We start from the raw sequence: 117,200 nt of genomic DNA on the forward strand, positions 1-117,200 counted from the left end.
ACAGAGAGACAGAGAAGAGGGGGAAGAGGTACCCTTGTACTTACACTGACAAACAGGCATATATATTTGCACACCCATGCATGCGCGTGCACACACACACACAGGATTGGGGGTACATGTGCTAAACCTAAGGAAGCATGTCTACCTCCCTAATGAACATATTAGACTTGTAGGAGGCTTAAGCCTGCCCTTTTCCCCCATCCTCTCTTCGCATCTCAATTCTGCATGACCTCATCTGGATGCCTTAAGACGAGATGCTTGGTGCGAAGGGAACGGGAGCAGCAGCCGTCAGAAGTGGCACTTGGCACGGCCCCACCTAAGCAAAACAGGATATTCAGAAATCTCCAGAAGAATTAGACAGCCTGTCTTACAAGTGCTTCTTAATAAAAGGGCGTGGAGAGCCTTGAGATATAAAATAAGCTCTCATAGAGTCTATAATTTTCTGCCTTTGAAACCTCTCTGAAGTGTTAGGAGACCCATTAGTGAAACTGGTACATTTCATAGAGACGGAAAGATGAAGCAGGCAGCCCAGACCATCCTTTCCTCTCACTGTTATCAGAACCAAGCCTTCAATCTGACCCCTTTGCTCAAGATTTAGTTTTCCCTCTACAGCCGGTGACCTGGGTTCTGTGAAAGACAAGGCGTAATTCTACTTTAAAGAGTTAAAAAAAATAGATGCTGACAGTTTTGAAAAGCTGTGCGAATTTTATAGAATTGCGAAAGAGAGGGAGGGGCTCCCAGTCTTCCTCCCTTCAGTTTGGCCTCCCGACCTCTTGCTGCGGTTTGAATGCACTTCCTAAAACTCTGTGTCAGACACTTGATTTCCCTTTGCAGCTCCGTGGAGAAATGGGATCCCTGGGAAGTACACGGAGCAGTCTGACCGTGTGTGTTTCTGTGGGTCTGTGCATCAAGGGCCATGACTGGAGTAGCTCTAGCATCAAAGGGTCTCTCTGGTCAGCTTGCTTGGGTCATGTGACTTTCTACATTCTCAGTCTCCAGAACCCGCGCACTAAATAAATACCTGAACTTCGGAAATTGCCCAGCAATTTGTTATGGCAACAGGCAACACATGAACACACACACCTACCTCATTCTTAGTCTCCCCAAGATAAAATCCGAGGGCAGCTCTCAAATGAGACCATAGAACAGGCTACATGTTGCTACAAGCAGCACTGACTCAGAAGATATCACACCAAAAGCTTCCATTCCCACATAAAGGGGCAGGTAACAGGACCCACCTCTTCAGGGCCACCCGGCTTTGCCTGAACACACATACACAGACACTGTATATCTGTCTGGTCCTAAAACCCAAGGTGGGGGTTTGTAATCGGAGGAGAGAAGCTGAAGAGAATCCCAGCCAGCCATCTGCTGCAATCAGATTTCAGAGAGGTCTACTTAGGGTTCTGGATATGGGGTAAGACGTCTTACCTGACATCATAAAAATATAAAATTGAGGGAAACTGTATTTTCATTTGCAAGTGCTTATCAATTGGCGACTGCCTCTGGGCTAGGGATGAGAGTATGTGTCCACTCCTCCTTTCAGCTCTAGAACCCCATTGGCTGCAACCCTGTGCAGTCCCTAGGCATGCTGCCTTGGTCTCTGTGAGTTCATGCATGCTGGTCCTCCTCATTTAAAGGGCCATGTTTTCTTCATGTCCTCCACCACCTCTGGCTCTTACACTCTTTTCTGCCTCCTCCACAACAGGGTTGCCTGCGTCTTGAAGGGAAGGATTTGATGGAGACACCCCTTTTAGGGCTGAGTATTCCATAGTCTCTCATTCTCTGCATAATGTCTGGTTTGGAGTCTCTGTATTTCTTCCCACCTGCTGCAGGAGAAAGCTTCTCTGATGACAACTGAGCAAGGCACTGATCTATGAGTATAGCAGAATGTCATTAGGAGTCATTTTATCACTACATTTCTGTTTTTGTTTTTGTTTTAAGACCAGTAGTATTTGGTTCCTGGGTTTTCTAGTCTTTGGTTCTTGATTACTCAATGGGTATGGGTTCTATCTCTTAGAGTGAGTCTTAAGTCAAATCATATAGTGGTTGATTACTCCCACAAGCTTTGTGCTACCATTGCATGAGTATATCCTGCAGCAGAATGGGTTATAGATCCAAGGGTTTATGACTGGGTTGGTGTTTATGGTAGCGTGCAGAGTACCTTCCTGTATCAAAGTCTCTAACACATACAGGTGAAGGCTCTATCTGTATAGGCACCTACTCAGCATCTCCATGTTTATTGAATTGTGTAGGTGTTGTCTACAGCAACGGGGCCTTGCTATCAGTTTGTGGAAAGCAATCTATAGCCTTGGCAACAGCCTGGGTTGTTTGGCAAGCTATGGGCTCCTTCAGCCAACATCTCAATTAGATGTAATCCAATCCCAGTACTAGAAGCTTCATTTTGTAACAAGAGATGGTCAATTGAGGCTCTTTCTTCTCCAGTATTTGATGATTGCATTTAGATCACCTTCATATGTGCATATATTTTAGGAAGCTTCTGCTGTATTAGGTTTCTATACTACCCCTCAAATGGCACTTAATATTATCTATCTCTTCCCATATTCCACTCCTCATCACTTTCTTCCCTCCCCCTCTCCACTTTGTCCCCCCAATCTGGTTCCCCACATCCAAAATTATTCTATTTCCCTTTCCAAGGGAGATCTATATACTCCCCAAGTCCCTTACTGTATACCTAACTCTGTGGTTCTATGGATTGTAGCTTGGATATTATTGACTTAACAGCTAATATTCACAGATAAGTGAATGCATATCATATTTCTCTTTCTAGGTCTAAGTTACCTCACACAGGATGATTTTTTTTCTAGTTTCATCCATTTATCTTTGAATTTTATTCTTTTTAACAGTTCAGTAATATTCTATTGTGTCTATGTTCCACATTTTCTTTATCCATTCATTGGCCGAGAGACATCTAAGTTGTTGCCAATTTGTGACTATTATGAATAGAGAAGCAATAAATATGGTTGAACAGGTGGCTCTGTGGTAGGATGAAGCAGCATTTGGGTGTATGCCCAAGAGTGATATATCTGAATCTTGAGATATATCAATTCCCATCTTCCTAAGGAACTGCCACACTGACTTCCATAGCGGCTGTACAAGTTTGTACTTCCATCAGCAATGGGTGAGTATTCCCCTTACTCCACATCCTTGACACTATGATAAATCACTTGTTTTATTGATCTTAGTCATTCTAATTGGTATAAGATATAATCTCAAAGCAGTTTTGAGTTGCATTTTCCTACAAACTAAGGATATTGAACATTTCTTTGAGTGTTTAGTCTCTCTAGGGAAACAAACTGTTAAGTGTAGGTTGCAAACCCAACAGCAGATGGTCAACAGAAAACAAACTCAACAGAGCTTTGGAGGTTCCTTGTCTCCTAATGTTACATCAGGGCTTTTCCTTTTTTAAAATTTTTACCTTGCTTTATTTTATTTTTATAATTTATCTTCTCTCTTTTTTACCCTTCACATCATTTGCACACACATTATCACTTCCAGCTTAGTGTTTTTCTGGAATCTCTGAGTGTGAGAATGAGTGGATCTCTATTTCTTGTGTCTTCTCTTGGGCTCTTATCCTTCTGTATGTTTTGTTCTATTTCTTTTTTTGTTTGTTTTCTTTTGTTCTATTTCCCCAGTTTTTGTTTTGTCATATTTATATTACACTACTTAGAAGCCTGTTTATTTTCTAGTGAGAGACAGAAATGGAGTAGGTCTGAATGGAAGGTGGGTCAGGCAGGAACTGGGAGGGTCCTGTAGAGGGAGAGGAAACTGTATTCAGGATACACTACGTGAGAAAAAAATCTATTTTCAATTAGGGGGATGTAAAGTTGAGGACTGGGAGATGGTTCAGCTGGTAAAGAGCTTGCCATGCACTCATGAAAACCTGAGTTCAATTCCAGAACCCATATAAAAGCTGGGCATGATTGAACGTGACAGATGTCAAAGCAGTCACAGCCTGGGAAGAGAGTCAGAGAGTGGAGTGATATTATATAGACTGAGAGAAGCTCCAAGGAACTCTGGGAAGCAGAAAAATGCTCTCTGGATCTGAATGGCAGCTGCACAGGGGTAAATACGTGGAGGCCATACACTGCCCTGGGGGTAAGATTTATGAACATATTATGTGTATGGTATCATACTTTCCCAAGTTCAATGTACAATTCCAAAAAATCTTGTAAAAGACAATGTATGTTTACTAGTATAACTATGAAATTTTAAAAGGTAGACACATAGAGGCTATGATATATTTGCTTTGATAAAGTTGAAAACCTTGTATTCGACTCATCTATTGGGTTTTATGTTTCTAGTGTTGGGGACCACTCACAGGTCCTGGTACAATCTAGACAAGAATTCTATCCCAAGCCACACCCCAAGTCCTTCGCATGTATGGCTCCAAACTTAAATTTTCCTTCTAATTAAAAAGCCCAACAACCCTCTCTCATTTACTTTCCCAGAGAGACAAGGTGGGAATAAGACTCTTAGAAGAGTCACTGGGTTTTGATTCTCCCACATTTTTATTTACAGACATTCAAAATATTACTAGGTATGGCGGTTCATGCCATTAATTCCAGCATTCTGGAAACAGAGGTAGGAGGATCTCTGTGAGTTCAAAGTCAGCCTGGTCCACACAGCAGGCTCCAGGCCAGCAAAAGATAAATAGTGAGATGCTGTCTCAATATTACCAAACAAGAATTCAAAATCTTTGTTGACATTTGAAATTTTCAGCATCCTCTCTGCAGTGTAAAGATGCCCCACAGTCTCCACCACAGAAAGGAGAAATGAAGGAGCATACACGAGCAGTCTGGCAAGTTGATTGTGACATGTGAAATGTTTTTATTTGTCTTGTTGAAGTTTAAAGGAGCGGCTATAAACCATGCTTTTACTGGTAGCGGAGCAGATGGGAGCACATTTTCATTTTTAAAGACAAAAGAGCTATTTTAAAAAGCATGTGTTTTTCATAGCACACTTTCTACCAACAATTCTAGGGTTTCTATTAAACAGAAAAACAAATTTCAAGTCTGGCGACCACAGGGATGAACAGAAGCAAACTCTCCCTAAGCAAGACAGACTTCACACAATGGCAGAGTGATGGAGGAATACCATAGCATAGCAAAAGCGTTGTTCAAATCCAGAACTACGTTTCATGACAGCTGACTCGCATCTGGGGATGTCTGACTGCTGAAGAAAAAAAGGAAAAGGAGAAAGGAGAGATGGAGTCTCCTCCGGGAACAACTGAGCTGAGCTGACCCAGCTGAGACACAGCAGCTTCAGCTTTAACAACTCCGTGGACCAAGCCCAGCCCTTCCTTGCACGCACAATCCCAGCTGTTTTATCTGGGTGTAGGGGAAAACTTCAGCACCCAACAGAAGATCCAGGTATTGATTTCACAGACCCCAGTTCAAGTGAGGATTCTTGTCTTTAAACAGTCTGTCAACGGCCATTAAATGTGGCATTGGTCGACACTCAGGAACAACCTCTATTCCTTGAAAAATGTCCTCTCTGCTGGGCAACTGTGAACTACAATCGCCAAGCCTAGTGGAAGCTTGAAGCCTGCATTCTAAACAGGAAATTTCATATATTATAAGCAAAGAATATTACTGGACTCGATGGTGGCCTCACTCGTGTGGGAACCATCAAAACCAGCAATGACAAGATATGCTTTTCTACATAAAAATTCCAGATGTTTGAGTTGTCACCTGGTGAAATAAATCCTGGGTTAATGGAGAGATCCTTAAAGAGACTGTGTTTCTTGGCTGTACAAAACTCTTTGTCATTTAGGGAGACCAACCAGACATCAAGAAGTATCAAGTCTAGGGGATGGAGAGATGGCTCCATGCATAAAAACATTTGCTACACAGATATGAAGACCTGAGTTCAAATCCTTAGCACCCACTAATAAGAAACTGGGTGTAGCCTAGTATGGTCCTACAACCCCAGTGCCATGGTGAAGACAGGAGACTATGGTTTGCTGGTCCCCAGGCTAGCTCCAGATTCAGTCACAGACCCTGTCTCAAAGAAACAAGATGGAGAGCAATAGACTAAGACACCAATATCCTTCTCACCTGGCCTCTACATGGTCACACACACACACACACACACACACACACACACACACACACACACACACACATGTATACACACACACTAGAACAAGTAACAAATCCACCTCACTGCCTATCATCTTCATCAACCTTAGCTCCTTCCATGACCAAACATTAAGTCCAAGTGTGGGAAATATTGAATTTCATATTTAAACGTCTCGAGTCTCTTTTTAATTAAATGTTCTTTCATGAAGAAGAATTAAGCTGATCACACTTAAACAATGCCTTTTTCTCCTGAATTCAGGCAAAGCACAAATGCTGAGATGGTCTAATAACGTGGTACCTCATTCTCAGAACCATTAAAACAGTGCTACGTGTTAGGAGCAATGAGTCACGTTATGGTTACTACTGAAAACCAGATAGTTTTCATTAGAAATAAATCAGTAGTCATCCATATCAAAATAAAAAAATTTACCTAAATTTAACAAATTCCCATTACTATGCAGACACAGAAACCTCAATTTAATTTGGCAGCCAACCCTGCACAAAATGTTACGGTAGTATGTACTATTTGCATGCCAAGCTCGACCAGCCACCACCCTGAAGTAATTTCCAGGGAAGACAATGTGTAGAAGGACTGAGTTGAGAAACTTGGTAAGGGCTTCAGGGAGGAAGTACCATATCAAGCGACCAGAAATGGCTGCTGGGATGTCATTGGGCAGAGATGAACAGAACATTCCAGATGGATGGCATGGACAAGGTTTCTCCAGCAATTGAAAAACAGCTCCCCTGCCCTGCCCCACAAATACAGAGAAACTTAATAGGGTTCTTAGTTTCTACAACCCAAGAGCTCAATTTCCCTAAATGAAATTGCTATTAGGTGTAGCAATGTGGCAGGCCAGCTGCTGGCACCCAGGAGCACCCAAGCCCCCCAAGGCAGGCATGCCTCCAGAGAGGATCCCTCCTGCGGCTGGTTGGTAGGCAGCCATTCTCGGGCAGCAGATCCCTTCTCCACTTTGGAAAGTAGAGAGCTTGGCAGTGTTGCCCTCTTCTTTCCAAGCTGGCATCCTCCCAGCCTTCTGGCTGTCAGCTCCAACAGAGGCTGCAGGGATGAGTCCCGGGGTCTACTCAAGACACTGCCTGCACTCAGTCTTGCCAGGGGTATCCAAATACACAGGCAGAGTGCTGGAGGACCCACTGGCCTGAGGTCCATGCAGAATTGAGGGAGAATGGTCAAGGTCATCATTTGACCTCCATGCCTAGGCCTGGAGTCCCAGACACTCCTTGACCTCACCATGAGGCAGGACTCAAAAGTGTTGCTGGGACTGACTCTACCTTAAAGGGGAAATATCTTCTCTTTCCCATTCTCCAAGGTACAATATACAAGAACCTCAACAGAAGTATTGTTTGGAAACCACCAAGACCAAATTCAGTGAGAGCTTTGACCTTCAATGACTAATAACTTGTGGCCATTTGGGCCTCACATAAAGAGTAAGTCCTTTTCCAGGCCCTTGATAAAGATCTGTCACCCTAACAGGAGTGTTATTAAGCACACCCCAGAGCTGTGCCTAACAAGACTAGGGAACAGGAGTACCAGGACCCCTGCGGGGACCACAGCATGAGCAAACAGCAATGACATGAATAGCATAGCTTGTCAGGCACCCAGCAAGGCAAGTCACTGGGGGTGGGGAGCCATCAGGTTTAAGTGGCCTGGCTTCAAAGAAGACCATTAGTGACTAAGGAGCCAATGTGAGCCACAGCAGGAAAGAGATTGGCCAAGGTAAAGGAAGAGTTGGGGAAGCCCACTTGGTTCCTTTAGGCCATCTTTGCCCAAACGTTTTTCATTCCTGCTAGCTAGAGTCACTCGGGAATTTAGGACATATTGATGTTTAGAATTGTAGCACTTCTAAATCTGATTTAGACAAACACTGAGTTGGAGCCTTAGATCGGAGGGGAGGAGGGCAACAGTGTTGACTCATCTGAAATGATGCTGGAAAAATGCATTTTAAAATGACAAGGGTTCAGAAGCCATTTTTTTAAAGCGCAGCAGTTTCCAAGGTTTACAATTTTGTGGGTCTCTAATGGTGAAGACCCTACAAAGCGAAGCCAGCTTTGCCAGTGTTCCCTTTTACAACGCCTTTGGAATCTGGTTGAGGTTAAGACTATTTCCACAACGTAAGCCTACACCTTAGCTCTCTTCCAACATCTGAGCATCCCTGCTAATGCCACCGCTTCTCTCTTATTTTGCTGCGGCCTTTTTCAGCTTCCCACAATTGGGGTAGTGTTTCATATCCACAGGAATGGAAATAATAACCAATAGCTCACTTTCCTCTTCTGTGGTCTGTGCTTCTGCTCCTGCTTCTTTACGTTCCCTCAGCCCCTCCATCTCGCCTCCAACCACTCACCCTTCGAGCGCTGTTCCACCCAGCGTCATCACTGAAAACTGGAATAAAGGGGGCCTAACAAGCGCTGGGCTGCATAGCACTGAACTTGGACTCCTAGGCTGAGACTCAACACTACCCGCCCCAAAGCCACACACAACAGCCTACAATAGCTCCCTGATGCCTATATAAGGTAAGGACTCCTTATCCTGGAATCCCAAGTTTTCCACAATCTGAAACTGACCTGCATCAGTCACCCACCACAGGGCCCACATAAATTCTCTTCTCAAGCCAACTGGGAGGTTGCCCCCAAGCAAGGCATCTTCGCCCCTAGTTTGCTGAGTCGCCTGCTTGGCTACAATGCTGCCCATGTCCTTCCCTCTGAGATACTATCTATCTGAAGCCAGTCCCTGAGTGTCACCAGGAGTTACCACACTACGCATCAGACACAAGGTCATGACCCTACTTAAAAGTAGTGTATATTCGGTGATAATCTGCTTTCAGAAGACATCATTGTACAAGTTAAGTTGAGAAACGGGCAATAGGGGCCAGCCTCTGGTGTTCACTAAATATAAAAGAGGGCAATGATCCAATCCATGCTGAAAAATGCCAGTTGAGAAAAATCAACCAACAATAAAAGGAATGGTTTGTACAAAATCTAGAGAAACAAATTCTCAAAGAGCCCATATTGCCTGTATGTCCATGGCATACTGTCCAGCTGAAAGGGAATCCACACATCCTAACTGCTACTCTGGCCCCTTAGTGGACATGAACACTGCCCTAGCCCTGTCACCTTGCTGATGAGACTTTCCACTCTTATTTGCTCCAGTTTTCATATACATCAACAATCCTTCAGTCATTACTGGTTTCTTCAGTAGACCTTTATACAGCTCCATGATTCTTCGTCAAAGTCCAAGAATTGAGTCCCTTCAGTGTCCCCGTTAAGGAAATGGGCTCTGGGGGTATGACTGAGCCCATATAGCCTACTCCGTGTGCTCCTTACACTAGTTTCTTAACCTGTGAATCCACCATGTTCTCCTATCCCATCCTTGCACATAGGATTGTCACAGTGAGTGCCCTGCAAACGGCGATGTATCGTGATATCTCCCAAACCACCGGTTCACTGAATCCTGACTATGTGTACTGGATTGAGATAAGAGCTCAGTTTTGTCTTCCTCTAAGACAGAGTGCATTTTCCCTGATGTGTCTGCTCCTCCTCTGGGTTTCTAATATGGTTCTGCTTCACTTCCTTGAAGGTGTTGGGAAGCTTGGAGGCTGCAAGCCTCCCCGGTTGCCTCTCGCTGAAGAGAGATTCTTCAATTCTGAAGAGCCAGAAGAGAGGTGGTGGTATGGCGAGAAGGGAAAAATGTTTGGTGCTTCGCCTCCAAAAAGGGATTTGGTAGGGATTTGAGTGTAGGGAAAGAATCGCCCAGTGATTATTTAAGGAAGAAAGAGACAGAGAAACAGAGGCAGAGAAAGAAGAAAGAAGAAAGAAAATAGATCTTCACTCTGCATTTAAAATAAAATGTGTTGTGTGTGCAACTTCTTAAATCAAGTTATTCACATTTTCTAAGTTTTACAGAATAAATATGTATCAGTTGTATAATAAAAATTGTTAAAAACTCTGCATTAGTGGGTTCTTTCCAGTTCTTACAATTACAGAATAATCCAAGCTTTTTCCGTCTAGGCTTAGTGTTCAGTGTGACCTGGTAAACTGAGCCTGCCTCCAGGAGCTTGCAGCCTCCACGCCCTTATCAAAGAGATGACTGGAAATCTTAGACTCCCCATGCAAGGAAAAAGGATGCTCGGGAATATTGCATTATGCCAGGTGTTGAGTTTAAGGCCAGCTTAGTCTACATAGCGAGTTCCAGGACAGTCAGGCAGTCAGGGCTACATAATAGAGATACCCTGTCTCAGAAAACAAACATACAAACAAACAAAAGGGAATATTGGGTTGTTCAGTCAATACTGACTGGCTCTCAAGATATAGTCTCTTGCCATGAAAAGAGAATGCTATAGTCTTCGTATGTATCACAAACATCAGAATTTCTGTGGTCCTCAGTCCTGACAGTGAGGGCTCCCTTCACATGTAGAAAGAAGGTATTCTTGCTTTATAATCACAGTTGATAACGCATGCATGAAATAACGGTGGAAGAGTTTCACTGAAAGCTTGCTGCAGGGCTGGAAAGATAACTCGCCAGTTAAGAGCACCGGTTACTCCCCCAGTGGTCCCAGGTTGGATTCCCAGCACTTACATCGTGACTCATAACCATCTGTAACTCCAGTCCCAGGGGCCCCAAAGCCTCCGTAGGCACGGCAGACGCAAAGCATATGTGTGGTGCACGGACACGCGTGCAAGCAAAGTACCCACACACATAATTAAATGAATGCTTCTTTAGAAGCTCACATAACTCCTTTTCCCATTTGACAGCAAGATACCGTTCACATAACAGGTAGCGATCATTCCAGTGCAGTGCTTTCAAGTCCCAACAGGCATGGTGTTCTGCAACCACCATGCCAATAGAATAAATACAAATCGTTCAATGAGCCCACCCCGCCCCCCACAACACACATCACCCTAATGAAATCTTTTCTGTTCCTCTGCAATTTGACTTTCTCCCCAGGCCCAGTTCCTGGCAGCCACTGATCAACCCTTTGTGCTTATCTCGCGTCTGCAAGATTATCCTGCCATTCATTTCATAAAATAAAATCTTGCAGTGTGCAGCCTTTAACCGCTTCCACTGAGAATGATGTGTTGAGGATTTCGTGATGTTGCTCCATCTGCCAGTAATCCATTCCTTTTATTGCTGAGTGTAGGATTACGCTATGTAAATGTATCACATTTTGTTTACCCATCACCCAGGTGAAAGACACTTGGTTTGTTTCCAGTTTGGAGTGATTATGAAGAAAGCCACTGTAAACATTCACACGCAGGTTTTTGTGGGAACGTGGGTGTTCATTTCACTGGAGTAGAAGCCCAGGAGACGAATTTAGCAGAAGTTGCCACCCTGTGTTCTGAAAGACTGTGTCCTCTGCACTCATAGCAGCAGTTGGAAGTCCCAAGTGCTTCCTGCTCCGGATAATGTTTGCTAAGGTTCACTTGTGTTCATTTTGAAGGTTCGAAAATGAGCATCCGATAGTATGTGTGGATTTGAATTGAAATCCCTGAATGGTTAGTGATGTTAAACATCTTTTTTCATGATCTTCTCTGCCATATATAGCTCTTGGATGAAATGACAGTTCACTTGTTTTGCCTGTCCTTTCATCATTCAATTATTTGTCATTTATGTCATCGAGTTTGGAGAGTTCTTTATTTTACATACAAATCCTTTCTCCTCTCTCTCTCTCTCTCTCTCTCTCTCTCTCTCTCTCTCTCTCTCTCTCTCTCTCTCTCTCTCCCTCTCTCCTCTCCCTCTCTCCCCCCTCTCTCTCTTTCTCTGTCTCTCTCTCCCTCTCTCCTCTCCCTCTCTCCCTCTCTCTCTCTTTCTCTGTCTCTCTCTCTCACACACACACACACACAAACACACACTCCACAGATAGTATGTCTTAGCCTGTGACTTTTCTCCTTATTCTCCTAAGAAAACTATTCTCCAGTTGAAAGAATGGTGACTATAGTTAAAACAATACACTGTATGCTTGAAAACAGCTACCAGTGGAGATTTTAAAGGTTCTTACCACATGTATAACACATACACAAATGATATGTTAATTGATTTTATCCAGGCTATTATCCACATATTATCCACTATACACACATACATGAAGACATAAATTGTATCCCATAAATACATACAATGTTACCTGATAATTAAAAATACATACATCTCAAAAACAGTGGCCTGGGATCCAGACCATCTTACCATGGACCTGTGCCACTGCAGAGATTGGCGAGAGCATCTCCAATGCACAGCTGGTCCATTTTCCAGCTGTGCTTCTCAGTTGCTTCTCCTTCTGGATCCAGGGGAACCATGTGGTACTAAAAGACCACACGTAACTTCGAGGAGCGGGCTCTAGTAAATGGGCTTGTGTGAAGAGGGCATGAATGAGGCACTGACCAAGCTGGGCCTTGAAGAAAGAGAGGTACCACTGACCGTCTGCGGCCGCAAAGAGTGGAATTGTCCGGGGCTGTGGGTAGCATAACAATGACAGCACTGGGTTTGCCTTGCTGTGTTCCCCACCCCCTTTCTGCCTTGTTCTTATGTTTCTACGACTAAGCAGGAGGTGTCATCAAAAATATCGACACCATCACAATTTTAAAGGACAATTCTGCTTTTATTCTGTTACTGTAACAAACATCGTGACTACGTGCAACTTAGGGAAGGAAAGGGTTTATTTCATCTTATAGGTTACAGCCCGTTATTGGGGGAAATAAGGGCAGGAATGCGAAACAGAATGCATGGAGGAATGCTGCTTGCTGCCTTGTTCACTCACTCGATCGCTCACTCACTCACTCGCTCACTCGCTCGCTCACACACTCGCTCACTCACTCACTCGCTCACAGGCCTATGCTCTGCTTTCTCATGCAACCAAGAGCCATCCGCCTAGGGGTGGTGCTGTCCACAGTGGAATGGGCCCTCTTATATTGATGAACAAACCCCCACAGACGTGCTCACAGGCTGATCTGCCCTAGACAATCCCTCAACAGAGACTCACTTTCTCCCATGACTCTGGGCTGAGTCAAGCTGTTGGTTAAAGCTAAGTGGGACATGAATCCTACCATACGGAACATTAAAAACATAAAGGACAGGGGTTCCATGTAGGGATGTGAATGATGTCGCTGGTATGCCAGCACATGTGTTACTTAACCTTACTTGCGGGTGGAGAGCCAGCTCCCCGCTGTTAGGTCGTCATCCAAGGGTATAGATTCTTTCTGTCTGCAGCTCTCACATCCTCATGCTCTTGGTAGAGCTAATTCCCCACCACTTCTACCCAAGGGAAAACAGGAAGGAAGCACAGGTCATTTCCTCCCACAGACATGACCTAGAAGTCACTAATGTCCTTAGCATCAGATCTTAATCACTTATCCGTAGCTGATGCTGGGAAGGCTTCGGCTGTGTGACTCTTCTTAAGACTATCTGGAAAGCACTGGCAGACAGCGGCAACCCATCATGGATGGGAAACTGGTATTTTAATGAAAATACCTCTTCCAGATACGAGGGCACACATCTACAATTCCAGCACCCAGAATGTTGAGGCAGGAGGATCTCAGGTTCCAACCAGACCGCTTTACTTATAACTCACAGACACCCACAAGTCCGCTTACCTTTTACAAGCTACAAAAGGCTTTTCTCAGTTTCCTGAGGTTAGCTGAGAACTGAGTGAGAGCTGCTTTTGTCTTAGAATAGCAGGGGGGGGGGGAGACTAACAAGATCTAAGGGTGACAAAACAGTGCTGTCAGCTGGAATCTGAAAGAGGCTGTACTTTCCTATCAGATGCAGTCGTAGAACTGACATCATGCAAGCTCAACCCCACCCCAAAATTGTCAAAGACTGAGTTAATAGAGACCTACAAAAAGGAGATGATTGAGTAAATGTCCTTGAGAAAGGAACACAATTTTTGCAGTGAGAGACAATTCCTTCTCCATCCTAAAAGGGAAAGGGACAAGGAAGGCCCTTCTCACAGCTGAATGAGCAAGGCTCAGGAAAAACACTCCTCAAAATTAGACACTGTTTCTTTCCCAAAAGCAATTCCCTCCCAGATGCCCAGGATACACCATTCTAGTTTGGGTTGAGATGAAGTTTCCCGAATGCCTCAGTTTCCAATTGCTGCCATGAGAGATTAGCCTGAACTTTATGGCTTGAGGCAATACACACTTACTGTTCCTGAACTGGAGGTCACAAGTCTCATTAAACTAAAACCAAGGTGTTGACAGGATTACATTCCTTCTGCAGGCTCCAGGGGAGAATCAATTTCTGGGCTTTTCTGAGGTCTAGAGGCTTCCTGCCTTCATTGGCTCATGGCTCCATCCTACCTTTATGCCAGAAGCTGTCTCATTCCAACCTCTGCTGTTTCTCTTGCTCTGTCCCTCCTGCCTCCCCCTGCCCCTTAGGAGCCTTGTGATTAAGATGAGTTCACTTAAACCATTCAGCATGATGGTCCCATTGAAATACTCGGTCATCTCTACAAAGCTATCTTTGCCATGTAAAGCTATCTTTGCCTGGTCACAGACTTGACCAGGTCATGGATAGACTTAAGAGAAGTGGACTTCTACATTATCTTATATCAGGATATGAGACATTCAGGCCTTAACACCAGAAAATTAGTTAGTCTATTACTAGATCTTTAGAACATGTGAAAATGTCTTCTGACTGTCGTTATTTTCCTCTAGTGGGTGGAGAGCTAAGAATCCTATAACTGCCAGACACCTCCGCCTAACAAAGTTGCCCAGGGCAAAGTGACAACAGAGCCTAAATTAGAAAGCTAGGATTAGCGGTGCTACAGAAGGCAGGAATGACATCCTTAGGTGGTGAAATGGATGCTTCTCTCTTCATGAACCTGCACAGGAGAAACGGAAATGGTACACTGTAGACGACATAAGGGAGTAAGAAACATGAAATGGACACTTGCATTTCCTGTAAGTGTTGACAGGAAGTTGACTTCCAGACATCCCAGTCTGAAAATGTTCCAGGTAGGAGATGGCATCAACTAGCAGGGACGACTTCTGGGGTGGGGGAAGGGTGCTGAGGACTCTGGAAGAGGTTGAGCCTATGCCAGACCTTCCAGAAGGGAAATCATGCAGTACAGGGGCCTCGTGTGATCTCCTAAGAGGCACAGTCGCTTGTCCGTGGGACAATCAGCCTCGAGACACCTGCCTCAGGAAGGGCAGCCTCAACCATAGGTCATAGCAAAGCAGGTGACAAAATCAATATGAGAATAGGATCAGATCTCCATCCTGTCTCTTTATCTAAAATTTGAACATAGAAAAGGATTAGAAAGGCAAGACATTGTAACTGGCTTTCTTTGAGGCCACCAACCGGCTCCCATATCATGACACAGAAGACTCATGATTAATTATGAAAGCTCAGCCATATCTGATGCTTGTCCCACTAGCTCTTATAACTTAAACTAACCTGTGTCTCTTCATCTACATTTTGCCTAGGAGCTTTTTTACCTTCCTTTCTTTCTATTTCGACCTACTTTTCCTGCTTCCTCCATATCTGGCTGCTGGCTACTGGCTGGCCCCAGGTATCTCCTTCTTTTTCTCCCTCATTCTCTTCCCTTTCTCTTCTCTGCCCGCCAGCCCCACCTATCCCTCTACTGCCCATCTACTGGTCATTCAGCTTTTCATTAGACCAATCAGGTGCCTTAGGCAAGCAAAGTAAAAACAGCAGCACAGCTTTTCACAATTAAGCAAATGAAGCATAAACAATGCACCTTTACATATTTAAAGTAATATTCCACCACAGGGCATGTGTCATCTGTACACAATAGTTTTCAAGCCAGAGGGCCTGGCTACCATGCTCATGGAGAAAAATCTTGAATGTGATATGAGATTACAGTTTAAAGTAGACTTACTTCAATAAATTTTAAGAGACTGAAAAGTCACAGGATTGGCCCAAGATGCTTAAGGGTTTGCTGCTAACCTGATGGAGCAAGAGTGGACAGAGTCATTAAAAATAGTGCATGAAGAAAACAATTTTCTTCGTCTATCACACTAAATTAAGAATTCAAAATGCAATCATGGTGTGTTTTGCAACCTTCGTGGTTGGGGATATGCAAGGACCTCAGTGCAAAAAGTGTGACAAAGTCTGGCACGTGGGCTCAGAACCAATAGCTTCCATGGTGTGGTTGAAAGAAAATGGGCCCCATAGAGAGTGGCACTAATAGGAGGTGTGGCCTTGTTGGAGTAGGCGTGGCCTTGTTGGAGGAAGCCTGTCACTGTAGGGGTGAGCTTTGGCGTCTCGTAGACTCAAGCCACACTCAGTGTGGCACACAGCTGCTTCTGCTGCCTGCAGATCAAGATGTACAACTCTCAACTCCTTCCCCAGCACCATGCCTGCCTGCACACCACCATGAAGATAATGGACTAAATGTCTAAAACTGTAAGCCAGCCCAAATTACGTGTTTTCATTTACAGGAGTTATCTCGGTCATGGTGTCCTGTTCGTCATGTTCGTAGCACTGGAAAACCCTAACTAAAACACATGGGATATAAGGAACAGTGCATTCAATTTCTACGGATGAGTGTCCCTACGTTCAGTCACCCGAGGTACTGGTGAGATCAAGTGACCCAGTTCAAGGACCCCAATGACAGATTATGTCAACATGATCTGTACAGTTTCCTTTCAGCAGACTGTTTCTTTCTTCTTATGGCTCTAACGGAAAGCACTGATTGCCTGGCTTTCTAGAAGAAATATTAGCTTGACTTTGACCACGTGTGTCTCAGTTGCATTTCTATACCTGTGATAAAGTCGGTGACCAAAAGCAACTTGGAGAAGAATGGGTTTATTTTGGCTCACAGTTTCAGGTCACTGTCCATCACTGAGAGAAATCAGAACAAGAACTCAAGGCAGAAGCATGAAGAGAGAAACCAAGATGGAGGCCATGGAGGAATACTTCTTACTGGCTTGACCCTCATGCCTTGCTCAGCCTGCTTCCTGAAGTCTATCTGTTGATGGACTGGACCAACATATTTAAGACCAGATCCATACTTGTTTACACATCAGTTGTGGGCTAATCAACTGCCCTGCCATTCTTCAAACTGACCAACCCTAAATTAAGGGAGAAGGACCCTTCCCAGCCTTTGAAACCCATGGCCCACATGGAGGACTGGACTTCTTGTACCTTGTAAAGTCCACCTCTACTTTATGGAGGAAGGTCTTTCTCCCTGGGTGCTTGTTCTGTGTGTGTCTCCTCATCCTAAGAAAAGCTTTTGTCACAGACTGATTCTGCCTGTCCCTCTTTGTTGTAGGAAATCCTCCCACCACCAACCCCACTGCTACCTGACTTTTAATTATTTAACTGGCAAAGAAAATCAACCTGATCAAGACCCCTAGATGGTAAGTAACAACTATATAACTAACACTTAGTGGCTGTGGGAAAGGATGGATGCCATGGGAACTCTGTGGAGAAGGGAAGCTCTTCCCATCCAAAGGGATCAGAGAATTTTGGTCAAAAGTGTACCCTGTGAGATAGTGCCTGAAGAATGGATTCTGCTAAGCCAAATGGGAGGCATCAAGGTCAAACAAGCCACAAACTAAATGATGGCCACTTAAGAAGTGGCAACACATCCCTCTCCCTCTGGCTTAAAAACTCTCCTATCTTAGCAGAGAGAAGAATAGAGAAAGCAGGTATGGAGAAAGAAAGGGTGTGACGCTTGGCCCTTCTGCGGGCACCTGTTTCCCTTTCCAGTCCTCTGTCAAATTGTGATGAAGCCTGGAGGGTCTTCCCCAGAGACTGGCTGCATAACACCACCCAGCCTTAAAATGGATAGTGCCATGCAGTTTCAGATCTCCAGTCTCCAAAAGCTGAGAGTCAAACAAACCTCTCTTGCTTATAAAGCATCCAACGTAAGTATTTTGCTATAGTAACATAAAGCAGGCTGAAGCAGGAAAACTGGGGTTGGGGAACGGGGTCATTTCTACATCCCTCCCTGAAAATATGGAAATGGACTAAGTAGGTAATAATAACTAAGGCTGGATGAATGAGAAAAACAATCCAGAAAAAGCCTAGAATGTTATAAACAAGACGTTAGGGACTGGTCTCTGGTGGAAATTAATGTAGTTACTATGGGACCCTACCCAGGTCTTTCTAACTTTTTTACTACATTTTTATTCATTCATGCATGTACATGTCACAGTGTACACATGGAGATCAGAGAACAACCCACAAGAGTAGGTTCTCTCCTTCTACCGTGTGGGTGGTATCACTGAGCCATCTCACCAGCTCTGTCCTCAGTTCCTAAGAGAGTGGGTTTCTATTAAGTGAAGCTATCTCGAGTACGTACAAATGTGCAGAGCTGAATTATGAAAACAAAGCCTGAAGACTCAACTGTACAAGAGAGAATTAGTTGAGTAACCTCTGCTTCTCCTGTTCACAGCCCTTCGTGTGAGAAAATGCTTAGGAGCCGAGCATGGTGGTGCATACCTGTAATACCAGCACTTGGGAGGTAGAGGTTAGGGAATCAGGAATTTGAAGCAAAGCTATTCTTGGCCACAAGGCCAGACTCAACTACTTGAGAACCTGTCAAAAAGAGTCAGAGAGAGAGAGAGGGAGGGAGAGAGAGAAGAGAGGGGGAGGGAGGAAGGAAGGAGGAAGGGAGGAAGGGGAGGTGGGAGGAAGGGAAGGGGGAAAACTGAGTGAGGAAGGAAGGAAGCTTGGTTAAATAATACCCAATTAAAAATCAGATTAAATGTTTCTACAGATTGTTTATCTTGAGCTGTGGCTCAGAACCATCCACAACTCCAGCTCCAAGAAATCTGATGCCTTCTTCTGGCCTCCAAGGGCACCAGGCACACATGTGGTGTGCATACATACATGCAGGCAAGACTCTCACACACATGCAACAAAATAAAGAAATCTAAATAAAAACAAGTTTCAAGCACAGGTTTAGAATGAGTGGCTGAGGGCAATTAAAGTAATTCTTAAACAGGGGTTGAATAAAATGGCAGGTTTACACGATGCCAGAAAGCATTTCTAGAATATTTGCCTGTTTTGAAAAGGAGAATAAAAGAAACTGCATACATTTTTAATAGAGGCAGCATCAATCATTAATCTAATTTTGAAACTGTACTGAACTATGCTGTTGACAGTGTTCCAATAAGTAAATTAAAAAGCACAAAGGTTATGTATTAAGAAATCCAGCAGAGTTTTGATTTGGAAACAAAAACACCTCTAAAGTTTCTACAAACCAACAATGACCTTATTCAAAAGTTAAGTCTTCATAACTAAACATACGACCTATTTCCTTAGTATTTGTAATCTTAATTAAATCCCTTTGTTTTTCTTTAATTAAAAAATCACATGGCCCAAGCTAATTAGGAAGATTTCATTGTTTCTCAATTTACAAAGCTCGAATTAGTTTTTTGATGAAGTGAATAAATTAATTTTTCCAGGTACACATCATGACATTGCCTCTGACTAAAATGTTGACAGGCTGAGCAGTTCCAAATGAGTTATGCTGCTCTTAAAAATAATAGCATGGGCTCCAGAAACTGCCTTCTCCAGTCAGGTTTCTTGATGATAGGTCTTTGGCTAAGGGGTTCAAACAATGGCAATAATATGCTATTAAAGAATTTCAGATTTCTCTTTTTAGTTTAGAATTGTTTCATTGAGGGAAGTTGCTGAGTATGAAGTGACCTGAATTTTATTGTTCTTTACAATGGAGTATAAATGTTTTTATATAAACCTACCATCTCATCCAGGATGACAAATGACCCACCTCTTTTAATTCTACATAGAGAACTGGAAACAGCAATTTAGTCTTGTGTCTGTGTTATATGCATGTGTACATATTCATGTGTTTGCAGTTGCATGTGGAGGCTGGGAATTAACATCCAGCATCTTCCAGTATTTATTTCCCCTTCATTTTTTTTCTCAGAAAAGATCTCTCACTGAACCTGGAACTCATAGATTCAGCTAGGCTAACTGGCCAGCAAACCGCACGGAGGCCCTAGTCTCCACATCCCCAACGCTGAGGTTTCAGGAGCTCCCTGCTATGCCTGATGTTGGCACAGCAAACACTTTACCAACCGAGCTGTCCATCCATGGATCCCACTCTCCACTTTGTTCCTGATTCATTTCCAGTAATTTGCCACTATTCAGTTCTTGTGAGCATTGCTGTTATTGTTTGTTTGCCCCGGTTTTCTGCTTTCAAAATAAAAGTGGCCTCAGATGCAGGCTTGTCTGGATCTTTGAACATTCCAACAACGTTTCCCACTGGAATGCTGAATTTGATGATTGAGCCCCAGGTATGTTTAGCCTGGGTAGAGATGTACATATACTCTTCCTTTTCAAATAGTTCCTAAACTAGTATTCATGTCAATCCTTCAAAATTACCACTGCCTAAATATTAGATGAATGCATACAGAGAAATTTCTTTCAAAATGTCAGATCATTCATTTGACTTCACATACCTTATCTTAGTAATATAGTAATATAGCAGAAATATAGCATAGATGTGTTTGTCCTGCCATACCATTATACCTTAAATCCTGCACAGCCATAGTTAATCTAATAAAGTATTTTGTTTGTTTGTTTTGGTGGCATAGACAAGAGAGTATCAAACATGTAATAGCAAAGTTAGTTTCCTTGAAAGAATATTAACAGGAAAAAATATATAAAGCTGTGAGTGACAAGCTATAAATGCTAAGCATTTCTGTTCAAACCCAGCATCCAGTCTGAGAGTCGCTGCCTTTACTGTCTTTAGTCTGTATTAGTTTTCTGGGGCTGGCAATGTAGCCATGGGCTTGAGCCACAGAGAGTTATTTGCTCAAAGTCCCGGAGATGAGAAGTACAACATCATGGTGTCCACATGGCAGATTCCTTCAGAGGGCTGCGACGGAAGATCTGATTCAGCCTCTCTGAGGCTTGCAGGTGGCTGCCTTCTCCCTGTCTTTGTGTGAATTTCCCTCTGTGTCTGTTTATATTTGAATTACTTCGGGTTTTATTGTTGTGTTTTGTTTTTTACATTGATTTGTAGGCAGAGCTACCCTGTCCTGCAGCCGCTCTCAAATAGAGGGTTAATATAAATTATAAAAGCTCAGTCGATAGCTCGGGCTTGTTACTACCTAGCTCTTACATTTAAATTAACCCATATTTCTTATCTATGCTTTGCCACGTGGCTTGTGGCTTATTACCTCATTTTCCACACACCCTGCCTTCTTGGCGGCTGGCTGGCATCTCCTCTGACTCTGTCTTCCTCTTCCCAGAGTCCTCAGTTTCTGGCTGTGCCGCCTATACTTCCTGCCTGGCTACTGGTCTGTAGGCTTTTTATCAGCCAGTGAAAGTAATGCATATTCACAGTGTACAGAAGGGTAATCCCTGAGCGTTGATTTATTGATTGTGCCACGGCACATGTGTGGGGGTTAGAGGACAGTTTTCAGGCGTTCTCTCCTTTCATCATATGGACTCTGGGTTTCAAACACCGGCGTTGCAGATCCTCAGCAAGCACACTTACCCCCTGGGGCATCTTTGCAGCCCCCCTTTGACCTACAAGAGCAGCAGTCAGATCTGATTAAGACCCAACTTTTTTTTTTTTTTTTTTTTTTTTGGTGTTTTGAGACAGGGTTTCTCTGTATTGCTTTGGAGCCTGTCCTGGCACATCCTAACGATGATAACTTTACTTCTTTAAAGAACTGTACTTGTTAATTTCAATTTTCAAATTGAGGTCTTGAGTCCACTGGGAGATGGGCCTCTGGGAATGGGGGACATGTATCTTGATTAACTTAAGTTTAGGAAGACGATCCATTGTGGGTCCACCCATCCCCTGGACTGGGATTCAGGATTGTATATAAAAAAAGGAATGTGAGTACAAACATTCATCACTCTGCTTCCTGAGTATAGATACGATGTGACTAGCTGTTCCAAGTTCACAACTTCCCTGCATGGACTTCCCTGCCATGATGGACTGTATCCTTGACCAAAATAAATCCAGACCAAGGTCACCCGACTGTTAAATGATTGACAGAGATGAGAATTATGTGCTGTTACTGACTCAATCAGAACTACAACCCAAAAGCTATTTTCTTTTTAATTTTTTATTGGACTACGTTAGTTATATGTTATAATGGGTTTCATTATGACATATACTATATATAATACATTATGATCATCTAGTTTCATTTGAAAAATTCCAAACTGTCAAAGAAGTTTCAAGAATAATTTGATGAGTCTCTAAACGCCTAACTCGTGTTTAGATTTATCCATTCAGTTTCCTCTGTTGTTCTCTCCCCCCACCAGAGTCCCTCCCCCTGCCTCTCCTTCTCTGTCCACTCCCTTCCAGCCCTCCAGTCTGCCACACCCTAACACTCCATCACATTTATTAAAAGTATAGTCTCCTTATCTCCACAGTACGACAGCACTAGCAAACACTGTTAGAACACCACTATCAAATCTAGACTCACTTTTAAATCCTCAGTTGTCCCATAAAGCCATTGTTGATGCAATTTTATTGTTTTATTCAAGAGCCAGTCAAGGATTACATGTATGGCTCAATTTTCATGTCTATGACTTCTTATTTTTTATATATTTTTTTCTTCTATGCTTGCTTGCTTATTCTGTTGCGCTGGAAATCAAACCCAGGACCTTGATTAGCTAAGCAAGCACTCTACCTCAGCCCTTCTTATTCTCTCTCTCTCTCTCTCTCTCTCTCTCTCTCTCTCTCTCTCTCTCTCTCTCTCTGTCTCTCTGTGTGTGTGTGTGTGTGTGTTTATGTGTGTGTGTGGTCGTTTTAAAGTAATTGACCCCCCATAATCTCATGGGGAGTGGCACTATTAGGTGAGTCTTTGTTGGAGTGGATGTGGTCTTGTTGAAGGAAGTGTGCCACTGTAGGGATGGGCTTTGAGGTTTCCTGTGCTTGCTTAGCTAATCAAACATATTTTAATTAAAAATGGCATTCATTCCTGAGATATTACTACTTGTGATCACTATTTTTCTTACTATTTGCACGTCCCCTACTTATTAAATATTGTACAACCCCTACTTATTAAATGATTCTATTTGTGTGACAATATGTTGAATTTTGGAAATAATTATTTTATATTTCACGATGCGATTGTCAATTTACTCCCCTTTGCCTGAAAAGGACCGTCATTTAAATGTCAAAAAAAAAAGCCATTGTTAAGCAAAGGGGACAAGTAAGCAATTTTAGGGGATTTTAGAGGACTGTCTCAATTTTCCATTGTTATGGAATGTTAAACACAAAACAAAAAACCTGAAACCAAAATGAGTACTTGAAGTTGGGAGGAATAAGTGGTGGGCAGTATAGAAGAAGCTGAAGAGGAAGAAATAGGGAATTAATTTGATCAAAACACATGGTATACAAGTATGAAATTCTCAAATAAAAACTTTATGATAAAATTGGAAAGGATATTAGTATATCTCTCAGTAGTGAACTGCGAAAACAGGAAGTCCTGAAGCTGGGTACTTACAACAAAACAAGGATGATTAACTCATAGTTTTGGAGCTAGAAAGCCCAAGTTCAAATGACCCTATCGTTCAGCCTCCAGTGAGGTCTTCCTCTAGGAAGCATCATGGTAAGGCCATGTACAAGATGGATGATAAAGCAAGGAAGCAGACTAGGGAACGATCTTTTATCACCACCCACTATTGTGAGAACTAACTGGATCCCATCAGAACTACGCTAACCCCACCAAGGCCAGCTGGTACAACAACCTCAACGATGCTTCCTCCTAGATACCAACTCTCAGTGGTTCCGTTTCCCCCAATCCTGCCACACAGAGAACTAACACCACACACACACACACACACACACACACACACACACACACACACACACACACACACACAGGTGACCACAGAGGGGCAGACCATTTGCAAATATACCAAGAAGGATGTTCATAGATACTCTGATATTTTTTGTGAGAAAGGTGGGTCCTGTTCTAGGTTTCTCTGAAGCAAAGTGTGCTATGCCTTAGGAATACATTTTCTTTGGGGTAAAACATGCAATTTTAAAATTAGAAAAACATAATTTTAAATCAAGATTCTTGTACTTGCCAGGCATGGTGGCACATTCCTTTAATCCCAGCACTCAGGAAGCAGAGGCAGGTGGCTTTCTGTGAGTTCGAGGTCAACCTGCTCTACACAGTGAGTTGCAGGCCAGCTAAAGTCACATGGTGAGACCCTGCCTCAAGAAACAAAAAGGCAGCAACAACAAAAGAATTCATTACTTACTACACGTGTGATCTCAAATCAGCCACGTAACCTCTTTGATTCATTGTGAGAGCTCCCTGTTTATTCTAAGAAGTTATTAAAATGTTGAAGATGTTTTTGCACAGTCTAGGCCACAGAAAACTGTTCACATTTATTATTTTAGCAGCAAATACCATAAAGTACCATTCTCTGCCACCTGACAAAACTTTTAAAATTTTAAGATAATCCCAGCTATAAGGACTAATTCCATAACTGCCTAAGTGCATTCCTCCTACCTATGCTGCTTTTGAATTTAGAAAAGAAAAAAATAAGTCCTTTGCTATATTACTGTCAACTAGCTTTCTACTGGGGAGTAGATTAAAATATCTCAGATCTCATGCCAAACAAAGATGAGGATTATTTTTATTTCTTGGCTGTACAATTGTTAACATTTTTACATATCTTATATTTAACAGAAAATGAAAAGCATTACAGTGGAGGAGAAAACTATGTTAAGAATCCAATTGAGGGGAAATATCTCATCTGAGAGTCCAGTACTGGTCTGAAATATTTAATGATGGTCGAGAGACACTAACAATTATGTGTGTTTTGAGTAACTCCAGTTTATAGAATTCACAGCAGAAATAGAGTGAGCCTAAGTGTGTAAAACTCAAGGAAATTCTGCCATGTTCTGCTCCCAGGTATCTGGGCTAGATAAAAATTCAAGCTCTGAATAAAGACAAAGGTTTTCCTTGCTATTTTGGGAGTATAAATAATAAGCAAATAAATAAATAAATAAATAGGATCATATTAAAAGCAGAAGCACAGTTAACTGTGAATGGACCTTCTTTTTCTAGTCAGCCCAAGTAAGAGGCTGTCCTAAAATGCCCATCTATTAGTAATAGTAAATCCTGTTGAGTGTTAAGCTCATACAATGTATATGTGATTCTAGGACTAAAATGTCCTATTTCCCTGGCATAAGAGAAAGAATACACAAGTAAGACACGCTTGCTCAATTTCAGGCGTGAGGCAGTACGGCTGTCGGTCTTGATTGTCCAGTTGAGTCCGCCAGTGACTCTGGCCTTGAGCCAAGCCCGACAGTCTCCACACGGGTAAAACAGGGGGATGAAAAAGCCCTTGAAATCTCCTTCCCCTAGGTGTGAAATCTGACAGTTCTGTAGCCGTTTTAAAATTCAATATTCCCCTCTAAGAGGACCACTGGGATCACTCCCTTCCCTTCAACCTTCTCCTGACTGGGTGCTAATCCTTGATTTGACACAGCTGAGCTTTTTGTTTGCAGGTTTGGCTCTGGAACCATCTTTTGTCTACTGCCACCACCCACCTCGGGTTAAAAGACAGACCTGATGTTAGTGTGTGAGAATAGACCCTTAGGAGGCATCGGCAGGAACTTAGTAACTTAGAATCAGTTACTAACCGATGAGTGTTCCTTTGCTGGTAAGCCCAGCTCGTGAGGATTCCATGGGTAAGAAGGAAGGCAGATCCCCCACCATCATGCACGTTCTACCCAGCTGTTGTATTTCCAGAGTGGGTGTTCATTCACAAAGGTCCGGGAAAGAAGGACAGAGGAACCTCAAGGATAATATTTGCCTTTTCCAGCTGTTGGGTGAACTCTTCTCTGCCGACTGAACCCTGGACTGAGCTAGCCCGGCTTCTTTATTGGTCTCCAATTTACACTTTTAGCAAGTTGGTTTCCATATGCCCAAAGCATGCTGAAGAAGCTTCCAAAGGGACAAAGCCAAATGCAAATTCACGATTAAGGAGTATCAGTGTGCTGGATTTTTGCCTAGGCTTTGTACCCTTGGGAAACTCTGAGGCAGATTCACATAGAAGGTAACAAGAGAAACAAAAGGTAACTGCTAAACAAAAGTAGATTTAAGGTTAGGTGCTAGCACTCTGGAGCCAGACCAGATGCAGCTCAGTGGGAATTCTCCCATCATCCCAGTAATAAAAAGGTTTCACCGGGGCAGTTGTGGAATCTTATTAATCACAGCTGATTCTTCAGCCCCCAACTAACCAGAACCACAGAAACTTAAATCAAAATTGCAAATGGTCCAGATAGTCTTTAATCTTCCCTCTGAAATTTCACAAGCCAGGCCTTCACCTTCTGTATTGCTCACAATGTTCCTGTCTTCCAGACTCCTGCAGAACATTCCACTGAGCTCTCACCACTCAATGGCTTTTCTAGCCCAAAATTCCAAAATTCACCTAAAAACATGGTCAGGTTTTTGTCCATAGCAATACCCCACTACACTGGTATCAACTTGTCTTAATTAGGGTTTCTATTGCTGCAACAAAACACCATGACCAAAAAAGCAAGTCAGGGAGGAAAGGGTTTATTTTTCTTATACGTCCACATCACTGTTCATCAGTGAAGGAAGTCAAGACAGAAACTCAAACAGGGCAGGATCCTGGAGGCAGGAGCTGATGCAGAGGCCGTGGAGGAGTGCTGCTTACTGGCTTGCTTTCCCTGGCTTATTCAACCAAATTTCTTACACAACCCAGGACCACCTGCTCCGAGATGGCACCACCCACAATGGGCTGGGTGCTCTCACATCAATCATTAATCAAGAAAATGTCCCACAGACTTGCATTTGGGCCAATCTGATGGAAGCAATTCATCAGTTGAGGTCCTAGATGGTTTGTGTCGGGTTAATGGAAACTAACCAGCATATATGATATTTATTACAGCTAAACACTGAAGAAATCAGTGAAGTTTGTTGTTGTCATTGTCGTCATCATTGGTTTTGCTTTTGTCTTCTGTTGGGCTTGTTTTTTCCTTTTGAACTTTTGTCTAAACACCTTAGCAGTTTGGATTCTAGTTTGGAGTTGCTTAGGAGTTTGTGATTTAATGAGTTCAGCTATCCTGTATCATGTATTATTATATATGCTATTGTATATCCTATATAATGAATTTTTATAAACATTATTCTATATCAAGTATATAATATATCACATATTATCATATGTTATTCTATATCAATTATATAATATATCACATATTATTATATACATTATTCTATGTCAAGTATATCCTGCCTCATCTACCAGTGTTAGACAGCTTTGTTCAGGGCTCTGTCCATTACTATTTTCCCATCTACCAACTTTCTCTGGATGGTGGTCTGCCATCTGAATTGAGCCAAGGGAATATTATCTGAGTTTTCTAAACTTTTTTTCTGACCACCAATGCTATTCCCCGAGAAGAAAGACTTCATTCTCTTTAAAGATGTTTTTGGAATGACTGTAGTTCCATTTTTGCTGATGGACACTATAGATTTTTCTAGATAACCAAGTTTCCCACAAGTTTTTCCTGTTCTTCCAGTAACAAAAATCTTTCCATTCAACCTGGAAGAGTTCATGTTCATTGGATCAGCTCTCTTACTGGAGATCCAGAAGTGGAGCATGCCCAGGCTCACCAGTGGATGGTGCATTATAGAATATGTTACATTCTGATAGGTGGTAAGCAAAACAATAAAAGGCCAGGTCTTGACACTCTCTGACTTCAATAACAAGCTGGTTGATTTTCCAAATGTGTGAAATACATGTGATTGCATCTGTTGTGGTATATTAGTTGAAGATGTGTTACATTTGTTTATGCTGTGGCATATTTTTTTAGTGATGCAAAGATGTGTTGCATTCTTTCATGTTGCATTTGTTTAATTCTGTGAAGCTGTGCTACTTTGCCTGTCTAAAACACCTGATTGGTCTAATAAAGAGCTGACAGACCCATAGTTATACAGGAGAGAGGATAGGCAGGGCTGGCAGGCAGAGAGAATAACTAGGAGGAGAAGTCTGGGAAGAGAGGATCAGGGAGCAAGAAGAGGGGAGGATGTCAGGGGCCAAGCCACCCAGCCAAACAGCCAATCACAGAGTAAGAAGGAAAGAAAGGAACATAGAATAGAGAAGGTAAAAGTCCAGAGGCAAAAGGTAGATGGGATAATTTAAGAAAAGCTGGCTAGAAACAAACCAAATTAAGGTCCAGCATTCATAAATAGAATAAGTCTCTTCTGTGTGTGTATTTGGGAGCTGGGTGGTAGGCTCCCAACGAGCAGAGAGTGAAAACAACCAACAACATCGGTCCACGATCTGCACAGGTATAAACCATGATGACCCATCTCACCCTTCCCTCGTTTTGCCTAAAGGACTAGAGTCCGCTATCTAACATGCCTTAGCACTGCACTCTGCAAGTCTGAAACATCATTTAGAAAATGTGGAGAATGAATTTTGACCAAAAACAGGATGTCTTGGAGCTAGTAAGATGGTTCCATGGGCAAAGCCATTTGCATCCATGCCTGACCATCTGAGTTCAATCCCTGTGGATAGATGGATGGATGGATGGATGGATGGATGGATGGATGGATGGATGGATGGATGGATACCTTCCTGTTCCAATGTCTTTCTGAAATGTTGATTTTAAGTGGAGTAGGCTTGGGATGAAAGTATTCATTACTTACATAATCTACTGTCAAATTCAGCTACATGAACTCATAATGTAACTTGGCTCATGACAGCCTTAAAATTCAAATATTGCCGTAAGTTGTCACTGTGAATATGTTTCTTTTTCTGAGGGCCCTGTCCAATCTCCCAAGACTGCTGAGATTCCATAGCTATTAAATATATAAAATCTCTTCTAATCATTTCCTAAAATCTCCTGCCTGTTCTTTGCTGTTAAAAGAGAAAATGTTAGAAATCAAAACCCATGAGGTTATCATGTGGGAAGAAAAGCAGTTCAAAGGAAAAAACAAAACCAAAGAACACAGGGTTCCTACTGGTGCTGACTTTGAGTGAAGCATAGACAGCTATTCATAAATCTGAAGTAACATCCTTCTAAACTTTATTTAAAGAAATGCTATAGTAGCTGAAACTGGAGTCTACCAGTATTCCTATAACATGTCATTTTTCCTCCAGTTCAAATACATAGACTTATTATTATAAAATTCTTCAGAATTCATAAACTTTTCCATGTTACAATGGCAAACATCTCAACATTTATTTTGAAATAAAAAGATGTTTAGAAAAGTTTGTGAATTTTTCTACTAAGTAAACCAGTAATTAGGTCTAGACACATGAAAATTATCTGTCTCTCTCTAACCCCCATCCTCCAAGCACCACAGCAAAGTCTGTTTTCATGTTTTAAAATTTACATTGGAATTTTATTCTAAGAGAAATAAGAAGAGTGGGGAGTAGAGGTTACTCTATGGGTCTACAAACTTGGAACTAAACAGTCTTGATGGACACACAGTGCTGGGTTCAACAGAACAGGCAAGAGACAGTAGCAGTCGGTGGGAGAAAGCATGACGTTCGCCATGCCACGTTTATTGTATCCATTTTGTACCTTGTAGATGTTTTTGAGAATTAGAGCTCCCTTTTAATCCACATGTTTTAAAATGGGGGTCCTCACACACTGCAATTGCAACGTTGTCTATTTAGCTTGGGGTCCATGTAAAATTGTAGATTCTTTACAATAACCCCACAGTCCCCAGAGTCTACTTCCTCCCTGGGGCCCCAAGATCTGAAGCATAATCATTAGCTCTTTGTCGATTGGTAGCATCGTGGGTCACAGAACAATTCTATCTAAAATATAATAGATATGCTTTAGGCCCCTGAGTCCCACAAGAAGAGGGAGTGGGGTTGGGTTGAGGGATGTTTCTGCCAATAGTGGTTGTAGATCTAAGAGGAGTCATCTACAGATAAAACATCTAGTTCAGTCCAGCAATGATGGGAGGGAGGTGATGGGAAAGGGGTTTGTTGCTCTCTGGGACCCTAAAGCCTAGTATATTTAGAAATGCCCTCTGTCTGGGAACAGCAAGTTGGTGGCAATCCCTTAGGTTCTCTTACATTATCCCACCCAACCCCCTCCAAGGAACAGACTTTGAAGTCAACGTTGCTCAAAATTCTTATCCCCTATCCTGCCAAGGTTTCTTTCCCTTAAGTCCTTTTTTTAACCATCTTGGAAATGAGGTTAGAACTCTGTGATTGTCATTTTGTTCCAAATTCTTGAGATATTTTATGATTTCCAAAGGTTTCTCTACTGACTTAGGACAGGAAAAATATGAATGTGCAGAACTGAAGAGTCATAATAAAAAAATTGGTGTTCCCAGTTTTGGTTAAGCAAAGTCCATGGAGTTGGTGGAGGGAGATGGGGGGGAAATAAGAAACAACTTTTGGATAGTTTTGTTCTGTTAATTGACCTATACATAATCTTATTCATCACTAAAAACTGAGAAAATGCCACCCTAAAAAGGGAATAAAAATAAAGATTACCCCCAAAATGCCCTTGCCCGGAGACAATCTCTTTGATGTTTTTAGAACCTATCTTTCCAGACTTTTTCATACATATTCCTGTAAAGCATAGTCGCCTCTGTAAGGGGACCAGAGCATGTCATTTTATTTTATGCCATCTACTGTGACATCTAACTTCTTCACTCACTGTGAAAGTGTGTCATCTTTTCCTGATGATGTCTATACCCCACACTATCCCTTCCAACCACTGCATCGTACTCTGTTACATCAATGGGCCTTAACTTAACTCCTCAGCTGATAAGATCCACAGTCTCTTATTTTTCTTCTGTCATGAGCAATATTGAAGCTTATATCTTCAAATGCATACACACTTTTTTTCCTTCCTAGGAACAGATTTGCTAGGTCAAACTGTTGGCATACTTTAAATTCCAGTGTATGCTGTCAAACTGCCCTGCAGGAAGCTGATACCAATCATACTCCCACTACCAGGACATAAGAATGCCCGTGCTTCTACCATGCCAACAGTAAGATTTGTCTTTACCATTAGCAGACAAACAGGCCAATCTCTGGCTTCACTTGGTGAAAGTGACTCCTGTAGTTGAGCTTATTTTTCTGTATTTATTGACCATTGGAAATGTTTTCTTGTTGTTTTGATTTTGCTTTTTAAAGCCTTCTGGTTGGTTAGATTTTTAGGATGTAAAAGATGGGGGAGTGATTTTTTTTAAAACTTTCACTTACTTTATATTTATGCGTATGTGTGTGTTTGGTTGTCTGTGGGTGTACCCATGCGCATGCATGCTGGTGCCCTCAGTAAAGAATATCAGAGCTCCTGGAGCTGGGGTTACAGCTGGTTTGTGAGCCGCCCAGTTTGGGTGCTGAGCACCCAACCCAGCCCCTCTGCAAGCGCCAACAGAATTTCAACACTAATCCATTTCTCCAGCCTATAAATTCTTTTCTTTCACTTTCTTTTTGGTCTGAGAATTTTTTTCTTATTACTTCAATAAGCTTTATAATTTGGGAACTAACTCAGTCTCTGTTAAATATTATTTCCACAAAGGCCCAAATCACCTTCATCACAACACAGGAAGCCTCTAGTCCAGTGGTCCTCAACCTTCCTCATGCTGTGACCCTTTAATGCAGCTCCTCATGCTGAGATGACCCCCAACCGTGCTACTTCATAACTGTAGTTATGTAATCTTGCTACCGTTATGAATTGTAATATGAATATCTGATATGTGGCTCCTGTGGGGTTGTGACCTACAGGTTGGGGACCATTGCTCTAGGATAATGCTTAAACTAAGTAAGATACTCAGAAAATGTGTACCATGGCTGACCCTGCTATTGTACATGTTATATTTTCCCAGTGTGTTGTTTATCTTTTGAGCTTATCTTAAATTTATTATTAATACTATTACTGTTGTGAGTGTGCATGTTGTGTGAAGAGGCTGTGTGTGACAGTGAGAGGAGAACTTGGGGAAATGGTCCTCTCTACCCACTTTACATGGACCCTGGAGACAGCATTTTATCTGCTGAGCCATCTTGCTAGATATCACCTTATTCTTAAAGACGCACGTGTGTGCGTGTGCGCACGCGTGCTCGCATACACACACACTGAATCTCAGGAAGTATGGGAAGCTGAGAAAAGAAAATTGTTGAAAATCTGAGGCTATCCTTGGCTACGTAATAAACTCCGGGTCAGCTTAGGCTACAGAGTGAGACTCTGTCTCAAATACAAAAGCAAAAAACAAACAAACAAACAACAACAAAATTCTCTCTTACCAAAGTTTTCAAATACCACATTATTAATATATTCCTTGGGGGTGGAGAGATGGCTCAGAGGTGAAGAGCATTGTCTACTCTTCCAGAGGTCCTGAGTTCAATTCCCAGTACCCACATGGTGGCTCACAACCATCTGTAATGAGATCTGGTGTCTTCTGGTGTTCAGGCAGAAACAATGTATACATAACAAATAAATAAAATTTAAAAAATATTCCTTATTGCAGATCAGGTCATACAGCTCCCGTGTGAAGATTATGAAATTGCAACAGATACTCGTGGCATACTTCCCATGCCAAGAACAATTGTGACACTTAGGCATGCGCGTCCATTTATTTCATGCTTCTAACAAAATGTTGTCTGGTAGAGTTTGTCATACAATCCTAGCCTATCTTCAGTCCCCGGTTGTTCCTCCCTTAAAGTCTGTCCTCAGGGTAGCTCTGTGGTAGAGTGCTTGCCTAACATTGCACACGGTTCAAACCTCAGCACTACCCCAACAACAACAAAAATCCAAACAACGGCAATGACATAGTCTATTCTTCGTTCATTGTTACTAGTTGACTTTAGTAATTTGAATATACAGTACATTTGTTATTTTTCCAGTTGCTGTGATAAAACACTGTGCCAAAGCAACGTATAAAGGGAAGGATGTGGTTGGGTTGTGTAGTTTTGGACTGGGGTGACGAATAGAGTACTTATTATCATCTACAAGATCCTGAATTCTATCCACATGACCTCAAAAACAAAATTGTTGTTGTTAATGGTCATTTTTTGAGACAAGGCCTCACAATGTAGCCCAGGCTAATTTCAAGTTCTCCACTTCCTGCCTGAGCTCCCCTCGTACTGGGTTTAATGCACAAACATGAAAGGAGCTGAGGGCCAGCAATATTTACAAATTATAAACCAATTACTACCACTAATGTCAATGATTGGAACCACTTTCCGTCTAAAGACCTTAAGGTTCAGGAAGTTGCCTTGCCCAATCAAATTCAAGCACAGATATAAAGCCAGCTTACAGATAGGCAACAGTTAGGACTTGAGAACCGCTGCTTATACCAGTAGAAGCCATCACAAATGATGCTTCAGGCACATGGGAGGAGAAAGACCAAGATGAAAACACAAGTCCTTCTATTTTTAACTCTACTCCTAACATAAAGGGCAGCTGACAGGCAAAGGGGACTATTGACTTCTCAAGGACCTATTTTTATTATTCTCTAAAGACTGGGTGGTAATAGCGCACACCTTTAACCCCAGCACTAAGGAGGCAGAGGCAGGCAGATCTCAGCGAGTTTGAGGCAGCTTGGTCTACAAAGTGAATTCAGGACAGCCAGGACTGTTACACAGAGAAACCCTGTCTCAAAAAAAAAAAACCATTAAAAGAAAGTTTTAAACATATTTAGCACAGCTTCTGCTACCCCTTCCTATAGTGACATCACAAAATATACACACATTGTGTCCTTCTTCTTCTCCTCCTCCTCCTCCTCCTTTTCCTCCTCCTCCTCCTCTTCCTCCTCCTCCTTTTCTTTTTTCTTTTTTTCCAATTTGACACACGCTACAGTTATAGACAGTCTTGAGAAAATGCCTCAGTAATATTGCCCTATAGCGAAGTCCACAGTCTATTTTCTTGATTAAGGATTCATGTCAAAGGGATGACAGTTTGTTGTGATAGGTGCCACCCCTGGGCAGACAGTCCTGGCATGGATAAGAAAACAACCTGGGAAAGCCATGAGAAGCTAGTCAGTAAACGACATTCCTCCATGGCCTCTACACAAGCTCCTGCCTCCAGGTTCCTGCCTTGAGTTCCTGCCCTGACTTGCCTGGATTGTGAACTACAAGCTGTAAAATAAACCCTTGCTTCCCCAAGTTACTTTTGGTCATAATGTTTTAACACAGCGTTAGAAGCCCTAACTAGCACATGTGTCAATGTGTACACACAAGAGAATGTGCATACCAGTCACCTGGTCCATCCTAAAGAGAAGTAAGATGGGGTGAATGGGCCCTTCTCTCCATACATTTCTAATCCCTTTCCTAAACCTAGGAAAAAGATCTTGTTGCATACATCTGAGAAGATGGCAACCCCCAAATCTTTACCTTTTTTGTTTGTTTTTTGTGGGTTTTGCTGTTGTTGTTCTTGTCATTTTTCAGTACAGGGTTTCTCTGTGTCGCTCTGGCTGTCCTGGAACTCACTCTGTAGACCAAGCTGGCTTCAAACTCAAACATTTACCTGCCTCTGCCGCCTGAGTGTTGGGATTAAAGGCATGCACCACTGACTGGCTCATCCCTCTTTTTCTAAACTTAACTATTCTGTTATTATCCATAGTCATTCTTACTGAAATACAAAATAAATTAATAAGTTTACATTTGTCTTTACGGGTGTAACTCAATAAAGTTTTGTATACGTATAAACACAAATCACTGGTCAGATGAAGTGATAGGACATTTCTGTACTCCAGTTAGCTCCCTCGTGACAGTCCCTGATCTACACTCCTCATCCTGTTCCCAGTGGAGGAGACCACTGCTTTAACTTACATCACCATCATTAATTTTGTCTGTTCTTGAACTTCAAACATAGAGAACTGTGGTAGTTTAAATGAGAATGCCCCCCCCATGGGCTCATATATTTTCATACTCCGTCTCCAGTTGATGAACTGTTAATAAAGGATTAAGAGGTGTGGCCTTGTTGGAGAAGGAATGTCACTGGGGGAGGGTGGGCGGGCTTTGAGGTTTCAAAAGCCCACCCCAGGTCTAGGTCCATCGCTTGCCACCCGCAGCCCCCCACCCCCTCCGCCCCCGCCTGCTGCCTGTTGACGATGACACAGCTCTCAGCTGTTTCTTTAGCACCATACCTGCCTGCTTACCTCCACACTCCCTGCCATGTTGCTAATGGCCTAGCCGTCCGAAGCTGTAAGCAAGCCCCCAGTTGACTTGGTCATGATGTATCTTCACAGCCACAGAACAGTACTGGGGTCAGGTTCTTGTTCATATGTCCTCACCTTCTTGCAATGTCTGAATGAGTCATTTATCTTAGTGAGTATGTTACTAATCTATATTTTAATATGGAGCAATTAAAGATATAATTCTCATAGGATAGACACCATCTTTTTAAAGTATAAAATTCAGAGGTTTTTTTAGTATACACAGAGTTGTAAAGCCATATCCAATATATAATTTTCATCAGTCAAGAAAGAAACAAAAAATAAAACTGATACTAATGAGCAGTCATATTAGCTTTCCTTTCTCTTCTAGCTCCTATTAATGTGTGGGGGCTATTATTCTATTCATGTGAATAGAATCATTCAATATTTGTTTTTCAATATGTAATTTTTGTTTTGGTTTTGGTTTTGGTTTTGGTTTTTACGAGACAGGGTTTCTCTGTATTGTTTTGGAGGCTGTCGGTCCAGCCCAGCCTCGAACTCACAGAGATCCGCCTGCCTCTGCCTCCTGAGTGCTGGGATTAAAGGCATGAGCCACCACCTCTTGGCTTCAATATGTAATTTTAACAATCCTGACTTTTTAAAAATTGGCTGAATGTGTTACCCCAGTTTGTTTATGATGTAATACCTCATATCCCTTTATTATTAAATAATAAATAGTCCACTGATAGATGTGACATATTATCCACTCATCAGCTGATGAACTTTTGTTTTATTTCTAATTTTTGGCATTATGAGTAGAGACACTACTCAAATTTTTGTATGGATCTATGATATCTTGATTATTAAGAAGTTTTTAAATTTTTGAGAAAATCCTACCTATCTGGTTTCTTCTTTTAGTTCATATTTTTTGATGCTATAGCTAAAAGATCATTGCTAAGTCCAGGCAAGATTTATTTTTATGTTTTTATAAGAATTTCATCTTTATATTTAGGTTTATGACACATTTGGAGTTAATTTTTGTATCTAGTATAAGGTAGAGTTTCAGATGCATCTTTTTGCATCTGAAAACCCAGTTGTTCCTGTCCTAGTTTGAAAGAAAAATGTTCTCTACTGTTCCCTTAAATTTTCTTGGCAATCTTTTTGAAAGGTCAACTTCTCATTAATAAAGAAAATAAGTCAATTCTGTTTGATTGCTAAGTAATATTCACTGTATGAATATATCAATTTATTCATCTTCCTCTTTACAAACATTAGTGTCATTGCCAATTTAGGGCTATTAAAAAAGAAGAATGGTGGGCCAGCAAGATGGTTCCATGTTTAAAGTGCTGGCTGTATGTCTTAGTTAGGGTTTCTATTGCTTTGACGAAAATCCCTGACCGAAAAGCAAGTTGGGGAGGAAAGGGCTTATTTGACTTACACTTCCACAATACTGTTCATCAATGAAGGAAGTCAGGACAGGAACTCAAGCAGGGCAGGATCCTGGAGGTAGGTGCTGATGAAGAGGCCATGAAGGGGTGCTGCTTACTGGCTTGCTCCCCCATGCCTTCCTAAGCCCACGTCTGACAGAACTCAGGACCACCAGCCCAGGGATGCCACCACCCACCATGGGCTGGACCCTCCCCCATTGATCACTTATTGAGAAAATGCCTTATAGCTGGATCTTATGGAGGCATTTCCTCAATTGAGACTCCTTCCTCTCTTGATGACTCTACCTTGTGTCAAGTTGTCCAACAAAACTAGCCAGCATACTGTATAAGTCTATAGATGACCTGAGTTCAATCCCCGGAACTCATGCAAAGGTCAAAGTGGAAAACTGACTCTATGACGTTATTTTCGGATCACACTTGTTGTAGCATGTATACACACACACACGCACACACACACACACACATGCACGCACGCACAGTTTTTTTTTAATAAAAGTATAGCTGGCAAGATGGCTCAGCAGGTAAGGATGCTATGAACATTTTGGGGTTGCTGTTATAAATAAATGTGTTATGAATATTCATACATGTGTTTTTAATGCACACATGACAGCCAGATGTATTAGAGTTCTCTGGAGAAACAAAACCAATAGGTTGGGCTGTTCTATGTCTTTCATTTCCATTTTCATTTTGATTTGCATTTCATTGCCATTTTTATTTCTCTCATAAGGGGTTATATTGAGAACTTTCCCAATATATGTTGGCCATTTAGAAACCATCTTTGTAATGCACTTGTTCTAGAATCTTTCCTAGGCAGGCATAATGATGTGTATCTGCAATCCCAGCATGCAAAAGAGAGGCAAGAGGACCAGAATTTCAAGCATAGCCTTGACTGCATAGTGAATTCAAGGCCAGATTGAACGACAATAGCACCCTGTCTCAAAATTAGAAAAAGAAAAGTCTCCAACAGCAACAACAGCCTTTCTCATTTTAAAATTTGATCTGCTTGGTTTTTCTTATTGATTTACAGAATTCTTTTTGCTGATTCTGGATATGAGTCCTTTATCCAGATGTGTGTATTAAAATAGTCTCTCGTCCCAACCCACTCTCTTGATCATATCTTTTGATTAATACAAGCTTATTTAAACACTTTCCCGATTGGGTCTATGATCATCTTGAATTAATTAGTGTATATGGAGTGAGGTAGGAGTCAAATATCCTTTTTTTCCAGAGGAGTAGCCAATTGCTCCAGCACCATTTGTTCAAAATATTATCCTTTGCTCACTGTAGTGCGGCAGTGACTTCGCTGTAAATCAAGCCCTAGTTCTATTTCTGGATTCCCTATTATATTCCTTTGGTGTATTCCTCTAGCCCTCTGCCAATACCACACTGTCTCAATTACTGAGCCTCATAATGAACTTTGAAATTTTGTAGGGTAAGTCTTCCAGCTTTGTTCTTGAGAATCATCTTGTTATTCTAGGCCTTTGCACACCCATATAAATCTTGGGAACAGCTTTCAGTTTGCACATGCACACACACACACACTTTACAGTTTTCTTCCTTTCTTACATTTGTCTCCAAAAACTATTCCTTCTCCTAAAAGTCAAGTGTTCTTTCTGTGCCTTTGATATTATTCTTATATATTTCTCTCAGAAGGTCAAGACTCATCATTTCATCCCCTTCCCCTGGTAACCCCTTCTTAAGCTAGTTCTCTCTGCCATCCCCAAACCAGAACTGTTAAAAGAATAATGTTTCCTCTCATACGTCTCCTTTTTCTGTTTCTGAGTAATTTGGTGCAAGACTTCAGAGTATCTTTGACTCTTCCATCTCCATCTTTCCTCTTCAAAACTTATTTCGCCATGGGAACTAGAGACTAGTGTGTGAATCAAATGTGGTTCAGTGTAAGGGAAAGAGGACTAGTTAGGAGAGGGGTGCTACATCAGATATTTTTTCCTGTTGTCATAACAAAATATGTGACAAAAATCACTTGAGGCGGGACACGGTCTTGGTTCAAGCTTGAATGTATAACCCATCACTCCAAGGAAAGCATAGCTGGTCATGTTGCACCCACAGTCAGGAAGCAGAGAGAGATGAATGTCAGGTGCACAACTCACCTTCTCATTTTGATCGTCTGAAGCCCCAGCCCAGGAGATGGTACCACCCTCTACCTCAGTTAGCCCTCTCTGAAATGCCCCACAGAGATGCCCCATTAAGTTGAGAATCAAGATTAACCATGACAGGAGGAATAAGGAAAGCAGTTTTGGAAAACATTTTCCCTCTCCTTCTTTCCTTCTAGATATTAGCATTCCAGATGCCTGGGACTTCAAGGACCATCTTGTTATTGGCCTCAGATTGATTTGAAAGCCCAACGCAGCACAGCAGAAATGGAAAGAACCCAGACCTTACTGTATTGCATTTTTAAGTCTTTCAGACTGATGTCTACTGTATTGAAATCCCCAACTCTCTGAAATATGAGTTTTTATATTATTTAATGCTTTAGATTCAACTGTCCCGTAACTTACTATGGAACTGAGGATGACTTTGAATACTTGGCTTGTCTGCCTGTGCCTCACAGGTTCTAGGATTACAGGTGTTCAGCATTGTGTCTTACTCCTTAAGCCATTTTAAATTCAGACTTGTCAACTGCCACTGGAAAAAAAATCTTACTAATAGTCCACACTACAGCAGCTTCTCCGTGTCTCCCATCTGGGCTACTGCAATGCTGTATGATCTGTGCCTTCACTCCTCATCCAAAGTCCTTGGGATTTAGGTGGTGAGGGAAGGAGTCAGGAGAGGGAGAGAACACATAGGTCAAGTCACCAGCAAACCCCATAGATCAGTCTATCTCTGCCTCCCCAGTGCTGGGATTAGAGACACGTGTCATCTTGCCTCGATTTTATTGTGTGGGGCCTGGGGATCAAACAGGTCTTCATGTTTGTCCAACAAGCACTTTTACCCACTGAGACATCGTGACAGCCTTAAGAGCATCTTTCTTAAAAGAACCATTTATCTAATCTCGTCTTGTTTCTTGTCTAAACACAAATCGCTTCTCATTGCCTGAAGAACAGGCTAGGCTCAGCCTTTGTGGTTTTATGCAGCCCTGCCTTCCTTTACATCTTTTATGCTATAGCTGTGCAGAATTAAGTGTTTCTCTCAAGTAAGTCTCTCTTGCTTTGTTCAGGATGTCATTGCCTGGAACCCTCTGGCTTCACCTCCACCTGTCACATGCAATCTTCCTCCCGAGACTCGCCCGCTTTTCCTCCTTCCACGCCCTGCAAAGTAATCTCTCCACTCCTCAGCTTCTGTGGTGACTGTGGCCGGCTACCTCGTGCAGTGCTATTTATACCGTGTAATCTCTTCCGCCACCAGTACTGTTGGACAACATTTTCTGCGAAGATGGCGCATACGGGTGACTGCACACTTGAACTTCGGGCGGTGCAGCTGAGAGTATAAATTTTAATTTGATTTAACTAACCACAGGTACCTAGTGTTTTCTCTATGAGAAAGCACAAAAGTACACTAAGATGTTCTTGGATGCCAAATGGGATTTTATACAGTTTCCTGCAGCCACTACAAAGAATACCTGGAGGACAGTTTGTCCTCCTTATTTTCATCAGTCTCGTGGGTAAAGATGACTATTCACCAACTGCATAAACATAGACATCACATTTATCAAACACTTAAAAGCATTCCTAAGCCATTTATATTCCAGATCAAACAGACTGAAAACCGAAGAAGAAACACCCAGGTGACCAGACTTCCAGTGGGAGTGGTGAAAACAGAGAGGGCAAGTATCTGTCTCTGGCTCACTCACTCTAGGCCTTCACTTGCTGAGATAAGGGAACTCCTAGGAGTTCAAGTTCTTTGATTTTGTTCTGCTATTGTATGCTATGGATCAAGCCTGGGGCCTCACATAGGCATGTGCTCTACCACTGAGCAATGCACCTCCAGCCCAGACTAGTTCTCCTAAAGGATTTATTTTGTAAGAATGTCAAAGCTATCAAAAAATAAAACCCGCAAGGTATTTTGGGGCTTGAGAGATGACTTTTTGAACTGGAGCGAAGGCTCACCTATTAAAGACTAGGCTCACAAGTAAACTTTCAGAGCACTGCAAGATATTACAATGGTCTAGAGTTATCAAACTTAACTTTTAAAATTTAACCTTTAATCCCAACACTTGGGAGGCAGAGACAGGCGGATCTCTGTGAGTTCGAGGCCAGCCTGGTCTACAGAGTGAGTTCCAGGACAGCCTCCAAAACAATACAGAGAAGCCCTGTCTCGAAAATAAATAAATATATATGCATGCCTATTTTTTTCTGGGCCACTTAGGAGAAAGTTTTTGTGTTTCTTTAAGAAGCGTATCATACAGAACAAATACAGGAAGGTTAAGAAAAACAGTTGTACCTGTTGTACTTCACGAATCATTCCATAATTTGGAACTTTTTCTCTCTCAGTAAGAGATCAACTTCCCATCTGTGTTGTGTTGCATTGCGTTTAGATGTCATGTCTCTTTAGTTTCCTTTATACTGAAGTCTTTGTTTCTTAGTTGCCAATGTTTTTAAAACAGGTTGGTTCTTTCATAGAATTTTCCTTTACACTGCTGTCTGAGGTTTCTCATTATCAGACAGAGGTGCGAGCTCTTGACTTTGTGCAAGGATGTAGTTATATTACATACATCTCTTCCTTGTTCTTAGATCAGACCTACTCATGTCCATTACATTTTTATATAGAAAACATTAACTTCTATTAAAACATGTACATGAATAGCTCATAAAACACATTTCTAACAGAAGCTATTTTTTACTTAAAGTACCTAATTCTATTATTTCAAAAGTATATGTTGGCCTTGTGCCTTGGTTTATTTATTGACTTGATAATTGATTCAATTTACCTAAAATTATTGCTTCAGTTATACTGAATATGGAAATAATTCCTCAGAGAACTGCTGTGAAGTATTAGGGTCCAATGACTTTTATTACTTTGAATTAATGAAAATATCATCTATTACAGAAATCATAATCTACTTTTATTTCACACACACAAATAATTTTTTAAAGTACATACTTTCATTAATGTCATCTCCAATCGAGAGAAAAATTTAAAGTTTCAATGTAAAACATTAGCACTTCTGACTTCTGAAGGGCTAAAGGTTTTGAATTATGGCTAAACCCCGATACTTCAGGTTTTGTTTATTTTTATTTTTATTTTGAGACAGGGTTTCTCTGTGTAGTTCTGGCTGTCCTGGAACTCACTTCAGGCTGGTCTTGAAGATCCTCCTGCCTCTGCCTCCTGAGTGCTGGGATTAAAAAAGTGTGTCACCACAGCCCCAAGTAAGGAAGTGGAAGGATTAAATTTAAATGTAAAAAAAAAAGTTTTTAAAACAATAAACTCCCGTACCCATGGAGCTTATCCTGGAAATGGAATAATAATAATAATAATAATAATAATAATAATAATAATAATAATAATAATTTCTTCACGGAAGAAACTGGCAGCGATATGCACACTTTGGACAGGGTCAGAAAAATAATGCTCTCTCTCTACTTCTTTTTTTGGACATATGAAAACGTCAGGATTTTAAAAACAAGTATCTTACTTTGTGAGAAACACCCGAACGTTGAACACCCCTCCCACCCCGAGGGAAAATTAAACCCCTATATCTTTAAGAAGATAGAAACTTGAAGTGTCCCCCTCTCCCCTCAAAGCTAAAGTGTCTTTGGCTCTGCTTCTAGGACTTCGAGGAACGCGCAATTAAAATCCAAACAACTCCCTCGCGCCGTTGAGATCCTTTTCGTTTTCCCCACACACTGCAGCTGCTCAAGGACAGCCCAGAGCCCGGTTCCCAACCCCGCTGGAGCCGCGCGGCTTCCAGGACACGTCCCGCACCGCCCGGGCTCCTTCCCCCGCCCGCACGGTCCCTCCCGGGTCACCCGCGCGGCCTCGGCGCGGCCGGGCTCCAAGGGGGTGTGTCCGGCTCGCAGGCCCGGAGGGAGGCCCCGCAGGCCGGGTGCTCGCCTCCGCCGCGGGCCCACACCTGCTCCGCGGCCCGCCACCCCGGTGCGTGGCCGCCGAGCCCTGCGGCCTGTCACCCGCTTCCAGGCCCGCGAGCCCCTCGGCGGCGGCGGCGGCGCGCGCGAGGGTCGGAGCGTAGTTCCTCCCTCTCCCCTAGCCCGGCCTGACCCGGCCCGGCCCGGCCCGCCCGAGCGTGAGGGGACCGCCCGAGCCTCCTCGGCCCGCGCGCGCCCCGACTCGCCGTCGCCCCCTCGGCCGCGGCGAGACAGGGCGGGCGTGGGGACCGCGAGCGCCGGAGGCGGGGCGGGGAAAAGAGCATCCCCGCCACCCGGCGGAGGGAGGCCTCGTCACAGCCGCCGCCTGGGCCGCGGCCGCAGATCTCGCGGTGTTTGCCGGCCGCCGCGCCGCCATATTGTGTGGCCGTATTTTGATGCGGGCTGGGCTGGCGGAGCCGCGGCGAGAGCGAGCGAGAGCTGGGGGGGTTGGGGGAGGGCAGGCGAGCGGCCGGGGGGTGGGGGCGGAGGGAGGCAGGGCGGCCGTGCGAGCCGGAGCCGAGCAGCGGGCCGCGGCGACGCCGCCCCGGCCATCGCTTTGATCCGCGGCAGGCGCCGGCGGCGGGGCGCCCCAGGCCGACCCCCTTCCCTCCCCCTCAGCCGCGAGCGGCGGCGGCGGCGGCCGGAGGGAGTTGGCGGCGGCGGCGGCCGGGCGGAGGGCGCTGAGCGGGGAGGGAGGGAGCGAGGGAGGGCTGAGGTGTCCCCCCTGCCGGGCGGAATCGGCGCTGGCGGCGGCGGCGGCGGCGACGACGGGGGAGACGGCTGCCCCAGTGGGAGAGGCGGCGGCGGACGAGGAGGAGGGGGAAGCCGCGGCGGCGGCGAAGGGTAAGCGGACGGCGCTGCCGGGCCTCGGCGGGGTCCCCCGGCCCGCTCCCCGCGCCTGCCTGGGTTCGGGGACCGGCTCTCCCCGGCGCGCGAGGCCCTTGGGGGGCGTCCGCGCCTTCCACGCTCCGCTCGGGTCCTGCCCGCCGTGGCGAGGCGCAGGGAGGCCCCCCAAGTCCTGCAGGGCGGGTGGGGGCGGGGAGCATAGGGCCTTGGCCTGGGCTCCGGGGCGTCGGGGGAGGGGGACCGAGCGGGCCTGCCCTGGAGCCCGGCGCCGGGGAGAGCCGGGGTGGGGGTGCCTGGCCTCCCCGGCCCGCCCCCAGGCCCGTGATCTGGAAGTGGGAGGGAAAGAGCCGGGCGACTTTGGGGGGTACCCAGTCTGGATAAAGCCGACTCTGGGGCCCCGGAGTTGAGGGAGAACCAGGGAAGTTATGTGTAGGTTGAAGAGGAAGCTCATCGCTCCTTTTCCTTTCCGATTTTGCTTTTCTGCAAGGCTTCCTCGAAGTGGGGAGCACGCCTCGCCGTGAATAGGTGCCCCCCTTAGAGTCACCAGACCGACTCTAAGGATGAAAGCGGGAGGCTTGTGAGGGTCTCTGGGCGTTGCTGACAGGTGACAGGTGGATCTGTCTGTTGCTGATGCTGTAGAATTGTTCTCTGCAGAGTTGTAGACCCAAAGTGTCAGGGAGCATGTGAGTTTGTATTTACGTGTTTTGCCAAGTTTCATTCCATATATAGTATATTTGAGATGCTAAGTTTCCATTCAAGTCAGCTTAATTGTTATGGAAGAATTCTTCAAATGTTTCTGATAAGAGGGTTTTCCAGGAGAGTGGAGGGGGTTTGCAGCTATACAGTACTTTTCTTTTAGTCTCTTGAAATTCGGGTTCCCCAAAGCTCAGGAGGCTGTCTTTTGGCAGATGGACTTTTATTCATTGTGAAGTTCTCGGACACTGACGTTGTATTCAAGGCAACAGCGGGGCAGTACAGTTTCGCATCCATTTTGTCAGTTCTAGGTAAGTTAGTAAAGTGCCAAATTTTAGGGTCAGGTTGATTGACATCTTATAAAAGGAGTTAGTTTCTGCTCAGCATACTCAAAGATGTTGCTCATTATGCAGTTTCAGATTTCGCTGGGAATTTTGATGGGTACAGATTAGATTTTATTGGCTTTCAGTTATCACTGTTTAACACACTCTTAGTACAATAGCAATTTTGACTCCTTTTCAAAATACCCTTAATGTTTCTGTAAAGGTGAATCCACTATTACTTTTTGAACTTGACAGTTTGAAACTTTTTTAAAAGCGTAGGCGTTTCTAATAAGTGAAGAATTGCTTTTTATATTACTATATGCCTTAGCTGCCTACTTTAATTTGAATCCTAGGAAGAATTTTCAGATTCCTGAGTTACCAGCTGAGTTAGTAGCCAGATAGTTCAGGAAGGATTCTGTAGCTTTTAAAAATGTGTGTGGAATGAGTATGTTGAATGGTGGCACTATCTGCATTAACAGGAAATAGAACAAAAATCCCAGTGATTCAGAACTTCTGTTTGCCCCCTCCACCAGTGTGTAATAGAGAGTGCTTTATGTTTCTAACCTTAAAGAATCAAACTGAAAGTTGATATGCTAATTACTGTTATCCACTGAACATACGCCTTCACTTCATTTTCCTTTTTGTTTCATGAAATAGCTTTTTTTCTTAGTTAGAAATGGTTTCCAAAGGACACTATGAAATATCACTATTCAAAACCTTCTGGAAGCTCTCATAATAGAACCAGTGTCTGTGTAATTCGTTACTAAATGGATGAAATGATCAGAGGTGCAAATGATATGCTTCCTGAAAAGCACATTTTAAGTCAATTCCATTTGGTTGAAGGAGCCACCTGTGTTTGACATTCTGTGGAAAGAAGCCCTTGCTTTAGCTAAGGATATGGTAAGACCTGTAGTTATGACACCTAGTATAATGAGGCAAGTTCTGCATAGTTAGGTGGGTACTACTTAGACCCCTAATTATGTTGATATTGAGTATTTTATATTCTGGCAAAAGTCAAAATGCTTAGTTTTGGCATTTGACAGAAATTAAAGCCTTATTCTACTTCTATGTAAGGAAATTCCAAAAACTGTTTAGACAGCTATTACCAGTGAGCTGCCTTCATTTTGAGAGATAGGCATGAAGTATATAAATTGCTTGATTTTCTGAGTTATGTGCTACAAAAGTCCCTGTAGGATGAATTTTCTAAACTGAAGTTGTACATACACATACACCCTAAATGTTTATTTTTATGAATATCAGGATACTTTAGAAAAGAAGTTTTGCTTTTACTGCCTTTTTAAAGTTCCTGGAATTACTTATAACATGTAAGGCTCAGATTAAAGTTTTAACTTTCATTATATCTGCTTGGCCAGATTCACATGCTCCAGGAACAGCAGCAAAGATTTTTTTTTGATTGACTTTTGCCATCTTTTAAGAACTCTCTAAAATCCAGGGTTATTCTGTAAGACCCAGGTGTGAAGATCAGAGCACTGCAGGAATAGAGAGGAACATGCTAGCGGAGGATTGGACGGACAGTCTGCAGGAATAGAGAAATGTGGTAGTGATGGCTGCTAGTACAGGAAGTAACGGATGAACTCTATTAACGAGGTTTCTTCTTTCTTTTAATGGGCTCTCACAAGCTGTGTATGTCCTCATTTACCTTTATATTCAGATGGTAAGGAATTTGGAGATATTTATCTGTGAGTTTGGTAACTGGAGACAAGTATTAAGGAGGTTCTGTCTTTCATTTTCTAAGTATCCTCATCTCAGAACAGCCTGTTTATTGTAAGTGGTGCTTTACCTACATGTATCCTTCTAGTTTTTGTTTTTTTAAAGGAAATGGGAGGGGCACTTAGATTTCTTGACTCTCAGCAGAATATTTCCCATCATGCCCTGAGCATGATGAGAATTGGTATCAGACAAGTTGCCAGTGTTTGAAGATTTCTATGAGATGGTTTTAGCTAAAAAAATACATTAATTGAAAACTTAGTTTATGTCACTCCTCGCCTACATCTTCCAGTGGTGTTTGAGAAGTAAGGCTTTGCTGAATGTGACTGCTTTGTTGAGCTCATTCATTTTGTTTGTTTGAGATGGGGGTCTTGATTTGAGCCCAAGCCTCCTACTGCAGTACTCACAGGTGTACACCTGGCCTGCTTCATTCATATGTATATATATATTGGGGGTTTTGTTGGTGGTGGTTTTGTTTTGTTTTTCGAGACAGGGTTTCTCTGTTGTTTTGGAACCTGTCCTGGAACTCACTCTGTAGACCAGGCTGGCCTCAAACTCACAGAGATCTTCTGCCTCTGCCTCCTGAATGCTGGGATTAAAGGCATTTGCTACCACTGCCTTGCCCTGCTTCATATTTTTAATCATCGGTTCCATTGCAGAATTTGGTACAGCAGACATGGGTAGTAAAGAGAATGGTGCTAATGATCATTGAACTCTTACTGCGTACCAAAATTTCATTCACTTTTTGAGTTTTTTGGTAAGCCCTAGTAGTGTCTGGGATGCCTCTAGATCCTGGAGATGCAGTACTGAGTAACAGACAGAATTTTCTGTTATGGTATAGTTTATAAATTAATGATAGAAGACATAATAAATGAGTGCAATGTGTCTGGGGGCAAAACACTGGGGAAAGAAAACAGGAAAGCCGTGCAGTGAACATTGCCTGTTAGATCTGAGATCTGCAATGAGTACAGGTCTGGATTTCAGAAAACAGAACTATCCAGTGTCTTTCTTTCTTAGCCTAAGAATATTCTTTAGAACTTGGAAACAAAATGATATTTGTGCTTCAAGAATTACAAATTGTTACAGAGTTTCAATTAGTAGGGATTTCCTATTGTTAGTATTTTAAAAAGCTACTTTGTGACTCAGTAGAAAATTCTGGAGTTTACCATCCTCGTTTGAACCCTAGTTTTGGCCACTTACCACTTTGCCACTGTGTTTAGGGCCAATTATGACTTCTTAGCTTCTCTGAGCCCTTTTGTAGACTGTAAGATAAATTGTCTAAGGTTTCTATGATGATTAAGTGGTCCATTTTATATTCAGGTCATATGCAGTGGAGTGTGGGTAATTTGTACCATTTTTGTTTATTGCCTTTCTGGAACTCTGCAAAATAAACATATTTGAGTTGGTGACTGCAGCAAACTCTACCAGCACTATGTGGACATTGTTAAATCTACATTTCATTTGGCCACTTGCAGCAGCCTGGCTTGTAGTGTAACGTTAACTAAAGAACAGACTGTCCCTGGTGCTTGCTGGAGAGCTGATGCCTGTCATGTAGTCAGTGTATCACAGGAGTACACTACAGCCTTGTGGTGAAGGAGCGTTGTGGGCCTGTCATCTAGGTTGGTAAGCTAGATCTGAACACTGACAGATGGACAGCAAGTACCTTATAAAATTCCCACTCATGCAGACACTTAAGACATTTATCGAAGTGCGTGAATGGCACATAGAAAATGTTCAGTAAAATGTTCACTTGTCAGTTTTTCCTTTATTGTATAAACAAGGGTGTTTCAAAGACTTTACAAAATATTAAAACATTTACAAAGGTGAAATGTGCCTCTTATGAATAAGATTTTGAAGATAAACTGAATAGCCATTCAAAGTGCAAATCTTTGCAACACTGGGAGGTCACTGACTTGAGCTCCTCAGGACAGACCATGTCTTCCTTTCTTTGCTGCCTTCTTCACACACTGGGCAGTGCTTGGCCTGTAGGTAGGAGTCGAGCAGTATGTATGCTGAGTGTTTTGTAGTGGACATCTGTTGCTCCACCACTACTATTTTTGGGTTTTTGAGGCAGGGTTTTACTGTGTGTAGACTGATCTGGCCTTGAACACATAGAGATCTGCCTGCCTCTGTCTGCAGAGTGCTAAGATGGTGTGCTGTCACCACTGCTCTCTTTACTAGTAAACACCTGCCTTTAAAAGGTTCTAGGTTACTCTAGACTCTAAGTTTTTTTGAGTGTATGAGTTTTGTTTTGAAGCTGGCCTAGAACTCAGTGCCATTCTACCTCTCCAGTGCTACTGATATCGATGTAAGCCTGGTTGAGCTTCTAATCTTAAAGCATAGCCTAAATTGTTAGGTAAAATCTTAGAACTGTCATGTTTTTTAAGTCTATCAGAACTTTTGAGAAAGAAGAATCCTGGAAACCTAAAGGAATGGATTGATTATTTGCATTGAGGCAATTGTTTATTAACTGTTCTTTGCTGTTGGCATGAACATGAAAAAGGGTAGTGATAACTCTTCCTGCATGGAGAACCAAACTTCGTGCACACTAGGCAAACATTCTACCATTGAGGCAGAGCCCCCAGTCATTCTTTATTTGTTATTTTGAGACAAGGTCTGGCCAAGTTGTCCAGCCTGACTTCTAACTTCTGCTTCTGCCCCAGACATGGAAGTAACTGGAGTGGAGGCATGTCTGCCCACCCTGTGGGATGTAGCAGCTTTTAAAGGCAAACCAGAAAGATAATTCATGTATAATTATATACCTTCACTAACTTAAAGGTCAAATTTACTTAATCTTTTTAAGGTAGTTTTCGTGGTCCTGTTGATCTGTACTGACTTTATGAATTAAACGGCCTAGGTTTTTACTTTAATTCCTGATATTGAAGATACTGGTATTTCCACAGAAAAGGGAGAAACATCCCAACACTTTCTTTAGCAGTGACCATACTTTGTATGCTTAAATGTTCACACTGGCCAGCTTTTCCTATTCTGATGCAAGCTATTCTCTACCTGATAAATAATAAATTCTAGATTTCCTAAATTTTAAAGCTGTCTAGGTCAACGCATGGCTTGGATTAAGAAAGGGGGGAAAATTCACTGGGCTGGAGCGACGGCTCTGCGGGTGGAAGAGCCTGTGTGTGTGGACAAGCCCAGCAACCTGAGTTCGATCCCGTGGACCAGCGTGGTAGGAGAGAACCTCTGTCCTCTGACCTCCACACGCTTATGGCAGGTACATGCATGTCAGTGCACTCACATACACACCCACTCGTAAGGACACACTCACAAAGTGTGCACACGATGCTGTCTGCTCAAGTGTGGCACACTGCAGTGTTGTTTGGGGAGTGAGTGGCGTGCCAGTTGAGTGTCTGATTCTGTTGTTGTTACTGATCAATCAGCTGTGGACAGAAGCACCAGTGTGAGTGTCAGTCAGCTGCTGAGGCTCCAGGAGAAAAGTGTGGTTCATACACGGGTACAACAGAAGAGGGCAGAAATAAAGAATTTCTACTATTTTATTTGCCGTATTTAAAAAGCAAATAGCATTCTTGTTTCACTTAAGGAAAAACATGGGACTAAACTCAGGTGTCCTAGTTGAAGCCCTAGAAGCTAGATACTACTGTAGAGGTCCATGTTGGAAAGAAGGGAGGCAAGAATGTAAAGAAATAGAGTTTTAGTAGAATTGTGTGAATGCTGATAATTTAATAGAAAAGGGCATGACCATTATAGACTAGTTATTAATGAATTTTTACTTCCCAGTTTGTTAATTACTCTGAGTTATTAAATACAACTAATTTTGAGTGCTAACATTTATTTGCATTAATGAAATTTTCACTTGACCTTTTATATATTAATGTTAACTTTATAGTGTTAGCAGAATTGAGCATATCATGGTGGCTCCTGACTGTTAAGTCAGGTGGTCCAATGATACTTAACTGTTGGTCATGTCAGTACAGAGCCTATGACACCTTGGTGAGATGATTTTTCTCATTATCAGCCAGAGAAAATACTTATAAATACAAATGAAAATTTCATCTGAACAATTTGATTTGCAAAAAGCAGGGAGTACTTTAGGCAGAGAAACCAATGAAGTCTGAATTCTAATGACCTGGGGTTACCAGTGTAGAAAATGCACCTGATTTCATTCCTCTCCAAAACTAGGATAACACTGCTTTTGAGTTCATCTAATCTCTTCATTAGTTTGTCAGATTGGCAGACTCTGTCATATCAGTTAAATGCCTTCATTTTAGTGTATTGGAGGCTTAATAAGGACAGATCTGGCTTTAAGATCATTTTAGTCCAATCTCAAATTACTTAAGAGTTACTAAATAATTGTTGTTTAACTGCTCTGTTATCATTGGAATTCAGTTGCTAACTGTTATCATTCAGACTTTTTAACAGATTCTTTTTTAATTATGTGTGGGGGTTTGTACACACGACTGAGTCGAATGATTTGGACCTGGAATCCCAGCCATTGAGAGCCATCATTGGGAACCAAACTCAGGTGGTCTCTAAGAGCAAATTGTGCTCTTAATGGTTTAAGCCATCTCTCCAACCCTCATTCAAACTTTTTGAGCCAAGACTTGTCTTAGGAAAAACAAATGTTGTATTACCTAATTTACAAGTAATCTTAACTAAACCTTCTGTATTTCTTATTTTACCAAGCACAGTGTCAACCTGGAACCTAGTAGGCATCAAGGAGTAGCACCAAAAATGTAAAATGGATCCTATACCTTTAAAAACATATTATTCAACTATACATATAAAAGCTTCTTGTATAGATATGTAATTGCTTCCATCGTCTCTTGTTGAGAGAAGCCTTTTCCTTGCTGCCACTTGGTTTTTCCCCCCCGCCAGTCGCCTGGGCTCTGCCGCGTCGTAGTTCCCAAATAACACACAAGACGCTGTATTAATTATGAAGCTGTTGGCCTTGCTTGTTTCTTACTGGCTAGCTCTGACTTAATTATCTCATAATTGTCAATCTAAGTATTTTTCTTACAGGCTTCTTATCCCTATGGCGGTTACATCTTGACTCCCTGTGTTTCTCCTACCCAGAGAGTCCTAGTCCCACCTATCTTGCTTCCCTATTGGCCAACAGTGCTTTATTGACATATACACAGGAGTTCCCCAACAGTCTCTTTTGGGGGAGGGGTTGTGAGCCTGGTCTTTAAGGGCTGAATTGTCTTTCCAGCCCTGCTTCCTTATTCTTGACATTCTGTAAGCTGTATGTGTCTTTGCTTTTACTTTACACTAACCTTCTATGTTTTTATTGGTGCTTACTGTAAGTAGACAAAGTTATAGAGAAGTAGACAATGAAAGTATGGACAGTTTAGATTTTAAAAAAGATTTAAGAATATCTGTAACCAGTGAAGCAGTGGTGCTGCCACACCTTTAATCCTAGTACTTGGGAAGCAAAGACAGGCAGATCTCCATGAGTTGAGGCCAACCTGGTCTACAGAGTTAAGTTTCAGGACAGCTAGGGCTACACAGTGAAACCATGTCTCAAAAAATTAAAGAAGAGAGTATCTGTAACTCCAGTACTGGGACTGGAGGCCTGATGATATAGAAATTCAAGGTCATCTTTAGGTTCATGGTGAATTTGAGTTCAGCTTGGACACATAAGACTGTCTCAACAAGGAAAGAGAAAGAGAGAATTGAGAACAGATGACATGTTCAGCTTAAAGCTACTGAGCACAAACACCAGTATATGCACTGAGCTAATGATTCACTTTGTGACAGACATGAGCAGTCTTACTCCACTCTCTTTCTGATGATTTCCCAGAAAATGGAAAAATAAACACAAGTTGAAATGGGGATTTCAAAAGAAAATTCCCACTTCCACATAGGGGATTCTGCTTTCTTACATATAGAAGTATACTTGCATGCTTAAAGATTTTCAAACTGAAGTGATTGGTTGGCCTGAGTGAGACATCCTCATTCTCTTCATGAGATTTTCCTCTCCTGAGCAGTGACATACATTCAGAGGGTGACTGTCAAGTACCACTGTTGTACTTTTGAAAGTGGAACAAGAAGTACTTTCTGAGGAAGACAGCTAGTCCATGGGAAAACTGAGCTAGTGATCAAAACTAAGCACAGGTACTAATGAGTACTTCAGTGTGCCACATCATTGAAGAATGCCAAGGTCACAGCATTCTTTTTTTTTTTTTTTTTTCGTTTTTACGAGACAGGGTTTCTCCATATTGTTTTGGAGGCTGTCGGTCCAGCCCGGCCTCGAAGTCACAGAGATCCGCCTGCCTCTGCCTCCCGAGTGCTGGGATTAAAGGCGTGCGCCACAACCGCCCGGCCTATTTATTATTACAACTAATACAGAGTTTTGGGTTCTTACTGTGCATCAGGTAGGTAAAGAGGATGGACAGATCACTAAAATGTCACTCTTGTTCTAGATACATGTGTGCAGAAGAGTGTGGTATATTGTGACAAATGCTATAACTGGGTTAAACAAAATCCTTTAGGAATATACTGGAGGGATTGCCTGATTCAGTACGCAATAAACATAAGAAACATCGCACTTAATCTTAGAGTGGGTAAGGCCAGAAAGAGTTTCCATTTTACACATAAAGAAGCATGCCTAAAACATGAAGGTAGGACGGTCTATAAATTGTGACTAGTTCCACGATACACTGAGCCCTAGTGGTGTTGGAAATAGAAAGAAAACTGGAAAGTTAGGAAGAAGACAGAGCATAAAGATCCTTGTGTACTCTGTAAAGAAGCCTGGCTTCATCTTGTTACTGATGTAGCACAAGTATTTAACATTCTAGAAAGACTGGCTATAGAAACTGGATCAGAAGGAAATGCAGTTTGAGACTTGACAGGGATCAGAATTCAGCCTGTGAGGTTAAGGAAGGAGTTGTTAATGGACTTGAGGAGGGAGACCTGAGTGTGAGGTAGAGGTAAGACTCACACGTGCCATGGTTGAGTTCTTGGTGAGCCCTGACAGCGTTTACCAGTACAGAACAGACAAGGGAACAACGAATTTTGGAAGTTGTTTTCTGTGTTGATTTTAAGATTCTTCTGTAGGGGGGAAAAAAAGGCATGATTTCTATTTACATGGAAGAAAATAGGAATTTGGGGGTAGATAGTATTTGAGCAGGTATTTGTTCATTCAAGATGAGCTAGGAAGCCAACAAGATAAAACTTAATTTGTGTTTCCCTTATTTCTTAGAACATGGTTTTATTAATTGGTATTATATATCCTTCTATAATGTGTATAGATTTGTCATCATAATTAGACTGATGTCAGAGTACTTTTTCATCATCACTAAGAAACTCTTTTAATCTAACCATTTTCTTTTAGCCCCTGGCAAACACCAATTTGTTTCCTAACAACACTATAATTCTATCACTGAAAATCACATAAGTGGAATTATACATTGTTACCATTTGAGATTAGCTTTTTATTTTGAATTTACCTAGTGCCCATGATCCATGCAAAATGAATCAACAGCCACTCCTTGTTATTGCTGAGAAGCATACTATTGTTGGATATACTACAGTTTACTTAAGTTGACTTTACAAGAATAAAGTTTGGGGTTGTGTGGTGGGTATGCACATGAATGTACCAAGGTAGGAAGTGGAGAATCAGTCTGGTCTCTCTCACTGTTGTGGAGGATTCTGAGGTTTCCTCACTGTTCTCTGTGTTCTTGGACAGAAGTACCATTTTTTAGAAAAGACACATTGCCTATTGCAGCAGAAAAAACTTAACTATTGGAAAAGGTTTGCTTTTAAAAGGTAGCAGAATTGTGTGCAGTTACTTGGGTGAGTTGGTCGGGAGCAGCATGAGATAAATGAAAGTAATTTAAAAAATCACTTATTCACCCTAATAATAAATGAGATGTGGTCATCGGGGGACAGTGAAGTATACCAAATGGTTACTATCAGTCAGAAACCAACATGACACAGAAAATGAGTGTTCCAGTGAGGCAGCACCGATGTGGCATATCAATACGTGAAAGGGGTAAGGACGCTCAAATATATGTGGAAAAGGAGCCTGTGGATGAATACATGGAGAAAGCGGATGAGGTAGTGGCGATAATCATGGCTTTAACATTGAATTTCTGTGTGAAATATGAATACAACTCTGAGCTTAATTTACATAACCCCAAGTTAGAGAACCCAGTCCTTCAAGTTAGGGTATGATTAGACTGTGATATATATATGTGTGTATATATATATAATATATATATATATATACACAACAGTATAGTTCTAGCGTTAACAAGAACCGTTGATACATGTAACAATTTGATTGGACCAAGGGCATTGGAAAAGGCATGGAATGGGTGATTCTTCTTTGGCCTTTGTTTGGCGCAAACTCCTCTCCAAGTCATGTATAGTCTTTAGTTCCCAAAGGTAAAGATAGGTAGATGGTTAGTACATGCATATGTACATACATAAGTAGGTAAGTAGATTTACATCAAACAGTTTGTACATGTTTTCATGTGAAAACAAAAAACAGCTAAACCTTTCCAGAGTTACTGTGCCATTTTACATTGTGCTTAGCAATGTGGGAGAGATCTGGTTTCTCTGTTTCCACCAGCACTTGGTACTGTCAGTATTTTTCATTTCATCAATCCAATAGGTGACATCACAACATTGATTAATTTGTATTTCCCTAATAGCTAATGATGTAAATATGTGTTCATGTGTTTCTTCCATGCTGTCTGTGTATCCTTGATGGTGTGGTACCTGTATTCTAACTGGGTTGTTTCCCTTTACTGAGTTTGGAGATTTCTTTATGCCATCCAGATCCAAGCCCTCCTGTTAGTGATTTGCAAATATTTTCTCCTAGCATGGGACTTCTCTCTCTATCCTCTTAACAGTGTATTCTACATAGAAGAATTTTTGTTTTGATGAATTCTAGCTATTCATTATTTCTGTACATTCTATTTTATCTTTTATGTATTGTACCTCTCTTACCACCCCTCAGCTGTTCTCATCCCTGTTATAAAAGTTGGCTAAAAAGCTTTATATATGACAGTAAAGATACATCATCTATTTTGATTTAATTTTATATTAAAATCTGATGTTTAGGTTGAGGGTTTTTTTGTTTTGGTTTTTACTTGTGAATGACTATTTGTTTCAACATAATTTGCTTTAGAAACTACCCTTCCATTGAATTGCTTTTGCAACTTTGACAAAAATCACATGGCTGTGATTGCAATGGTCTATTTCTGGATTTTTCTATTCTTTTTCTCTTTGAATCTGTCCTTCTCACTAGTATCATACTACTTTTATTACTTTAACTACATGGTAACTTTTTTATTTTGGCCATTCTGTTTCTTTTTTATATTAAAAAAATGCACCACTGGGATTTTGTTAAGAATTATGCTACATTTGTAGGTCAGTTTTGGAGAAAACTTAGATTCTTATTTTATCTACTCAGTAGTATCTGAATGTAGTATCTCTTGCCTTTTGTTGTTGTGTCTTTTTGTTTTGCTTTTTATTTCATCAGAATTTTGTAGTTTTTAGCATGTAAACCATATATTTTCATTGGATTTACACCTAGACTTTACAAGCAATTGTAATTGGCTATTATGTTTTAAATTTTGATTTTTAATTGTTCATTGTTAACATATATCAATATAGTTGGTTGCTGGGGATACAGATTGTGTTCTGAGACTTTTGAAAACTACTTTTTTTTTAAAGTAGATTCTGTGAGTTTTCTGTGTACTTGTGAGCACAGGCCATTTTAATTCTTTCTCCATTTGTGTGCCTTTTATTTCTTGTCTTGCCCTACAACTTAGGCTAGCTCTTTTCAGGTTTTAGGATATATTCAGTCTTTGACCACTAAGGATGTATTGGCTACATTGGTTTTGTAGGTGCTATTTATCAGTTCCCTTTCTAGCTCTGGTTTGATTAAAAGTTTTTTTGTTTTTTTTTTTAATCGGGACTGGAGAGATGGCTCAGAGATTAAGAACACCGGCTGTTCTTCCAGAAGTCCTGAGTTCAATTCCCAGCAACCACATGGTAGTTTATAACCATCTATAATGAGATCTAGTGCCCTCTTCTGGTGTGCAGGAATACATGCAGGCATACAGGTTTTATACATAATTAAATAAATCTTTAAAAAAAGTTTTTGTCATGACTGGGTCTTGGACAATGTCAGATACTTTTTGTACATCAGTAACTGGTTTTTAAACATACACTCTGCAGTGTCTGAAATAGATTATGAGACTAGAACAAAGATGTAAGAAAAGAGACTATATTGAAAATGATTGCAGTGAGCCAGATGAGAGGCAATAGTGGCTGGAACCAGGGTAGTAACGATGAAGGGTGAGAAAAGGTCAGATTTTGGATGTGTTTCAAGCCCTGTGTGGGCAGGAATTGCTGATGAATTATATGTGAAGCATGAGAGGAAATTCAAGAATGACTCCCAAGGGTTTTGGCTCAAGCAATTGGAAGTGTGGACCTGCTGTTGACTGAGTTGGGAAGAGTCGGGAAGTGGCAAGTTTAGACTGGGCTAAGCAATCGGGAACTTGCTTTTGAACACGCTGGCCCTGAAATGCTGTCTAGACATATAATTCGTAAGATCAAGTAGGCCTTTCATTCAGTACTTAGTGGAATTTAGGTAAGAAATTCAAGCTATAAATACAAATTTGTCAGTTGAGATAATATAGATAGGTTTGTTATGGATTGTAATTCCTTTCTGTTTAGTATACTTCATTTGGTAGCAAACTGAAGAACTTTGTGAACGTGTGGATTGGTTCTATTTACCAACAGACAGTTGAATGTTAAGAACACCAGAAATTGCATAGTTGGGAGATAATTTTGAGGATGGATATTTTGAAGATTACATTTATCTTGAACCATGCTTATTTGGTAGATGAATGGTTGTAATATTACTCATCTAATAGTTTTTTACTAATATTTTTACTAATAATCCAGAGCTTTGTCCTAAGGTTTATAAACTGAAGTAGCCCTATGTGTATTGTGAAGAGCTTGACACTGCTATTCAGTCCCGAGCTGGTATTCCCTGACAGCGTTTCTTGTACATAAAGCCATTCAGAAAGACAGGAAAAATGTGAAACAGTTGACAAGGAGAGATGCAGCTGAGAATCACCTGAAGGGAAAGAGTTTCCTCAGTCACAGAGACTGAGGAAAGGCAGCCACATTCGACCCGCCGCAGATTTCTTTACACTTAACTTCTGGACAATAATTTTTTCCATAGTATAACTAAATTTTTATTAAAATATATATGAAGCTGGAGAGGTGGCTCCACAGTTAAGAACACATAAAACTGAAATAAGTAAATCTTTCAGAAATCAAACACATAGCCAGGTGTGATAGCACATACCTTTAATCCCAGAGGTGGGTGGATCTCTGAATTTGAGGCCAGCCTGGTCTATGTAATGAGTTCTAGACCACCCAGGCTTCATACTGAGATGTGGTCTCATAGTATCTCAAAAAAGTGAAGTAAAATAAAAGGAAAATCTAATCAAAAACAAATAAAAATACCAAAATCCAAAGTGAGTCCCAAAGATGGCAGCACCTGTGGCAATGTCCTAAACAGAAGGCAGACTCTACTGGGTAAACAGAAGGTGTTGTCACTGAGTTAACAGAAGCCTATGCTCAGCACTCCTCAGGAATCTTGAAAGTCAGGTTTCTGTGTGCCAGGAAAACCATCACCTCCCTATCTGCTCCAGTGGTCAATTACCTGTGGGCAAGGGCATCTAGTTCAGGATTATCTTTCTGGACAGTATTTTTAAAGCACCATCATTTTTTCCTGCTGTAACTGATTATTTGCTATAGCATAATATTTTCTTACTAGTGATTTATATGTTGCTGGCACTGTTTATTTACTCTTACTTGTAGGATTTACCAGCATATATTGATAATTACCTGTTAAGTTTTCAGTATTTTGTACTAAGTTTTAAATATTTTCTTTTTCTTTCGGAAATAGGAAAATTCATTGAGTATACTGCAAGGATTCAGCAAATGTCCAGTTAACAGAGCTACCTGTCCCAAATAGTCCTTTAACACTGTAATACAGTGCTTTAGCACATGGAAAATTATTGAATATTTATGAATGAATGATGCACACAACCTACCAAAAGTTTAAAGCTAGTACATGTACTTGACTTTGAAAACAAATGCATTTGAGTCCAGCTTGTAATTGGGTATCTTTTCTGAGTAGGGCCTTCATGCTTTTAAATCCCACTACTGGAGAGTGCACCCATGATGACACCATCACCAGCCCAAGCCCAGTGAGGCATGCATTTTGCCTTTTGCAATTCATCTTCTTTGGTCCAGAACACTGTTGAATGGATTGCACATTGCAGATGGTAGTCTGGGCTCATTGAATAGAATACATAGTAGCATGTCTTTTAGGAAATTTCTGTGGTCTATTTTCTATCTAGTCCTCTCCATTTGCAAGTAAATGGTTATTATGCTTATAAAACATTTCCATACACTTATTCATTTTGAGCTATATAAGACAAAAACCCTGAGGCTTTAAATGACAGGATAGTATTAATCTCTAAGTACTATTTGTGCACGGGTACACATGTATGTAGAGGCCAGAGGAGCACCTCCAGTGATTCTTATTCCTTAGAAGCCTATCCACAGTGTTTTTGAGACAAGATCTCTTACTGGCCTGAAGCTCACCAATTCAGCTAGGCTGGCTAGACATAAAGCAAAGGGATCCCACCTGTCCCTGCCTCCTAAAGGCTGGGATTGCAAAGTCAGGTCACCACTCCTGGCTTCTCCAAAATATCTGTACTGGGGATCAAACTCGGGTCCTTCCAACTGAGCTGTCTACTAGCCCTAAAATATTTTCATTCCCAGGTGTATAGTGTATGTGTGGAGTGTGCATGTGTACATACCCGTGTACAGATTACAGATAAGTAGTCTATTACAGACTAATAGGAGTATATGGTGCTTTCTGATAATGTTGACACCAAGATAAGAATATTTAGTGACTTTGTTTAAGCATCTTAAATAAGCATCTTGAGTCATTTGACTGATACCTGTCACTTAATGTTATCAAAAGCTTTAAACTTCCTCTTTATTTGGCCTTCTTGATACTTAAAACAAACAAAACATTAAGAAAAAAAACAGGTCTCCTATAGCCTAAGCTGGCCTTGGATTTTGCAAGTATTGGAATGCAGGCATGAACCAGTACAATGAGCTTGATTTGATACCAGTTCTTATGTGCTTTCATGGAACTTACCTTCTTGGCTTTTTTTTTCCCCAAGTTTTCTTCTTAGCTTTCCTCTTTTGCATTCCCTAGGTCAAACCTCTCAGTACCAATCAACTATAAAATCCCTTGCTTCTTATAGGAAGGATGGGATGTGATCCAATTTGTATTTTTGGCAGTTAGTAGGTCTGTTGCAATTGCTTAGAAAAGCAATTGTTGAGTAGGACAAGATATCAGATAGGAAGTTGTTCATTGCTTATCAAGGTACAACTGAACCAGTTCTTTAAGGAGGGAATAGAGGGATGGACACAAGAAACCTTGGGAGAGATCAGTGAAAATTTGCCACTAATTATATGAAGATAGCAAAGAATCATAGATAGTACTCTGGGGTTCCTGGCTTCAGAGCCTCACTACTTATAATGAATAGAAATGTATTGGGTAGGAGGCAGAGTTTTAGTTGTTTAGACTGGTAGTGTGTATTGTCGGGATGCTGGTTTACTTGTTCCAGACCCACCCATTCTCTCCTTCACTGTCTGAATTCCATTGCTGTTAGTCTAAGAGCGTCCTTTAGGAAAAAGTATGTTCTTTTTAATCATAGCCAGCAGCAGAGCTTAGTTCATGTGGAGAGCAATTCCTTATTTCCTACCCTCATTCCTAGTCTCCTTGGCATCTCTGTGCCCTATCTGAAGATGACTATACCAATACCACCACCACTGTCATCTCACCCCACCTCCAGGCCATAGGTAGATTAGTTTTTATAGTTTTATGTGATATAAGTGGAGCAAGTTGTTAGAGCTATTTGAAGAAACTGCAACTAATAGTAATCAGTGAATAAATATGACACCATTCATATCATATCACTAGGTAAAACTACTTGCATAAAGTAATTAAAACCTAACCTGCAAATCTGTATTTATAGATATTATATGGAGATTTGAAAAAAATCTACATCAGGTATGTTATAAATCTATAATAATAAATATATATTTTAGTACCAAGTATTTCTTTATGTTTCATGTTTCTCTGCCTTCTGAAATAGAGAACTTTATACACATGTGCCTACTTTGCATATTAAATCTTTTATAAAAAACAGAAATGGTGTTTCCTTTAAATCCAGATTTGAATCCCAAGTCCTGCCACTAAACTGTGTGAGAGCTATAGAATATAGGCACATGTTATAGGCACTTAGCAGATACTATAGAATGAAGCATTTTATTACTGCTTTTAAGGTATCTTAATTAATAACTCATGAAATTCCTTACTACCTAGTAAGTAAGCTTGTCCATTCTTCACTTGATCTTAGCCAAAAGGCTGAGAAGCGATAAGCTGGTCGATTTTTAATGAGTAGTGGTGTCTATGGTCTCCTTGGGGTGTTAGAATATCCATTTTAGCTGCTTAGTGGAAATTTGGCCTTCTTAATATATTTTCTGGTACTTGAAGTTGCAAAACAAAAGTATAATATTGAATTCCTGAGAGCATTTTTCTTATTTTGTATACTTTGTGTCTATCCTATATTTAAGCACATAGTCTTTGTCACTAGAAGAGCAGAGCAGTGAGAGAGAAATGATGAATTGTAGTGTTTGTTGGTCCACGGGAGCATTAGTAATTCTGACTATAGTGACTATGTGGACTGAAGCAAAGGAACAGGATTCAAGGAGGTCTAACTACAGTTGGTTTTAAAGAAGTACTTTTAGTGTCACTGTGGAGAAATAACATTCTAAGCAAAAGCAGTGGTCGCTGAAGGAAGAAAAGGGGGCTTAGATACGTTCACAAAAGCCTAAACAGGTTCCTAAAGACACAGGGACTAATGGGAAATAAAAGATAGATTTTAAGACAACAAGTAATAAATGGTGGTGAGGATGTGAACAAAAGGAAATCCTTATATATACTGCTAAGGTATTCTAGAAACTATGGAAGTCAGTGTGAAAGCCTCTCAAAAATCTAAAACGGATCTACCATATAACCCAGCCCTACTACTCCAGTATTTGTCCAGAGGCCTCCAAGTCAACAGTCACAGGTGTAAACAGAGCAATGGATAAAGAAAATGTGGTATATGTACACAAATGGAATGTTTTCAACCTACAAGAACAGAGTTTCATGGTTTGCAGACAATGGGTGTAACTGGAAAGAATCATAGTAAGTAAACGAAGCCAATCCAAGTCTGAGGCCTGGAGTGCAGTCACAGCACAGCATAAGGCATGCATGGGATGCACGTCTGGAACCATGCCACCCGGAGGTGAAAGCAAGACGATCTGTCAGCTGCCGGAGAGTTTGACTGACCCAGCCTGGACTATGAGAGAGTCTGCCTTTTCTTCTTAAGTCGCATTCAGTAGAGAGAGTTTATCTGAATCACAGGCTCCTCAAGATGCCTGAGGTGGAAGTTGAAGGAGAGGTACATATGGAAATGAAAAGGCTTAAATTTTAGTTGAGTCCTAACAGAACGTCTCCCTCTGTTAGGCAAAAGTGTCAGCATCGCCTTTTCCTTCAGCACCGTGAGGCAGCTCTCATGTTGTGCTTTAGGTGTGATGTCTCTGTTCAGTTGTACATATCACCACTTTGGAATTGAAATTTGTAATTGTTGGGGGCTCCTGCTAGCACTTTTTTGTGTGTTAGGTATTAATTTTAAAAAATCACAAATAAGGCTAGGCTATGCATGGTGACTCACGCCTTTGATCCCAGCACTCTGGCAACAGAGGCAGGCAGAGCTGTGAGTTCAAGGCCATCCTGGTGGACATACAGTAAGACCCTGTCTTTAATTAAAAAACAAACAGTAGCTGTGTTGTTTCACTATCGTTTTCCCTACTAGTCATTTACGCTGTGTGTTTGAAACCTCTTTTCATTCACTGACCAAACTCTCCCTGTCTTCTCATGGGTCTGCTGGACCCAGTCTCTGTTATAATCACTCTCTCAGTTCCACTATTATGCATGCATCCATGTTCAGACACATCTTTAATCACCAGCGCTTTATGCATTCAGAACCACTGGGAGGGAATCTGTAGCTTTCTTAAGACAACCAAAGGGTCCGTGACCTCTAATGTAGTAAACCCCGACTGGAAAAGGAATAGGGACAGCGTTTAGTGGGAGTAGCAAGTGGGAAAGGAGCCTAGTCTATATTGTTTCTTAATTGTGTTGTTTCAGTTGTGGTTTCTTGTATTTTTCTTGTTGGCCTCTTACTAAGTAGACTAGGGTGTAGAGGGTAAGACCTGCCTCAGCAGTTTGAATAGAGTAGCTTTGTGAATTAATTCTTGCTGAGCAGCTTTGGTGTATGCTTGTGACAGTGTGTGTAAGATGACTAAGAAGTTACAGGAGATACTGAAAGAGGCAGGGACGAAGAGGGTCCTATCTCACAGAAAATGCAAATGCCAGCCTTGGTGAGAAAGAGTCCCTTAAAGAACAAGTAACTAGACCTTAGAGACTTTCAATTCTTTCTTGAATTTATAATTGAATTGTTTTAAAACTTGTAGCCTTAGGTAACTACTTCAGAACATAAAGAAGAAAAGGTGAACTTTGAGGACCTTTTTTTTTTTTTTTTACAAATCCAAGCATATCATGATAGTGAAATAGATTAAAGACTACAGACAAGTCTCAGGAAAGTTGATGAAAAAAATGCTTAATGAACTTATCAAATGGACTCCAGCATTACATCACTAGAGTAATACTGCAGATTAATTCATGTCAGTGGTGAACATGGGTGTGGATGTCTTGAGGGATGCCAAAAACTGGAATAGGGAATTTCAACATTTGTTTTACTAAGAGTTCTTAGTAAAGCATGACTAGAGAGACATTCCTAAGTTTTCACATCTCAGACCAGAAACCACCATTTGTTACTAGAAATGGTAATATGCTAGAATTGCCATTTTGGTATTTAGTAAAATGCTAAATTTCTAGTAAAGAGTCACAAATCAAGTCTATTGAGATGTTGCTTATAATGGCACAGGAGGCTGAGACAGAATGTTAACAAGTTTCAGGCCAGCCTTGGCTATATAATGCCTCAAACCTCCCTGACATCCTCCTTAGCCCCAACATTACTGTACGTAATATTGTCATGGAAATACTATGTAATACAGTTAGACCAAAACAATAAAATAAAATCAAGTATTATTGAAAGGGGGAGAGAAATGTACTAATATTTAATATTGTATACATAGAAAAAAGCAAAGAAAATAGCTGAAATGTTGCTATGAGTAGTTTTTCAATATGATAGGTAGTTACAAAATTAAAAATACATAATGTTGCTGAGAGGTGGTGGCACATGACTAGTCAACAGGTCCTGAGTTCCAGGACAGCCAGAGCTGTTACACAGAGAAACCCTGTCTCAAAAACAAACAAGTACATATTATTTTGTCTACAGTGCTTTCCCTCCTTGGGGTCTTTAAAGTGAAAGCCCCTGTGAGAGTTAGTGACAGGGAAGCTCTTCAGCTCCCCCCCTTTTTTTTTTTGATTTCTGAAGACTGTACAAGTAAAACCCTGTATCTCCATTTTGAGTAGTATGCTTCCATGTTAAGTTTTTTAACTATTTTGAAAGAAAGTTGTGGTAATGATTACATTTTAAGTAACTATGGTTTTTTGTTTTTGTTTTTTTCCTTAAATTCCTTGCAGCTTGTGACACTTGCTTTATACTTGGTAAATGGCAGAGGAGTTGTAATATGACCTTAGAGCCATATTTGGTAAATAATAATTTTCTGTGGAACCCACAGTGCTATCAGTAAGAGGGAGATTATTGCCCATCTGTAGTAGAAGGCTATTCTTTGTCTTAACTGCATAAAGCCTTAAGTTCTGTCTTGAACTAATTGCTTTCTTCGAGTTGTGTTGTTGGTTTTGGTTTTTAAGTTCTGTATCCCAAAGCTACGTTTTAACAAGACTGTTGTTGTGCCTATGTTCTCCTCTACTGGGAGAGAAATTTTTGTTGTTATTCACTACAAACTATCCTTGTATCCTAAATGTGCATTTTTACAACCTTTATCTTCAACTTTGAGAATTGAACTGTCATGTAGTTATTGTGAAACCAGTGTTGATAAATCAGTTACATCTCTTGGAATGTGATACAGTTTAATTACTACTAAAGCTTATTAAACATAGCTGTTGCTTTAGCATTTGTGAAAAATGAAAGCTTAAGTATACCTACCTCTTCAGAGCAGAAATAAAGCAAACAGGAAAAGAATATGTCTCGTACTTTAGTAATGCAGAAGAATGTACTAGAACCCTTATATGCAGCAGACTTTAGGGGCTTATGAACACAAACAAGCAAAGTCACATGGCAGCTCAGAAATGAACAGCTGTCTACCATTTGATAAAAACAGAACTTGGGGTGAGAAAATTTTAATTCAAGGCCATATCACTTTGAGCCAAGGTTCCTGTCTTCCAGGATTCTTTTCTCTACAACATGCCATCAGAGCATGGAAAGCTTTCATTTTCTACCTCCCACCCCCTCAAAAAAGTACTATTTACTGTGTTTGCACTAGAAATGCAGGGAGTTTACTTGTTAAACCTTTATCCACACGGCTTCATCTTTGTCCCATTGCAGTGCTCATGTTTGATAGAACAGAGATTTCAGTTTACTGCTGCAGGATTCATTTCTAAGAGGAGCTTCTAAAGGAAGGTGCCAGCCTCCTGAGAATCAAGTGCAAGGATATCTATCATTCCAGGTCTCTGGAAAACTAATTAGTGCATTGTCTACCACTAGCCTGCCATTTCTCTAATTTTGTAGTTGCCAGTTTATTTTTGTTTTGCCGTGGGCCTGAGAAAAAAATTTTAACGAATGACTCCATTTTGGTGGTGGGAAAATAATTTCCAGTGGGTTAAGAGGCATATCTTGTGAATTGTTCTTTGCCGCCTCTCTTACATTACCAGGTGCTTTTGATGACCGGAACTTGAGCCAGATGTGGTAGATCCCAGCACTGGGGGGGCAGAGGCAGGTGGATCTCTGTGAGTTTGAGGCCAGCCTGATCTACAGATTGAGTTCCAGGACAGCTAGGGCTACACAGAGAAACCCTGTCTGGAACTTGGAATTGAGTTTATTGCCTGAATCTATCTAAAACATTCCTAGGAAGCCTCTGAAACATCTCTGACCTTGGAAATAAAAGATGATGTCAAGGGAGGAGTAAAATAACCTGAGAGTGGAGGGTTCATAATTCCAGTTTTGTCACTCACTATTGGTCTTGCTGCTTCTCTGTTACAGTCACGCTGACCTCTGGCAGGCAGACTGCTGTGCAGAACCACTGCAGACTTCATAAAGGCTGCCCTTCACTTCCCGAACTGGGGGTTTGGGAACAAGTTGGGCAGATGAAGAGTGTGCCTTGCCGAAGTGCATGGCTTCCTCTGGCCACTATACTTAAGAAACCTTTGAGACTTCACCCTGTCCCCCACCCCACCCCCATCTCAGAGTGTTGTCTCCTCACATGCCCACCTCTAGTTTACTGTAGCTTCTCTTCTGCTTTCAAGGCTCCAGACGCAGTTCCTGGACCTGCCCTGCAAAAGAAGTACGCAGTAGAGATGAGCTCACTGCAGTTACTTAGTTAAACATCTGTAAGCTGCAGATGAGCCAGCCAAGGACAGCTACAGTTTGAATTTTTATATTTCCAGGTATGCAAAAGTCGGGCATTTAAGCATAGGCTGTGTGATCTGTAACTACACACAGTTCACAACTTAGAGCTCTCTGGCTTTAAAACCAAGTGACATAGTAACCACCCTAACATCTAGTAATACATGGCTAGCATTGACTTGTCGCTTAACTTTTGCCTGAGTATTTCTAGTTTAATTTGTTTGCTAATAGTGACAAACTAATGTAAAAGCATTTTAAGAGAAATAACACTGAAGTGCTATGTAGTGAAGCCCTGCAAATATGCAAAATAGTAGTCTGGTTTTCATTGAAAAGTAAGCATTGACAGCAACCATCCTTCTCTAAGGTTCACATGTAGGACAAGAAGTGTTGGGAATTACATGAGTCAAGCAGGTTCTCCTTTTCAGTGCATTCCCCAGTCATTGGAAATGATAGTTTCCAATTTGCTGTGTTTACATGGTATATTTATAGATACTTAGTGTATGTGTATGTGTATGTGTGCACAAGTGCTTGAAAGAACCCAAATAGGAAAGTGAAAATTTATGATGATTGTCCCTTTTTCACTAAAATGGTGAAAGCTGGGGTTTTCTAGTACGTTAGATTTTAACCAAGAAAGCTACTCAAATGATTAAGGGAGTCAAGTCAGTTGTGTTTGGGACTTTTAAGGGCATTAATTATTTTCGCCTGTTGATAGATTCGAAACAGTATTTATAAAACAATTAGTTACTGAGTAGATAGCCATGGGTATCTTTTGAGTTTAACTTCATCTAAGCCAGAGATGATCCAAAATTGAACAAGGGGATTCTGTATTCCAGCTGTGGGTTTTACCAGTGATCCTAGTGTTCCATTGTGTTTGACTCCTTCTCGTTCCTTCTTCAGTGTTAATGCATAATGAGTTGTCATAGGAGCATTATATGCCAAATTACTTACGGAATTAAAAGAACCATGGCTCAGAGATGTTGGGTTACAACTAGAAAGGGAGCAACTATAGTTACATTGAGTGTCGTTAGCCTATTAAGTGAACTAAATGAAGAAAGGAAATGTGTGTGAATACCAAGTCTTGCCATTTTCAGAGATGTTAATGGTGATTACTAATGGTGAAATTTTCTATGCTGTTGAACATACATTGTGTGTAAGACACTGCCAGCTACAGTAGGGCTATGGAAATGAGTAGCCATTGCTTTCTGTGAGCATACAGACAGATACACTGGACCCTCTGCTACCTCAAATACTGTACCAACCATTGATCAGAAATTAGCCTGTCCAGGTTGCATACGTACTTTTAACATATACAGATTCTTGAAGATCATTATTCCCCAAACATTAGATTAACAAATATTTGCCTAGGATTTACATTGTGTTTGGGTATTAGAAGTAATTTAGGGTGTGTATTGGTTGTATACAAAAATATGCCTCTTTCCATAAGATACTTGAGCATCTTCTCATTCCAGTGTCTTGGAGGGGTGGGAGTGGGGGGTCCTGAACTAATCTTCCTTGGATATTGAGAACAAGTATAATATAAAATATAATTGAGATATAAACCATGTTGTGAGAGTGCCAGAGAGACTCGTCTTTGTGAAGAAGGCTATCTTTCTACTGAGCACTGAAAGATAAGATTTTAGCAGGGCTGTTTTTTTTTTAAATTACAAATAGTTTGGTGTGCTTAGAGGATAGTTGGAATTTGGTGAGAAATAGAGCTATGCTATACGTGTTTCAAATGTGAAGGGCAAAGAGTATGGACTTGATTTAATAGGTAATGGAAATCAGTTGAAGACTTAAGTAATTGATTGAAGACTTCTTAGAGCTAACTGTGAATGTAAGTCAGTGAATCCTTTGGAGAGGCTGTAGCAGCGTGAGTATTGAGACTGGAGTTGAGAGTTGGAGATTGTGCAGTGGTTAGCCTAATAAAAGATAGTATCCATGGTTCTGTCAGGGGTTTGAGATGAGGGTTACTTGAATTTCCCTTTAATCTTCACGGTAGGAATATTATGAGAAATAACTAAAATAATATATATTAGAATATAGTATAGGACCCTGGCACATAGTAAATGCTGAACCCCAGTAATTACACTGTAAGCTCAGGGGAGGAAGTATCATTTGTCTACCTTTTGCATATGATAGCCTTCCATAAAGGAGTTGTGTACGTCTTATAAAATAGGCAGGCCATAGTTTTTACCCAAAGGCTAACTCAAGGTGAAATGTTTACTCAAATCTCAAACTAAGTAAGTTGTACTCATCTACCTATGAGTTTATTTGGTTCAAAGAAAGGTAAGGCGTAATAAGAGTTTCCCCAAGAAACATTTCCTTAAGCTTCATTCAGAGACACGAGATGGCCAGTTGGGACTGTGTTTCCCTCTTATTTGGAGACTTCATTAAGATCGCCTTCATATATTTTAGGAAGTTTTTATTGAACTAGGTTTCTGTACCACTCTTGAGATGCCCCATAGTTCTAGCTGCCTCTCTAAATTCCCTCACCCTCCCTACCTGATCCTCCCATTCAAGTTCTCCTTCTCTGCTCCCAGTCCACTCATAAAATCTGTTTGTTTCCCCCTCCCAGTGAGATTCATGTCATGTCACCCACCCCTCCCCTGTCCCTTCCTCTATACCCAACCTCTCTGGGTCTATAGATTATAACTTGATTATCATTTACTTAATGGCTAATGTCCATATATAAGCAAATATATACGGTATTTATCTTTCGGGATCTGGATAACCTCACTCAATATGATTTTTTTTCTAGTTCCATTCATTTGCCTGCAAATTTCATGGTGTCTTTTGTTTTTTAACAGCTGAGTAACACCCCATGGTGTAAATGTACCACATTTTCTTTATCAATGTTCGTGTTGAGGGACATCTAGGTTTCCAATTTCTATGAACAGAGTAGCAATGAACATTGATAAGCAAGTGTCCTTGTGGTAGGGTGAATGTCTTTGGGTGTATACCCAAAAGTGGATAGTATTTTTCTAAAAAAAAAAAGAAGAAGAAGAAGAAGAGGAGGAGGAGGAGAAAATAAACAAAGCTAGGAAGCTGGGTATGGTGGCACACACTGTAATCACAGCCCTAGGATCCTGCTTGACATAGGAGGGTCAAGAGTTTGATGCCAGCCTGGGCTACATGAAGAGACTCTTATCTCCCAAATGGGCTACATGGAGAAACTAATGAAAACAAGCAAGTAAGAAAGATTACAAAATTGAAACTACATCTTTGAAAATTACCTTCAAAACCTTCCCTATGCATTTATTTTTTAAAAATCTCTTTAAAGGATATATTTTTGGCTTTTTATATCATAGGCTTCATAATATATGTGAATTCTGTGACTTGATATTTTCCTTCAGTTTCTTATATATAGTAATTTGGATGTCTTACTCCACTAAGAAAAAGACTCACAGTTTTCCTTAATGTGGCTATGCAAGAATTTATTTCTCCTTGAAGGTAATTGTTGTTTGGAGTGAAGGGGAGGGAACTGAGATGGCTCTGTAGTTAAAGGCAGGCACTTGTCACCAAACCTGATGACAGGGGTTTGATCACAGAACCCAAATCGTGCAAGGAGCAGCCCAGCTCCTGAAAGCCATCCTCTGGCTGTCACGTGCTAATAAATTAATATTTAACTTTATTATCGTCATTTTCCTGTATCAAGTTAATTTGTTTCTTACAAATGCTTATGGTTAGGATATAAGACCAAAACATGAGTTTTTCTAACATTCTGGTTTTTTTCTCCTCTTTTTAACTATAAATAAGAATTTGTTAACATGCTTAGTTCCTGTTTTCTTTTAAAGATGATATTTATGACCAGTATAGATTATCTGAAAATTTTCAGTGAAAAGGGGGCCCTTGAAAGTAACTTTGTTTCCATATTGAAATGCTGAAGTACTGGAAAAATAAGATATGAAGTGGAAAATACACACAAGGTAGTCAATTATATAATATGTTTGTCTCAGATTTATTGCACTTTTCTTAATCCATAGAAAATGGCAGCACCCACCACAAAACCACCAAACGTTGGTTGCCAAGTGTGGCTGACTTGCACATTCCTTAAGAAGAACTTGTAACTTAGCTAGTGAGGCATAAGGCATGGTCAGCATTTATATCCTTACAGCAATGCAGTCAATGAAGAAACTGAGATTTCTTTCTTTCTTCTTTTTTTTTTTTCCTTTTCCACTCCCATCCCCCACCCTCGTTTTTCAAGATTAGGTCTCTCTGTGTAGCCTTCACTGTCCTGGAATTTGCTCTGTAAATCAGGCTGCCCTCAAACTCAGATCTGCCTGTCTCTTCCAAGCGATGGAATTAGGAAGGTTTCTTTTTTAAAAAGAGGGCATATAAGCCATTCTACACTGACTTTAATGTGTAGTGTTTTTCTTTGGAAAATTAATTATTCTGGGCTAGTTTTTGATAATACTTAATTGCTCTCTTCAAGTTATTAAATATATTAGGTTAGACCATAATAGCTAACTTAAAATAATTAGCATTTATATGACTGGTTTGGTATATTGATTAGCCAAATTAATTAGCAGTTAATTGATTTTACAGTGTGATTCCATACAAATTCCATGACAAAGTTAATGCTGAAGATTGTTTATAATCTTTTTTTTTTTTTTTTTTGGTTTTACGAGACAGGGTTTCTCTGTATTGTTTTGGAGGATATAATCTTATTTTTATGGGTTTTTCTGTGTGACTTGTTAGGTTTTTGTTTTGTTTATTTTTTGTTTTTGAGACATGGTCTCTTTACATAGCCCTGGTTGTCCTAGAACTCATTACGTAGACCAGGCTGGCCTCCAACTCAAAAAGATCTGTTTGCCTGTCTCCAAAGGGCTAGGATTAAAGGCATGCACTACCATGCCTGGCAAATCTTATTTTTATCTTAAATAGTGACAATATTTGAATTCCATATTTTTATTTGAATAGTTGTAATCCTTTTATTTCTGTCATAGAAATACTAACATATATTTTGAGAATATGTTGCTAAAATTATAACATCACATTTCAAGAAATAAAATTCTAATGATTTGTTAGAATAATAATATTGATGGCTCAGGCATGGTGACTCACCCCTTTAATCCTAGCCCTCAGGAGGTGGAGGCAAGTGGAGAGAGTTAGAGGCCACCCTGGTCTATATAAAGTATATGAATAGAGTGTATGCTCAGATAATATGATCGTGTCTTAAATTGGAAATCTATATTGAGATGAAAAGATTGTTTAACTTCCTAACTTTAAAAGATAGTACATCATCCAGCTATTCCAACTGTACATCAGTCCCTTTTATGGTTAAAGACATTATTTTAGAATAACTCACTGAAGTCTGCTAATGTCAGCTAATTCACAGAAACAACCTGAAAGTGCAGATAGGGAGAAGGCAGTATTCTGCCTTCCCTTTGGACACCCTGGAGAGGTTATTGTTTCAACAGCTGGTAAAGTCAGAGGAGTTTAACATGCATCTATTTCTGTTAACATTTGATGTTCATGTTCCTAAAAATCACTATGAATTATCACTCCTTAAAACAGCACAAAACTGACAGGAAGGGGAAAAAATGAGATTAGAGATGTAGCCCTCAAAAACTTTAGTTATAAACAGTTTAAAAGCTACAAACCTTTTATTCATGTTAAAAAGTCAAGAAATGTGTGTAAATATTATAGTAAATATTGTACTTTACCTTGAACAAGACCTGAAATTTGCTTGTCGAGGTGAGCTTTATGAACTAGTGAACAAAGAGTTCTGAAACCAAGAAGCCTGTAACACAGGGCGTGGCTGTAGTTCACAGAGTACTCAGAGGCGAGGGCTGGCGAGTGGTAGGGCTATGCTCTTGTGTTTGTGATCATGGGCAGCTTTTCTCAGCCGGCTAAGGTTTTTATTTACTGTGTGTTTCTACCAAGTGAAATTGTAGCAAAACACACTCATCGTTCAGATAATTGTCTAATGTGTCAATTATGTTAGAACAATTTATCACTTCAAAATAGATGTTACAACCAAACTGGTTTTTAAATTTATAGCAGTTAGTTATATTGGGCCTCTGTAAGGTTTTCCTTAAATCTGTAAATTTGTATCTTTTACTAACTTGGGGAAAAATTTAATCATAATTCCATCAGGTTTGTTTTCTGGTCCCTAATTATAAGCACATTAAGTTTTTGTTACTACCTATCTGGACCCTGAGGATCTGGAAGCCCCCACTCACCCAATCATCACTGTTACGTCCTCCATACTGCTTTATCTTCAAGTTCACTGACTTCTTTCCTACTGTAGATAAGTATATCCAGTGAATTTTTTGTTTCAGATGTTCTAGTTCTTAAATAGAAAATTTGTGTGTGTGTGTGTGTGTGTAATTCTAGTTATTTTCTGAAAGTCCAAGTATATTTGCCCTTACATTCATGGGCATAATTAAATAGCTACTTTTAGATCCATTTTGCTAATTCCAGTAGCCAAGTAATTTTGGGCTTGTTCTCCATTGGTTGCCTTTTTTCTAGTATGGATTGGTTTTCCTGTTTGGCTTTAATTGTTTGGGATGTGATTAAGGACAAGAATGTGTATAGAAAATTTGGATTCTTTTGTGTTCCCCAGTGAATAAGGATGCTTGGTTTGTTCTAAGGGACAGTTAACTTGACTGAACCCAAACTATAAGCCCTAGCACCTCAGATGGGTTATTTTACCCTTATCCTGGCTGCTCAGAGTGTCTCTCACACATATAGTTCAGAGATCTAACCAGTATTCAGAGTGTGCACAAGATTAGGCTTCTGATTTGTGGTCGTCTTTTTCCATGAACCGATCTGTCCTATGGGGGAGTGTGGGTGCGCATTTGAATAATGTTTGTCATTTGTGTCCTCATCATGTAGAAAAGTGAGTCAGTAGTAACATGGCTATGCATGCTTTAATAATGGAACAAACTAGAATTTGTTTTCTTCATCTTTTTAATTAATGAAGGTGTTTCTCATTTACATTGTTTGCCCATCTCTAATATTGTGTGTAAATTATTGTTTCTAAATCTAAATCATTTGAAATGTTTTAGAAACTGTAATGTGAAAGAAACTTCACAATAAAACTTTCAATTAATTAATGTTGCATGTTTTGTGAACCAAGAATGATCTAACCTTGGGAATACAATAGTTAACATCAGAGTTCTTGGTCCTCTAAAGGTCACTTATAAATGTTGCAGAGGAAAAGGTAGTATGGGAATGTGATTTAAAAAAATAGGAAGAATGGTCAGAGAAACTGTCTTTAAGTAGGTGGCATTTGATGAGTGACTTTAAGGAAGTAAAAGAGCCTTCAAGTATCTGAGGGAGAATGTTAGAGACAAGATGCCTTAAAGGAAGGGCATGTTGGCTGCTTTGAGAAAGTACCAGAAGCCCATTAGCAACTGAGGAAGCAAGGACTGTGGTAGGAAGTGAAATTAGAGGGTGGTAGTTAACTGGAGACCTTGTGGTTTTGAGCCACAGGGGTGGGGCTGGATACTTTTGTGTATTTTTCTCAAAGGTTACTTACAGGGAAAGACTGAGGCATGGACACTGAAACAGAATGGAGGTGGAGAAGAGACCATTAGGAGACTTTGTTTTTTTTAATAATTTACCTTCATCCTGTGTGCATTGGTGCTTTGCCCATGTGCATGCCTGTGTGGAGGTGTCACATCCCTTGGGACTGGAGCCACAGTTGTGAGCTGCCATGTGGGTGCTGGGAATTGAACCCCGGCTCCCCTGGAAGAACAGCCAGTGCTCCTAGTCACAGAGCCATCTCTCCTGCCCCCATGAGGAGACTTGCAGCATTAGCTAAGGTAGGTTAAGGTGGCTCAGACAAAAGCCGTACAGGTGAGAAAGAATTGTCAGTTACAAAATGCTTTTGCAAATAGACAGCCAGACTTAGTGTAGAGAAACATGAAGGGAGAGAAAGAACACCTGTGTGAGCCACACAATGGAAACCCAAGTAGAAAAATCTCATTTTGCATAGTGGAGTCGATTGTGCATTTAAAAACTGGGTATAAAGCGTTAATTTTTAGATAAAATATACATACTCTTTCATAGAGCCACATTTTTGGGCTCCTAAGAGTTTTAAGTAAACAAGTAAGGTTCTGAGCCTAAGGTTCCCCTGTGTTCTGGCTTCTCCTTAGGACAATGGGAAAGACAGGTTCACTGCAGCTTCCTAATTGGATGCCCTTGGCACTGCCAGTGTATCACATACAAATAGAGAGGAATTAGGTCATTTCAAATTTTGCTATTAGAAATGATAGTATGTATGGCTATATGGAAATCACTAACCCTGAATAACACTTTCATGGTTTATATTAGGTGCTAAGGCACATGTCCTTTCATACTGTAATTATAAATTCACAGCAATATTCATTCTAAAGTCAGTTCTCATTAAGAAATTCTTTTTCTTTCACAGAAAATGCTTGGCCAGAAGAGATGAGTACTAATTCCACTCAGGCCTAGAATTGCCTATTAAGATAGTCCTGAGCAGGCGACACACGAATGGCCCAAGGAAGCCACCAAATTGATTTTCAGGTTTTACATGACCTGCGACAAAAATTCCCTGAAGTGCCTGAAGTTGTTGTATCCAGGTGTATGTTACAGGTTAGTGTTCAATGACTTTTAGATTTATTGATAAAAATGCTAATTGTAATGTATTAATTTGATGTCTTTTAAATATTGGAGAAAAACTCTGTTGTTGTTACTGTGCTGTAATGAAAAGACATGATCTTTGGTGTCTCCTAGTAATATGGCCTATTGCAAAATGGGGCTCTCAGTACCTGCCTGTAATCCAGGCATTGTCTGTTGTATAGATACTCTAAATACATTCTGAGTGGCATGCTTAAATGCTAGCTATGATCTTGCTCCTTTTCCCTCATCCTCTTGTCAAAATTTTAAATCCCAGATCTTTGTGTAAAAATGGAGAAAAAAAATCATTAAGGAGTCAGAAAACTTGTTCTTCTATTGATTTGGTATTTCAAGCCTTTGTCAAAACCTTGTTTGCATGTCAGTCAGTTTCTTATCTCTGACGTGAGAAATTTGTATGAACAGCGAGCACGTATATTCCCAATTGTAAAGAAAAAAATTTGTATTTGTAAGTTTATTTTATATGTTTTCCAATTGATCTCTCCAATTTTTTATTGCTATTAGTATACAAAATTCTAGAAATTCATAATTCTAAACATTACTAAATATTTAGTAATAGTTGTAGATGGCCATTTACTTAACCTGGAAATCTTTTCTGTCAAAAGTATTCTGGGGATCCTTCATAAATACTTACAAATTTGACAAATTATTTTTAAAACTTGATATTGTATGAAATTTTTTAGCAAGTCTGTATTTTATAATGACTGTATATATTTTGTCCTTGTCTTTTATCTGTACTTTACTTGGTCTGTATGCTTTTAGCCTTAACCTAATTTGGGTCCCACCGATCTATTATTTTCTTGGCCTTATGGCTAAAACCAAGTGTAAATACAGATTGCAATATATTTTGCTACATATTTGCCTTCCTAAATTTTTCCCCTCTTGTTCTTCGAGATGAATTTTGGGTGTCTTGACTAGAGTACACTAACTAGTCTATGGTCTGGAATCCCAGCTTACTTTATAGCCTGATGTCTTATGTCGTATTCTACACTGTAGTTATCCTCCGATACATGGAATTCTCTAGACTTAACCTGGTTCCCTCTACAGTGGTTAAGCATGTGTTTGAGAGTCTTAGAACAAGCAGACTTGAGTTCAGGTTTTGATGGTTACCAACAATAGTATCTTTTCAGTTTTTTTCGAGACAGGGTTTCTCTAAGTAGCCCTGACTGCCCTGGAACTAGCTCTGTAGACCAGGCTGGCCTCGAGCTCACAAAGATCATCCTTTCCTTGCCTCCCGAGTACTGGGATTGAAATCATGAGCCACCACTACCTGGTCAACAATAACATCTTTGACCCTTACTTTTACCTCATTTCTTTACTGTCAATGAGAATAAAAAAAGTATAATCCAGGTAAATTAACTAGTAGAATATATGACTCACACTTCTAAAAAGAGAAACAGCAGTAAGAGTTCCCCATTATAAATATTTGGTGACTGAATCAGTAGTTCATGTTATTCAGTATAGAATGTAACAGGAAAAGGATGTGTGTTAGTTAGGTCTATTGCTGTGATGAGGACCAAGACCAAAGGTAACTTGGAGGAAAGGGTTCAATTTCATCCTACACTTTCCAGCTTATAGTCCATTGCTGAGAGACTTAGGGAGGAGCTCAAGGCAGGAACTGAAGCACAAGCCATGTAGGAGTGCTGCTAACTAGCTTGTTCAGTGTGCTTCCTTAAGTACCTGTGACCACCTTCTACCCAGGGCTGGTACAGCCTCAGTCATCAATCAAGAAATGCCCCATAGACTTGCCTACAGGCAGTCAGATAGATCCAGTTCCTCAGTTGAGATTCCCTCCCCCAGATATGTCTAGGCTTGTGTCAAGTTGACAAAAACCAACCAGCATAAAAAGCAATCAGATAGGAGTCAAAGTTTTAAGAATGTGGGGAAAGAGCAGAGATTTGGGGGGCAAGGGGGTGTAAGCCTTCCCCTAAGACCCATAAAGTAAAAGGTAGAGAGTGAGGGTCATTGAAAACTAATAGAATAACATAGGTTAACAAATATCACCACTTGAACTATCTAGAACACTTATTCCTAGCTCAGTGATTCCCCCTTTTCGTGTCCCCCGTGTCCCCATCGTCATCGTTGTCCTCGCTTTTTTGTTTTTTTGAGGCTGGGTTTCTCTGTGGTCCACCTGGCCTCCACTTATCTCTCCCTCCTGAGTGCTGGGATTAAAGGCACGAGCCACCACTGCCCAGTACACAGTGATATTTAAAATCTATCAACTGGGAATGAGACATAAAGTCTTTTATAGAACTGCTTAAGGTATTTTTAAAAGATAAAGAAGACCTCTCTAATGTATACATAAATGTAATCTTGATGTATTGAGAAAATGAGTCAAGCATTCCAGAGGCAGAGCACTAGGCAAAAAGAAAAAAGGAAAAAAATCAACCATTTTTCACTTCTTGTTTGCTCCTTCCTTGTTCAAATTGTGTTCTGTCAAATCCCCAACTCCCTCCCTCCCTCCCTCCCCTTCCTTCCTATTTTACATACCAGCAGCAGTTTCCCCTCCCTCCTGTCCTCCAGTTCCTCCTCCAGCCCCTCATTTCCCACCCCCACCCCATCCACCCCTCCTGCATTTCTGTTCAGGAATGGGCAGGTCCCCCATGAATATCAACAACACATAGCACATGAAATTCAGTGAGACTGGACACCGCAAGGACTGTGGTTTCTTTACAAGGTTTCTGGGGTGACCTTTATCAGACTTCTTGGAGACTTCTTAACACAGTTGGTGGTTTTTCTCCGGCTCCTAATCTTCCAGTTCTCTGGGGTTTTTCCCTCTGGTGGCTAAGTTGTGTTGTTTGGTCTCTTATTGTTTCCATTATCAGGTGTTTATTATTTGCCATTCTTCTAACTGGCTGCTTTGCCAAGGAATATTCATCTCCTTGCTTCTTAAGTATAAACAGATTGCCTGCTCAAAATATTCTTTTGTCTTTACTTCTGTTCATCTGTGTTCAGTAGCTCTTCCCCCTTGCTTAATAAAAGACCAAACTGTAGTGTCATTTATTTTTTAATCCTCCATTACTTAATCCCAGTCTTCTTTGTAACCAGGTTTCACTAAGTTTCCAGACGTGAACTTCTCTCCAGTTAGACTTGCTTCATTCACTTTGCTTGGAACGTGGCCCAGCTAACCCTCACGGTTGTGCCGTTCCTTCACCAAGAACTCTAGGGATTCTACGTTGAGTTCGTTTTAGTTAGGGGGAGGGTTGTTTGTCTCTTTTCTCCTCACCTAAATTGTATGTGCCCTGTGAATCATCAAGCCGTACCTACCTCATCAATCCAGTTGTGCATGTGTGTACATTAATGTGTATATGAGTATGTGTGCACATGTAGAGGTCTGAGGGGAAGGAATCTCAAGTATTGTTTCTCTGGAGCTTTCCATGCTATTTTTTGAAGCAGGGTCACTGTCTTGCTCTAATGTATATGTATTTAGGGCTGACCACGTGGATTTAGTGGGGACTCATCTCTAGAGAAGACTGGTTCTCACTCTCTCAGCAGCCATCAGTTGCCTATAGCTCCTCATCTAGGGGTGGCCTTATGGAGGTTCCCCTGTCCACAGTGGCGTGTTGACTGGTATTCTCATTGTGCATGTCTTAGTTAGACACATGTTGCTATGATTTCATGGGTGTAGCCTCCATGGCATGTGTAGAAGATACTGTCTCATGGCAGACATCCTGGTCCTCCGGCTCTTACAGTCTTATCCCCTCTTCCACGGTGTAGGGTGTATTGTAGATGTACAGATTGGTGCTGGGCACCCCACAGTAGGTTGTTCTCTGCATTTTGACCACTTGTAAATTGTGTCTGCTGCAAAAAAAAAGAAACTGCTTTGATGAGGGGTGAGAGCTGTACCTCTTTGTGGCTTTAAGTATAAATATTTAGAATTGAGATGAGTTTTATAAACCTAGCTAGCTATCAATGGCTAGAGAGGTCGTAGGCCCTAGAGAACTGACTACTGCCAATTCCCAAAACTCTCAACCTGAGTTTAGTGACAGGCTCTTAGTGTGGCGGGAGGGGCGGAAACTTGCTTTTATTTGTCATTAAGTCTTCCACAAGCTCAAAAATTGCTGCATATATATATTTGATGTTCAATAACTTTTTGTGGATGATTTATGACTAATGATGTGGTACTTATTTAAAAACAGTTGATTTCCAGCATTGCTTTTCTCTGTTTTATACCTCTGGAATGGATTTTTGTGATGCTCTGTTGAAGGCAGAGACATGAACTCGTTCCTTTGACAGCTGCCTTACATTTTATCTGTAGATACATGTTTTGTAAAAGAGAAAGCATATGTGGAATTGAGGTGACTTGGTACTAACTTCAGATTTTTTAAAACTTTAAACACTAAAAATTCACTTGCTAAATGATCTTTAGTTTAAAACAATTGACTATATAAATACTGATTGTTTTTCTAAGTAATTTGAGGAACTTTGCATTTTATCATTTCACTTTAAAAGAAATTTAATTATACAGTATTATATTTTAAGTTGATTATGTTGTTCAGCTTAAAATTATATTTTTAGTTGGGCTGTACTTTTACTGTATTTGAATGAGTCCATTTTACTGAGTAGCTTGTAAAACAATGATTTGGTTAATATTTGTCTGTTACTACTCAGTTTTTCCGTTATACTAATAGTGAGAATTAATAATTCAAACATATACATAAAATAGTTCTCAGATCAAAGGATGTGAGTCTTAGAATTGTGTTGCGCATCCACTTGTGAGTTGTGTGGATCTCTGCGGTAATGGCAGTCTGTGCGTTCACATCTCATGACTAGGACTGACCTGTTTTTGTTTTGCTCTGTAGAATAACAACAACCTGGATGCCTGCTGCGCTGTTCTCTCTCAGGAGAGTACAAGGTATCTTTATGGTGAAGGAGAACTGAATTTTTCAGATGAGTCTGGAATTTCTGGTCTGCGCAATCACATGACTTCTCTCAACTTGGACTTGCAGTCACAGAATGTTTACCACCATGGAAGAGAAGGAAGTCGAGTGAATGGAAGCAGGACTTTAACACACAGCGTCAGTGATGGGCAGCTTCAAGGTGGCCAGTCCAATAACGACCTGTTTCAGCAGGAGCCACAGACAGCACCCGCTCAAGTGCCTCAAGGCTTTAATGTTTTTGGAATGCCCAGTACATCTGGTGCTTCAAACTCAACACCGCATCTTGGATTTCACCTAGGCAGCAAAGGGACATCAAACCTCTCTCAACAAACTCCCAGGTTTAATCCTATTATGGTAACTTTAGCCCCAAACATACAGACTGGTCGTAGTACTCCTACGTCTTTGCACATACATGGTGTACCTCCGCCTGTACTTAACAGTCCACAGGGAAATTCTATCTATATTAGGCCTTATGTTACAACTCCTAGTGGTACAGCTCGACAGACACAGCAGCATTCTGGCTGGGTGTCTCAGTTTAATCCCATGAGCCCTCAGCAAACCTATCAACCTTCGCAGCCTGGCCCTTGGACTACTTACCCTGCGTCCAATCCCTTGCCACATACCTCAACCCAACAGCCCAGTCAGCAGGGCCATCAGACCTCTCATGTCTACATGCCTATCAGTTCGCCAACTACTCCACAGCCGCCAACAATTCATTCATCTGGTAGCTCACAGCCTTCTGCCCATAGCCAATATAACATTCAGAATATTTCAACAGGACCTCGAAAAAACCAGATCGAAATCAAACTTGAACCCCCACAAAGAAACAGTTCTTCAAAATTGCGTTCTTCTGGACCTCGAACTTCCAGCACTTCCTCGTTGGTCAACAGCCAAACCTTAAATAGAAATCAGCCCACTGTTTACATAGCTGCCAGTCCGCCAAGTACTGATGAGATGATCTCCCGTAGTCAACCTAAGGTCTATATTTCAGCCAATGCCACCACAGGAGATGAGCAGGGCATGCGGAATCAACCTACACTCTTCATATCCACAAACTCTGGGGCATCTGCAGCCTCCAGGAATATGTCTGGGCAAGTGAGCATGGGTCCTGCCTTCATCCATCACCACCCTCCCAAAAGCCGAGTGTTAGGCAGTAACTCTGCAACATCTCCTCGCGTGGTGGTCACTCAACCCAACACAAAATATACTTTCAAAATTACCGTTTCTCCCAATAAACCCCCTGCAGTTTCCCCAGGGGTGGTGTCCCCCACCTTTGAACTCACAAATCTTCTAAATCATCCTGACCATTATGTAGAAACAGAGAATATTCAGCACCTCACAGACCCTGCGTTAGCACACGTGGATAGAATAAGTGAAGCGCGGAGATTGAGTGTGGGATCTGATGATGCTGCCTACACACAAGGTAATGCTAATGTCAAAGGCGGGTGACTCTCCCACGCTGCGCTACTGTTGGTGTGGTTTCCCAGCAGCAGTGGGCGGCAGCGTGCCTTCTGTCGTGTTGTGTCTGTTTGCAGTACTAGTCTCGCCCAACTAGACGTTCTTCCACTGGGGCTTTAAATGTCCCAAACAATATGATTTTAATATTTGACAGTGTTCATACTCAAACTTCTTTTTGTTTTATGTGTATGAATAGTGTTTTGCCTGCCTGTATGTCTGTGTAGCATGTGCTTGCCCAGTGCCCAGGGAGACGTTTTGATGTTGTTAAGCAATAGCCTTGACTTTGAACCTAAAATGGAAATTCAACTTTAAAAAACTGAGTTGAAAATAAGTTTATTGATTTTTGTGTTTCTCATTCCTTGTCATTTTTTACCAATACTTCCTTATAAGTCATAGCACAAATCATTTAAAATTTAGTAAAATTCTGGTTGTGATACTTAAGTGATTTTTTTCAAAAAGAAATATAATTTAACTTAGTTACAATTTTTAAATTGATACTTGGTTTAGTTTTATTAGCTGCTGTTTAGTCTCGTCTAGAACTTTGCTTTAAGTTGTTATTGTAATTGTGTTATTAAGTAATAGTCTCAATAATTACAAAATGAGTCTCCTACCTGTGGGGTCTTCCCACTCTTTCCGGGAACCACTTTTTTAATTTGTCATCAATCTTGGAGTGAAGGAGACTCTTAAGCCATGTCGAGTTGTGTTCCCCGGCTGGTCCAGCGCACTTGCGCATCCAGCACCATCTTATAGGAGCTCCAGCAATGCCAGTCCTTTCTCCAGCTGCCTCCTGAGGTACCACATCCCCTCTCTGGAGAGCTCTGCTTAGCAACTGGTGTCTTAAAGCAGTATGACACTTATATGCAAATCATTAAAAAGGTCTCACAAAAAAGATACGTATTTACATGTCTCCACCTCTAACCATTTAACTGTTAAATACAATTTTATTAACATTTTTAATCCTTCTCCTTAGTCACTCATATATATACACTTACATATGACTGTATATTTATACATAAGAGCACATTTTTAGTATACACTGCATGCATATGGATATCTGTAAACACATGGGGGGTTAAAGAATCACATCTAACCACAGACTGATAATTGGACCTCTCAGGGTTGCATCTGTATTGCAGAAATAGAGAATTTTTCTTACTCATGAAACAGTGCAGCATCACAGCTATATATTTAATGTTTAAATGATGTTAGGTATTATCATAAGCAATCCAGAGCCTATTTAAAGTAGATATAGGATGTGCTTTTATGCAAATATTAATTTGGGGTTTTTTGTTGTTGTTGTTGTTTTGAGACAGGGCCTTTCTCTATAATGCCCAAATAAGCTTTGACTTCATGATCTCCCTGCCTCAGGCTGTATAATATGTCATCACAGATTAGCTGGTGGGTCCTGTTCATCCCACCCCTAGAACCAGATAGGAAAAAGTTCCATTTCTGCTCGGTGACAAGAGAAATGCTAGCAGATCAGCCATGCCCCCTAGCTTCTGCAGGGAGTGTTCTGTGGGTAAAGCAGGTCTCATAGCCACACCCAGTGCAAAGTAAACTGAAACTCTGAATCCCACCCTGTACTGCCACAGTAGATGTGGTGTGTTTCCACATGGAGCTTCCTAGATCTCTTATACTAGTCTAAATGCCCCACTTAGGAGCAGAAAGCACTTTGACAGTGTTAACAAGAACTTTGTTCCCTCTAGCAAGTGATTGGGAAGTAAATACTTCTCTGTTCTGTGGCATGTCCTTTTGAAGACACTCACATTTCTTCCTTTGTGAGCATGTCTGTTTTTGGAGGGTGCTGAGTCTGCTTTCCTAACTTGCAGTGGCTATGCTCACTTTAAAGTTTTAAATGCTTTAGCCGGGCAGTGGTGGCACACGCCTTTAATCCCAGCACTCGGGAGGCAGAGGCAGGTGGATCTCTGTGAGTTCGAGGCCGGGCTGGACTGACAGCCTCAAACAATACAGAGAAACCCTGTCTCGTTAAAAAAAAAAAAAAAAAGCTTTAAATGCTTTACTTTTGTTTTATTCAGATTTGCTGGTCCTTTCTCCTTCTGATTTCTGGGGTTTGTATCATAATTAGAAAACCTTTCTGTGTTCCATGATGTGGTGATGTAGAAAAGCAGACAGCAGAAATCTTGTGCTATGCTTCTCTTTAGTTATGGTAATAGTCCTTGAAACCACATTGAACTGGCCTCAAGACATTCTATCACAAACCTGAAGACTGATGCCCTGTCTCCTTTTGAAGGAGAGATGTAAGCTGTAAGCATCCTAATGTCTGAAGTAAACTTTAGACAGTGTCTGTACTTAATGCTGTAAATTTTGCACAGTCTTGGTTATGTACAAAGAACACCAGCAAGGTAGTCCCCAACATCAGCCTCTTAAGTGCTGAGTGTCAATGATGTGGATGCCTTAGGTACAGAGATCCACTGTCCTCCATTTTCTTGTGTCTGTCCTTTGAATTACAGACCCTACTGCAAGATCTGATTTCAGGTAGCCTTAAAAATGTCAAGACAGGCCGGGCGTTGGTGGTGCACGCCTTTAATCCCAGCACTCGGGAGGCAGAGGCAGGCGGATCTCTGTGAGTTCGAGACCAGCCTGGACTACCAAGCGAGTTCCAGGACAGCATCCAAAGCCACAGAGAAACCCTGTCTTGAAAAACCAAAAAAAAAAAAAGTCAAGACAGATGAAAACAGGATGCTTTAAAAGCTGCCATCTTTGAATCTTTTGTGATTTAGTCACCAAATAAATGTCTATTAGTAATACAGCAATATATAAAACAGATATAGTCTCTGCTGCCAACACAATTGAAGTCTAGAAGCATTTAGATTTGTTGTAAAAGCTGACTTAGGCATATACCTAATTTAGCCACATTAAATCATATAAATTTAAAACTTGAGAAGTAAGTACCTTCAACATTTTGTGTCAAAAATTACCTTCTTTAAAATAATTCTAAAATCTTTCTATTCATCAATACCTGGGACATTTCACAATGGATTGATTGTCTTAAAAGCACATTCTTTTCTAATGGTTTATGTTTCTGGAAGAATTAGGCATTATTTAAATTTCCTAAAATTATTAAAACTAACACCATCTCGTTTCCAATAAAATTAAGAAACTTGTCCTTCAGAAGCTCGCAGGAGTTGAGCTGAGGCAGCGCTGTCTGTAAGATGCCTGTACTGCAGAAGTCGTGCTGGTAATGAACCCTAACTACAAAAGGCCTTGCCGGCGGGAATTACTTTTATCCATTCATTTAATTTTGGCAAAAAGAGGACTTAAAGAACACTTAATATGTTTTGTAATGCCCCATTCCCATCTGTTTAAGGCTCCTTAAAGAGTCGCAACCTTGCTCTTAGAGAAGAGCCTTTGTCTCCCTGATACCAAAAACTCCACAGGGTTTTGTTCATTCTAGTCCTGAGTTGCCCCTGATGTAGTAGGCTCTTGGCTCATTAACAGACTGGATGAGTGGGATGTTTCTGTTACAAGTAGTAGATATGTGAATTACTTAATCTACTCTGTGGACTGGAGCAACTGCTCGGCCAGCAGTGCTCTTACAGCAGACTTGGATTCATTTCCTAGCGCCTACATGGAGGCTCACAACCATCTATAATTCCAGTTCTGGGGGTCCTTTCCCTCTCCTGACCTCTGCAGGCACAAGGAATGCACATCCCTGCAGGCAAAACAGTCAGACCTGGTAAATACAGTATTTCTTAGAATCTTGTTTTGCTTGTCTATCTCAACAAACACATGTTATTTTTATATTACACACCATATTATATAATGTATATATATTATATATTAATATAAAGATGGCATTTATTGTCACTAATAACAGTTTAAATTATTCGGGGTTTTTTTTGTTTGTTTTGCATGTCTTTCATGTTCTTCCTTGTCCACTAGGGTTAAGCAGATGTTCTTTATTTTTCTTTTTGTTATTTTAATTTAGGAACTGAGTATTTCATTTAGAAATTGTACCTTCATTCACTTCATTAGTAATTCCTAAAGAGTTAGCATGTTAGCATTTAGGAATGGGTTTTCATGTAAATGTAAGCATAGTCCATAAAGAGAAACGCAAGAGATGTTCTTGGGGCACTCTTTCTAAGATCATGGCTCACTTCTCAGACTATGCACTTCCTAATCCTTTATCTTCTAGTATTTCAGTTTCTCATTGCTTTCAACAATCTCTGCCATCCTCACACATGCACCAGAGTGGTCTTGTGGTTTTTATTCCGTCCTTTACTTGATTTGTTGTTGTTGTTGTTGTTTAAAAAAAAATTCTTTCAGCAGCTACCTGTCATTGTGTACTCTGATAATTTAGTTATGTGAACAAGTTGTTCCATTATCTTCTAGAGGTATGTTTTTATCGTCTTCAATTGGGAGACATTTCTAACCATTATCCTTCAAATCTTGACCTTTCTCTATGCTCTCTCTCTGCCTCTGGAATTCATTTTTAAATGTACAGATATACAACATTTAGCAAGTGATTCAGTGTGAAAAAAACGTGCCATGTAGCCAGTTCATTCATCATGCATTCCCAGACCTGTACTGTAATGCTGCTGCATACCTAGACCCTGGTATACCTACTAACTGTAAGTCGCAAACTTGTGTAGCATATCACTGTATAGCATGAACACTACAGGCAGTTGTAATACCATGGTAAGTATTTGTGTATCCAAACATTTCTAAACATGGGAAGCACTAAAACTATGGCGGGCTTAAGGTCCTTCATCATATTGGCTTATTTTCTCCGGGTAGTGTCGACCCAAGGTGTCTTTCCAATTAAGTGTCATCCAGTTTTCCAGTGCTGCACACAGTGACATCGCCCATTTTGACAGCTTGATAAACTTTCCCAGGTAGCTCAGCATTTATGCTGCAAGATTTGTTGCTTCCTTTAGAAATCCTGCTAAAGTAGTTTCACAAAATATAGTCTGAGAATGAGAAAATAAAGTGTTTATCTAAATGACAGTTTAAACTTACAGTTTGAACAATTTGTTAGTATTCATGTGGCTTTCTTGTAAATCAAAATGTATTTACGCCATTCCATATTCCCTTATGAAATATCTGTAAAATCGTCATGTTAGAATAGCTCATGCATAAACCAGTGTGTCACCAAAGTGGAAAGACTTGTCCTTTCCAAGAGTCAGATGTGAACTTCAGACCTGCAAGTAGGTTAGTTTACAATGCTAGAACCGTGTAGGTTTTTTCCAAACCGGAAAAACTTTTTTAGATGTACAATATTTGCTTAAATAATTAAAACAGTCTCCAGATTAAGACTTTTGACATTTTAAGCGCTTAGCAGTATTTTGTTAAATGTACCTCTGGGATTCTTGGCAGACTGTCACAGAAACGCTTGGTCCCCTTTGCCTTACCTGCTTAGGTAACTGCTGGAATGGGTGAGTCCTCACGCTTGTCTTCTGTTGCAGCCCTGCTAGTGCACCAGAAGGCCAGGATGGAGCGGCTTCAGAGAGAGCTCGAGATGCAGAAGAAAAAGCTGGATAAACTCAAATCTGAGGTCAATGAGATGGAAAACAATCTAACTCGAAGGCGCCTGAAGAGATCAAATTCCATATCCCAAATACCTTCAGTAAGTCTTACATAACTGCTATGACCTCTGCACTTGCACAGGAGAGTAGGCCAACTGCCATAGTATAAAGGCTTGCTCTAGTTTTCTGCAAATGCTCTTAATTCATACTTGTTTTTCTGTCCTTACCTTCCCCCTGCCAAACTCCATTCTTTCTTAACTAATGACATGAGAATTCAATACAAACCTTTTTTACATGGAATTATTTTTCAGCTCGAAGAAATGCAGCAGTTGAGAAGTTGTAATAGACAACTCCAGATTGACATTGACTGCTTAACCAAAGAAATTGATCTTTTTCAAGCTCGAGGTAAAGTTCAGTGCATACTCAGCTGAAATTCATTGAATTGATCTGCCAACTCTTTTCCTGTGGCTGAGAACAGGCTTACCAGTCACTGTCTCCAAGTATTCAACTTGGAGCCAGGTAGTGTTAAAGAACAATTGGCTTTTTAACACCCCCTTCCAAGCCCCAAAAAGTATGTAGTTGGTTCAAGAAAGCAGATACATTCAGTACCCTATAGATCTGCTGTAGCCCTGTGGTAAAGGAGGACAGTGACTGTGTGTCTATCTGCATGGTCAGAGGTTCGGCTTCTGGGTGTATAGTCTGCTAATGGGATTTATTAATATGGATGCATCCATGTAACTTTTTTCTTTTACCTTTCAAGAATTGTGTGTTCTCATTTCCCTGGCACTGTCTTAATTAAGTAGAAAAGGACATAAAAGTAGAGTTATATATTCTTAGGGCCATGATAGGGCTTTATACTTTTTTTGAGGAGTTAGTAAACAGCAATCATTTCTTATGGCAGTAAAAAGTACTTATATTTAATTCAGTTCCATAGAAAACCTAAATAAAATTTTATCACTGAAATCTAATTCTGAAGTTGGGGAAATAATAGATATATATAAAATTTAAAAAGAGACAAAGGAAACTTAACAAAGAAGTCTTGAGTTACACTTCTGTGTATAGTCCAGCATGCGTCAAACTGAAAGATGGTGGGCTTAGTGTCAGTTGATTTCACAATGCCAGTAACCTGTCCCGTAGTCAGGGGTCTGCTTCTAACCCTTGCTTACAAGCATTAACTTCACTTCTTCCCAGCGTGCCACTCGCCTCTGCTTATGAATACTATCTTATACCTATATTTTGAGATGTTTTTGAAATCTTACATATAATTTGAAATTAAGATGGTATAATTTAAAGCATTTCTTCTGTTTATTTTTAGAAAGAAATGCTTGCTTTAAAAATAAAATTAAGTATTTTTGAGCTATAAATATTGATATATTTACTTTTTATATATTTCAGGACCACATTTTAACCCCAGCGCTATTCATAACTTTTATGACAATATTGGATTTGTAGGTCCTGTGCCACCAAAACCCAAAGGTTAGTGTATCCATTAAGTGTGAAAACTGTTACATTTTGAAAAGCAAAATCTTGGAAATTTTTTCTTTTTGTTTTTTTTTACAACCTTCCATTTTAGAAGTGCTTCTAACTTTGGGGTTCTGGAGTGGATTCATTAGGCAGATGTCTATTTATTTTCATTTACATTCTGGGGGTTTTGGGGGTTGCAAAGATGTAATGTATTTAACTTTTTAAGAGAAAATGTGCGAGACCTTAATTAGCCATTATGTACTCCCAAAACAGAGAGTTTAGGTTCAAAACAAAGTACAAAAGCTTATTTTTAAACAATAAGGAAGGCACCTTAGAGAAATTCAGTTTTTGTTCTGTATAATTCTGAGCAGTATATCCTGAATTTCAGAAAGTAGTAACATTTTACAGCATTCACAGTCACAGAATATATGTGCACCATGCTAAGACATGTTGAAATAAGGCTGTATTTGAACCAGACACTAGAATATGTGTACAAATGAAATCATATGCATAAATCTGGCATTCCAAAGTAAAATACATAGGTGTGTACATTTAGATCACTATGACACTGTTAGCCATTCATGGTGCATAATTTGCTTTTAGCCCTAAGAGAAGTTTAATTTTTAAAAATGTAAGTAGACATATAGTATTAAGAGAGTGAATTGTGACTACAAGAACACATAATCTGGCAAGGTGGAGTTGGTGAAAGAGTAGCTTTTGCATGGAATTGAAATTAGGTCATCAACCAACTTAAAATAGGAAGGCATAACTGAAAGATATCCATGCAACCACAAAGAAGGGAAAAATACTCCTAACAAATATGCAGATGGGTTAAGAAATTAGAGTAAACAAAAGAATCGTCAAATAGCAAAGAAAACAATTGGAAAGGAAAGAGGGAGGAAGTAGCAAAGGCTGTGCAAGTCCACACGTAGCAGTAAGTGCCGTCCATGGAGATACATTAGCTCACCATCAACTGGTAGAGCAAATGGGCGAACTTTAATATGCAGGATTCCACGATATGCTTTCTCCACAAGAGATTCATTTTAGACATACAGACATAAAACTAAAGCCAAATATACAAAGGCATTTTGTTAAGTGGTAGGTAATAGAAATCATGAGCGGCTATAATTAATCAGATAAAATATATATATTTTTTAAGTCTAGAGTTGTCTCTAAGAACAAAGAATGTGATTTCATGTATTTGGTAAAAGGATATGTTCAATAAGAAGACACTAACATTTACAGAGCTATCCTACCTTAAAATGTGTTTTAACAAATTTAAGTACAGAATTATTTCAACCATCTTTCAACCACAGTCCAACAAAACCAAAAAATTCATGGAAAATAAGCAGTATACTCTTCAGTATCCACTGAGTCTTTGTGGAAATCAAGTTTTAAAGTGTCTGGAGAATGAGCTGGAGATATATAGCTCACTGATAGAGACCTACCTAGCAAGTCCAAGGCTAAAGTTTGATCCCAAAACCCCACTTTTGACACAAAAGTATCAAGAAGAAAACAAAAACCAAACACCCCAAAACCTGTGAGAGGCAACAAAAGCAATACAAATGTCCAGTTCATAGAGAGAAAGCCTGCGTTAAAAATAATAACTCAACCTAGTTATACACCTCAGGGACCTAGCATAGGAAAGTAGACCCAAGTTAATAGAATACAGAGAGCTTAAAAACAACTGAAAAAGCAATTAAAACATTTGAAAAACTAAAGTTACAAACACTTAGCTATGCAGGTTGAGGAGAGGGAAAATTCAGATAAAAATTGAAAGAGAAACTATGACAATCTTCAGAAACCTCAAAAAGAAAAGAATCTTAAGGGACCAATGTGAGCATTTGTGTGTCGACAAACTAGTAACTCCTAAGAAATAAACTCCAAGAAATTCTATCCAACTGAATCAAGAAGAAGTACAAGTCTGCTAATAATAAGATTGAATCAGTGATGAAAATATATTTGAAAAGTGCAGAGAAGTAGATGACTTTTTGAGTGAATATGTAAAATATTCAAGGAATTAATACTAATTCTCTTCCCCAAAAATATTGAAAAGGAACACTTGCAGATGTTTGATGAGGCCAGAACTGGGCAAGACTCTACAAGTAACGGGGTGCTCTAGGCCAGATACCAGTGGACAAGGTACACACGTTCTTACTGCAGTGCTAGCAACACGCTGGAAAGGCCGTCATTGTGACCAAGTGGGATCACCCTGGTGTACGAGTTTCTCGGCATAGGCAGATGGTGTACAAGTAGAAACAAACCGTGCCATGTCAGCGGGCACATAAAAGCATTTGTTAAAAATGGGTCCACTCGTGATTAAAGCGTAAAATGCAGGAGGCCTCAGATGGCCTGGATTCAGTCACTGGAGCCCATATATCAGAGAGAGAGATTGTATTCCTGAAGTTACCCTCTGAACTCTATACATGTGCCCTGTCCTGCACGCATGCACACACACACACACGCACACAGCAAGTTAATAAATATAAAGAGAGCTGATAAGTAAGGGGAAACCTAGCCTCAACTTAAGAAAGGCCATATGTCAAAACCACACCGATCGTGTTATAGTGGGGGAAACTTGAAGGCCTTCGTCTAACGTGTGGTGCAGGACAGAAATGCCCACCATCTCTACTACTTTCAGGGGGAAGGGAGAGGGGGACATCCCTGAGTTGCAAAAGATATGAGCAGGTGCTTATCTCCAGCTGCGGTTCTCTTTTAATTGGTTAACCAGTTAATCAGATTCTGAAAATACTATGTGGAATATTCCAAGAAATAATTTATAAATTTTAGATAGATTTTTATTAGTATAGTGTTAAATCTGTTTTACTATGAGGGGTTTCTCTCTTAGTGTGCATAATTTGTTTGTATTTTAAGAAAAGACATAGCATTTATCAGGACCAGTATTAGCCATAGATTCAAGCATTCATTTTTAAAACTACTTGGTTAATTCACCAGCGTTACAATATATAAAATCAGCCTTCAAGAACCAGTTATGTTTCTTTATATAATTATGCAAAAGAAATTCATAGACATCAAGAAAACAGTTTCATTCACAGTCACAATCAAAAAGCTAAACTACTCAGGAATAAACTTTACCAAAGAGACAGAAGATTTTTATACCAGAATTATAAACACTGAGAAGGAAATTAGCAGGAAAATTCATGTTTATGGATTGGAAAAATTGTACTGTTCAGTTATCTAAGATGCCCATGATGATCTACAGATATATTTTTATATGCATTAGTGTTTTGCCTTATGTATATGTGTAAGGTAGGTGTGTGTGTGTGTAAGATCACCTGGAACTAGAGTTACAGACAGTTGTGAGCCACTGTGTTGGTGCTGGGAACTGAACCCAGGTCCTGTGGAAGAGCAGCCAGTGCTCTTTAACTGCGGAGCCATCTTCAGCCCCAATCCACAGATTCTGTGTAGTCATCATCAAAATTCTAATGTCATTCTTTATAAAAATAGTAAACATACACTAAAATCCAGACAGCAAAGACTGGCTAGTCAGAGTAGTCTCGAGTGAGGACCGAGCTGGAGATACCATCCTCATATTTCAAAATAGATGACAAAGCTGCAGTAATCAAAACATTGCAGTGCTGGTATAAACAGAACTTAACATCAGACCAGTGGAACAGAACAGAAACAAGCAAGGTGCAACCAGTGCCGTGGGTGTTTCAGTCAGTGAAGCTGGCCTACCTCACTTCATGTGCATCAGCTCAGATGGAGCTGGCAGGATGTGAATGGTAAGGACTCTTGGTGCTAGCCAACCCTGAAGCCAGTTCAGTCCTCAGGATGACATGGTAGAGGGACCAGCCAACTCCCACAAGTTGTCCTCTGACCTCTACATGCATGCTGCAATGCATGCATACTCACACGTGTACCTATACAGAATGCATAAGTGTTAATCAACTAGATTACAAATTTAAATATAGGATGAAACTTGCTAGGATACAGTGTCATTGTTGAGGGTGGTGACTTTTGGTTTTAGCAGCAAAAGAGCTCATAACAAAGAATCTCTGAACACAGTGCAGAAGACTCCCTGCTATTGTAGATCAGGTTCAGTGCTCTTCCACACCATGTCTGATCTTAAAAAGTAAAACAACAAAGTGTGATTTTCTTTTCAGCATTTGTTACTGCCATAAGTGTAGTTATTTAGGCTGGGCAGTAGTGGTGCACGCCTTTAATCCCAGCTCTCGGGAGGCAGAGGCAGGCAGAGTTCAAGTTCACCTTCCTCTACAGAGCAAGTTCCAGGACAGGCTCCAAAGCTATGCAGAGAAACCTTGTCTCAAAACAAAAGAAAAAGAAAGACAAAATTCATTGTTAAAAAACAAATTGATAGCACACACTTAAAATCCCAGCACCCAGGATATGAGACTAGCAGAAGGACTACTATAATTTAAGGCCAGCCTGGGCTACATGGATAGACACAGTCTCAAAAACAAAAGTTGCAAAAGGCCTGGGTTTTTTGTTTTGTTTTGTTTTGTTTTTTTGTTTTGTTGTTTCAGTAGATTAAAAATAATAATACATTAAATGGAAACTTCCATTCCTAGTAGACAACAAATAGACTATTTGAATGGGAAATGAAGCCCATGATTACATTCTCAGTATGTTACAACAGGAACCCTTGTCACTAGCTAAAGTAGCATTAGAGCATGGTAAGGAGTAGCTTTTTCTTCTGTGACACGTTAGGAATATGAGGCTGTGTTTTCTGATAGACTACAGAAGTGTCCCTGTCACATCAAGTCACCCTTCCCCAGATGGGGAGCAGCGTTTTAAAGGAGTTTGGGAAAGCACAGTTCAGCCTTTTGTCGCTTCTGGTGACAGCTACTTTCCTGTCATGTTAGAGTCAGTCACCAGTAATTTGGTAGACTTGGTGATTTTTTCCCTACTCTTAAACTTTTCGTTTCCTCTGGCTTGCTTTCAGATCAAAGGTCCACCGTCAAAGCACCGAAGACTCAAGACACCGAGGAGGAGGAGGGGGCTCAGTGGAACTGCACTGCCTGTACTTTTTTGAATCACCCAGCTTTGATCCGCTGTGAACAGTGTGAGATGCCTCGGCATTTCTGAGCCAAAGGCCCCGTGTCTCCTCTAAAACCACATCTGAGTCCAGGAAGTCCTCTCTCTGCCATCGGGGAAATGTTTCACTGCTACATAGGATTTAGTCCAGTCGAAGGTGTGACAGGACGGTGGCGTGCTGTCTTCAGTGTCAGTCCACAGAGCTAACAATACCTCAGTCTAATGTCATGGGCAGTAGAATTTCATCACGTGAAAGATGATCTGAGAGACTGGGCTGCCTGCTGCCTGACCGTGTACAGTGTCACTGTCCCGCCCCGCGATGGACCATTGTTACTCTGTCAATGCCTAGGCGTTCGTTCCCAGCACTTCTCCCCTCGTGTCACTACTGATTCTGACAGGAGGAAGGAATAGGATGATAGCCTTTTGTGTTTTAAAGCTTTTGGTGAAACACTACATACACGAAGAGAAGGAACAAGGGTTAACTATTTAAAACCCTGCTGCCGCATAGTGCCAGTGGATGCGGGAAAACCTTCACAAATCTGTGGTACTCTTGGCCTTGTCTCTTGTCTTCTCTGAAGACATGCGTCTCTGTGAAGCCAGCATCTAGGGTCTAATGGTGAAAAGGAAAGCAGTAGGCATTGTCTGTACAAATCCGCAGTGAGCTCCCCCAAGCCTTCCCTACTGTACAGATCTCTCACGTCTGCTTTAAGTGATTTCCTCATTATTTTCTTATATTTCTATATGTATAGTGTAATAGACTTTTGTTAACTAATGTTCTTTTTCCCTTTTAGGAGGCACAATCATGTTCCTTTTTAAGCCTTACTGAGAAAAGCAATGCCATAAGATAAGCATTAATGAGATGAAACTATGCACAAGTAACTCCCCTCCCCTGCTCCTGTCCTTTGTCCCTTGGGTGCCAATGCTCTGAGAAGACAAGCAGGTGCTGCAGGGACATTGCAGGAACACTGCCGGCATGTCGGTAGGTCAGCAGTGGGTGACCAAACATGTCATTTTGTCTTCTTCAGCAGCTTGGAACAAAAAGTATTTAAGCCCACTGACATCTTGCCCCGTGTGTGGTGTCCCACAGAACTTCACGGGGTTCTCCTTGGGAATGTTCAGTTTCAGAAACAGCCACAGCAGCAGAACCAACAGCCTTTTCATCCTCTTGGAAAGAAGGGTAGTTGCTGTACTGTTGGGACAGCCCATTTCTAACCCTGACTTGGTGACATTCTGTGTCTTTATGAAACATAGTCATCTTTAGGACAACTGAAGAAAAGCTGGAAAAGAGAAAGAAAACAAGCAGACTTGAACACTGAAGCAACCTCAGACATCTCTTTATTTTGATGATATATTTTTGTAAGGAAAATAAATATTCATATGATCAGGAATGTATATAAATGAAATCAAGAAAAAAATAACAGTATGCATTTAAAAAGAATTAGGAAATTATCAGTGCTTACAATGGGGCTAAGGAAAGTGCTAAAATATAGCAGAAGATAGGAAATTGTCCCACTGTAAATGTTCACAAGTGGCTGTGTTTTAAATAAACAGGATTATTACAGATGAGCCTCAGAAAGGTCAGCAGAGCCTTGGCTTCCAGGCTTTGCAACATGGACATGGAAAAGAAGTACGGCAATCACAGGTCGCTAGACCCCAGACCCCAGCCTCAGACATTTGCTGCATCTTGTTTTAAAGTAGGCCTCGTTCTTCAGCTTCCTCTGCGGTTCTATGTGAAGACTGGCAAATCAGTTTTTACTTGTTTTATTAATAAAACGTAATTTGGATATCTTGAGTTGATGGTTTTGTGATTTAGCTGGGTAAACTATCTTTGTAACAGATAAGTTATTTATAAAAATTAAAAAACTTATATTCTAATATGGATTTTGTGACTGGTTTTTTAAGTTTGTGGGACAGTTTGTACGCAGCATAGTATTCATTGGTAACTGTAATCAGGAGAGTGCACACCTCACCCTCTTTGAGTCTTCTCGGAAGGTCCCGGCTTCCCCTCTGGATTTTGTCAGTTTCTTTTGAGTGTCTTGATTGGTTGGCTGGCTAGTTTATTTTTGCAGGTAGGATCTCAATATGGAAACCAGGCTAGCATCAAATTTGCAATCCTCCTGCCTTAGCCTCCCAAAATGGTGCTTCTAGGTATGTACCGTTTCTGACTGCATGGCTGCTTTTTAACTGGTGAAAGCAGCCAGATTTCCGCTGAGGAAGACAGTGGGTAGTGGCTTCCTTTCAGGGTTCAAACACTCCACCCCTTTCAAGACAAATGTGGCTTCTTGGATCATTTGGCCTAGTCAGCTCATGTTTACAAAGACCCATGATACTGGTGCTGAATGTACGGTGGCACTTCTGCAGAGAACCCTCAGAGTCACACTTAGCAAAAAGTGAAGACGCAAAGTTTTTCTGAGCTTGAAGAGGAAGCCATGTTTACTGGTGTCTTTGGCATGGTGTGTGCATGAAGGCCTGCCCTAAATCTTTGAAACCTAGGGGGATAGGAGGCCTGAACACAAGATGGTGGTCTAGAAACTTCAGAAATACTGCACACTGCGACCCACAGGAGGCTGTGTGCCACCATCCTTAAATTACTAACACTCTGTTCAGGGATGGGGGTAGTTCATATAAACTGAACATGGGGACACTACTCACTGACACCTTAGCCAGGGCTGGAGAGATGGCTCAGCAGGTAGAGTCCAATGCTCAGAACTCACCTGGTGGGAAGAGACAACTCCAAAAGCTGTTGTCTAACTGCTGTGCGTGGGGGTGGCATGCAAGCATACAAATACATGTACCACAGGCCCGGGTTGGAAGTCTTTGTGAACAAAACGTGAATTTTCTTAAGTCACCATTTTTACTTTTTAGGTGTTTTGTACAAGGTCTTGCTGCTAGTAGCCTAGGCTAGTCTCCCAGGTGCAGCGGTTACAGGTTTGTATGCCATCATACCCAGCCATTTACTGTCTTTTTTTTTTTCTTTTTCTTTTTCTTTTTTTTTTTTTTTTTTGGTTTTTCGAGACAGGGTTTCTCTGTATTGTTTTGGAGGCTGCCCTGGAATTCACGCTGTAGACCAGGCTAGCCTCTGAACTCACAGAAATCCACCTGCCTCTGCCTCCCTAGTGCTGGGATTAAAAGTGTGCGCCACGCCCGGCATTTTTTTTTAATTATGTGTAACCTGTATCTGGGTATGGGTTTGTGTGTGTGAGTAGTGCCCACAAAGGCCACAGTTAGGGTGAGCTCCCGGGCATGGGTGCTAGCAGTCAGACTGGGGCCTCTGCAGAAGCCAAGTACGCTCTCAGCTGCTGGGCCAGCTCTCCAGTTCCTCGTCTTTCAAATGACCAAACAGCCATTCTGATTTTGTATTGGAAAATTGGAACCATGCATAAAGTTGTGCTAGCATAGTCCAAAATTATTTTAGCTACTAAATTGATAAAGCCTTATGAGCACCAAAATGAACTGACATTTTCCAAGTTTCCTCCTCCCCAAATACAATGCTAATGAGAAATTTTAGTGAGCGATAAAAGTGCCATACGTGGAGAATGTTCAGTACATGGCATTGAAATTGGCTAAATTACCCTTAAAAATAAGCCTGTAGCATCTGCTTACTGTTAGCATAATTCCCTATATCACAAAATATATTCCTCTACAAGCGAGCATGCTTTGGGCTCTGGTTTCTATCTTATCTTATCTCTCTATCTTATCTATCTCTCTATCTTATCTATCTCTTCTATCTCTCTTCTATCTCTCTTCTCTCTCTCTCTCTCTCTCTCTCTTTCTCTCTCTCTCTCTCTCTCTCTCTCTCTCTCTCTCTCTCTCTCCTCTCCTCTCTCTCCTCTCTCTCCCTCTCTCCCCTCTCTCTCCTCTCTCTCCTCTCTCTCCTCTCTCTCCTCTCTCTCTCTGTGTGTGTGTGTGTGTGTATTTACTACTTTGCTGTTGCTGGGATAAGACACCATGACCATGGCTTATGTTCCAGAGGGATGAGCCCAGCATGGCTGCAGGCGGCAGGCATTGTGGCAAAACAACACAAGACTTATCTTAAAAGCCACCTCCCACCCCACCCTGTGACTTGCTTCCTCCAGCAAGGCTACACCACCAACCCTCCCCAAACTGCCACTTCCTGGGGCTCATTCTCACCACCACAGCATGTGTGAACGCATGCCATGCCCCGGCCTATGTGGTGAGCAGAGGACCCTTGCTGGAGTTGGTTCTGGAACGGTTTCTGAGGTTGGAGCTCACTTACCAGGTTTATGCAGCTACCCGCTGAGCAATCTCACCAGTAGCCTTGACTGCAGCTTTTTGTTTTGTTTGAAGCTACAATTTTGTATCCATTTTATTTGAAGACTGAGTAATATTGCCACATTTTAATTATTGCTTCTACCTGAAAACACAGTTGAGCGGCTAAGAAAAGTCATCAAGCAAACAACCTTTGGAGGCTAGAGAAGTAACTGCTCTATCCAAGGACCCAGGTTCAATTCCCAGCACCCATGACAGCTCATAACTCCAGTTCCAAGGGATCCAGCACCCTGACATTCAGGAAAAACATCAATGCACACAAAAGAGAGAAAGAAAAGGAAACAGCATTTCTAGCTGAGTATTTATCCCCTTAGGTGTTCTTCCTGGTTCAGAGGGGTAGGGTAGAGGATTAAGAGCCTCCCAGGGGTTTGTGACTAACCCAACCCTTTTCCTTACTAGAGCTATGTTATCTTCAAATCCTAAGTCTCTTTCTCACGAATCATTCAGAGTCTTCATCTCCTCAGCATAGTTAGCCGGTGAGATGCTCCTCCGTTTCTCAGTTGTCCTGAGGACACCTCCATGGAGCAGACTTGAGTGTTTCAGTCATGGAGACCAAAGTCCCCTCAGTGTCAAAGATGGGTTCCTTTACAGAGACATGTGTGTGGAGGAGTGCACATGCGTGTGCATGTGGGCATGCCCATGGAGGCCAGAGCACAAGTGAGCCCCAAAGATCTGCCCTCCTCTGTCTCCCTAGCACTGTGGGTGCAATTGCAGGCCAACACCCCAGAAGTGGGGGGCTGATTTGGGGCCTCATACTTACAAAGAAACCTTAGCAACAACTCTCCCCCAACTTACATTACAAAGATTGTTTGTTTTAATGTCAGAGGCTGACCTAAATATATATGTTTCTGTTGCTTCTCCTATTAAGAAGTGCGTGCTTTATAATGAAGTATAACAAGTTATTTCTCTAGAACAGCAAATGCTGTGTATTCCAAAGACTGACTCTGGGGATTGCCCATAGGCACTTTCTGTGGTGCCTAAAATAAGTGTGTCAATGCCTCTCTCTGAAGATCTCCTCTTCATCTCTTGCTACACAATCATCACCATCACCACTTACTGATCTCCACTCCAAAAGCACCTTGGTCCCCATGGCTCAGTAAATAAGCACTGGTATCTTTTCCATGGACTTTTAGAAAACTCCCACCTGGGAACCCAGCCACCATTGGTTAGCAGGCTGGTACATGGTTCCCTATTCCACTTCCTGGTCCTTACTCTGCAACGTTGTAGGACATCACAGCCTCATCTGCGGGCTCCTGTCAGGGAACCTTTCCTGTCCTCAGGCGTCCACAGGGCTCATCTTGCTGTCTCTGCAGGATCAATTCCATAGATGCCTCTGGCATCTAAACTGGCCTGGTCACTTCCCTGAGAGACCTTGGCCTGCCCTCCAGTCTACTGTTGCCCACCCTGTTTGCCCTGTGTCTCTAATTCAGTTTAACCTATCAAGGATGAAGGTCAAGATTATGAAGCCCTTGGGCTAGCAAGATGGCTCAGCAGGCGAAGGCACCTGCTGCCAAGCCTCAGGACTTGAGCTCAGTCCCTGGGACCCACATGGTGGAAGAAGCCACCAACTCCCCAAGTTTCCCTCTGACATCCACGTGCACACCACCACGCATGCCTTGTGCATGTGCGCACACCACATAGCTGTTGGGGGAAGTCCTGTGCATTTGTCAATAAAGTACTGTTGAGCCTATAGGGAACCAAGATAGGAGGGACTAGGAGTCCAGGAGAACTCTGGGAAGAAGAAACACAGAGAGTCAACATGTAACGCCATGGGGGTAGGAAGCCCGGAACTATTCTCCGGTAAGAAGCATACTTAGATTAACAATTATGGGGTAATTACTTAAGTCAGAGCTAGCCAGTAAGAAACAAGCAAGGCCAACAGCTTCATAATTAATACAGCGTCTTGTGTGTTTATTTGGGACTGATGCGGATCTGGAACCAGGCAGGCGGGAAGGCTCCTCTCAAGGAAAGCTTCTCTTAACACATAGCATTTAAAAATGTTTTAATGGCAGTGAGGCCCTTGCACACTGCACCTTCCCTCATTTTCCTTCAGTGCTTTCTGCCAACTTGGTGCTCCTTATTGCTCTGGTCTCCGCTATGCGCTCTCTGACAGAGAACCCATTCCTCCCCTGGCAAGGTAAGAAGGGCTCAGCTGGAAATGTAGCTCAGTAATAACTGTGCTCCCCCCACATGCACAAGACCCTAGATTTGTTCCCGGCAGCCTGCAGTGGGGTAGGGCCATAGAGATTGGTAATTATAGATGATGATGATGATGACAACGACGATGGTTCGTCATCTGAAGGCCAAGTGATGCTTCTAACATCTCTTCAGCCTCACCAGTGAGTTCAGCCTTCAGGACATCACATGGTTTTCCCATAGCAGCAATCTTATAAATGATAGGTTCCCAGGCTAGACCACTAACGGAATACTGAAATAAAGCAAAGCACTGCTGGGATCCCTAGATGCAACAATGGCACTAACTTACAATGTACTGTACTGGTGGAGGGTAGAGAAGTAAGTATCTGCGAATACTCCAAAACATTCAAAAACTGGCATTGGGTTCAAGGTCCCTGGTTTTATTACACCTGGTATTTATTTCGAAGCTGAAAATTTGCCCTTCTGTAGATATGTGTTTGAGTGGCTTCTTGAATTTTGGATACGATAAGGGTCTTTTAAAAAGAGAGAGATAGACACCCAGGAGCAGCATCAGAAGTAGGTTCAAGCTACAGGCCCTGAGCAGCATCAGTGAGAGACCCAAATCCCAGCCCAGAAGAAGCGTCCGAGGAAGGGCCAACCTGGAGCATTGTCAAGGGAGCCAGGAGCCTCAGACCCAGGAGCAGTGTCACAGGGAGACAATGAAGAAAACACAAACCGAGGGAATTCTGAACATGAAAAATCCAGGTAAACGATCAGGAACCACAAATGCAAGCATAAACAATAGAATACAAGAGATGGATGAGAGAATTTCAGGCACTGAAGATAACTTGGAGGAAATAGATTTATCAGTCAAAGAAAATTTTAAATTCAACAAATCCTTAACATAAAACATGCAGGAAATCTGAACCACCATAAAAAGACAGAACCTAAGGATAATAAGGATAGAAGAAGGAGAAGAAGTTCAACTCAAAGGCACAGAAAACATATTCAACAAAATCATAGAAGAAAACTTCCCCAACCTAAAGAAAGACATGGCTATGAAAATACAGGAAACTTACAGAACACCAAATAGACTGGACCAAGGGGGGAAAAAAGTCCACTTGCCACACAATAATCAAAACAATAAACATACAGAATAAAGGAAGAATATTAAGAGCTGCAAAGGAGAAAGGCCAGGTAACATATAAAGGCAGATCTATCAGAATTACACCTGACTTCTCAATGGAAACAATGAAAGCCAGAAGGTCCTGGCCAGAGGTTATGCATACACTAAGGGACCACAGATGCCAGCCCAGGATACTTTACCCAGCAAAGCTTTCAATAACCATAGATGGAGAAAACAAGATATTCCATGATGAAACCAAATTTAAACACCTATCCACAATCCCAGCCCTACAGAAAGTGCTAGAAGGAAAATGCCAACTCAAGGAAATGACCTATGTCCACAAGAACACAGGAAAATAGATGAGCTTACAGTAGCAAACCCCTCAAAAATGGAATTGAACACACAATGCCATAACCAACAGCAAAAAGAAAAGTAACAAGAATTATCAATTGCTGGTCATTAATATACATTAATATTAATGGTCTCAATTCACCTCTAAAAAGACACAGGCTAGCAGATTGCATATGAAAACAGAATCCATCCTACTGCCACATACAAGAAACATACCTCAAACTCACAGACAGACATTACCTCAGAGTAAAGGATTAGGAAAATTTTTTTCCAATCAAATGGACCTAAGAAACAAGCTGGTGCAGCTATCCTAATATCTAACAAAATGGAATTCAAACTAAAATCAATTAAAAAAGATAAAGAAGGGCATTTCATATTCATCACAGGAAAAATTCATCAAGAGGAAATCTCAGTTCTGAACATCTATTCCCCTAAAACAAGGGCTCCTGCATTTGTAAAAGAAATATTACTAAAGCTTACATCACAAATTAAGCCCCACACACTAATAGTGGGAGACTTCAACACCCCACTCTCACTACTTGACAGATCTGCCACTCAGAAGCTTAACAGAGAAATAAGGGAACAAACAGAGCTTATGACTCAAATGGACTTACCAGACATCTATAGAACATTCCACTCAAACACAAAAGAATATACTTTCTTTTCAGCACCTCATGGAACCTTCTCAAAAACTGAGCACATGCTCGGTAACAAAGCAAACCTCAATATATTTTTTAAAAAATTGGAATAAAGCCGGGCGGTGGTGGTGTACGCCTTTAATCCCAGCACTCGGGAGGCAGAGGCAGGCAGATCTCTGTGAGTTCGAGGCCAACCTGGTCTACAGAGAGAGTTCCAGGACAGCCTCCAAACAACACAGAGAAACCCTGTCTCGAAAATAAAAAAAAAAAAATTGGAATAAACCCCTGTACCCTATGAGATCATCACAGCTTAAAGTTATAATTCAACAGCAACATTAACTTCAGAAAGCCCACAAACACATGATCAACTGAACCACCACTGTGTCAAGGAAGAACTAAAGAAAGAAATAAAATGCTTCCTAGAATTTAATGAAAATGCCCATACTTATGGGACACAATGAAAGCAGTGCTGAGAGGAAAGTTTATTGCACTAAATGCCTACATAAAGAAGCTGGAGCCTGGCCGTGGTGGCGCACTCCTTTAATCCCAGCACTCCGGAGGCAGAGGCAGGCGGATCTCTGTGAGTTCGAGGCCGGGCTGGACCGACAGCCTCCAAAACAATATAGAGAAACCCTGTCTCATAAAAACCAAAAAAAAAAAAAAAAAAAAAAGAAGAAGAAGAAGCTGGAAAAATCCCACACTAGTGAATTAACAGAACAACTGAAAGCACTAGAATAAAAAGAAAGAAACTCATCCAGGAGTAGACAGCAAGAAACAGTCAAATTGAGGGCTGAAATCAATAAAATAGAAACAAAGAAAAAATGTGAAGAATCAATGAGACAAAAATTTGGTTCTTTGAGAAATTCAACAAAATAGACAAACCTTTATCCAAACAAACCAAAAGGCAGAGAGAGAATATCCAAATTAAAATCAGAAATAACAGGGGGAACATAACAACAGACACTGAAGAAATCCAGAGAATCATCAGATCATACTTCAAAAACCTGTACTCCACAAAATTGGAAAACTTTAAGGAGATGGATGATTTTCTAGATAAGTACCACATACCAAATTTAAATCAAGAGCTCATAAACAACTTAAAGAAACCTATAACCCCTAAGGAAATAGAAAGTTATCAATAGTCTCCCAACCCCCAAAAAAAAGACCAAGCCCAGGTGGATTCAATGCAGAATTCTACCAGAAATTCAAAGAAGAAATAGTATCAGTACTCTTCAAATTATTCCATACAATAGAAACAGAAGGAATGTTGACAAACTCTTTTTACGAGGCTACAATTACACTGATACCCAAACTACACAAAGACACAACTAAGAAAGAGAATTACAGACCCATTTCCCTCATGAACATAGATGCAAAAATAATAAAATACTGGCAAACTGAATTTAAGAATACATCAGAAAAATCATCCACCATGACCAAGTAGGATCCATCCCAAAGATGCAGGGATAGTTCAACATACAAAAATCTGTTGATGCAATCCACCATATAAACAAACTGAAAGAAAAAAACACATGATCATCTCACTTGATGCTGAAAAAACTGTCGGCAAAATTCAACACCCCTTCATGATAAAGGTCTTGGAGAGACTAGGGATACAAGGAACATACCTAAACATAATAAAGGCAATATACAGTAACCCAACAGCAAACATCAAACTAAATGGTGAGAAACTCAAAGCAATCCCACTGAAATCAGGAACAAGAGAAGGCTGTCCACTCTCTCCATATCTATTCAACATAGTACTTGAAGTTCTAGCTAGAGCAATAAGACAACAAAAAGAGATCAAAGGGATACAAATTAGAAAAGAAGCCAAATCGTCACTATTTGTTAATGATATAATAGTATACATAAGTGACCCCCAAAATTTTACCAGAGAACTCCTACAACTGATAAACACCTTCAGTATTATAGTAGGATACAAGATTAACTAAAAAAAAAAGGTAGTCCTCCTATATACAGATGACAAACAGGCTGAGAAGAAATCAGAAAAACATCAAACATCACCCTTTACAATAGCCACAAATAACATAAAATATCTTGGTGTAACTCTAACCTAACAAGAGAAACACCTGTATGGCAAGAACTTCAAGTCTTTAAAGAAAGAAATTAAAGAAGATATCAGGAAATGGAAAGATCTCTCATGCTCTTGCATAAGTAGGAACAACATAGTAAAAATAGCAATCCTACCAAAAGTAATCCACAGATTCAATAATTCCCATCAAAATCCTAGCACAGTTCTTCACAGTCCTCGAAAGAGCAATACTCAACTTCATATGGAAAAACAAAAAACCAGAATAGCCAAAACAATCTGGTACAATAAAGGATCATCTGGGGGCATCACAATCCCTGACTTCAAGCTCTACTATAGAGCTATAGTAATGAAAACAGCTTAGTATTGGCATAAAAATACCAAGGTAGGTGCACCAATGGAATAGAATCAAAGACCCCGATATCAACCCAACACACCTATGAACACATAATTTTTGACAAATAAGCTAAAAATATAAAATAAAAAAACATATTCAACCAATGGTGCTGGAATAACTGGCTGTCAACATGTAGAAGAATGCAAAAAGATCCATATCTATTGCCATGCACAAAACTCATGTCCAAATGGATAAAAGACCTCAATATAAACCCATTAGGAGTCCACTTCCTAAATAGAACACCAGTAGCACAGACTCTGAGAGCAGCAATTAATAAATAGGATCTCCTGAAACTGAGAAACTTCTGTAAAGCAAAGAACATGATCAATAAGACAAAACACGTCCCTATAGAATGGGAAAAGATCTTCACCAACCCCATATCTGACAGAGGACTGGTCTCCAAAATATACAAAGAACTCAAGAAACTAGAAATCAAACTACCAAATAATCCAATTAAAAAATAGGGTATATAGAGAATTCTTAACAGAACAATCTCAAATAGCAGAAAGACATTTAAGGAACTGCTCAGCATCTTTAGTCATCAGGGAAATGCAAATCAAAACCACTCTGAGATTCCATCTTACACCAATCAAAATGGCTAAGATCAAAAACACCAATGACAGCTTATGCTGGAAGGGATGTGGAGAAAGGGGAACATTCCTCCATTGCCGGTGGGAGTGCAAACTTGTACAACCACTGTGGAAATCAGTATGGCAATTTCTCAGAAAATCAGGCATCAACCTACCTCAAGACCCTGCAATACCACTGTTGGTCATATACCCAAAAGAGGCACATTCACACCACAAGGACATTTGCTCAACTATGTTCATAGCAACATTATTTATAATAGCCAGATCTTGGAAATAGCCTAGATGCCCCTCAACTGAAGAATGGTTAAAGAAAATGTGGTATATTTACACAATGGAGTACTACTCAGCAGGATGAAACAATGACATCCTAAAATTTGCAGGCAAATGGAAAGAACTAGAAAAAAAAAACATCCTAAGTGAGGTAACTCAAAACCAGAAAGACAAATATAGTATGTACTCACTCATGAGTGAATACCAGACATAAAACAAAAGATACACAGCCTACAATCCATAACCCCAGAGAAGCTAGAACCCTCTTCCAGAAACAGATGGAAACAGATGCAGAAATCCACAACTAACCAATGGGCCAAGCTCCTGGAGTACAATCGAAGTGAGACAGGAGTGATAACATGAACAAAGGAGTCAAGACCATGATGGGAAACCCACAGAATCAGCTGACCTGAGCTAGTGAGAGGTCACTGACTCAGGTCTGACAAATGGGGAACCTGCATGAGACTGAACTCGACTCCCTTAATATAGGTGACAATGACAATAGTACAGCTGGAATATTATAAGAGGCCACTGGCAGTGGGTTCAATATCTAACGCTAATGCACAAACTGACTTAGTGGAGCCCATTCTATATGGAGAGACACCTTGCCCAGCCTAGACACCGGGGTGTGGGGGTGGAGAGGAGCCTTGGTCCTGCCTCAATGAGATGATGGGACAGACTTAGTGGACTTCCTAGGGGAGGCCGGTACCCTCTCCATGGAGCAGACGGGAGGTGGGGGGGGGAGTGGGGGGAGCAGGAGGAGTGGAGGGAGGGGGAAATGGGATTGGAATGTAAAAAATAAATTAATAAAAAAGCTAAAATAAAAAGTCACACACACAGAGGGAGAGAGGGAGAGGGAGAGAGAGAGAGAGAGAGAGAGGGAGAGGGAGAGAGGGAGAGAGGGAGAGAAGGAGAGAGAGAGGGAGGGAGGGAGGGAGGGAGGGAGAGGAGAGAGAGAGAGAGAGAGAGAGAGAGAGAGAGAGAGAGACAGAGAGAGAGAGAGAGAGAGAGAGAGAGAGAGAGAGAGAGAGAGAGAGAGAGAGAGAGAGAGAGAGAGAGAGAGAGAGAGAGAATTGGAGCAGAGAAGGATGTGAGAGGATATTTTTCCAAAGAAAATTGGTCAAGAAACGGGGAAGGAAAAAAATTGAATGCCAAGTGTATGACAATCCTGTCTTCCTGTGTCCCACGGAAAGCGGAAAGACTGGTTTCACAGGAGAGCAGCAACCACGCGTGCATTTGTAAATTGGTGTAATAAGTGACATGAAACAGGCCTCCGTCTTATTATAGGAGTTGGCTTGAAGTCTTAATTGCTACCTCTGTGGTTTTAATAAGTCTTTCCCATGGCCTTGTGCAAAACTGCCAGAGTCGCCCCAGAGCAGAGCAGCGCGTATGCGGTAGACACTCTCTAGTCCAGACGGCCAAGCTTTGCTGAGCTAATGAGAGGCCTACCAGGCATTTCACCAGAGTGAGTGGGGCTTGTAACGGTCCTGAGAAGACCCCGAGGTACATCACTCAGTTTCTAATGGTCGGAACACAGACATTTTTAAGGCTTCCCTCGTGGAGTCCCTGTGCACAGCCTCTCTTCTCTCTGCATTCCCCGTGGTTAATACACTTGCGGGTGGGTGTGCTGGCTTCCTGTTTGGGTTCTGTGAAAACTCAACTGCATTTCTCTAGCACGGAAACCACAACCCCTAGAATTAGTCATGGGCGGAGCTTCGGCGTCCTGGCGTCCACCGTTCCATCAATGAGATGCTCTGTTATGTAATGGCTCCTCGGCTGCTCTCTCGGGTTCTAACAGGCAGGATACTGAGAGTCCAAGAAAAAAAAAAGAATTCCCTTTCATCCTCGAGAACTGTAATTAAGTGGTAGCGTTTCCCCCTTTCTTCTCTAGACAAAGTGACTGTGTCTTCTCTGCTCCGATCCAGTCTCCATTTATGAAGGGCCAGCTGCCTCTGTCACCTCTTAAAAGTTACCATTCAGCAAGGATGTGGGTGTCCTGGTTCACTGGGAAACAGGCCTCTGCTTTCTGGACTGGCACACTGTGTGCGTCTGAACCCGTGCTAGAACTCACCGGGCAGTCCCGCCAAGGGGTCATCCAAGAGCGATCTGCCTGGCTCTCCCTGGACGACTGTGAGCCCAGCTGACTTCCGGTTACCCTGTCCAGTGGGCTTTCTCTCTCTCTCTCTCTCTCTGTCTCTCTCTCTCTCTCTCTGTCTCTCTCTCTCTCTCTGTCTCTCAAGGCTGTTAAGTCTTATGCCTAGTGTTTCCTATAAAACTCTGTTCCTTTGGGTCCTTTGGGTGTGACTATTCCACCCTGCAGGGATTCTCATCAACACCCTGGAGCCTGTATTTCCTCTCTGTCTCTGTGTCACCCACAGGAACTAAGCAGAGAGACCGGTGGTGCTTCCGTGTCCCCTGCCGTGAGGGACAACCTGGGGATTGAGGCTGAATAGCTCTGCCTCTGAGTTCACTTTGGGGTTGCTCACCACACACAGGTGCCCAGCCTGGGCCTGCAGACTGCATGAACCCCAGGATAACTATGAATGCAGCCCGCTCACCTTGCGCGTGTGTCCGGCCAGACACAAAATCACAAAGCTACACAAAGCTTTAAGTGTTTTCTGTCACTCAGTTTTGAAGTTCTCAAGCATGAACTTTGTAGATGACATCAGGTCAAGAGGCCAGCTGCTTATTAAGTGGCTACGATCCCCTTTGCGGAGCTTGGTAGTAAAAGTGCCAAGCAAAAGTGACGCCACACATCCCACAGACTTCTCTCTCCCCCAGAAGCAATGACCTTGGCCTGATGAGATCTCAGCAGCGGATATGCTCAGCCCTGACTGGATTGTGCCACCTGCTGTGTTAGTCAGGGTTACCACTGCTGTGAAGAAACACCATAACCACAGCAACATCTAAGGCAGGGTTGGCTTACAGGTTCAGAGGTTTAGTCCATTGTCATCTTGGGGGGTGGGGGAAGGGGGAGAAGGGCAGCATGCCAGCAGACAGTACTGGAGAAGGAACTGAAAGTTCTACTTCCGGATTGGCAGGCAGCAGGAAGTGAACATCACACTAGACCTGGCTTGAGCGTTTGAGACCTCAAAGCCCGCCCCCTAGTGACATACTTCTCCCAACAAAGCCACACCTCCTGATAGTGCTACTCTCAGTGGGCCTATGGGGCCATTTTCTCTCAAACCATCACAGGTACTGATGTACATGCCTCACAAAAAACTCAAAGAACAGACAATATACAGAGTTGAAGCAAAGAAAGGCTAAGGTCACACAAGAGGCCCACAGTCACACAACTTAACAGTGCCTGGATAAAAATTCAGAGTCAAGTGACTCCTTCGGGTTGTGCTTTCAATAGCTGCCATACACTGCCTTCCGTGGAATTAAAGTATGCTGCCCAAGAGAGGAAAAGGCAGCTCAGACACAGACTCACACAAATGTTAACGACAGCTCTTCTCATGGCTAAAGACTAGAAATGAACCAAATGTTCACCAAGAGGCAGGAGGTAGATTCTGGACCATCTGTACAGTGGGAAAGAGTTCAGCATTGGGAAGGGCAGATGCTGACAGACCCTGACTGAGTGTCCGGTGCATGCCACTGATGAAGGGAAGGCGTAGAAGACCCCATCCTCTCTAGTACCATCCACAGGAAAGGCGGAAGCAATCTACAGTGACAGCAAGCAGAGGGTGGTAGACCAGGACTCACCGTGAAGGGAAACACAGACTTTAAGGGTGACAGAAATGGGCTACATGTTCACTGGGCAAAGGTTACACAAGTAGATACCAATACTCATGGACTCAGTGGGTACTTGCTCCTGGCTTTGACAAATTGAATTCAGTCTCCAGTGCCCAAAACAGAAGAGAATGGACTCCCAAAAGTTGGCCTCTGACCTCCTTACACATACTGTGACAAGTGCACCACCACCACCAAACACACGCAGTGCAATTTGAAAAATGTAAAACCAATGACAAGTACGCTCTATTGTATATAAACCATACAGTTGGCACTGGTATTTTATTGTATTGTGTATCGAGTCCATTCCAGTTTTAACAAGTTAAATTCATTTCTCCCAGTTTTAGAGGTTTGACAAGTCCCGGATCAAGATAGCAGCTGATTCCAAGTTGGAGAAGGACCATCCCAGAATCATAAATGTCTGTGCCTCGTCCTCACATTGAAGAAGAAGTCAGGACTCTGAGGTCTCTTTTATGCTGTTTTCCTTTGCTTTGGTGATAGAGGTCTTCCCACATAGCCCAGGTTACCCTCAAATCCACTGTCACCCTTAGCCTGCCAAGTGCTGGGACTGCTTGTTTCCACCGCCATGGCTCTTCCAAGCACCCTTGTGACCCAACCACCTTGCAGAGGTCCCAAAGGAGCCCTGGTGATTAGAATCCAAAGCCTGCCTTAACAATGGGGACACAGACATTCAGTCCATAAGGTATAGAAATTTCAAACCATCAAAGTTATTTTTAAAGAGAAACTTTAGCAAAGAAATAAAAGGTGTTTACTCCACAGAACAAACATGACAAAGGCACGTGGAGGGGGCGGCTCAGAACCATAGAAGTCACCAACCAGAGACCCCATAGGGATCAACAAATCAGAAAGTGACACCCATCCCATAGGCAACTTGAAAGCACAGCCATCCTCCTGCCTGAGAACAGCCGTGATCTTTCCTGTTGCTAACACGTCTTATTTTACTTGTGTTAAAAGCATGTGACAGAATATAATCCAGTCCCTCGTCTATTTCACTGCATGTCGGTGCTAGTTGTATCATGGTTCTGAAACCGTCCACGTGAAAACCGCATCGAACACCCAGATCCCCGCTCTCCTGGTGCCTGAGGCTTCCGCTCTCCTGGTGCCTGAGGCTTCCGCTCCTATAGGCTCTCTCCTTTGCTTGGGGCGGGAGCCTCATTGCTCCATTATGCTCACAGTCCTACACAGCCAGCCTTCGGTACTCTCCTAAGGGATACCGACACCAGCGGTGCTGTGGGCCATGCATCAGGCATCCTCAAAGTGTTGATCTTGTGGTATGAGCATTCTCTTCACAAAGACATTCCTCTCTTTTGGTTGTCCTGTTTCCAAGGGCCTTCCATTAAAACACAAAAATCTGGCAATTCTATAGTTAAAATGCCACTAGCTTCACTCCCTAATGAGTAGTGAGGAGCCTGCCTAGCAGGTCCCAAATATCATCAGATGGTTCAGATCACTAGAGTTAAACCCTTAATTAGAACTTCCACTGCAGACTTATTCAGAGTTACAGCATCTGGGGGGGGGCAGGTGTCCAGGGTCCTGATGCTAAACACATAGTCACTTCCTGGGCTTATCCCTCTTGGCCCAAGATTGATGCCACACCACAGTCTCATGAGATTCTTCCTCTCTGTATTGCCAGACTTGAAAATGGCATTATAATACAGCCGTGGTGGTGCATGCCTGTAATCCCAGCTCTGGGAGATATAGAGGATGGAAGATCAAGAGTTCGAAGTCAGCCTTGGCTACTTGAGTTTGGGGCCGCTCTAGCTCACATGAGACCCTATCTCAGAAAAGAAACTTAATGTTTTCATTTTGGTTCTCTCTTTAGTAGCATATGTTCAAATCCAGAGAACAAATTAAATTATAAGTGTGTGTGTGTGTGTGTGTGTGTGTGTCCTTTTAACAAAACAAAACTAAAACCTCTTTCATCATTTCCATTTTGTGCTATGGAGACCCTTGTGCTCATGCTCAAATATTCAGTCTTAGTCACCTTGGTTTTAGCTGGGTACTTCTGCGGCTGCTACTACTGCTACTGCAGTTGAGGTAGGCTGGGATAAGGCATAAGCAGATCCAAAGTTGGGAGCGTCTCAGTACCCTGAGGGCTGGGAGCTTTGCCCCAGATCGGGCATCAGCTGCCTCTTCAGCTGTGGTCCGCTTGCCAGATCCTATTCACCTTCTTCCCTGTGCTTAAGTTGGATGGATTCCTACAGCTGACGTCACTTCTTGTCCCTCTTCGACGCTGTCTGGATGCCCTCTAACAGGGGAGGTGGAGAAGAGGACACCTCAAAAACACAATCTCCTTCCACACTAAACTCAGAGATGGGCAGGGAATGAGCCTGGGTTTTTCCTCCAGACTCTAAGTCTCCCTACACACACACACACACACACACACACACACACACACACACACACACACACACACACACACACCGATGCTGTCTTCAGTCAGTGGCTTGATATGTGGCCTGCGCCCTGAACTGCTGACTCAACAGAACTGAAGTCAAGCGGGGGAAGGGGGAGGGGAAAGAGGGAGACTCAAATACAGACAGACAGCCTAATTACAAGGGAACATTTTATGTTGAAAACATCGTCAGCCGGAAAAACAGAAAGAGAAAAAAGCTTCAGCAAGCTCTTCTCAGTCCGGCCTCGAGAAACACGGTCTTACAAGGTCAACATCGCCGTGGTCCAAAAGGAACCATTAGAGCAGAGGCTTTCCACACTGTTCCACTCCAAGAGACAACATCAGCTGGGTCTAGGAGAAGATCCCTGGAGAGAGGACTGTGGCTGCATTGTACATTCTGGGGAGGGAAGTGATCAGGGTTCACGCTGTCCTCCTGCCTTCAAGACAGACACACTTATCACCTCCTCTTAGTCTCCCACTCCCCTTTCTTAGATCTCTCCTCCTCTCTATAGACCCCTCCCACCTGCATGTTCTACATATAAACACATGGCGAAGATGAAATGACACGTCCCAGACAACACCTGACACGGCGCTGTGACTTGGAGAGCATTCAAGAAGCTGCAACAGGAAGCTCACTATGACCGTGGCTTCCTCTGTCCCAGACTGCTCATTCCTGCCTGGGATATTTACTAAAACTCTACTTCTGCATCTCACTGACTCTTTCCATGTCTGCCAAAACCATGCCCTGCCCGTTATCAACTGCTCTGTCTTTGCCCTACCTGAAAGGAAGGGGCAGTCCCACGGTGTTCTGGAACAATGCAGTCCCAGTGTCTAAGAACAATGAAGGTGGCCCACAGACCAGCAGGGCACAGAATGCAGCTTGTCACAGACTTACAGAGACGTGCGTCTTGAGTGGCATCAAAACCAGCCCGTCCCTGCAAGCGAGGTCAGAACTGTCTGAACGGAGAATGGCCGGGACACAAGGAACCACGTCGGCTGGAATTCCTGGTTCTTCTGAAGCTGACACGAAAGACTCTGAGCTCACTTCTGGCAGGAGCAGCCCCTCAGTCCTGACATTGGGCTCCACACTCCACTCATGGGTTTGTCCATCCTTACTATGCTGGGAAACTGCGGGGGCGGGGGCGGGGCGATCCAGTGAGCATCCTTGGAGCAGTCATGGAGATTAGGACTCAAGATAGCCATAGTGTTGTTTATATCCTGATCACTGTTTCCGTTCCTCCTGGATCCTGGATCCTCCTGGATCCTGGATCCTCCCCACCTCCACACCCACCCAACTTCATACCTTCTTTCTCTGTCTCTTTAAAAAACAAACAGGAAATTTTTAAAAAAAATAATAATCACAAATTTTTTAAAGCACAAGAAACACACAGACACACACAGTGAAAAACAATACCCATAAAAACACAAAATCAGAAGCCATAATATACTAACAAGAGACCAATCAGGTTTTCCTTAATGGCTAAATAAACATGAGACAAAAAGAATCTACCAGAACACCATTGAGTTTGCTTGTGTTGGCCGTCTACTGCTATGCATGCGCTCTGCCCTTTAGTGTGGTTTGTAAACCCAGAAAGATGCCACTGGAGAAAACTAGATTTCCTTTTACAATCTAATGTCACTTGGAGATAGCTTCTTGATTAGGGATGGGAGCTTGTGTCCACTCCCCGTCTCCACATCAGGACATTGTCCGGCTTGAACCTGTGCAGGTTCTCATGATTTCTCTGTGTAGCCCTTACTTTCCTTGACCTCACTCTGTAGACCAGGCTGTCCTCGAACTCACAGAGATCTGCCTGTCTCTGCCTCCGGAGTGCTGGGATTAAAGACATGCGCCACCACCACTGGTATCACAGCATTGCTTAAGCTCTGTAAGTTAGCTTCCTGTATCACCACATAACAACTCCAGGTCAGACTTAGACTTCAGCCAGTCAGAGCAGAGGTCCCTGCTGGGAAGACTCTGCCCATTTGTGAATCGTGTCTTTAGTTAGAAATCTGCACTAAGCAAGATAGGAGGCGCTGGCCAGTTTGAACCCACAGCAGTAGTTGTCAACACATTCCTAGCAACAAAACTTTTTCCAAGCAAATCTTGGCCTTCAACTTATATAACAGTTGGGAGGGGAACTTGCTAGAGTCAGCATGAGTGAGACGAACCTAGAGCCCAGGGCTCTGTTTACCCAGCCTCCCCCTCATCCCCTGGTCAGACTGGGGCACTGACTCTAGTCAGTCCTGTATTGTAGAGCTTTAGGTTGCTTGCCAGTCTCGTTCAGGGCACCTCTCTTCTGTAAAGGGGTTTCCTCTTCAGCTGATACCAGGCCATTCCATCAAGACATTTGGAAATTTGGGGTGGGTGGGTGAGCATGGTGGGATGAACAAGACAGTTGGGGCTAGGGATTTGAAGGAGCTGTGAGGGCTTGTGGGAAAGAGGCTCCAGGGAGCACAGCAGCAAGACTTGCGCCTGGCCGAGAAACCCATACACATAATCTTTTTAACTAAATTTCGCTTGTACACTGTAAAGATCCATCACTCAAATTGGTTTACTAAAACGTTGATTGACCAGTAGCCAGGCAGGAAGTATAGGTGGGGCGACCACACTGAATTTGATGGGATGGAGAAGGGAGGAGTCAAGAGTCTCAAAGAAATGCAGGGAAGCAAGATGGGCATGCCATACTGAGAAAAGGTACCAAGTCAAGGAAGAAAGAGGAATGTGAGTTAACCTAAAATGTAAGAGCCAGTTAGTAATAAGCCTGAGCTGTTGGCTGAGCATTAGTAGTTAATATAACCCTCCGTATGTTTATTTGAGAGCTACTGTGAGACAGGAAAACTCCACCTACAAAATTTTTTAATTATTTTGTTGCCTATGAGATTGCTACTGTGATGCTAATGGCAGGCTGGGGTTTGTTTGTGATACATTCTTGCTGATGCAGAGCTACAAAGGTGGCTCTCCAGCAACAGCTAAACTTACTCATTGGTAAGCAATTTGGCAAATAGCATCAGAGGCTGTAAAACATGAGTTACTTTGCTTGTGTCTAATAATTTACTTTGGGTGAATTTCAGAAAGTTTTAGGTCAAGATACTTTTATGTCTCTAAATGCCTTGGCTTAAAGAAGGAGAAATAAACAGTGTGCAACAAATTAAGTAAATATCTGCCTCTCCAATGGAAAATTATAGCTGTAACCATGTCATATTTGCAGTCTCTATAGGACGAGGGCATATGATATTATTACAAGAAAAAAAACACAGAATTTTGAAATTATACCTGCAGAATGGCTTCAACCACACATCAGAAAAAGAAGCACTCACATCCCAAAATGTTAAAAGGAGACACATCAAATGCTGTCAGCATCTTTCTCTTGTTGCTTCGTTTCTTGGGTTTCCTCCCTAAAACAGGAGTCTCCTTGTTATGTTCATCCGACTTTCATTTATTTATTTGTTGCATCCCACAGGACGTATGTGGAAGTCAGAGGACAACTTCCAGGAACTGGTTCATACCTTCCACCATTTGAGTCCTGGGGGTCAAATTCAGGCTGTCCTTCTTGACGGCACACACCCTTAAGCATGAAGCCATCTTGCTGGCCACAATATTTCTTTGATATTCAAATGCACAGATTGTGTTCTAAAGATAAATGAAAGCTGGGACTTTTTCATACAAAGTGTAACCGTGTGCTGTTTATTGCTACAGGTACACAGGCAGTAGATGCTCCAACACCCAACGCATGACCGAAGGCCTGAGCCTCCTCCACAAAGTCAAGGTTTGTGTTAGCGCAGTGACTTTCTGCCTTTCCCCTGGGGAATATGCAATCTTGAACTCCTTTATTGTATTTCTCAAGGCAGAAACAACAAACCAATAAATCACCAGCAGAGAACCCATTCAAGTGACAGAAGGATTTAGGGGAAAATCCCTAGCATTGTGGCGTGCAGCAGAGCATGCCATACACAGCTGGGCTTTGCGGGGACATTCACTGTCAGACACAGCAGCCGTGAGTGGCATGTGGTTGTTGTGTGTAGAATTAATTAAATGAAAATTAAAGTTCAGTCCTTCAGTCACACGAACCACATGTATCTGTGTGGCCTCCAGGGAGCAGGGTGGAACATTCCATCACTGCAGAAGTGTCTGCGGTCGGTACCGATGGAGGAGCTTAGCAAGCATATTCCATATGCAAAGATGGGTTGGCACTTCGGAATCACGAGGCCGTGTGTGGCAGCACATGCCTGGGACCCAAGCACTAAGGAGGCATGGGTAGGGGTCCCTGCAAGTTGCACTCCATAGTAAGGCCCAGGCTAGCCAAGATGACCTAGAGGGACCCTGTCTCAAAAGAAAAAAGAATATATATATATATATATATATATATATATATATATATATATATATATTTCACCCCGGAGAATGAAAGAATGTGATCGCTTTAGGTGGCCTTTTGTTTCTGTGATAAACACCATGACCCAAAAGCAACTTGGGTAAGGAAGGAGTTTATTTCATTTTATTTCATCTTTCCAGCCCATCAAGAGAAACCAGGTCTGAAACAGAGACCATGGAAGAAGGCTTTTTACTGCCTCGCTCCCTGCTTTCTCACACAGTCCAGAGGTGGCAGCACCCACGGTGGTCCAGACCCTTCTACATCCATCAACAATTGAGAAAATGCCCCCACAGATTGCCCACAAGCCAATCTGATAAAGGCAATCCCTCGGGTAAGACTCCTTTCCCCCCCACCCCTAGCCGGGCATTGGTGGCGCACGCCTTTAATCCCAGCACTCGGGAGGCAGAGGCCAGCCTGGTCTACAAAGTGAGTTCCAGGACAGCCTCCAAAGCTACAGAGAAACCCTGTCTCGAAAAACCAAAAAAAAAAAAAAAAAAAAAAAAGACTCCTTTCCCCAAGCAGGTCAAATTGATGCCAAGATTAGTCTCAACAACCCTCAACTGAGCCAGGAACCCAAGATTTATTCAAACAAAAATCAATGTATGAGCAATAGACTTTGGAAAAGTGTGAAAGAGAGCAGACACGTTTATGATGTGAACAACCATAGTAATAAAAATGGCAAGGCATCCGAGAGTAATTTCATTAAAATTTGTATCAATATATGTTTAGAGGAAATTATAAATTATTATCAAATTAAATAACTGAACCCATTCAAGCACTTAACAATATTCTCTCTAGTTTTCTATTAAGTTTGAGATAGTATAGTTCAACTTTTAAGAGATAAAATGAAAATGTATTCAATTTGCCTTTCTAGTGGTCTGTGATAGCCACATTCTTACCTTGCCTGCCGGGTGACAGATGCGACTTTACCTGTAATATGCAATCATCAACGGCTCCCTGGTCGCTGGCCCCAGGAGCCACTCACTAGACCAAAGATGCAGGACAGCACCCCAGGTCAATGAGTCATGCTGCAACAGTGACACCTAGTGGTCTCATTGGGACGCACATGGGTTTTGGAAATGGACTGGGTAGCACCCCACCAAAGGCTAAATGTCCCACTGGTGGTCTGAGGACCTGAATTGCAATGGGTCTCTTTCTCAGCCAGAGCAAACTTGCCCCATTCCCTAAGGACAGCATCATTTTAGAGAATCTTCTGGACTATGGCTTTCACTTTCCTTCTGGAGGTCGGAGTGCTGAGGTAGGTTCTCCGCAGCAGTTCCTCCCAGAACCCTGCCAATGTTAATGTGGGGTCTGAAGCTCCTTTAAAACAATCCTGTGGGTTTGATGTGAGAACTGAGGGAGGAAACTAATTCTGAAACTGAAGGAAGAGTCTAACAGGAACACAGTGCAGTTACAGCAGCATCTGATTTTGTAAAATACTAGATGCCCCAAGACAGTGGGTCCCAACCTGTGCGTCACAACCCCCTTGGCAAACCTCTATCTCCAAAAAATATTTACATTACAATTCATAATAGTAGCGAAATTACAGTTAGGAAGTAGCAATGAAAACATTGTATGGTTGGGGTGTCACCACAACGTGAGGAATGTATTAAAGAACTGTATTAGGAAGGTTGAGAACCATCGCCCTAAGGTCTGGTGCCATGAGAAAAGCAAAAACGGACTCAGGAGGGGTTTCTGTTTTCCTGAGGAAGGGAAATCTGGGAGAGTCCATGTAAGTGCTGTAGCCCTCCGCCCTGCCTCCTGAGACCCCAGCAAAGGAAAGAGCCAAGAATGGCTGGCAGGCTTTGTAGACAGCTCGAGGCCCAAGGTTTTCTAGGGCTGAGCAGTTTGGACAATAAGCCATTATCTCTAGCTTCCTCTCTGGTGACTGGACGGCCCTGGCTCATGTTCCTGTGATGATTGGGAAAGTTTCCAAGCTGTCGCCTCTGCAGAGGGAATCTCCAGCCAGACCTTCAAGGGCTAAGCCAGCCATCTTTGGGTGG

The 117,200-nt window shown here is 41.6% G+C and overlaps 1 protein-coding gene and 1 pseudogene across 4 annotated transcripts; one reads left to right on the forward strand and one right to left on the reverse strand.

Moving 5' to 3' along the window:
* The first annotated feature begins 43,328 nt into the window (after window positions 1-43,328).
* Window positions 43,329-94,703, forward strand: Tab2 (TGF-beta activated kinase 1 (MAP3K7) binding protein 2). Of its 4 annotated transcripts, none has more exons than XM_005065875.4 (7): window positions 43,330-43,473; window positions 74,292-74,479; window positions 79,324-80,824; window positions 86,286-86,446; window positions 86,657-86,750; window positions 87,741-87,821; window positions 92,737-94,703. In XM_005065875.4, exons 2-7 carry the CDS (start codon window positions 74,378-74,380, stop codon window positions 92,877-92,879), a joined length of 2,082 nt encoding a protein of 693 aa, XP_005065932.1. In that variant the 5' UTR covers window positions 43,330-43,473; window positions 74,292-74,377; the 3' UTR covers window positions 92,880-94,703. The 4 variants fall into 4 exon arrangements, with proteins under 4 accessions (XP_021080241.1, XP_005065932.1, XP_040584364.1 ...); XM_040728430.1 differs by lacking the exon at window positions 43,330-43,473 and adding an exon at window positions 44,385-44,480; XM_040728429.1 differs by lacking the exon at window positions 43,330-43,473 and adding an exon at window positions 49,269-49,449.
* LOC121132940 lies at window positions 60,550-60,693 on the reverse strand (annotated as a pseudogene).
* Window positions 94,704-117,200: the final 22,497 nt, after the last annotated feature.

The sequence above is a fragment of the Mesocricetus auratus genome, unplaced genomic scaffold, assembly GCF_017639785.1.
Source record: "Mesocricetus auratus isolate SY011 unplaced genomic scaffold, BCM_Maur_2.0 Super-Scaffold_100018, whole genome shotgun sequence".
Taxonomy (NCBI): domain Eukaryota; kingdom Metazoa; phylum Chordata; class Mammalia; order Rodentia; family Cricetidae; genus Mesocricetus; species Mesocricetus auratus.

What these genes read in the sequence shown, in the direction of transcription:
- Tab2 (XM_005065875.4), top strand. Translation starts at nt 74,378, where the DNA reads ATGGCCCAAGGAAGCCACCAAATTGATTTTCAGGTTTTACATGACCTG. An exon ending in TATCCAGGTGTATGTTACAG is followed by an intron (nt 74,480 to 79,323) that starts GTTAGTGTTCAA and finishes TTTGCTCTGTAG; the next exon opens with AATAACAACAACCTGGATGC. An exon ending in TGATCTTTTTCAAGCTCGAG is followed by an intron (nt 86,751 to 87,740) that starts GTAAAGTTCAGT and finishes TATATATTTCAG; the next exon opens with GACCACATTTTAACCCCAGC.